Source organism: Acanthochromis polyacanthus, chromosome 1, assembly GCF_021347895.1.
Source record: "Acanthochromis polyacanthus isolate Apoly-LR-REF ecotype Palm Island chromosome 1, KAUST_Apoly_ChrSc, whole genome shotgun sequence".
NCBI classification, from domain to species: domain Eukaryota; kingdom Metazoa; phylum Chordata; class Actinopteri; family Pomacentridae; genus Acanthochromis; species Acanthochromis polyacanthus.
This window is the reverse complement of record NC_067113.1, coordinates 23,496,437-23,616,221: the sequence shown is the minus strand read 5'-3', so window position 1 is coordinate 23,616,221 and position 119,785 is coordinate 23,496,437. Positions and strand designations below refer to the sequence as shown.

General features: G+C 41.6%; 2 protein-coding genes across 3 annotated transcripts; both read left to right on the top strand.

The window, feature by feature from the left end:
• Positions 1 to 57,934: 57,934 nt before the first annotated feature.
• Positions 57,935 to 111,533, top strand: cdin1 (CDAN1 interacting nuclease 1). Of its 2 annotated transcripts, none has more exons than XM_051952050.1 (12): positions 57,935 to 58,167; positions 58,452 to 58,571; positions 68,585 to 68,630; positions 69,618 to 69,682; positions 70,540 to 70,600; positions 73,776 to 73,848; positions 81,108 to 81,187; positions 81,566 to 81,615; positions 83,157 to 83,224; positions 84,713 to 84,778; positions 85,032 to 85,137; positions 110,002 to 111,533. In XM_051952050.1, the coding sequence occupies exons 1-12, from the start codon at positions 57,950 to 57,952 to the stop codon at positions 110,168 to 110,170; spliced, it is 1,122 nt and encodes a 373-aa protein (XP_051808010.1). In that variant the 5' UTR covers positions 57,935 to 57,949; the 3' UTR covers positions 110,171 to 111,533. The 2 variants fall into 2 exon arrangements, with proteins under 2 accessions (XP_051808010.1, XP_022070608.1); XM_022214916.2 differs by having other exon boundaries at positions 58,053 to 58,167; positions 58,448 to 58,571.
• Positions 111,534 to 116,873: 5,340 nt separating this feature from the next.
• Positions 116,874 to 119,402, top strand: LOC110965655 (nicotinamide riboside kinase 2-like). Its single transcript, XM_051950320.1, has one exon. The coding sequence runs from the start codon at positions 118,647 to 118,649 to the stop codon at positions 119,331 to 119,333; it is 687 nt and encodes a 228-aa protein (XP_051806280.1). The 5' UTR covers positions 116,874 to 118,646; the 3' UTR covers positions 119,334 to 119,402.
• Positions 119,403 to 119,785: the final 383 nt, after the last annotated feature.

Here is a 119,785-nt window from a genome sequence, read left to right as displayed (position 1 = left end):
GATGAACCATTGTTGTGGTCAGTGTTGTCTCACGTGTCATGTTGGATGATGCGGCGGGGAGTGTGTCGGTTGTTTTGATGTACTGTGGTGCTTTTCATGACCTCTTAAAGGAGGTTGTGGGGAAGGGGGCGTGTGTTTAACCACAATGCTGAAACTCTATCGATCAAAGTCAAGTGTCAAAACAGACAATTGGCTGATATGGTATCAGAGGAGTTTTTCTCTTTAAAACAGTGAAGAAGAGGTTTAAATATCTTCTGACACACAGATACACTCCATACTGATATTTTCTACTTATATCCTGAAGATGCGGAACAAAGTCTTGGATTATAAAGTATTAAAAATACCACATAAAAGAGAGAAAGAATAAAGATACATTCGCTTGGATCTCCACTCGAAGTAGAGACACTATTAGACAAGAAGCATTCTTCTGCATTCGAGGCTCTAAAAACAAGGTTTATGTTTCACGCTTTAGGTCTCGAGGCTGTCATTCAAAGAGTTGGTATTGTAAGCAGTTTTTCTTTTGCCCCCTTCCACTTTTCTTTGTGTGCCACTGGCGACCATCATATGAAAACACCGTTGTTTATGTTTTCTCTCCCCCGAAACCGCCTCTTCTCCCTTCTGCCCCGTTTCTTCAAAAGATGTGTCATCTCTTTACATGATCGAGCCGGACCTGCAGGAAAGCTCCCCCTGTCCAGCTGTTTTGTTCTGCGGGTAAAGTCTGGGGGAGAGTGATGGGGGGTCAATATGGGAGGGTGTGGAGGAGGCGGAGGGGGAGTCGAGAGCTGGGAAATGTAGCAGTCCTCCTCGTCTCATCCTCGCTAACCGTAAAGATGCGTGTTCGCATGGGAGAGAGATGCCGAGAGTGAGAACTGAGGTCTGAATATTTCCACCCGACCCTCACAGCAAAGGCATTTCCATAGCAGGTGGTCTGGCTCAACCGCCATCTGGAGGCCTCGATGGCCAGATAACCTTCGCTATTTACAAACCCCAAACTTTGTTTAGACAAACCCTCTAAAAGCCATACGATGGCCAAAAGAAACTTCAGACTCACTTTTGTTTTTAACCGTTGAGACCTGGGAAAAAGAGAAAGTCACGGCGAATTTCCCCAAAACCACAAAGAGCTGGGAATATGTAAATAAATAGTGAATTAGAATAAGATTGTGCAGTTGTGTCTCAGACGTCTTGCATACCAGAAATCAAAGCCCATAAAGTGGAAATTCATGGGGCTGCATATGAAGTAGTTTCCTCTTGTATCCATCCCAAAAAGTAAAATAATCACTTAATTTTACATGCCAGTGTGGATAGGTGATACAGCTTTGTGGTGTGGGAAACCATTTGACAGGGACGTGTAATGTCCAAGAGAAATTAAACAACGAAAAAAATATTATGTCATTTTCCAGATGGTTTTCTTGAATCAGAATTTTCTTCTGCTTTATATTTGGGTTTCTTGGTTATTCAATCCGATTCAACCTTTATTTAAAGTCAGAGTACGTCGAAGGCCTCATTTACAATGGAGCTGAATGAGAGAATAAAAACTGCTGGTCATACATAAGAAACTTAGATAGGAACAAAATATGAAAGGTCATAGTTAGTAAAGAAATGAAACCATTAATTGGAGCATTTTTAGAAGCAAATAAATCGACTAAAACAAGAGCGGCTGGAAGTTAAATAAAATGGAATGAAAAACCTGAAATACCGAAAGGATAAAATAAGTCAAGTTTAAATTATTCCAGTTGAGTAAAACTGGATTTTCCAAACTCAGTAAAATCAGCCGAACACTTGCAGCGTAATCCAGTTATTCTCACATGTCTAGTAAGCAATATTATGCCGAAATTATCTTGAAAGAATACAACCAATCACTCCAAATTAATGTTTACAAATCTCCTCCTTTAATTTCAATGCCAGATTTCCCCAAGCAACGTATTCTCTTTAGGCTAAAGCAGGTGAGGAGCTGGTTCAGGACTTTTGTTGAAAACTAGGTCATTTGCATCAGAGATACACCTGAGTTCAACCCCCTTTGAATTTAGTTTGAACATCTTTTCCCCCCATGCAGCTCTCTTGCTTCTCAGTGATCGGGAGTGTAATACAGGCCGACTGCATTAAAGCCATTTCCGCTAAGTGAAATATGTGTCCCGTCAGTGCGGCTCATTCATTATTTATCCGTTTGCTCACATCTGAAACAAACCTGAAAAAAAACCCAAAAAACAAAGCTGTTTATGGCCCTGTGGGTTGGAGGAGCAATCGCTGATGTCATCCAGGGGATGTGCTGCATGCTGATTTATTCTGAATGTTATTAACCTTTCCCTCCCCGGAAGGCTCTGCTCACCTCCGAGTGAGAGGGAAAGGTAGGAGGGGTGGTGGCGGTGTATGATTAAAAGGGGAAAAGTGTATCAAGCATTGGGTTGCTTCACGTTTGTTCGGGTCAGTCTGGGCAAAACCCGCTTCCCAAGTTCAAAGCAGATAGCATGTGGTTTTTCACTGTCCTGTGAGTAATTATGAATGGTAAAATAAAGTCACTATGATATTGCCATAACTGAGCAAGCTCGCTGTGGATGATTTCCAGATGTCCCTTACACACTAATGCATTTGCTACAGCAATAAAAATACTTTTGATTATATTTTCATTTCGAGAATAGCTGGAGCTATCATTGTAACTGGAACAAAAGCACATGAAAAGGCAACGGAAGATCAGAGGGACATGATGAGAGGTTGGGATTCCAGGAAAATGGCATTGCTGATAGAATTTTACTGTGGGTGAGAGAAAAAGAGGGGGGAAAAAGCTGGGGAGGAGAGATGGACTACAGCTCTCAGTATGCAAGAAGCAGAGAATTTATCGCCGGGTTGCAGGAGCAAGCAAGGAAATTAAGCGATAAGAAAATCAATTGAATACTCCTGGATCCATATAAATGTTGCTAATGTTTAAAATTCCCAGTAAATGTGCAAGCGAATGCAGCGAAGGAGGGGATCGTGGGAGGGTGAAAGCAAAGGGTTGCGAGAGGGGACGTGGGTGGGTGGATGGGTGGGTGGAGGAGGGGGGGGGGGGTCGAGGGGTGTGGAAGAGAGGGTCATCAATCACATCTGGGTGACACACAATGAAATCTGACCGCAGCCCGAGATGTTTTAATACGGCATCCATTAGAGCCCTCAAATAAATTGCAATTTGGAAAACAGAACATAATACCAGCCAAGTTTTCCTCATCCATCTTGCAGTGTGTCATGTAATGTAATTGCGTTGTTAATTTATCCAAGAATTTCCTTGGTACACCATTTCATCCGCATTGGTTAATTTCCCTGTAGAGTATATTTTCTCCCTTTCCCTCAGTCAGCCCTCCCCTCCTCTAGCTGTATAGCTAGCGGGGGCAGAGTAATGTTTCTGCTTAGCATGGCATTAGTCGAAGGGCTAATCAAAGCACTGAAGTCTGTGACACTTTATCAATGCCTGGCTGTGCGCCGGCCAACCTCGCTGTAGCGCAGATCCAATCAGGCCTCCACCGCCTGTCATTATGTCTCCGTGACAGCAGGATCGCTCAAAAATGCCTGTGGATTACATCAATATTATTGACATAGTTTGGGGGCATTTAAAGCTGGGCAGCAGCACCGAATGCATAGCAGAGGGCTGACACTTCCTGTGTTCAGACCGAGGCATTACAGCGAGCCTGGGAGGAAGATGAGAGTCGGAGAGATGTATGGGCACGACCGGGGTAAATACAAAAATCAATACGCCACCTAAAATAAAACGGAGGGATAAGACAAAGAGAATGGAGCGTGGGCAAGTTGTTCGCTTTGATGTGCAGAGATGCAAAGTCACAAGCAGGCTCGCAGCGGTTAAAAAACACCTGTGTCTGTGTGTTTTAGCCACTGTTGGAGTGAATAATCTCAACAACAATGACAGGACAAGTCCCTGGGTGGTTTAGCTGTCAGTGATAATGGGCTAAGGACTTCTAAACGAAACAATAACACCCCCGAAATTTTCTTCATTCCTAAAATGGCGATGTCTAGATAGGGGATTGGCACGTTTTGACATCCCTCCACAGCTGCATGGCGAGATATCCACAGGTGCTCACCCCAGTCTTGGTTAGAGGAATACCACTGACAGTGCATGGAGGGGGACTAATATGGGCCCCTGTTGGAGGAGTCTCTGCTTGTACGTGGGAAGAGCCAGAAGTGCTTTATTTCTGTCACCTGACTAGGGATCTGGAGGAGGAGGAAGGGGGCTGGGAGGTGAGGGGAGGAACGAACCCTGCGGGGGGAAACGGACGAGGTGAGCGGGATACTTTTGTCTCTCTCCTGGCGCAGTCCTGAATGCGCCTTCTCTCCCCCGTCAGACCCACGAGGCTCGACAGATAGCAAGGAAGAGAGCAAGAATCCTGACATGATCAAAGGATGACAGGGGAGCTAGAGGAGGAGAGTAGACCAAAACAAAGGCTCATTCTAAAGTTCCCCTGTGCAGGGTTCCTCACCGGCTGACAGAGAGGGAGAGACGTGGACTCCACCCCTCAGGCAGTGCTCACTTCTACCGGTGGACACATGACAGGCAAGAAATGAGCTGCTGCTATTTGATTCATCTGTATATTTTACATACAAGATGCATTTAACAGGTCCAAAGTGTGCAGGGCATGGGCCTACTGGAAGGGATCTTCTTGGGGGAGAAAGCACTAAGATCATTTATTTCAGCAACAGTATGAAAAAAGCACTTGTAGAAGTATAAAAGTTCTGAAATGTACCTTCATTGAAAATAGAGAAACGTTACATTGAAGCTCCTCTAAACAGGAGCTCATATTCGCAGTGCATCACGTCGCTATTTGTGCTGTGTGTGAAAAGGGTTCCTCATCCGACACATCATTTCCACCTGACACTGCAGTCCCCCTCACATCAGTGGACTATTTCTGAGTCTTTCAGCTCATTGTTTCACTCCCACTGCTCTCACAGTTTTATTGTCAGCTGCAGCAAGCAACTGATTATAGCAAAAAATAAAAAATAAAAAATCTTTAAAAATACACTTCCTGCTCAATACCAATACCAACAGATGAGCCCAAAAGCACATTTAACAGCCATAGATGCAAGTAATTCTGACAGGAACAGCTGGAGACCAAAACAAAGGTACAAAAAGGACAGAAAAACAGGAATTATTAGACTTGTATGAAAGAGGTGGTCACAAATGCAACTCCAACTGCTAGCAGCACAACATATCAGCCTAAAAAATGACACAATATATGATTTATCAATGCCGTGTGTTTGAGCAGCAATTTAAGTCAGCTCTAACAACTTAAACACTATAATTCATTCTCTAAAAAATGCCCCTTTTGTTTGTTGGTCTTATATTTTGCAGGTAAAATCTGAACCTGCAAAGTAACTACTAATTGAAGCAATACATGAAACAGAGCAATAAGTTAAAAAATACAGTATTTCCCTCTGAAATTATGTGGAATAGAAGTTTACACAGAGCATTAAGTGAAGACATTAAGCACCTTTGAGTAAATGCATTTATTTTCCTCATTTTTGCTAGAAACTGACTGCAAAATCAACTGTTTGCAAATGACCTTTAGCTGAAGTTGATCTTGTGATACTGATGTCAGTTTTGCTCAAAATTAGAATGTAGTTTTATAACCCACCACAGGCGCTCAGCCGAGCTGTCTTCTCCATGCTCTACAAATCTATCATTAAAACTTCAGTGGCTTACATAGAGGAAGTCTCACTACTTCCAGATAAATCAGTGAAATAAAGACAAAACCTTTCATGCATGTCCAAAAAACAGTGGCCCTCCAACCTCACAAACCTCAGAACCGAGGCTGCAGAAAGACATATTTATTTTCATGGTTTCGAGAGGTATAATCTGATGTCATTATGTGGATTTGGCAGAGCTGAACATTTACATCGGATAGGGATGGTTATAGTTTTGAAATCAACACAGAAAAAAAGACACGTACATTTTTCTTCAGTTCTAATTATATAGTTCAGTTTTCATCCTACATTGTGCAAATTTGTTAGATTTCAGGAGATCATGTAGTATCTCCTGAAGGATTTGGGTGATCTGGAGGAATGACAAAAATCACTCAACAGTCTCACCAGAACACCAGCCGTCATTTTCTGATTTGGAGGGTTGTATGAAAATGGTGTTGAGCTCTGTTTTGGGGTTTGGTTTTCTGTTTGCCTGACTAGGACTGAGCATCTCATCTTTCTTTAGATGGACAGGTGTTTTCATGCCTACCCTAGACTCCCACATCCACTTCAACCCATCACAATTCCTCCTCCATTCTACTTTATTAGAGCAAATGACGTCTCAGGAGGAAAACGAGGAAGAGGTACTTGCTCCCTCCCAATCCCACAATCTCACATGAAGCGAAGCTATACCATGAAGACGTGGGGGGTCCTTAAAATCCGCCCTCTGTCTATTTCCTCCACACAACCTATCACGGCCGATGCGGCTGAAGACGACGCAAGGGCAAACAAGCACTTGTATGTCCGTTACCGTTCTGACAGGTGAAATAAAAGGCTGACAGGACTGAAATCCAGCTTGGCCCCCCCAGACACGGCCTCCTCAGCTCTCAGTTAAGACTGGGGAAAGGTGAGCAATAAATTAGTAATAGTTCTTTATCTGTCAACAACAGAGGCACTCCTGGCTGCAGACCAGTGTGTTCACAGGGTAAACACAATCGCCCCCAACCCTCAAAAACCCCCACCTTAAAAAAGTTACCAATGTGCTCACAAAGGTTGGTTGGGGAATCAATCAGCAGCATTTGCCGCTCTTTCATTAGTTACTGCCAAAGTGTACGGATGCAAGGCACCGAGGTCAGCAGTAAACTTTGTGTCTATAAACTTACAGTTTGACAAGAAGAAAACTATACATCCTCACTGTTCCAAAAGCAAATTTCAAGTCAGGAATGTTAATTTTCAAAGTGTCGCTGCTTACAAAGTAGGAAATACACATTGCGCAATCTAAAAAATCTACTCCACCATCAAATTGTTAAATATTATTGTAGAAAATATTACATTAATTCTTGTAAAATAGATATATTTACAAGCAAATGTTACATATTCTGTCTCTAATTTCTTTTTTCAGGAATAATTCAAAGAGTTGTCCTGGCTGGAGGAGCTACTAAAGCACTATCTTACCATTTAAACCAAAGGATGCTAATTTACTGTCCTTTTACATGAGAAAGTCTTTCATTTTCTGCTGTGTTATGTATCAGCAATCCCTAAAATTTGCAATATAAACCTATCTGATGCATCTACTTCCATCTGCATATTTTTCAATTCAATTTTAAAAAGAAGAACAAAAAGAAATGTGTCCGCTTTCATCTCAAAATAACACTTTGCAATACATTATTTTTCTCTGACCAGCTGGTTTCAAAGCCAACAGATGTCAGCTAATTTATAGACGGAGCTTTCTGTAATGCAGCATTCTTGGTACATTTTGTTGGCCTTTTGCGGGCTTCATTTTTACCCATCAGGTTTTCATGACCCCTTAAATCTTTTCCGTGGAATTCTACAGGCTGGTAAAATGGTTATGACCTCTTTATCTGTTTTATGGACTCCCTGGCCATTTCAGATGGGTAAAAAATCAATGTCATTTTTGACCGAAATCAATCGAATTTACTGGTGGTAATTTGACCATGCAGCAGCGTGGTGCAACGGAATTGTGAGCTGGAAAACTGCTGACAGGGAGATTTAAACCTAGTCAATAAATACTATGGGTGAACTTTAGACTTTTAAATTTAAAAAAAGGCTAAGATGCTAAAAATAACCACATCACTAAAAACACTGATAAAAAATATATACATCGTATTTTTTTTGTTAGGATTCTATAGCCTGAACATACTTCGGAATTTCATCTGTTGGGATAGAGTGAATTAATTTTAATGCATCGCTTCAAAGAAGGGATACGGCATCTTTTATATGACAAGACATCATTGATCATTTTTTAGTTGTGAGAGCCACATCTTGGTAATCCCTCTCTTCCTCTCGCCGTCACTGCTCTGTCTAATGATGCACAGATTGACGCCACGGCCCCTCCTCCCTTTCCTTTTCCTCCTCTCTGCCCATCTGAGTGAAAGATCCCAGCATACGGTACGGCTTCTGCGTGTTCCCTTAAATGTGCCTCCCAGCCTGGGAGAATAAGGGATTAATGAGATAGATTTATCTTTCCTGGTAATACACTCGCCATTGTTTTCTTCATGCATGTCCTAAATGCATCCCAGAGTGCCTTGGAAGAGGGCTGCATCATTGAGTCCCATAGATCAGTGGTGCGGCATTTTATTCTATATTCCCATTTCCCTTAAGAAAAGGAGAAGAAAAAAAAACAAGACACATACTATTCACTCAACATTTGAGCAATTTTATAAGCATGTTATTCTGAAATTAGCTTTTTATATAGTGATGCTAGTAAATAAATACTTTTAAAGTGTGCAGATATACTTTTTGTCAAAATGACCTATAAGCCTGTAGTACACATTAAGCAATTAATACTAAAGAGAGATTATTTGTTAAATGTTCTTCTGATTACCCTACAGTCCACATCAATGCGCTCTATGATTGTACAATTTACTCAGACGACATACATGAACTCATCAAATGTGAAACAACCTGGAGCTACATACATGGCTAGACAATTATGGTGTCCTTAGGAGAGTAGTTAAAAAAGGCTAAGAGTCAATAATGACTTACATGTTCTTATTTGGTTTCGTCAGAGCTTTTGCCCTCACTTGGAAATTGTTTTGCTGCACTGCCTCAAGGATGATGTAAATTAGCCAAGATTTTACATTACCGCCACGCACATGAGTATGGCTCGATCCTGGAAGACAATTACACCATTTATGTAGATTGTCAGCACAGTATCCATTTACACTTGGATTAATTGGAATCTGAAATGGATTGTTGATGGAAATAAAGATTATCTTTACATGCACTGCCTGATAAAATGCAAGCAAAATATCGCACCGTCTACCTCAGGAAACACTCAGATCTCTGGCACGTCTCCATGGCATCTGTTTGAAAAGTCAGCTGCTAATAATAAAAGGACATACACTGTAATTATCAAGGAATGAATCACACACACTATCCTCCCACTGAAATTCATTGCAGCCTGGGTGGCAAACCAGAGAAAAATACTCAGCGACCCCAGAGACCGGCGGGTGATCCGCTAACAGGTGAAGACCCGGGTTTCAGCACGCCTGAGATCAAGTTTCTGAAGAAACCTGGAGAGAGTGTGAGACCATTGATGACTGTTAATGTTCCACAGTGTTCAAAGTGTGAGTGTTATTCTCCAATCGCAGCGGCCCAGAGTGAACCAGCCACACATCTAACCCCAAAGTCCCTCACCTCCCACGGTGAATGCCAAGTGTTTTGGAGATTTACAGAGGGAGTGATTAGCTCATATTTAAATGCAGCTTAATCGCCAATTTCCTGAAAATGTCATAGCAGTGACATAGTTGCTGGTATTTAGCCATCTGATTGGTACCGAGTCTTCCTGAGTGAGTGAGTAAAGGCTTCTGTAATTTCAGATTCAGAACTTAATGTTGACTTTACAGTTATATACTCTATTTAGCTTGGGATTTAACTTGAAAAGTCTGCAGATTTTTTGGAAAGCTGTCCATCCTTCCAGCTCTCCAGGTTTGCAGTGATCTAAGAGTCATATACACAATGCAGGTTTGATACATTTTCCCCTTTGGCGCTGAAAGACAGCCATGCTCTTGCTCAAACCCGTTTCTTATGTTTGAAGGTGAGGAGAGAAGACAAGGCTAAACCTGCAGAACCAGCAGCTTCCACAGAAACGAATGAGTGATCGGTCCGCTGGAAGACTTTAGCCCCAGTGTCACAGCAACGCACGTGGCTGTCTCAACTTGAAATGGCGAAACAACCGAGGAGCGCTCCCATCCTGCGAATCCCTCGCCCCTCTCCACACATGCACAGCCATCAGCAGGTTAATTAACTGTGAAAGCTGCTCACTTGAAACCTTAAATCACTCATTCAGCGTTCTGTCAGGAGCCACCAGCTTAACCGCACTGACGAGGGGTTCCGCCTTGTTTACCCAACGCAGGAGACAGCGGTGTGGAGGTGGGGAGAGCGGAGATGGTGAGGTGTTGGACGAGGGTGCATCGAATTTGGACTGCGATGATGGAAGCAAAATGTCAGCGAAAGACCTAAAACCACATGTAGAAATACACCCCTGGGTGCCACAATAAATGTGCGGCTGCTCTTTCTCATATCTCTGTGATTGCAGACTGTCATTCTTTGTGCACGGAGAAACGTAATCTGTTGATTCAGGGTGAATAATAACAGGTGGATTGAATATGAGACCGGCTTGGTGTTTTGGAGGTGAACCAATCCCACCCACTCCACCAGCGTCCTCCCTGAGCACACACACACCCAGTCTGTCTTTGTCTAAAGTGAATTCTATGCCGATGTACAGTAAATGTAAAGCCTGCATTCATTTATTTTATCTCCCGAGCCATCCTGCCTGCCACAGGGCATGATGGCAAGGAATTCCCAGCATTTCACGCTGAATATGGCATCAACTTCTTGGGTGACATCTGTCTGCCAAGCAGCCAGCCCCAAGCTTAGGTCTTTCACACCCTTCAGGGATTATATTATTCCTGCCTCCATAGGTCATCCATAATATCCAAATGTGTTTGCTTTGGGAGAACTGTGACGTTTGCCTATTTTCCCTCATTAGTCAAAAAGGCTGCAGCGGGATAGGCCTCTCTTTCAGAGCGAGGCCAAACAGAGAGGTTGTGTTCCCGTCTGCTCATTTCTCCTTTTAACAGGTTGGACATCTCAGAGGCACGGGTTCATTTTGTTCTCACTACAGGGGTATTGAACTGTAATGGCACCCTGGGGAGGACTGGACTAATATGTAAGAGCTTTCAACAAGAGCAAATATCTGGGACACAGATTTGGATTCACGTGTGTCATAAAAGAATCCCTTCATTTAAAAAAAGAATAAGATGAAAACCAAGCTACATTTCAAAATGTGGCTTGAACATGGTGTTTTCCCTTTGACTGCTCAAGTGCTGACAGAATTGACCATAAACAAAATAATCATTCGCAGCATGAGAATGCTTTGTGCCTCTGCCTGCCTTTAAAATCCTTTTTTTCTTTGAAACATTACCGGTGAATATGGCATCCATAAATCACCTCCCATCCAAATAATCTCATAAACTTTTTTACAGTGTAATTCATGCTCATCAGCATTCTTTGTTTAACATTTATGTTTATTGATAAATGAAGATAGGTTTAAATAATTCAAACCAAACATTAGCTGTGAGCAGGGAGATTAATAATTGATGGGGCGTGTGAAGGGCTGGGCCACTCTGGGAATAGATAATATTAGCTTAATGCAGGGCTGTGTGAACAGGGGAAGTGTAATGGACCCGCAGCCTTTAACTGATGATGGTTATTGTGGCCTGAAAGTTGTTACAAAAGGGGAAAAGGGGTCTGACTTGTGCAGAAGGGGTGGGGGGAGGAGGGGTTGTAGTGTGGTCATAGATTTGGCTCATAGGAGCTGACAGTGCAAATTGTGGTTTTAATAGCAGGAGGTTTACACATTCTACCGAGAGGCCCTAATGGCCAGGCCTGTGCTTAGCGTAAAGGGAGAAAAATGGCCCTGTGCTATTAAAATGAAACTTGAGAAGGTCCTTGCTCTTAGTTTGGTGTTTTCCTTTTTTCCCAGTCAAACTCGGTCTCTCCATCACTCATTCTGATCCCCTTCTGTCCATTTCCTGCTCGAGTCTGCCCACACACCCTCAGCCTGGTGACTTGCAAAGTGATCCAATGCAATGACCCTGTGTGTGGCAGGCAGGATCACTTTACACAGAAAACTGAGGACATGACCAGGTCACTTAGAAGACAGTCTAAACCTGTGCAGCAGATAATGGTCTCAGAATGATCTTCCATTAAACATGAATGTAAGAAGCGATTGACTGCTGATTTAGATGCATTCCACTTCAACTCACACTCTTGTGTCCAAGGAACGTGCGCAATACTGTACATGCAACAAAGCCATGACATTAAGGCATCATTATTCCTTGTACACAAAAGAAGAAAGCAGCAATGTTAGATATTACCCATATGCTTATGTTAATGGCTGCTCCGTGCCTGCAGGTCAGCCTGTAACAAAAGGCCCTCATTTACTCTCCAAGGGATACTATTCTTGTTGTGCCAGGCTAGTAAAAAAGATGCAGAGGGATAATGTGTATCAAAGGCAGAGGAGGACCCCTTCATTCCATATTGCTATCACAGCAGCATATTAGCATCTAAACAAAGGAAGCAGAATCCCCCGCAGCGCAGCAGTGTTTCATGTGGTCACTCACTGCCTTTATTTATTTCTCAATCCAACACATTTTATGCTGAGTAGCAGAATTCACTGCACTACTTCTCCCCCCCCACCCCCCCAACCTCCAAAAAAAAAAAATCCTCTTGTGTCTTCAGCACAAAAGTGTTGGAAGTTGCTGCTTCTTCTCTTTTTCCCTCTCTCTGCTCTCTCCCTCTCTTTTGTTTGACTTTATCACAGCGCTATGACAGCTGTCATCACTCCTCAGCAGGCCTCAGATCTGCATTTCAAGGTTTGCAGGTTCACAGGTTCACCAGGTTCTGCTTGGGCAGACAACACAGGCAGCTCGTCTGAAATCCATCCTCTGATGAGTCTCGCTCATAAACAATAGGTCATACATACATGCACAGCTACAGTAAAAACACGTAACACTTCAGGAACATTACTGTTATTTCATTTAAGGCTACTTACTGGACTATATATGTATGGTACTCTTTTTCCCCAGTACACTTTGTACTGATACAATATTTTCTGTGAAGGTCATGTCACCACTGTTGTAACTGAATTCACTCTGTACTACGGTTAGATGAACAATATAAATAAGAACTCATACATGTTATGTTATAAATAAATACCAAAAGACATAGTCGTTGAAAGCTGTATTTTGTTGGAAACATATGCAGCCTATACAACATCTGCAGTACATGCAGAAGAATGCAAAAGAATGATGGAAAGCTATTTTTGATTAGAGTTGCAGCTGATATGTATTATCTTCATCTGCATTACTCTTTAAAGCTCCAGCATGTGAGATTTGAGGGCTCTTTAAGCAGAAAATGAATACAGAGAGTAAATTCTGCTGTGTTTTCGTTACTTTACAATGAGCCTTTTACATCTACAAAGGGAATCCCCTTCCACAGAGTCAGCCATGTTGCAACATCTTCTTTCTATGGTAGCCCAGAATGGACAAACCAAAGTAACACCAGCTCTACAGAATGCTTTTTGCATCTTTAGCAGCCATTTTGGCTGTCCTTCATGGACCAAAAAGTGGACAGCGAAGCAAGAGGTGTTCAGTTGCTTGAAATCTGCAACCTCAAAACCAAACCAATTAACACTAAATTCTACACGATTTTAATAAAATTTTAATATGCAGGTTTGCTTTCTTGTAAAGTGTTAGATGAGACAATCAATACCATTCTCATGTTTGGGAGACACTTCCATAAAATCTGGAAAGAGGAAATGTGACAAACAATCTGCACCAGCATCCCAGAGTTCCCAAATTACTGATTATATTTTTATACTGGTTTTACCTTTACAGAAACCAAAATGTTTGCAAAACAGCTTGGTTTAAAAAAAAAAACTGTTTGAGGCTGTGGTTATTTGATGAACTATGCACAGTGGTTTCCTGCAGTCTCCTTTGGTTTGTGGCCCCTGTAAGATAATACTTTCTTGCTTCCATCCTTTCTACAAAGCTAAAGTAACTGTCTTTTCACTTAAACTTTAATTCATTTCAATGTCTTTACTACAAACATCAATCACCAGCAGGCTCATTTCCAATTGCAGCCCAATGGCAAACCATTCTAAAACAAAAACTTTATATTTACAATGCAGCTGGTCTTTCTTCTAATTATCTGCGAGAAAGCAAACATTTCTCAACATGCTAAATTTTCATTGAACATGTACAGTATGTTTAGCAAATTGCATTTTATAAACGTGTGATGGATTGCACTGCTTCACACTAACTAAACCACATATACGAAAGTTCAAACTTACAAGAGTAACTGCTTTATAAACTGACACCTTTGGGTTTTTCAGGGAGCAACCAGGGGCAGAATAGATTCTGGCTTCTTGTTACAACCCTGACAGACAGACTTGTTTGTTTTTGACCCTGGCTGCTCTTCTCTAATGCTGTCACTGTCAGAAATTGAAATGCCCTTTAAGACAGATGTTTGACTGGTCAGCTGGTGACTTGCCTTGCAGCTCCTGGATGGATGGACAACATGCTAAGACCAACCCTGCAATTTCCCAGATCTAGCTTTGACAGCACATTGAAAAGGATCAATAATAACCTGTCAGGAAGCGGCAGCCATCCCCTCTCATTTAGTGATAAAGGTGAGTTTGTGGGAGACGAGTTGCAAGCAGATAGATGGGAGAAGGGAAGAACTTTAGCACAGATGGAGAATTTTCTGCTACATTGGTGTAAAAATATATATTTTTAAAAATCAAAGCACATCCTTTTTGGTAATGTTTCTGTGTTAATTCTATTGTCCAAAAGAAGAAGAAGAAGAAGAAGAAGAAGAAGAAGAAGAACAGAATGTCTGATGTCACAATTGTCTTTAGGTTGGTGTAGGACCTCTGGGCATGAGGAGGAGTGTGCATATGTAACCAGGCTAATTTAGACAATGCTCTGAGCAAGCTTTACTCCATATTTCACAGACTTGGTTTGTTTGAACCTCCTTTCTCCCCATCAGACAACACTAGGTCTGCAGCCGCGCACAACTTCAGCTCCCCGGCTCATCTGGATAGCTGGAGGCCCCGTTGGAGACTGATAATAGACCAAAGGTACAAAGGCACACATATCTCAATACATGCATGAGAGGAAAGTGTTGGGTCGTTATGGTAGTCTGAGATGGCCCCAGTCCCATCACTTTCTCTGATGTGTGTGTACAAGGGTGACATGTCATTGTCCTCATGCTCGGCCTAAAGCAAAGCTCCTTTGTTATCGCCTCTGAATGCGTAAACCTTTCTTGTCTGGACCTCAAAACAGAGGACGGGGCAATTATACTCAAAACACCATGGTGCCTTTTGAAAGATTTTTTTTTGTACAGTTCCTTTTTAAAAGACCTCTCAAAAACATGCTTCACTTGTTTCATTGGAACCAATGTACTCATGGATGTTTTTGTACATTCATTTTTTTTTTTGTTTTAAAAATTCTAAAACACATTCATTACAAACAAAAGAACTGGACTTAAAGGTGACTGTTACACTAAATCTTAGTGCAAAATAAGCAACAGACATCTAAAGTGTTTTTTTTTTGTGCTGCCTCAGCTACAAATAGGGGAATAATATTGAGGAGATCTTGACAGGATATTCCAGACTAAAAGCACAACTCAAATATCAGATCACTTCGGCGAGCCTTCAAAACAAACTTCACTGCCGCCAAATCTCAGAAATGTTACCACAGTTCCTCTGTTCCTCTGTGAGTGCGATGACGAGCCGTTCTCTCAGTTCAGAGCCCTAATGGTGTCTGTGGAAGGCATGCAGCACCGAGTTCCAGGCTGGCAGGGACGCGCTTAGAGCCGTACACTTGTCACAGCCCATGATATGAGCGCTCCTCTGAACTACAGCCGTGAATAATTTCTTCAAGATCCAAAAGTCTTTCTTTTTTTCTTCTTCTCCACACTATCTTTACAGAACCATCCACCAAGTCCTTGTAACTATTTCAACACTTGCAGTGGAGAAAGCAAAGAGATGGAATACAGTAGTAGTCTGTCTTTGTTTAAGTGAAGAAAGTTTGCAAAACTGGGCTCAGAACTTGACATTAAAAGAAGAGCTTATGCGAGCAGTCAAGCAGACGGAAAGTCAGGGTGGCAGGCTCTGAAAGGGATTCTGGGTAAGAGTTAACTTATCTAATTGTAAACGAGCGCACGAGTGTGTGGACACTCATCATGCACTTGTCAAAACATGGCTGCTTGTGATTTCACTCTGCTCGGCTTCTTTCTGTTTGCTAAAGATTTTGTTTACATCCAGACAGGCCTTTTATAATTCCAGTCTGAGAGTACAATTGTAGCAATTACTCCCAGATAGGTGCCGTGCAGCTGCAGAAACAGCGGAATGAAAAGATTTATCAGCATCCCGTACAATTATTGCATCATGCTCGGGCTTTATTCTCAGCTTTTGTGCATCGTCTTTGAACAAAGATTTGCAGATATACACTTTTTTCGAATGTGGTTTCAATTGTCAAAGCTGAACTGGTTTTTATTTGTTTGCTTTGCCGTATCTGTTTGTTTGAGATTGATGGTGAAGATTAAGCAGGCTGTTAAAAATTGGACTAAGTGTCATTCATGCAGTATGACAAAGGAAAGATCTGAAACTTTTCTTTCATGCCTGGTTCTTTTTTTTTTCAAGATTTTTAGAAGAAGTACTGTATGTTGTATGCATTGTTCTATACAAAAGCATGAACTCAAATTCCATTCAAAGAAAATGATGAAAAATGAAAGAATTTCTCTTGACAATAGTGAATTGAATGTAGTTTCACTGGTTCTTATAGTAAGAAGAGAGTAATGTATCTTTGTAGGGAGTCTTTCTGATTAAACAGCTTTAGCTATGGTGTGAGAATACCATGGCTAAAGCTGCCAGAAATGTCAATAGTTTTGTAGTTTTGACCTGAGCAAGTTGTACCGCGGAAAAGTCTGAGGATCACCAAAGATATTACAATTCATTCAGCTTGGAACTTGAATGCACATGGAAAATCGGATGACAACTCATCCAAAAGTTGTGGGGGAAAATGTTTTGAAAAGCAAAAATGTCAACCTGGCACTAGGGAAAAAGAGGGAATCAACCACATCACAATTCAACCTCTGAGCGACAAGGATATCTGTACAAAACTTCATGGTAATCCATCCAACAACTGTTAAGACACTCCAAGCCTCACACCAAACTGTGCAATACCTACATTGGTTTACCTATAGTTTATCCTTTTCCATTGTGAGTCCATATGACTCACAAGTTGCTTTCACCTTACACATAAAATGGGCAACAATGAAGATCAGAGGGATGGAAGAGGTTTTAGTGCCAGGACCTTCATCCAGGACACTGAAACGTTGGTCCTATGTGGTCCTAGCGTCTTGCGGTGTTTCATTGTGGTTTGCTTTTGCTCTCAGTTATTGTTTAATGTCTCTGTTTTCAATTGCTGTTTTCTTTTGTTTATTGCTGCAAAACTGTTTGTTAGGTTTGGGAAAAGATCCTGGACACCAGTGCAAAAACTAAACACAAAGCTCTGGTTGCTATGGTGCTAGAGTGCCAAGAATAGCCCCTAACAAATGTAAGCATGATATTTGAGTCTTTATTGTGAAAATACCTTCTAATGCTATCAACAAATGTAGCTATTACACATTTTGTGTGTGTTACAGGGCTGCTAATAGCCAAAAATGTCCACCTTCTGGTCAACAGTTAAGATATTTCAGTGTAGTCCAAATTGGCCCTCTCTAAAGCTATCCCCTAGCATGGCAAAAAAAAAAAAAAATGGGACAAGTATCTTACTTAGAAGAGAACTGCTGGTTCTGAGAAAAAGAAGGAATGTAACCATGAAGTGGAGCGAGAGAGCAGGCAGATGTACACGACCACTGAACTTTAAGCATGATTTTGATTTCACAATGGTTCGGGGAAAGTGAGAAAAGCCTCCTCACACAGATGTTCACAAGCTGCTGTCACAAGAACATCAACACTCGTTCTTATAACAAAGGCCCTCCATCTGACCCCGAGAAAACCATGATAGCACACATCTTTTCCAAATATACAGTGCGTTTGAAGGAGACGTGTCCTTCTGCCTTCCCTGGAACATCCTCATTCACCAGGTGTCACTCGCTGCACAGGGGTCAGAGTTGAAGGAAGGAAGAGGCCATTTTGTTTTTCACCATGGACCTAAAACTGCTGATGGATGCACTTCCCTTCCAAGTCTCTGCATCCACACACACTCTGGAACAAATGGTGTGACTGTATGCTAATGTTCTTGCTTGTGGCCATGCATTATCTGCTCAACAGAGCAAAAGATTAAAAAACAGCCTCCGATCACTTATGTTTTGAAGAAAAAAATATTTGTTCGACAGCATTTTGCACTTCTCTTTTAATGCCACGAGGCATTAATGTCAAGTAATGAGTCAGGCTAATCCCTCATTGGTTTCTGTGGCTTTGAGCATTAAAACCTGATGCGTCTCCTCACTTCACTGTAAATGCCTGTGGACTTCTTAATGTACAAGCCAAATGCCCTGCTGGGTTGGATTGACCGTAATGGATTTGGTCCAATGACAGATATCCTGCTCTCATAAATTGATTTGATCTCTGAGGACAAAGGATGAGAGATGATTTCAACAATTGAGACATCAATGCAACACAGACCACAACTGAGGAGATAGAGAAAACCAATCCCTACTAAACTGACACCGGAATGATCAGACATGCTACTCAACTGACTGGTTATTAGCGCCTCTAAACTGCTTTTATCTTAGTTGATTCCCTCATCGGATTATCCTGAACTAAATCCAAAGGGATCTAGATGGAGTTAATAGCCAAAAAAAAAATCTTACTTCTATAAATTATTGTGACTGGAATATTTTGGCATTTATTTGAGAGTATGAATAAATAAAAATGATAATGCATATTATCAGTATTAATACTGTCATCAACATATTCTAATTTTTAAAATCTGTCTTCCATCACAAGATCTATTTTTAAAATCAGTCACTCAGCCAGACAGAGTCCGATTACTCATAAATTTAGCATCGAATGAAGTGATCAGATTACATTTAATGCATTTTTTGTATCCGCAGGCCTCCGCCATAAATTAAAACCATCTGAAAGCGTCTGGAGTGCATTTCATTTTGCCTTGATTCATGTACTGTAATATAACCCTTCTCCGATTCCCTGTGTGGCACAGGACAGCGGGACGAGTGAGCTGAGTGCGTCAGGAGATTAAAACCTAACCACGAGATTGGACTCAGGATGTAGGCATCAGATAATATACTAGAGATATAATGAAAGTGTAAACAAAAACCTGGCACAAGAGAGAAACGCCTGCTCATAAAAATCTCCTCTCTCACCATTGTCTTTTCCAACAAAAGAGATTCCACAGGCCTGGCGCCCTGCGAGTTATTAACAGTTGACTGAATTACATACTTCAGAACTGTAAGTGATTTGAGTTTTGCCTCAGCTTCACTGTTCACCAAAGAGCATAGCATAGATGTCCTTACAAGGGCTGAGTAAACAAGAAGGACTTTGTGTGGAGGGGATCAAATGACTGTGGTGTTGGGAATTTTTCCAAAGATCACAATGTAATTAAAAAAACTGACCCATGACTATAATAAAGATGCCAACAGTTTCCTATCTAGATAGACAAACCAATTAAGCCACTTCAGTGAGTGTAAGTCTATGAGGGAAGATAATGATGTGTAAAGCTCTTTCATTATGTCAGTGCAGCGCTGAGCCCTTCTCCTCTGCAGGCCGGGTTTACACCTTTGTGTCCTTGTGTGCCCGGCTGCTGTAGTGATAGATCGGTCGTTGCTTTCACGTTGGGAGCATCACTGAATGAGACGCCTGCCGGACAGCTGTGCTGGCACACACCACGGTCCTTGCTGCCAAGTCACAGAGCCTTTTTACCCCCGCTGCTCCCTGAGCACTGCTCAGTGCTTACCGTCAGCCTCTTCCCTGTCGTGCTTCAATGACAAAACACACGTCAGGCTTTAACAGCTCACTTTGCACTGGCTTGGTGGGCCTGGTCCAGCTTTTGTGTTATTGGCAGGGTCGCTGTCTGAGGTGTGTGCCGGGCCAGTGGAGCATACAAGGTCATATTTGGCCTCTATTGTTCATGTTAATGTATTAGACAACTAGATTATCAGCTTAGAAATACACAGACTGCGATTCTGCCTGGCTGGTGAGAGCTGTAATCACTTGATTTAAAGTCTAGACATCACAGCCGCCTGAAATACTGCTGTCAGGTTTTCAATTGAGACACACTTTTAGTTACAGTAATTGAAGAAGTTAACATGAAAAATGTAGAGAGGCGTAATATACAGTATGATTAGCATTTTGCTGTGGCACCAGACTGCATTAATAAGAGATGATGAGAAATCAATAGCAGTCATTACAGCACTACTATGCAGGATAAAATATTAACTAGTTTGGAAACTGACCGGAGGAGATTTCTTTTCCTCCAGCAGCGAAGGTTTGATGTGGTTATTGGTAATAAACACCTACAGTGGTGCACCTAGCTGGGGAAATATAATATTTACCAAAAAGAGGGAAGATGATGAAGTTAACCTTCAGTATAATTAGACCAACCTGCTCTCTTGTATGTTATGCCAATCCAGTATTGGTAGATTAAGGTGTTTGAGCAAAGGGCATGCTACCCAATACTAACTCTGAGAATTTTCTGCATTTGTAAGCTTGTATCAAAAGTACATCACAGCTTCATGCAAACATCTGTCAGTGTCATTGTATGGTTTCACATAAATGAAGCTGCTTTGATCACTCCAAGCTACTTCAAGTGTGAATGCGAAATCTGTTTCTGTGGCATGTTATGATTGCCAGTATGAAAGGCATAAGTCTGAAACAGGAAGCAGATGATGTCATTTACCAGATTCTCCATACATTGTTCCCTTTCTCACTGTAGTTTTGTGTCCAGCCAAGTTCTCCTCTCTCTCTATCTCTTGTGAATGGATTCCCAGTGGAAGGATCGACATGGATTTCACAAACAATTTATCCCAAATTGCAGGAAAATTGGCTGCAGATCTTAGAAAGAGGACAAGGGGAGGGGGAAAAAAAGTAGAACGAGGTTAAGATGATCCACGGGGTATTTATTCACTAAGGCTCTCATGGTCGTTCCACAGGGTTCTCCCCTTTCAAAATAACCCACAGCCCCTCCTTTCCAACCCCTCCTTTCATTCGCCGTTTCAAATGTATTAATGGGCCGGAACCTTCCTGGATGATCTTGGCCCTCTCCCTAATGAAAACGCTCTGCGGCTGCATCCCAGTGCAGTAATCAGGCTCTGGCCTCCAGAGCACAGGGGCATGCAACATGCAGAGCAGGAAGAGCCCCAGTGTGACCCCACACTGTGTCCTTCAGTCACCCCATGTTGCCCTGCGATCTCTCTGGCCTGGGCCTCTTCTCCTCTAAAGCCCTCAACGCCAGGGGCCACGAGCCGGGACCTCTGCAGAGTGAGAAGGAAAACCCAGCAGTTTGATAGACTCGAAACACTGCTGCTGAACAAATCTACTGTTTATGCAATGGCAATGATGCGGAACGCCCCGCACTATTACAGTTATGCAGGCAATTACAGTTTACAGGAAACTCAAAAGATTTCGAGAATGTTTTGATATATTATTATCCTGGTGTTGTTTGTTTGTTTCCGTCCCATTTCAAGACAAAATGCCAGACAATATTTACTGAAACACGCATTCAAATGAACCTCGGTGTGGATCTCAGTGAAGTAAAGTTCCATGTTTCAAAATATTACATCATCTTTAACTGTGAAATCTGTGTATATTATGCACTCCCCTTTGGGTAGATGCAACATCAAATCAGACCCCTCAGCTACCGTAAACAGAAGCTAGCCACATCTTGTAAACACTGAAATAAAAGCCTTCCACTTCTCTGCGAGGTGTCATTTTTTTAAAAGCAGATGGGGACAAGACAGAAGCTGAAACATCTTGGGTGTTTAGCCTGTCAGTAGCCAGCAAGCCTTTGTTTGGTCTGCTCTGACAGGTCTCCTTTAGTCTCCACTCTCTGTCCCCCCAGGCCCCCAGCCTTCAGCCTCGAGGTAAGCCCGGCCAGATGTGGCGACCCAGGGTTCTTTACAGCTGCATGTGTAGCAGGGCACTAAAATGATGGGGCAGTCACCGGGACGCGCATCATCTGTTTTAACTTGTCTGTCTTCCCTGACAGACCCGCTGAGTGCTGTTTTCATTCCCTTTGGATAATATCTTTTACAGTTTTGCAAAACTGTCAGCAAACCTAACGCACCAGGCCCCACCTGCCTGTACTGTTGCCCATCACCCATAATGACAACCAGACACTCTCAAAGACAGGGCACTAAGGTGCTAACTACCCCACAGAGCTATATCTAAGGCACATTTGCTAGCTCACATTTTCCAATTGCAGAGTAATGGCAGATTTTCTCAGATCATTTCAGGCAGTTGAAACTCTTTGGATTTGATTTTTGCTATTGGTTCCTTGCTTTGGAGGGAAAAAAATCCACTTTCAGACAAATGCAACACTTTGGATTGTCTTTTTTCCTACAAGTAAACATGCAGCACTTTCTATATTGGGCTTTAAAAAAAGTCTTCCAGGCCATTTGCAGAAAACACTGAACACCTTAGGCATGTAATAATCTAATAGAGGGGATATGTCACTCAAGCTCAACGACGTAAGATAAATTCTGAGGACCATTTTGGCAAATCATGAAAAACGCCCCTCTTACCTCAGTTTATGCGAGAGACATTTATGTGTGAGCACTTCTTCAGGGCAATTTATTTGAGAATAAAAGAGGAGCCAGCCTTCACATGTGTTAGTGGAGCGTGTGACAACTACACTATGGTCTGCATTTGTTTTTCTTGGGCACTTCCATTCTCTCTCTCTGACCTTGAGGGAACAAGGACCGGCGGGCAATTGTCTGGTGTCTCGAATAGTTAAGTCAGACATTTCGCTGCTCTACAAAGAACTGCAGCCCCTCTAACTACTGAAGAAATTATGGAGAAAAGATAATGAAAGAAAATCTGTCAGATATGAAGAAGTCTCAGCTTTTTAGTGTCAGTGCTCAGCCAGGCATAAAATGCTCCATTTAGACCCCTTTCCAGAAACAAAGCTTTCTGGCACAGCCTCACAGGTAGTGATTGTCTGAGAATGTAGGGAAAGATTTCCATTTCTTCCCAGCCGCCCCCCCCACTTCTCTCCCGCACTTCCAACCTTTCTTCTCCTTAGCCCTCCCTCTCTCCTCATATGAGACTGTAGCGTTCAGCAGCTCAGCCAGGAGTTGTGAAGCAAACTTGGTGAAAAGCAGCAGGAGATGAATCTCTTTAAGTCCCCTTGAACAACATAAAACAGCCTGAGCTTCCATTATTCAGGGGCCTGTGCTGCTTGTTTACAGTGGAGTGGGCCCGCTGCACCTGCACTCCGGATGGCCTGACAGCTTGATGGGCCCTTTAATGGTGATTCACTGGCCAGATCTATGTGGATAAAAATGGAATTCTGGGAGAGCAATCTAATAAGAAAATAAAGCGCTGAATGGTTGCCATGGCTGTTGGATGGGCTTGTTGGGCCCTGTTCACCAGACCATGCTGGCTGGAAATCAAATCCAAACTTTGATCTTGGGGCTTTATTACATGCTATCACCTCAGCTATGGGCGCCTTCAAATAGAGTGTCGGAGGGTCAAGTAGATGGTACTTTGGTTTTACCTTTTAAAACTTGGGCTTTAACCTTGATGCTCTGTAAACAGGAATTCAATCCCAGTGTTGAAGATTATTTGGATGTCTCTAGCAGTGTGCCTGCAGTGAACTGTGTATTCTACACAGAAAAGAAACACAATATCTGACTGGTATGGAACTATGCCAACAATATTTCTAAACAGCAAATCCCACAGTAAACACAGCACAGCATTGGGTATACAGGGCTGTGCTGCACATACTGCACTGAATAAAACAAGGAATATATAAACACAGAGACCACATTGTACTGACTGAGGGATTAAGTGTTCTTCTGAGAAAATGTTCATACTCCTGGAGCTAAACAAACCACTTAAAACCCACTGAATAATGTGAAATATGCAATGTTAAGAGTCATTTTGCTATGCTCTAAAAATACTGTGATTACAGTACGCTTTAACTATACTGTCAATTCTGCCAATAATGTAATAACATTAATAAATAGTGCTGCTGTTGTCAGTACATTACAAAAAGGAGAAATTATATAATTATACTCATGCTTATACATGCTTTTGCATATATATATGTATATATATATATATATACTCAACAAAAATATAAATGCAACACTTTTGTTTTTTTCTCCAGTTTTTTATGAGATGAATTCAAAGATCTAAAACTTTTTCCAAATACACAATATCACCATTTCTCTCAAATATTGTTCACAAATCTGTCTAAATCTGTGATAGTGAGCACTTCTCCTTTGCTGAGATAATCCATCCCACCTCACAGGTGTGCCATATCAAGATGCTGATTAGACACCATGATTAGTGCACAGGTGTGCCTTAGACTGCCCACAAAAAAAGGCCACTCTGAAAGGTGCAGTTTTATCACACAGCACAATTCCATAGATGTCGCACGATTTGAGGGAGTTGTGCAATTGGCATGCTGACAGCAGGAATGTCAACCAGAGCTGTTGCTCGTGTATTAAATGTTCATTTCTCTACCATAAGCCCTCTCCAAAGGCGTTTCATAGAATATTGTGTATGTGGAACAAGTTTTAGATCTTTGAGTTCATCTCATAAAAAATGGGAGCAAAAACAAAAGTGTTACGTTCATATTTTTGTTGAGTGTATATATTAGGTAAAACTACCTTGTTTGATTAGTTGCTATGACCTCTGAAGGCATCCGACTGCTATTTACAGTCTCTCCTCCATGAGGGGTAAGGTATCCAGAGGCAGTCCAGTCTCTATGATGTTCAACAGCATGTACCCATTAAAGGCAATGCATGGAGTGGTGTGCACTCACACAAACATGCACAGACACACACATGATCCACACATGTACGCACACACAAACGCTTGCGCACACACCCCCGCACACAAACACGTAGATCCAGGGCTCTAACTTGCAGCCTGCATTGATCTCCCTTGTCATATATCATTAATGAGGGTATTAAATCCATGTTTAGGAAGCAGAAGGCTGGCTTTAAGCAGGGTTTGCTGGAGCAGCCCGCAACACAAAAGGACCCTCGCTGAAATCTCCCCCAAGGAAGGGCCACTCTCTGGCCTCTCTTTGGCTAAGGAGCACATTAATGGAGTGATGTCATGGTGGCTCATATGACTGCTACTGTCCAGGGACAGAGGGAAAATTCAAGACCGTGACCCATAAAGCGACCCTAAACCAGCAAATTATGATGGACAGAAATCACTGAAAGTATAACCACACATTTAGTGGCACTACCAACTGTAGAAATTTTTCTTTTATCTCTACTCTTTATGAAAATATTAAAATCTATGATATTGTAGGTGGAAAATAATCAAAAATATGAGACATTCTTATAAAAACAGCATCGTACTGAACACTGGCTGTATTGATCAGGCTAAAATTCTTCCCCATGCGCCTCACCCCCAGGTTATCATCACATCATTACCATCCGGAGTTTGGAGAGACGCTACAGTATGATATGGCAAATGGGCTTACTATTGATTTTGTCAGAGAGAGAGAGAATGGCAGATGGAGAGGAAGTCAGAAGAGAACATCTGGAAGGGGACAGGGTTGTGTGAAGGGCCTCAGATGATAGATGATACAGGAGGATAGTGCTACACATAATCTTGTTGAAATCTACAACTGTGTCTGAAGAGGAGAACAGTTTCTGAAGGACCAACATTTAAAAAGCAAAAATAAGCAGAATGTGTCTTTTTCCGCACTCTTTTTACTCTAATTACACATGATCAAAAAAGACAAAATGCCCATTTTCACCTTGTCTTAAAGGAAAGCAAAGGCTGTAGCACATTAGAAAAATAACAACTTTGCTTTGACTAATCCCATTATGAGAGGAGAATCTTAGCTTTGGAGTGAGGCTGAGGTGTTAATGTGATGAGCAGCGTGAAAGTTGAAAAAAAAAATGGGGCAATCCTTCCTTTCGGGAAAGGGATATCCTGAGGCACGGCTATATAGACCTTAAGTGCTGACAAAGAAGATATTGTATTTTTCCAGTAATCCTTTTAAACACCACGGGGCAGAAACATACAGTTCATTTCAGAGTAATGCTGTTAAATTTCATTGAGGAAAGTGACTTTATCAATCATGTATTAAAAGCCTGGCAGAATAAGGTTGAATATTCATACGCTTAAAAGTCACATTCTGTGAAGAGGAAAGAAAAAGTAAAAATAATGGCAGCGATTCTTTCAGAATCAGGTCATCCACACACACCAACAGGCCAATTTTTTTTTTCTCCTTTCTTCCCACTGGCTTGGTTTGTTTTGTTCTGCTTGATTAACCAAGAATGCTGGAAACTGTATGTATTGTTTCCGCACCATGAGCAGTGTCTAAAATATTTGCTGTGCATTAAATACTTTAGCAGACAATCAAAATCCTTTCAGCACTCCCCATTACTGTGAATAGGCTTAAGGGAAAATAATGTGCTGGGCATGCTGGTTTCGGAAAACATGTCAACAATTCATCGTCAGTAGAGTTTCTTGCTGTCAGGTGGAGCTTACTAGGGGCTACGATTAGCGCGGATTTGTGTGATGCACCATAACCTTGACACTGAACTGTGAAACAGCTTCACGCAACATTCCAAAGCACCTGTCAATCAACTCACACCTACAAGGATAAATATCCATCTGCTAGGGCGGCGCTTTGAAAGATGTGTTACAATGAGTTCTGTGTGGCTGTTTTAGTCACACCAGGAATATGTTTTGAAATATATCATCGCCTGTACTTTCTGTTCTCGAAGCACAGCTGACATTATGATCTGCAAAAGTCAACATTACTGACAAATTGACCCACACGGTTATCTGCGGGGACTGAGCTGGAGGATTGCGGTTGACTTTAACACACATTGAGGAGGAATAAAGTATTCCAAATTAAATACCGTTTGCCCTGAGGGCTTCCATTTCTCAGCGCGGACCTTGAGAATGTACAGCCAGCTGCATCGGATGTTGGCAGGGCTGCATCACGAGACTTTTCCAGACCAGACAGCCCTTTTCATAAGCCCAGGTGGATCCTCACTCCAGTCTGTTCTGGACTCACTCCGACTTTGACCACTATGAGAGCGGCATTCACAGTAGAGGTTATGTGAAATGTGAAGGAGGGAGGAAACACATTTTTCAATACATTAATTTTTAGGAAGCATCTTTCACAAATGTCTCCGCTATTAGCTGACCTGTGGGAAGCGGGTGAATGAGTTTCACCCAGTATTCAAGGTAGGACAGCAGCTTTTAGGAAGGACACAGGTCAGAGAGCATTCGCTTTCATAAAACTGGCTTTAATCACTCCATTGCCACTTACGCTTCGGTTGAACTTTGCGTGTGTGTGTGTATGTATGGATGACTGGAAAGACATTAAAAAATCTTTAAAACTACTTACTTCTCAATGCTTTGCAACAAATCGGATGTAAAGTCATGCTAACTACAGTAGCCAGGAGGAAAACAAAAAAAGACATAAACCAATTAGCAGCTAGTGGGCTGTTTGAATTTATTGCAAGATTTCTAACAGGACTTTTTCCCCTGCCAGCAAACTGCACGTACTTTATGCGATGTCTCATGGCTGAGAAATACAGGAAGTCTGGCTGCTTTTCCGGGGGAAGCTGGAGGTGTTGTGAGGGCACCCCACTGAGAGGAAAGATGGGCAGAGGTGTGGTAGAGCCGTCGGGGCACCTCACTGGAGACCAAAAAGGATTTCACACCAGTTGTGGCCGATTGTTCAGGCTTATCGCAGAATTTATCCCAGGTTATTAACAACTCCACCTCACTGGCAGGAGTATGAGCATAACAGTCCGGTACTACACAGTTTGAGGGTGAAATTTCTGACTCATTGCAGTTTACAGTCAAATGAAAATATAATTAACTTAAATGACTTTGCAAAAACAAAGAATACCATTTGTGTTGTCCTGAGGTTAACACTCTGAAGATTAATACGCCTCCCGCCATTCCTCCTGGATTAAGGCTTTGGCAGGGCGGTAAAGCTGTCAGTCACCAACATGTCTGGACTCACCATCCACTAATCATCAGAGTTTATAAAAGTCCCTCATCTCTGACAGGTTACGATGACTGATACTTCACAGGAGCAGGCGCCACTGTCTCAACATGCACATCATTGCACCAGAAATTTCTCGAAATCAAAACAGGATGAAGTGGCCACACTCATATGGCATCATTTGGGAATAATTCCCCTATGGGCAGATTAAAGAATTATCTTTTCTAATTTTTTGCCTTGATGGAATTCACCGTGTAGTTTTTGACAAAGGCTGGCATTCTCTTTGACGTCTCTTCATTTGGTGCTCTGTGCCATCGGGGCTCTGGAGGGTGGGAGATGAGTGGCATGGTGAGGTACACAGTTGCCTGCTGGTGTGACGTAAGGGCAGTGTTTATGCGACATCATAAATATGCATGTTGCTTTGTGCTGTACAGGGGCATTTATGACAGTGGAGTGACAGTATTTGCACTTTCAGAGGTCATTTACCTGTCATCCACTGTGACAGTGGGGATGAAAACGGCAGAGGACAAGTACACATCACATCCTGACAGGACAGTTTTAAAGGCTTTGAGTGACTAAAGGGACTTGATAGATTGGAATTGTGCAATTTAATGTGTTCATAGACTTGGAAAACTTGTCTCAAATATCAGTAATGGTTTCAATGAAGTAGGCCGATAAAGTCATGTGTAGGAGGACAAAAAGTTTCCTTCAGATATTCTGAACTGCAACGAAAAAGCAGAAAGAGTGACGAAAATATGTGTTCCCCACTTATTTTTTCTTTCGTCATCTGTCTCTCACCTTTCTTTCTATCTCCAGGATACTATCCATAAGCTGATTGGGGTTAATGCACTGGACAATAGCGCAGCACTGCACTTCTGTTCCGCATTATGCTCCTCTTTTTGGGTATGGGGCTACTTTGGAGTATACATGAGCCCCTGCCACAAAATAATATTTCCCAGACCTAAACATTGGCCACAGCATGTGGTATCACTTTGATGAAAGGGTAGCAAGGCTGATATCATCAGGCCTTGTGACCTGCTGCTTGTCCTATGGATGTATGAAACCGTTATGAAGACGTCTGAGCCATGATGTTATGCAGGCCCAGAATGCTTAAATTAAACAATGAATGAATGGTGAATACATCAAGCTCAGACACGATTTTAAATGCAATAGAATTATTCATTTATAAAACTAACAGAATACATTGAGTAGTAAGTAAATATTTAAAGTATAATAATTGAGACTCCCTGAGGACATTTTGCACAGCGGGGAATAAATTCAATAGAAGGACTTTGCTGTTATTTCAGGTTAAAAAACTGAACACAAAATATCAGAAATGGTGAGTGATGTCATTTTTACTTGTAAGTGCAGGCAGAGATGGATGAGTCCTTTCCTGGGTCGACACAGGGTCAGTCAGAGGAGGTGCTGATCAGCCAGGATGAGCTGTGGATATCTGTGTGCTCTTACCACCCCCCTGCCTCAGACAGATCATGTGATGAGCAGAGCTATGTCCAAATGAACACAGGTGCTCTGATTCGTCCTGCGTGTTCCAGCACAAATCCAGGCATCCAGGGAAGCCATGCTACCCCTCCCCAAAGACCATCTGCCCCAGGGGATCTAATGTCAACACCGAGGGGATGTTTGGGAGCTATGGTGGAATCTAAAGTTCTGAGTCAGAAGTGCGAGCATGTGAGCTCAAGATGGCAGGGAAAGGACACACTGGTTTGGGTTAGGTTCTCTTTCATATCACTGGGAAGGTACAACATCCGAGCAGTAAAAGACTTTTTTTCAAAGTTTTACAAGCAGATTTCTGTGTAATCCATCTACAAATTGTGAACTTATAATGCAATTTGTAAACTAATGGAGGAATGTCAGCCTAACGTTTCTGAGAGACTTCCAGTCACATGTGTCAGTAAGTTGAGAAACTGATAAAGCCCACCAAAACCAAACCCTGCTGTGCCGAGACTCACAATAGCTCACTGTTTCCCTTCTCGGATACAAGTCTCAACAATCTCCCCTCACTGGGTCAAAGTGTTACGTGGCACAAGTCCAAACACAGGCCTACAGTAAATAGAGAGTTCTTCGGAGTGCTCAGAGCCCTGCTGTGGAGGGGCAGTGTTTGGATAGGCCCTCCCTGTCTCATCCACATGGACTAAAAAGTTGAATTAATGTGCTCACATGATGCCTGTTAGATTTATGCATCTCACTGTGCTGCTCTGCCTTCCCAGCTCCTGTATCGTACCATGGGCCTTCCCCCAACATGCAGCCTCTTACTGGGAACTTTGAAGCACATATGCAACAGCAAACAAGTGCTGTGGCACTTGAAACCTGACTCCATGACAAGCGGAAACATTTATATGATGTTGTCTTTTTTTGTCAGTTTTATTCCTTGTTTACTGAGCTGGGAGGTAGGAAGTGGTAGCCTCGGGCTTTTGCTTGGAGTTTGTCCACTGTCAATGTGTTATGAGCTAACAGGATTAGCTGTGTGTGTGTTGAAGTATGTGCATGACTGTATACTGAGGGTTGGAAAAAATTCAAGTAGTGACAATGCCTACGGGAGAATGAAGTAATACTTCTGTATGGTGTGTATACTTACTGTAAAGAAAAATTTGGGCAGGGTGGAGGTGGATAGCAAAAAAATAATTTCCCCCCATTCCTCTCACTGCCTGGAGCTGGGGCTGATCTGTCCCTGGCATGGGCCCCAGGCATCGAGAGTGGAGATACACTCCCCTTAAAATTATCGGCCTGGAGAATAAATACAAGTCTATCATTGCTCAGCTGAAAGACTCATTAGGGCTGGAAGGACAGAGGAAAGTCGGAGGAGTCGGAGGATGGTGCAAGTTTGTTTGCATATGAGTGTGCGCACAGGCAGAAAGGGAGAGAGTGTGATCAAAAGCGAGGGGGAGGCAGGAAATGATGCAAGGCTGTAAAAAGACAAACTGCTAGTGATGCTTATTTTCACTGCACTCACCACTATAAATGGACTAAGGTCTGAGGCCCTGAAAGGTTGAGGCTGATGCCTTGGAAGTGACCCAGCACTACAAATAGCCCCCCTGCCCCTGTCCAAACGTCATTGTTTGAGTTCCGCCTGGAATACAGATAGTTCCTATGGGGTCAAGCTCCCAGGAGATGGATATTTCCCTCATGTCCATATCTACAGAGGAAAGGAAATATTAAACAACTCCAACGCACATTGATGTTTCTGCCCACTGATGTATAAAGTCTTTTCTGACTGAAATCCTGCAGATGCAGGAAAAACACTCGGTGCAGAGCAGGATCTGCTCATCTATAAAGTCTATATTTAAACACAATAACACAGAGAAAAAGAAACAGAGGAAAAAAAGGGAGGGCAAAAGGCAGAGAGGAAAGTTAAACAAATAAAGACAGATAGCTACACTCCCAAACAGGAAGGTAAGAGGCAACTAGCAGACATCAAACTGTCAGTGTCAGTCCATATGCGGCATCTCCATAAACTGCTGGATGTAGACAGGCCCAGCATGAGGCCAGGGCCCCCATTCTGCAGAGCGTTCCACTATAGTGAGCCCAGGGGAGTCCTGGGCCAGGTAAAGTACTATCCCAGCCACAGTTCTGTCTTCTGCAACTAGAATCACAGCCCATCTAACGAAGCAGACAGAGCACTTCCACCACTGTCTCTTGGAGTCATTAACAACCTTCACTCACAAAGATTTATAACCTCATGATAAATGCGTTTGTGACTAAGTACAATAAAGACACTTCCAAGGATAACAGTTTATTTTTGTTCTAGTGCTGGCCGACTGTGCTTTGCTCTCTGCAACACTGAACAAAAAACCCACTGTTTAACAAAGTGCAAGACAAAGCCAATTTTTGAGCATATTTTTCCATTTCATACTTATTCCTTATATAGTGTGCAAGAAAAAAACAAGTCCATCACAATTTGCAAGAAAAACACATTTACTCATTTCTATCCACTGCTTTGACTGATACAATTGCAAAAAATAATATTATAATTTGGTTAAATTGTCCTTACTTACGCATCCAATGCTTGATTTTAATGCTAATATACAAGCTACACCTCTGAAATAAAACATTCATATACTAAAAGTAATGGAAACTCATGAAGAAGTGGTTGATGTACAGCATCCATGGGCAGTTTTAAGCAATCTGAAAATGACATCAATTACAGCAAACCAGCAGTAAACTTGCAGTTGTACACAAGCACAGACACACAGCGCTATCTGGCAAAGAACACAGCAGGTAATCTGAAGCAGTTCCAGGACTTTGTGCTGCTTAGATGGCTCCATGCCTTGAGGGCCCGCTAAATGCTACTCCCTTGGCTAAAGCCCCACTGAGGAAGAACGAAGGAGAAATCAGTGGCTGATCTCATCCAGGCCTGCAGCACAGAGCTAATAGTGAAGCTAACCCTCACCTGTCTCTGAAGACTCCCACCTCCATGTGTGCGGTGTGTGTGTACATGTGTATCGTGTGTGTGGAGAATGTCTGCGCTCCTCGTGTGTGCGCTCGCCAACAAGGTCCTTGCCAAAAGCGCAGCTGCCTTCATTGTGACGCATGGTTCCATTCCATCTGATCTATCTATCCAGAAAATGAACAACCCTCTTTTCGTTTATTTTTTTCCTGTGGTGTCTTTCGCTGACACCACCCCTCCTTCACCTCTCTCTCTCTCTCTCTTTCACTTCTCTCCATTTTATCATTTCTTTTTACTCTCTTCGCTCTTTATCTCATAATTTCTTCCAGTCGTGCTGTCTGACTCTTCCCTTCAGACTCATACTGTAGGACACAACCCGCAGCTCCAACCTTCCTCTTGGAATGCCATTAATCCCAAAATTCCCATCTCCGTCTAAAGTTAGATGATTAGACTGCTCACTGGCAGTGGAGTTAAGACACATATTCTGATGAAAACATTCTGCTGTCTGCTCCTCCTCCTTTCTCCCCTCTGCTAGTGTGAGCTGCTCGAGTCTCATGATGGAAGAAAGGCAGGAAAAAGAAGTTGCAACGTGCACAACACAGCTCTTTTCACACACATGCTTATTCTTACTACAAGCGAAAAGGGACACGACTTCTGATTCTCTTTGCATAGTGTGCTCTTCTACCCAGGTATGCGTCTGACAATGACAGTAAAGCATGAGGATGCTGATTGTAAAAATAGAGATGCTTCAGACTCAACATGAATGAATGAATACATTTCAGTCTTTGGTGCACCATATTTGATTGTACATAAGCTCACACAAAACACCTATGAAAATAAAAAATATGGAATGGTCAAAGCAGGATATTGTATTTTAATCACTGATAGAAAATATATATGGATGTATATACTGTATATATAGATCCATGTAGATTGAACATATATTTAAAAAGTGTATAGGAAGAGCTCTGTGAAGAAGCTGAAACAGTCAGATTGCTAAAGCTCCCACAGGGAGACCAAGGGCAATACGGTGCGCCATAAGTGTCTGGTAGATCAGACTCCCTATTTATTGATGAGAGCATGGGCAGAGCAAGTAATCAAGGGGGGAGGTGGAGAAGCAGCAGCTGAATAGCTGGAGAGCTGGTAGTCTGCTTCTACTGTGCAAATGGACTTGAAGATTTTGGGTTACAGATGACGGTGATTTTTTGATTTTTACTCAGCAGTATGCTTGCATTGAAGTTCTAAATTCTATTATCTTTCCCAAACCTGCTCTCATGTTGTTTCTCTTTACATCTCTGCTAATAATCCCAGTGTTTACTACATAAACTTTGCTTGAGCAGACCAGTCAGGTGTATTAATGACTGCTGAAGTATATCTGGTGACCCCATTTCAGCATTTTCTATTTTCAGTTTTGTTGTCCATGTGAGAAAATGAGAGCTCGCCTGTCATTTTTTCTTCTTTTGTAAACATACCTAAATGAAGTTCCGCTTTCAAGAGACTTAATTAACTGGTTTCATTCAAACAAAACACTGTTCATACTTTCTGACTGAAGGTTATCATGCAATCTGATCCTGACCAAATGAACAAATAAAAGCCTTTTACAGAACACCGCGACTCAATTAGGCCCTTTAACCGAACCACAGCAAACAAATCACTTTGTTGATCAATGTCTTCAATAATTAAATGCTGGGCAATAGCTTTTCTGTTTGGCTGCTGTCAATACAGCTGAAATTTATTTCTCTCTGCCTGTACAGGAAGTCAATTTTTACAACCTTTCGATTTTAGACTGCGAAAGCAAATAATTTGAATGCAGCAGTGAGGAGGGAATTAAACAGTCGGCTGTGTTGCTGCGGACTGTGATGTCTTTACAGGGTTTGTTTTTTGTTTTTTTTCCCCCCCTGCTGCAACATTAATCAATAGCTGAATTTAGATATGCCCTGTAGTCCTTAACCTCATGCACTATACTCGAGGAATGTTGGTGCACAATGCCCAAGATATGCAGGATATGAATATGATATAACCATCCAGTAGTGGTACTATCCACAGTAGTAATCTAGCATGATGAAATACATCCTCTGAAAGCCTTTCAGAAAGTTTTCTGCACGGGTTTGATTGTGTCTCATGCTGTAGTCTCCCTCTGGATAAGACTGTATATCATTATTTTCTCCTAACCTCGGGCTATTTACTACACTTTACACTGACGAAATAACTTACTTTCAATCGGCAACCCTTGCCCTCTTTGTAAGGTAATTTCCCTTGCTGAGAATGGAGGAACCAGAGGAAGAAGCAAAGGGACAAATTATCCTCAGTGTCTAGACGGGTACACGGGCAACAACAAAGACTAACCTCAACTGAGAGCAGATCTGAAGAAAAGACAGGCACACAGTCAAATCTCCAGGCTGCAACCCAAGGTTTACAGAACAACTATGCAACATACAGTATTTGTAACTTCACTAAAGCAAATAATCACAACAAGCAGAAATAAATAATAAAGTTGTCAGGCAATGGAGGGAAGAGTACGTGGGGGACATAAATCACACAAGTATCACAATGCAGCACCTCCTTCTGCACTGTTCTCTAGGGAGAAGGTCTGTGCAGACTGAGATCCTGGACTCTCTCACTGCTATGTAAATCATACCTGCCGCATTAGACCCTCCACTAGACCCCCACAGCCCCCTCCAGACACTAGTCACAGCTCCCCTGCTCAACTGTTAATTCAACCCAGAAATCACTACAGCCGCTGAGCCCACTGCTCCAACCTAAGTCTCAGAGGAAGTGCTTTAACCCCAGCCACAAAACTCCAGACCCCTAACCTCAGCTTCTACACGGCAGCTCTGAGCCCTCGGCTTCAGTCACAGTTGTGATGCTGTATTCTGTATTGCCAGGGCCTTATAGTGTCTACCTTCAAATCTCGCACTGATCTGATCCTAAGTCCAAGATCCAGTCCTTCGGTTTCAGTTTAAGTTGTTTCTCCAAACTATAACACAGTATCATAAAGTGATGCTGTCATGTTAAGTTCAGAGCTCAAAAAGATGAGACTAAATACACATGTTGGATGAAAAAATGGCAGGTAGCTAGGTGGAGAAAGTAAGAGAGGAGTTAAAAGTTTAGCTTCACAGGCCATATTTGATCCTTCCAGACACTTCATTGGGAGCCCAGCAGGAGGAGAGAGAAAAAAAGAGCTGTTGATGGAATGCAGCCATTTGTTTGACCCTGGCCGTCTCAGGGAGGAAGGCCGGAGACAGGTAGATATATGGCCAGTTTGTTATTGTGAATTCCAGATCCTGTGATTATCTTCGACTCTCAACCTTCTGGAGTTTTTTAATCTGGGGATTCCTGAGACAGTTCACTCGCAGTCACTGACGTCGCCTCGTACTCACCTTTCTCTGACCCTCCTCTTGACTACCCCTAACGCAGCACACACACACACACACACACACACACACACACACACACACACACACACACACACACACACACACACACACACACACACACACACACACACACACAGATACATACACACAAGCTGTAGGATTCCCTGTTTAGGGGGAAAAAAGTAAAGAAGGGGGAAAAAAAACAGTACCTTACAGATTCCAGGGCCAGGGTCAGGTTTCGTTTTAATGTCCTTTTGCATGGGGATGGGGGGAAGCAATGGGAGTGGGTGGTTGGGGAAAAACTTTGGTGAGTGTGGAAGGGTGTGGGGATCGCTGGAGTTCCCTGTGGCAGTCGTCCATTCTGCACATGCAAACCTGCTGATGTCACACAGTGCTACTTGCAAGCTGGATGACGAGAAGCAGGATTTTTAATGCCACTTAAATCGCTCCTCTCGCTGCCGACGGAGAATACTGTTAGCTGCAAAAGACGGTGATAGACAAGACAAACAGGAGAGCCCTGATAGCAGAGACTTCTAGACAAAAGGAATCAAGTTTCTGCGCCTTTCTCCAAATGAGAGGTGGCTGATTGAAACCAGATAAGGTTCAAATGGAACTGTTAGGTCCAGTAATGAGATTCCCCGAGTGTATGTTTGGATTAGGTGATTACAGACCTTGCCTTCCTCCTCGCAGTCACTCAGACATGCACATCGACACAGTCTGTATGCACAGACTCACACAAGCGTGCAGGCGCACACACCGAACAGTGAAGCATTGAGCGTCAGGCTATCTTAAGGGTAAGAGTTCATGAAAATGGTGAAATACAACTCTGCCTTCCTGTTTCTGTACTTTTATAAGGAGGTGTAGCAGAACAAAAGGAAAATGGGTTATGAAAATAGACACAGCTGGCAGAGCCTAAACAATGGGCCAGCTGGTTCTTTTTGAAAGTAATGATCCTCCCGGCTTCTCACAGACGTGTCAGAGTCTGCAGAGTTACCAATAAAAGTACAGCTAAGATTAAAAGAAGCAAAAGAACCTGCATGTCAGACAAACACCTGCTTATGTTGAGGTTAAAGTCAGGTTCAGCACATTACCAGTGCAAGTTGAGGTTAAAATAATGTTATTTTTACTCCATCTCTGAAAAAAATATTTTGGAGTTCAAATATTACATTGAACCTATTTTCCTAAATTAAATCTTTTATATTACAGCGTAAATCTTTCATTCTACCAGTGTGCCTGTGGTGCCCGGGTGCTCTGCAAACTATATTGACATACGTTGAAAGTTTGTAGGCTTAAGTATTCAGAGAAAAAAAACATGGCGTGCATAATTAGGTGATGTTTCCATTTTTTAACTGCTGGGACAACACTGTCAGAGAGGCTTGCAGCAGCTCACTTCAATAACGGTGTGTGTGTGCATTGTTCTTTTGAAAAGTTTGTCACAGTGACAGCGTCACCGGGGTTTTTGACATCGCCTGTCATGCTGAAGATCTCTGCTGCCTCTGTTGCTGTCACTCCTTATCAGCACTCATTTCTTAAGTTTATGCTTGCAAATATTCAAAAACCATATTACCATACCTACCGCTGCCAGGGGGGCAGAAATGAAAGGAGGCAATAATCTCTCTCTTTCTTTATCTGCGAGCTATCCTTCAGCAAAGTATTCTGAGCTAAGAATTTTCAGCAGGCTTATATGAGTGAGAAGGATATTAATGTTTTGATTGTCATCTTTTTTTTCTAAAATGATCCAGCTTGTGTTCTCTATGGCAAACACTCTAAAGTTATTCTTTTAATACTCCTCTAAATTATTCTATTTTACCTCGGGTTAAATGGCAATGTCACAAAAGAGCGTATATAAAATTATTAAATACAGCACACAATAGTTTGGGGAGTGTGGGGGTGGCTTACATGCACATTTAATTGCATTACAAGACAAACACTTAGCACCATAATGCAAAATCACAGCAGTACAATTTCACAGTGCTTCCGCACAAAAACATGCTGCCTGGCATGCATTTTGGCATATCCATCACAATGCTCCTATCTGCAAGGTGCAGGGTAACCTGATTTAAGGGCAACTTATTGGATTTGTGGGAGGGACTGAGAGGGGTGGAAGGGAGAAAAGAAAAACAAAAGGGAAGGATTAATCACGATGCAGCGGCATGACAGTGCCTACAAAGGCGGCCATGAAACAGTTGCTTGACGAGAGAATGATTGCAGGATCTGCAAGTAACCGGCTGCCACTGGCGATGTTCTTCCTCCAACTCAACTTGTCAGGTGTAATCATTTTGTTAAGCTTAATGTTTTATGCAAATGCACTTGGGGAGAGTTTTGTCAGGGGGCTGTTTTTTTTTCCTCTCTCCGTTGTGAGATGTATGCATAAGTATGTATTATGTTTAAAAGTGTGTATGATGTTGCACGTGTTTGTGTTTGTGTGTGCGGGTGTGGAGCGGGGTGGAGGTGGTCTGTATTTAGCAATATGTGTGTGTGTGTGTGTGTGTGTGTGTGTGTGTGTGTGTGTGTGTGTGTGTGTGTGTGTGTGTGTGTGTGCGTGGTATTGTTTTTTAAGCACTCTGAAAATATTTGCATTCCTCTGAACCCCGCCTGTGTTGCCCTGATTATTTCCTGTATGCATCAGGGTTTTCTCTCATGGAGATCACACGGCTCAAGTCATATCACACGCTGCCTGAAGAGGAGGGAGCCAGAGCTCACTTATGCCTGCCTTCTCTAGTCGGCGCTGTTTCAATAACAGAGGAAAAGGATGAAAGGATCGATGAAGAGAAGGAGAGGAGAGGAGAGGACTGATATATTTGCGCTCTTCCTTGGCTGCAGATAGCCAGATAACTGATTTTCTACAATCTATCGTCACAAACCTCAATATATTGGCATGGTCTCATTATGATATATGGAGGCATGTGACCCATTTGTATGTTTTGCCTGAATCCATAGTACTCTCTCAAGGTGACCAAGAAAACTCCAACAAATCTCTCATTCGTCCTTTCAATCAGTGTCAATATTGGTCAATTTTCCAATTTTGTCACTAGTAATTTATAACAGCATGTTTTTTTTTTCTTCCTCAATGCTATTTATGACAACAGCAATGACAGCTCTACTTTACAATCCCAGTTTGTAACAGATAATAGGTCATATATCTTTAGGAATGTCAAAAGGGAAGCCACTGTATCAGTCTCACAGGGCCCAACAGACACAAACATCCAGCCACATTAACTCTCCCGAATCCAAAAAAAATGTTTCATCCATAAATATCCAAGGTAATCATCTCTAAAAGCCAGCAGAGGGAGAAGAAATGCATTGACACGGACCAAACCTAACATGGCCCCCAGGTCCTCTTTATGAACTCGCGCCTTTTTGTACTTTTATTGAGCTATATCATTTTTTACGGTTCATCATCATCATCAGAGGATCTCATGTGAGAATCAAAGTCTAATGTCAGTGTTGAGGGAGGAAAGAAGTCGGGCTGAATGCAGTCTTAGCCCCAGGTTTCATTTTCAATCGTCCCCCTTTTTTTTTTTCCCTCCACACGTGCCTTAATTTGCTGCCAGATGCAATAAAACGGATGTAGCCTGTGGAAAGCGGGGTGGCTGTCTTATCTACAAGATGATATTCACTGCCTTGCCTTTTTTATATCACCTTTAAAACTCCCTCATACTTTCACAGAGCCGCCTGAATCATATGGAGCAGGTTCTACACTCCACTATTTCAGTCAGTCAGAGAGACAGAGGCGACAGATTGAAATTTATCAACGCTTTTAAACCTTCACTGCTTTGAATGAAATTTGACAAATTGCTCATTTGAATTCCCCAAAGAGAATATGCCCCAAAGCTTTCACACCACAAGTTTAGGTTACATCTTTTTCATCATTCCCCTGAATTGAAACTATTTTGAATGGGAAGTTGAATGTTGATGATTCGTGACTTTGAAATTTATTTTCGTGTCCAAAAAGGGAAAAAGCTGTGTGACTTTTAACCTCTGGTTGAGCTGTGCATCTCCCATGTGCATACAAGTCATGGTGAAAATATTTGAGGATCCTGTTTGAACTCACATGACCTACAAAGAGGGAAAAACAGTGCTGCGAGAAAGAGATCTTGAAGCTTAATATAGAATATGATTGTATCTTTATGAATGATTTTTACTCAGTTTTGTTTGTTTTCTGTCAAAGAAACAACTACAACTGATGCTGCCGACTTACAATGCCGAATGCACGTATCAGTCTATGACATGGCTTTAAAACAATCCAAAGGAAATTAAATTTTGACTCTCTAAAGCCATATACCAGTCATCTACCAGACGAAAAGCTCCTGCAACTGTGAGCATGGGTTGTGTCAGTGGCACAGCACACACTGATCCACTTCTTTTCTGACTTTAGAGCTAATGTGAGCGTTGTTATGAAGGAAAGGAAACCTAGCAACCACAGATGGTCTCCACGTGCCATTTGTCCGTTCATTTATCTTGTCAGCATGGTTCTGTGAGATGATTTTTCAAAGAATGGACTTGGAGGGGGGGGCGGGGGAAACAGTTCAGCAGAGGAAATGACATTCAGGATCAGGCATACTGAATGTTCACTTTGTCTAATCTGTGATTTAACTATATGCGCTTAAAAGGCAACTGCTGGTTTTACACATCAAGCTTCTTTACAGATCTTGAGGCGCATCTTTGTATGCCGTTCATGTTTGAAAAAAATCGACTGAAACCAACAAATTTTCCTCAAGTAATGTCACTTGAGTTACTAAACTCGCTGTCACTTGAAGGAGACTTATTTACTGCCATAATTATGAATTTGCACTTTGCCCTTTTTAAAGCAAAACAAATGTTAAGTAGCAAAGACAAAACTAGGGGAAATACAAAACATAGAAACACAAGCAACATGCAAAAGCTTTTGTTATTCCAAGGAATAAACTCAGATTCCAGGGAGAAACAGCCTCAGGCTTAAAGCTGCTTTTTGGACAAACACACATGTACTCATGCAAACTCAACACATGCACAACCAAATGCGGCAAACACGAGCCCAAATGCATGCCAACAACCCCTCTGTCTTTGCTCTGCCACACTGCTGTGCACTGGGGCTTTAATATTCATCCTTTTGCCGAGATTGTTCTGATGTCCCTCCACCCATAAGTGAGCAATGAATAAACTGTAGTTTCCAATAAATACTGGATAGTGTGTGAAGTGGATCTGAAATATGGTAACGAGAATGTGTGTGTATGCGTGCATCTGCATGTGTGTATTGGGCTTCAACTGGACCGCCAACCCCAACCAGAGAGGACAAGCAATGTTGCAAATGACAACAAAGGACTTCAATACTCTTGCACAAGCAACAATAAAGTGGCATCCATGGGTGCAATTACAGAATTACTAGAGTGGTGTAGTGGCTCTTTCTCATTAGAATATTACCTCTGGCTCCCAAAAGCAAGTTGAACCCCATTAAGATGACCTTCACTGGTACAGCGCTCATTAAAGAATGCTGAAATGCTCTTTTTCATCTGTGGCCGTAATGAGGGGACCAGTGTACATATCAATATTGAATTTTATCAAGAAGGACCCAGGCAGCAATTATAAGGACCCTTTTGAAAAGTTCACTTCTATTATGGCCCTCTACCACTGGTAATGACATTGTGGCCATAATCGCTCCCCCATGTAGTTAATACCAAATATGAAACCAGATATCAATGGCCCCAGAGACTGTGTGTGCATGCTGTGTGTGTGTGTGTGCGCGTCTCACTATCTTTATGAGAACCAGTTTGAGTTTCAGACCATCAGAATGAGGATATTTTTGCTGGCCTTTACTTGAAAAATTGAAGGTTAAGATTTAGTTTTAGGATTAAGTTTGGGTTTAGTTTCAGTAAGAGTAAAGGTGAGCGTAAAGCACAGAGCCGTGATGGTTAAGACTAAGGTTATTGAACGCATTATGTCAGTAAGTGTCCTCACAGAGATAGCCACAGAAATGCAAGTGTGTGTGTCTGTGTGTGTGCATACATGTGTCTGCTTGTAAGCACTATCACAGTGTAAGCAGACGCGTCCTTCATTGCATTGTGCCTTTAATCTTTTGATATTACAAGCCATTCATCATTTCATCCTGACACTTTCATAAAATAAAACATACAGTAATTAATTTTGTTAGATGTAGAGAGAGAGAGGGAGGAAAAAGTAGAAGAGAGGAGAGGATGATGAGAGGGTTGTGGAGAGAAGGTTTAAGAGACCAAAATGAAGATCAAATTTCATGATAAAACATATTTTACGTATCACATCCAGTGCAAAAAGAAAAAAAGGGGGTTTTTAAATCTTGAATGTGTCAGAACAAAGGAAGAGGAGTGAAGCTAATGGAGCTTAACATGAGTGTATAATCTGCTGATTTTACGCCTGATTCCTCAAATACAGGTGATTTCTCATTCATCAGTATGAATGCAGGAGATTATAAGACTATGACTGCAAGATTTAACCACTGATAAATAAAATTTCAGAACACAGATACTGCAATATCCACAAAATGACTGTATGACATGTTATTCTACACAGGATTACAACCGTTTTATGAGCATTATCATGTGAAGATTATGTCACATCAAAGAAGATCACTAATGTTATTCACAGGCACCAAATCTGAACCGAAATGTTTAGTTATTTGCTATAAAAACAAAACTTAAAATTACTTCTTTGGGTGATTCTGACAAACAATTGTGCATTCCACCACAAATATAGGAAACCACCAGCAACAAAATATACAATGAGGACTCCACAGAGTGCACAGTAGGCTATGTAGCCTTTTAAAAAGAGATCATTACTACATTGCAACTTGCTTCTCCTTGTCAGTTGTGGGCTACACATCAGCCTCTTTCACACACCACGATGCTCTGAACCCTCTAACGCTGCAGCAGACAGCAGAGATGGATGCTTACACGGTGGAAAGTATGAAATTAAAAGGAAGAGTCTGATAAACTGACAGCAGGCACCTCAGGATAGAGAAGCAGGAGATGGAATGATTAACCTGACTTGAGGGTGGAGCACTGGGCCGCTGAGGAGAGGCTGATGGATATATGGCGAGGGTAAGATGTTTGGCTGTAAAGATGTTGCTGTGTTGTGTGTTCTTTTGTTTCATTTGGGGTTTGCATGTTTATACTGTATGCACTTTTTTCACAGCTTGGTATTATTCAAAAAAACCAATAAAACCGACGTGCCCGCGTGAATTGCCTTAATACTTGATATGGTTTGCACTTTTTCTTGTTCCTATAGAGAAATGAATTAATGAAAGCAGCGTTGGTACATGTTTATATGCTGTACAGAGGCCTTTTCAATACATTTTGATGTGAATGATTACTTTTTATTGAACGGCACTAAAAAGAATAATGCTTAGTTTTACATTAAAAAACATCTGAATATTTATTTACTGAAAATAAAATGGCCATTCTTTCCTTAGAGTGTCTGAAATACTGCTACTGGCTTATGGATGCCGAAGCATTGTAGCTTTTCTAAGTGGATACAGCCACCCTTCAACCTTGCCTATATACTGGATACTGAAATACACTAAACCAGAAAATTACGGAGCAGATGCTATTCATTACTGGAATATTATGATATGAGAAAAGAATGCTTTTGTTTAAATTTCTGACATGCAAAAGATTCCAGAGGACAGATTGTATCAGCACAAAAATGCCACTGGGAAACACCACTGAAGAAACATATTTCTGAATTTGGTTGCATTCTGATGATCTCAGCTAACTACTGATACACGTCTGTGCACGTACAGCCTTTCCGGTTGAGATTCACACTTATAGGCTCCACTGCCGGCACATGTGTCTTACAATTTAAGGGGCAACAACCAAGACATTACTGTAACTAATTTCCTTAGACCTCCACTTCTCAGCGGCAAATGCTGAGGATGTAGTGGCCTTTCGAACTGGCTTTATACCTCCCTCTTGCCTTCCCTTCCTCCTCTAACAGTGGTAAACTCCCCCCCGCGGCCCCCCTTCCTCACCCCGTACTGCCCGGCTGCTCACCCCAGCACAGGTGTTTCCCATTGCCAGTCACAGTCTCTCGCCCCAACACCAACATTGTTTTAAGGCAGAGGACTCTGGGCTTCTTCCAGAGGCGTCTGACAAGCCATCAGGCCCCGTGTTTATCTGCACGCATAAAACTGCATGCATCGCAGTGTCTACTCGCTCAGCCTCCAGGGACAACACATGGTTTGAACATTAGTTCATCCCTCCGAATGAAGCACAAGAGAATCCGTGAGGCCTTTAGAGAAGAGCTAAGATGTGTGTGAGAGAGGACTGGGGAAACACGCTCGAGCATCACCCGCTGCATACAGTAGATGTTGCACAAATAGCATACGGGACAAGTGCATGTGATTAGGCTGTTACCGTACCTGCGTTAATGGGAGAGGCATGCATGCAGTCATCTTGATAATTTAATTTGAGTGTGCCCCGAGGTGGAGCAATCTTTATTTCATCAGCTCAAAGCAGTTTATTTCATTAAAATGTCTTCTTGTCCATCAGTAAGAACCTGTTCCTTTTGAGATAAGCTGGCGGAGTTCATCATAATTGCAAATGTTTGCCCATAATGCAAAGACCTTATGGGGTCTAGTATTCTTCGAGATGAAAAAGGTTGCCATGCATACAAATCAGGACAAGTGACGGTAATTCCTGCCAACATTTTCGATTAGTGGCAATTCATAAAGAGTTGCTGTGACCTGCAGGGCTTTACAATCTCGCCCCACAGTTTGTTTCAAATGTGAGCTTTAAAAGTATTCTAACCATATTGCTGTAGAAAGAAAATAAAGTTTTTATGTCTAGTTTGGTTTAAATGACAACATTAGACACAAAAATGAGTCCTCTGCTGCCATCATCTTTCATTTGAGTTTCAGACTTTCACTTCTCCTGTCTCCCACACATTTACAGTATGCTCATTAATGTACACAGCGGATCACACATGTACGCACACACACACACACACACACACACACACACACACACACACACACACACACACACACACACACACACACACACACACACACTCCTCTACAAGCCTCCTACACACATCTCATGGCACAGTGGCTGAGAAGTGACGAACTGACAAAGATTGCCGGGTAATTCAAGCCAACATGATTGACTTTATGATCACTTTAAAATCCCAACTGGTCTTTATGCTTTCAAGAAATGCCAAAAGTTTCCAGCACAAAAGTGGCAGGGAATCAGGCATGAAGGGAACAAGAGGTAGAGAAACCCTGCAACTGCTTTCACGTCAGAGCCCACCTCCTTCACTCCTTCTTCCCCTCACTTCTTTCCCCCCTTGGCACTTTTAATGGCATAAAATTATGGGCCTGCAAGAGCGACAACAACTGTCTAGGTTTAAAGCATAATACGCTGACAGGAGTGACATGGCCATTTTCTCCTCCTCCATTAGCGCTGAGACGTGGCCACCTCCTTTTGCTCTTAAAGAACCAACCACAGTGGCAGGCTATAGTTGTCAGACGTCACTTCCTCTGTCATTACCCGCTGACACACTGACTGCTGCTGCTTTCATACTGACAAACAGCAAAAAAAAACAAAAAAAATCAAGGAGTCTAAAAGTATTTCAAGAGTGGTCTCTCCTTATTGTTACATTAAATGCACACTAATCACTAGGTGGATTTAGAAAAGTCAGTCTAAGAACAGATATAAAATATCTGGAAGTGGACTACAGTATTACATTCAACACTCGGACAAAGAAAAAAGAGGTCATGGCATTATTGTAAAATGTTGTATTACTAAATGACTCCCTTGATGCAAAGTTTTATTCGATATATTATTTGAACAAATTGAGCGCTTTTTAGTTCGACGTGTAAAGTAGCAGACCCCAATGAATTTAACAGCAGATCAGGATCATTTACTTATTTGAATGGACACAATTTTGCCCTTCCTACGAGTATCCGATGGCTGTGTTTTTATACAAAGATTACCGACTCCCTTTCACTTATACATTCATTCCAAGTGCCAGTTACTTTTAGTCCCAGGCAGAGGCTTACTGTATATTTTACTATTTAACCTTCTGACATCTACTCAGATGTCCCCAGATGTCTCACTCCTAATGATACCTTAAATGTTGTGGTGAGAAACCTCCTCCCATCGCTGCAGGACGCCAGGCCCAGTCCAAACCTCGTCTCGGGCTCCGATGCAGTGATGATCCGGGGCATGAAATCGGTCTCACAGCACCGAGGGGCTCCGCTTCTGAAACTGTAGATCTATTAGCTAAACATGGCGACCACATTCTATACAGTTTGCCTCTGCAACCTAAAGGAAAGAGAAAAAAAGAGAGTAAGGATGAATGTATAATTCAAATAAACAGGGGGAGGATTATCACTCATAAGCTGCTGATGGATATCAGTGGAGAATGTTAGGTTTGCTGAGACCATGTATAAACAAGATCTCTACACGACAATAAGTATTAGGAATAAGTATGTTATTGTTGCGCTAACTGTGTCCAGCCTTACATGCTGTCTTGTCCCTGTAGAACACTGCCAAGGGCTTTGTTTAACTAATGTCCTGTGGTGCTTTCTGACCAGTCCAAATAACCTATGACACCTCATTAGCTCCTCAAGTTGGTCACTCTGTATCAAATTATTAATGGTGACATTGAAAACAGAAGCCACATTAAACACCTCACACTTAATAGCTTTGATTAACGTCACCCAAACTGAAGTGACAGTGAGGTTAATGGGAACTTTGAACAAGACCTTTAACACACACACACATACTGCACATACTATACACATGCTGGAAGTATTCAGGTCTGCACACAAACACATTCATCAGCACACATATTAACATCTTCCCTATCTTGGCTCATATCATCTCACCGGGGTGGTTTGGGTGGTAATCATAGCGTATATATTATAGCATGGAAAATAAGACTGAATGGCCCAGGAAGCCTCCACTGACTTGTCTATATAGAGGCTCATTAGGGACATTGATGGATGGGCTATTGCCACCACTGGGCTCACCCAGAAAAGCTGAGGGTATTATTAGTGTTTGTGTGTTTCATAAACTGACACTTAATTACAGGTGCAAAATCATACCACATACATTAACGAGTTATGGCCCATTGAGCTTAATGCAGCCTGGATATTTAAGAGAAAGAAGGAATGTAATGCAGCACCGTGACCAAGAAAGGGTCAACGCTTGATTATTTAGTACTGATATGGCATAAGAAGAGACATAAGTAATGTTTTGGAGATTTTATGGGGCCTATTTATAGCATTTTACAGAAGGAAATGCATATTTTGAGTTAACTAAAATGATTTTTTTCCTTTAATAAAATAAATATATTACATCTATATATATTTTTTTTTAATTTTCATTGTGGGAAATATACATTTTTTGCATCTTCTTGAAAGTAATTTTAAGATAATCTTCAAATAAATGAAAAATTTTTTGTAAAAAGTACATTTTCTCAGAAGGGATCTTGCATCTTGCTTAGTAGTCAGTGACCTTGGTTAAAAATTAGCATTAAGAGAACTGCAATCACAGTTGTGAGATTTAAATGTAAAAAAAAAAGATCAAAAAGACAACTAGATCTTTGTGAGTGTATCAGAAGTAATTCACCGAGAAATCAATACTTTTTCACGCACCCCAACATATCAATGAAAGCATTTTTTGACGATTATTTTCCAGCATCTTCATTCAAATTTACTGCATGAAAAAAATGACATTATTTCACTAGTAAGCTGTATGTCACACAGCACTCACTTCCTTTCCTCTTCACACACACAACTGTAGTTGTGTATCGGATTTACAGCTGATAGTTTACTTTTATACCAGAGGAGGTCATACGATATGATATTTTCTGTTTCCCAAAATGGCCTTAGCCGAGAGCCCAGACATATAAAACACACTCCTGACAGCGATACATTTCACGTGATGACACTACTCTGAAACAATCTCGATATTGCCTTTCCCTGTCATAAACAAAGCCTGACCACAGTTCTGTTCACCGTGGTGTGTGTTGCTGTCGATTTGTCTATCCTGCATGTGTGTCTGGAGAGAGGAAGGAGAGAGGAAGAACGGCAGAGGGACACGGAGACGTAAACTCTCTTATTCTCAGCGGCAGACTGAGCAAGTAGATGGGTTCACTCTGGGGAGAGCGGTGGGAATGGTTGTAAAATGCACAACTCCATGGTAACTGAAGGAGATGTGGCTCTGCAGAGAAAAGAAACAAAGCAAGAGAAAGGGTGGGAGAGGCAGGAAGGAGTGAGAAAGGCTGAGAAAGAGAGGAGGAAGGAAGAGAAGGAAAGAAGAAAGAAAGCAGGATGAAGGGAGGCGAGCAGACAGACAGAAAGGGATGGAACAGACATGGGGGGGGACTCTGGCAGGTGCTTCATCATCTGCTGAGGCATTGTCAGGCCGCCCGTAAACAGTCATTGGGCTTCTCGAGGGAGCAACCTTCTCCATAACTAGCACAGGTATAAATCTGCCTCTTAGCCACTAAATTAGACACATTCTTGAGAGAGTCTCACTCTGCAAGTGCTGCACAAACCTGAGGGGAAAAGGGAAGACAGAAAATTAAGCTAATCCACCGAGAGTAGTAAACGAGGTGCATGAATAAGGTATAGCCTATGTGAATTTAACCAGATGGCCACTTTGATCCATATGAAAAATTGTTAATGTTTTCTCAAGCAAAGCTGTTATGAATAGTTTCTTTACACCGAGCAAGAATTAATTTCCCCACCATCTCAAAGAGCTGTCACTGCATCATGTGTAAGCGCCTGCTGTGGCTCAAAGCTCAGCGCCAAGTCCAAGGTCTGCACTCTGTCACCTCGTCACTATGTTTATCCTTCATTACAACTCTGAAAACAGCGACACACCCGTGATATTTTTTTTCGGGATGGATTTTTCTAACCTGTAACTCGGTGACATTGTGGAACAACATGACACTTGGATATCATTTTAGCACTTGCAGGAGTCGGTGATGGGAGGGAAGGTTGGAGCAAAATATACCAAGAGGGGTGATCCAGTGTTAAAGTTCTCTAGGTGTGTATGTGCACCCATGTTCAGACGCTGTGATTCTGTATGATTCATTCCAAAATATAGTGGAATAATAGTGTGACATCCCCCAGATTAAACTTCCCTATAAAAGCTAATTAGAAGAAACAAATCACACATATACACATACTTAAACATATCATGCTAGGCATTCAAAATGTCAATTAAGTGTGAAAAAAACAGGAGAAATTATTTACATTGTGTATATTTGCATGTCATATCTGACCCACTGAATGCTATCTGCTGCTTTTAACAACTTTTCTGAAGTTGGAGGTCAAATTTGTCATTGGAAAGGCCTGCAAACATGAAATTGAAGTGCGCTGCAATGTGTTGTAACAGGATGCTAATCTCCAAAACACTCCATCTGTATTTGCCTAACATTGCCTCACTCACAACCTGTTTGCTTAAACGGCACTTTACCGAGTCGCGTTTTCGAAAGATATCCTACGGGTCAAAAGAAGGCAAAAGTAGGTTAATGTTCAGGACTTTCAACGCAGGATAATGAAATAATGACACTCTATTTATGTATATATATAATAGCGATTTTAAAGGTGGGAAAAAGCACACTTGACAACGAGTACACAGACAGCAAACAAAAACCAACTTCTTATGATTTTTTAAATAAATCAAGTATGCTTTTAATGTCATGAAGCAAGATGTAATTAACATGCTAACTCTACAGTGGAATTTGCGCAAAGAAAACATTGCAATTGTTCATGCTTGCAGGCTCAACTTAAGCTTTGTCAGTCCTCCACTTTAGCACAACTATTTTACTATCCCCTCTCACATAGTTTCTGAAAAAAAAATCCCCACAGGACTTTTTAACATTCTAATAAAAAAGATTTTACAGAGTGGTGTGAGTGTGAATTTTCAGGATGATGCCATGGAAAAAGGGGGAAAAAAAGAAAGACGTGAGCACAAGATTGTTAGTGAGGGACAGGAAGAATAAAGGGAAGGTGTTGAGCATGTTTTACTCATAAATCAAGGAGACACCGTATCATACAGCGAGTTATGTGGGGTTGAATCATGCTGAGCAACAAGAAAGTGACGCCCCAGACCAGATCAATGCAATCTCAGGGAGATAAGGTTGCTGTGCATTTCAATACACAAACAAAAAACAAAAAGTAATCATGCTAATGTAAAAGTTCATAACAAACTTCATAGGTAATTAAAAGATTTCATTTTTCTTTCCCTTTTTTAAAAAAAACAAACACATTTGTTGATGAAAATTTCATTATATCTTTTGACTGATCACACAAACAATAGTGCATAAATCAGCGAAGCCATAATCAACCTTTGATACAATAAGCCCAGTGCTGACAGAAATAATCCACTGGCCACCTTCTCAATGAATAATTGATGCCCATCTTAACAGACTAATGAATGAATGTGGTTTGGGTTTGAGTGATAGCCCTCTCATTGGAAAGCTATCCCAGGAGGGACGGGGCACTGGAGACGGAGGTGCCATCCTCTATAACCTGCATAATTGGTCATTTGACATGAGTGACTTGACTGTGTGTGTCCGTGCTCTGTCAGTGGAGGCTGACCCTTTTACCCTATTGTTTATTAGCACTGTTCCAGGTTATCACACTAATTAGAGCTGGAATAACAGTGATCAGGGAAGGAAAACAAAAACTAAAGTTTAAAAATGCATACTATTAAACAGAGGGGAACGGAGGATCAGCTCAAGCACAAGAGAGTATTCTTCTGACCTCATTAAAAATAACTCTATAAATAGAATAAAATAAGTGACAGATGTAGGGCAATTTGCTCTAAAAAAAAAAGTTTGGACTTTGTATCTCAGTTTGAAAAAAAAACAAAAGTGTAGAGAGGCTCAAAGACTCCAAGGCTGCTCCCTGTGTGCATTTCTGTTGGGCTTGTCCAAACAATCATACTTACATTTTAGCACTATTACACGCACACCCAATTTCCACAGGTCTGATAACATTCTCACTGCAGTTTCGGTGTGGCACTCTGACTAAACAATGCCTTATTGACACGAGCTCTGGCCTCACAATAGCCACAAAACATCAGGGTTCCTGTTTTTGTTGACACTGTTTGAGCCCTCCATTGAAAGCAAAGTCACTGTGGACACAGCAATGCATAATTGGAGCTCTCCGTCATACAATACAACAAATCAAGCCTTTAAATGTTTGAGCATGATAAGGCAGAGAGAAGGCACACACAGGGGGGAGGCTGCAGGACAAAGACGAGGGAGGGAAGTCAGGTGAATGGAAGAGTGGAAAGTTGATGGAAATAGAGAGTTAAGAGGCTGTGGAGTGGAGCACCACTAGGGGACAGTAGTAAGTCATGGACGGTAGCAGGAGTGCGCGTGTATGTGTGTGTTTGTGTGTGTGTTTGTGTAAGCATGTTAGTGTGTGTGTGTGCGGCAAACAGTGAACAAAAGACTTTCTTTGTTGCACTCTCAGATAATAAAAGAATTCAGAAATAGCTACTTGACTGCTTTAGAAAAGATCTTGACAATGCGTTGGCCCATAATGCACAGGAACAGCTCCAGATTTACATAATCATATGTAATGTAAACCACTACGAGGCTGCACAGCCAACAAACAAACTGACTGGGAAGAGGGTGGCAGAGGGAGAGGGATCCGCTTTCCCCTATGGACTTTATATACTTACTAAAAGTACATTTTTGCTTCATCTGCTCACAACAATAGGACAGCGTTTGCAAATTTAGTGGACTCGTGTGCTGATGACAACAGAAAATAAGCCTCTCAGGTTTACACCCAAATACACAGAGTGAGAAACACCGATTTTAAGCAGCATGGGTTTTTTTTTTTACTTACTTAAAATGATTTATTACTTTAATTATTCCTGTTTTCTAAGGCAAGTAGCACAGAATTTAATGCTGATTCTACTGCGACGACAGTAAAAATAGCAACGAAGAAACATTATATCCGGTATTAATAAAAAGGAAGCCTGTGTGTTAATGGCACACAGAGATGCTGGGATCTTTGCTTTGAGGAGAGATCTAGATGAATGGCCAGAAGATTGCATGCTGTTACTTGCGGCACTGCTACTTATATGTGTTTTCTTTGTATGTTAAAAAGGGTCATTTCTTTGGCAACTGGTTTAAACACGAGAAGTAAACACCTCCACGTACCTCTGACGTTAGATATAACTGTCAGGAGGGAGCCTGTGTTTCTTTTTTGCTATGGTAACCGAGGACGTATATTCAAAACATGCTGCTGCTGCCTCCTCCTCCTCCTCCTCCTCCTCCTCCATCTCCTCCTCTTCCTCCACCTCCTCCTGCAATTAAAAACAGAACAATAACAATATTCACCAATGACAGTGGCGTCTGTACAGTAGTTATGCCCTTCGTTAGTTTCACAATGTTCCTCATGAATTAGTTAAGTCTGTTAATTGCACATTTATTGCACTCAAGGCCACAGAGAGATACACTAAACGGCTCCGGAATAAAATAACACATGTATAGGAAGCATGAAAAATAAATTAAGCTTTTAGATTACAGCTTAACACCCTATCGCAAAAATAAGTCCTACACATTTTATTTTATTGCTGTTTTATCTTTTAGTGGAAAAGGAAAAATTCTAAGGGACTAAAATCACCACTTATTCTATTTTGCTTTAGTAAAAGGAATAATATTATTATATACATTCCTAATTAGCAGGACTGAGTGAATAATATTAAACAATAAAATTTAATTTATAGAGCCTTATTTTGAAGAAAAAATCTAAAAGGCCTGATTATTTGAATGCATACTTTTTGTCTCAAGTGCTTCCCAAACATCTTGGTTAGGATCATATTTATTCACAGACAAGAAAATAAGGCAAAATATCAGAATCATCCAGCAGCATAATCTCTTTGTGTTTACACTTTATCATCGCCTTTTCTGATCTCTGGCGTGTTTCATTATGGAGTGATGTTTGAGTGACACTGCGCCGGCTGTCACAGCCATGTGCTGAGGTTCCCTCTCATTTCCAGCACCAACAATCATAATGACTATTCTACTGCTAGCCCCACTATTTGTGTTATTGTTGTGGGGTGTCAGACACAGGCCCTGACGTTTGCTATGCTATCAGCAGGAGTGTACAAATACAAACACATTTTCCTGAGTTATTGACCTTTATCTCCCCACTTTCTTGACAGCCTTCTCCAGTTATTGACAATACAAACACATGGGACGACGCATAACCTTTCATTTACCGAGCACTTTCTCTCCCTTTTTGTCTCTCTCTGTCTCCCTTGTTCGTTCTTTCCCTCAGTCTGCGTCTCTCTGCTCTTGCAATTTGTTTAAATAAAATGGGGGCAAACAATGGTACTTCTCATTTCTGCCATTTTTCTTTCACTCCAAATTTCAGAGGATAATATCATTAGACGGATACAATGGCTGCTATTCAGCCTGAGATACACAGATATTTCAAGTATTCAATATAGTTTTGACATGCTGACATTAGGGGAGAGCGTTGTTTCCCTATTTGTTTGCTTACAATGTTGATTTCGTCATAAATCTTGGATTCCTGAGGCAAGATGTTTGTCTTTATGATGTTCAAATTACCACAGAAACACACACATGGTCAGTTAAGTGAAAGCAAGCGTTATATGCGGAAAAGATTATTTTTTTCAGTTGCTACCATTTAAAAATACATATTTACACTGCTCATATGTAATATTAACATTTTAGTTTAATCACAGTTTGAAGCATATAGAGAGTAGCTTTATTTATGCAGAATAAGGAACAACATAATTATTCTGAAAATTGGACTGAATCCATAAAGCCATAATAAACAGAATAATTTATTGCATCTCAATACAGCATTGAATAACAATGGTCATAAAAACCACTAGTATTCCACTAATGATTCTCCTCCAGGATTTATTGTGTTTTTCAATGTGTGTCCTCTTGCATTTCAGCGTGAAAAATAGCATACATAAAATACGGGTGTCCCCACCAGTCTGCCCCTCTGCAGGTACTTCAGAGCCCCCAAAATTAAATTTTAAACAATCCAGACCAGTGTTTGGTGACCATGGTTAATCATCAAGAAACAAAGACATCAAACAATATTTGATAATGAGAAAAATACCTCCAGGATATTAGGGGATGGGGGGAGAGCACAGCGTGAGCCTCGGCAACAGAGCTAGGTAGAGAGGCCAGACCAGACACAAGCCGCATTCACATGTCTGTGTGTGGTGATGGTGGGTGTCTCTCTCTGTGTCTGACACACACAAAACATGCAAGCACACACACACACACACACACACACACACACACACACACACACACACACACACACACACACACACACACACACACACACACACACACACACACACACACACACCAGCGTCTATTTCAGACACACACCCATGCATGTTCACAAAAGACACACACACCTCTTATGGAGTTTTTTATTTTTTAAATTAAAATTACCCCTCTCTCTCTCTCTCTCTCTCTCTCTCTCTCTCTCTCTCTCTCTTTTTTAAGTTCATGACGAGATAATTAGAATTCAGTGTATGGAGCCAGTGGTGAGATTACAGCTTTGTGAAATTGTGCTTCATTTTGAACCTCACTGCATCACGCCTCAACCCAATTATCTGCAGTTAAAATGGCTTAGCGAGGCTCCAAACTGTGACTGACAAAAATACAGACAAACCAAAAAAGTTTTCCTTACAGATAAAAGTAATTACACTCTCTCTTTCAAAAAAAAAAAAAGCTAAAAGGCTGGACTTTTATATGCAGAGAAAAAACACATGCATCATTAAAATCAAATGTTATTACATTTAGGCATCTATTAATTTACCTTAAAAGAGTTTTTAGATGAGAGAAATATTTTCAATATTCCAATTTTTTAAAAAGCACATAATTCTTTTTCTTTTTTCAAATCGGGAATGTACACTTTCAGTAATAAATGTAACAGAGTGGTTTCATTTTTCATCAGGCCAGTGTAATTAGTCCTAACTAAAATAAGAAGTTGGGCAGACGGGGGGAGGGGGGGGGAGGGGAAGGAGTGTTGGGTAATGAGAAGAGAATGTTTTTTTTTCCCCTCTTCCACTGTCATTCTGTTATTGGGTTATCCTTGATTGACGCAGCGTTAACGGCCGGGCCAAATCGAGGCAGATCCAGCAACCTAGGCCGAACGGCAGCATGTGCAGCCACCTCGGTCATGCAAATTGCACCCGGGCAACCCGTTGACTATGATTAATGAGCTTGGGCTGCAGCCTTTGTTTCCGCATGCAGCCGTTTAGAGTGAAATACAATCCCAAAATATTATCAATCCCCTATTAATCCAGTAAATTTGCTCACATTGCACATGTTGTTTTGAGCATGTGTGTTTGCACGTGCATGTGTGTGTATGTCGAGGGGGTGAGCACAATTGCATTTAATTACATGTCCTCTAATTAAATTCATTAAAGGATAATAAAATAAATGGAAGAAACAGCTTTGAAAGCTGGGGTGAAGCACATGTGTCTTGTCTTCCGTGATGTAAAATATGGATGTGGGATTTTCAGGGGCAGTCATGCTGTACAGGGGGGAACGTATGAATCCGATACCTTGCTAATACTACAGGCATTTCCTGGTTATGGTTTGCCTCATGTTTAAACTGTGATTTTTAGAGCAGAGATCTCAGACTCCCTGAAGATTGGAGAGCAATTCTGTGGTGCAGAGGAGTGAAGTCACTGACTTCACAAACAGAAAAAAAAGAATGATTATGACAGTAATGCTGACGATCCAGTGTAACAAAATGCTCTCTTTGTATGGTGAGTAATATCGCTGGATATGGTAAGGAGGGACTAATGTGCAAGACATGGGAGGGCTCGCAATTTCCTTAAACTGTGTGTGATGAGTAAAGGAAATTACACAACCTCACAAATCTTAAATTCATCGACTGAAGATACTGTTGATAAAAAAAAAAAACAATTTCTCACACACGCACACATTTTCTTCCCCTTCACAGTCCCACACTTCACCTCTGCTGCAAGCAAAATGTAAATGTTTTTCAGGCATTAAGGTATATAAGTGCCATTAGTGGCACAGTGCTTAGCACTACAATGGTGTGCCGAGAGCAGTGGAGCAGAGATCAGTGCAGCATCTCCTGGATATCAGAGGGAGACATCCTTTGTAAATTCATCTCCTACTGTGAGCAGGCTTCACAGCTGGTTAACGGCACTGGGTGTACCACTGCCCTGTTTACACGCAGCCTCCAAAGCACTCATCTTTCCCCTGCATCCTTTCCCTGTATCCCCTCCATCGCCTCACTCTCTCCTTCAGCTCTCATCACAGCCCCGCTGTGGCTCTCGTAGCCATCAAAGATGCACACAGACAGAAACTTATTCAGCGCAAGGGTGTCTGCACACACACACACACACACACACACACACACACACACACACACACACACACACACACACACACACACACACACACAGGAGTACATGCGCACACATTGGTAGACACCTACACACAACAAAATCTCTGATCCCTTAGCTTTTGGAGCCATTACAGCACACAGCCTTCCACCCGCTCCTCTGATTTTTATCTTTTTATACCATCACATTACACTGATCCTTTTATACCTATTACACACGCGGCTCCCCACCAAAACCCCTGATCCTCTGATACCTAGATGAGTAAACTGCTCCTCCTGCCCCTGACCTCAGCCCTTTGTAGCAATCAGACCAGACTTCCTCAGAGGCCCTGATCTTATCTGGCCATACCAATCCCACTACACAGCTCCCTTTTGTAGCAACCACAGAGCGCTGAGCCCTTTCAGACCCAGGGACTGTGCCGGTGAACACACAGTCCGAGACCTCAGCTCATCTCAGACATCATACTACACTGCCCAACAACAATGAGCTCTATTTTCTGACTCAGGCACAGGTCAGATAGAGCCTTTCTGCTCACCGATGCATTGTCCACTCACAATGGAGGAAACCAAAAGAATGTTTGACTCTACTGCTGAATTATTTGATATTGTCACACCGGCTTGCAGACAACAATGCCAATTTGAGGTTAGATTGCACATTTTAAGGCTAATTATTTGTGGTGATGATTATCTTGTTTTATTTTTGCAGAAAGAAAAAAATGGAAAGGAAGAAAGTAGAACTTCCCTCGGTTTGTATCTAAAGAGAAAACATTATAGCGAAAAAAATCAATTAAGGGTTGAGATTTAGCACTGTTCAGAGACTAATTACACAATAATGCCATTGTAAAATTTTATTGATCTCGAGGGATGTATTTGACAAATTAGGTCTTAAAGAATTAGTACTATCCTTGTGTCGTCTAAAATCAACACTCCAGCTAGAGGCAATAATGTGAAAAAGAGAAAAATAGATGCATTTAAATATTTGAGTCTTTTCTACTACATTACTCTACATTGTGTTATCATCTTTTATGTTATATTTTTGTTGCAATCATTTAAAGCACTATAATCACTAGTGAAGTGAATGGTGTAACTGGTTCTGGGTGCACATGGCTGGAGAAAGCCCAAAGCATCTCCTGTGTGTTTTGGAAATTACTTAAGAAGAGCCAGGAGAGCAGAATCTCTATTTATACCCTAAATTTAACTACTACAAAGGTAAGAGAATACAGCACACATTTTAATTACAATCACTGCACTCTGAATGGAAGCTAATTATTGTTTCACAGATGGTGTTAGGGATAGCAATAATAGGGATACTATTGTTTAGAGATGGAGTGCAATGATGTCTCTGTTCAGATATCTTCTTCAATTCTTGCAATTTCCTATTAAAAACAAAATAAAGCAGCAGCAGTATGAACAAAAGAGCAAATGCAATGAAGTTGTACCACAACTTGCAGCACTGCCAGGGGAAAATATATATAACAAACTTTAAATATTCCGTTTGTTTTAAATTTCTGTCTAAAGCCTATGCCTGTAGGTCACCGGACCGAATAAATGTTAAAGGGGTTCGTGTGGGGATTCCAGTAAAAAGGGCTACATCTTCAGAAGTACCAGGCTATGGGCCACAGGCAGCTTTATATTCGGCATATTGTCTCTGCTGTCATCCACAATGAGAGCAACAAATGCGAGTGCAGAACCACAACTATAAATAAAAAATAGTTACATCTGTCACACCAATTGCTCAACTGTGATTTACGTACACAAACGGAAGGCGTTCCCTCCTTTCTCTATCTTACAGTGCCTCTGTTTCTCCGTAACTTCTTTCCCCATGAAGCATTTCCTCCCCTGTGTGTGTATTTCAGAGTTTTTTCCTCCAGTTGGCTGTCTTTTCATTACTAATACCTACTTATGTGCCGCTATGTCGCTGGCAGCTGATGAGAGACCAGAGGTGCAGCGAGCAGCAACATGTCTCGACTTGGCACCGCCTTCTGCTGCCAAGCAGCCAATCATGGAACACTATACTCAGCCTGATGGACAAATCTACCAATCAGCGCGCTGTTCACACAAAAGTCTGCTCTTCAACTTCCTAGCGGGAAGCGGCTATCGGGAACTGTTTTCAAGCAGCAGGAATCGAGGGTAAACAATCCCCTTTACGTGTTATTTATTGTCATGGAATAATTTATGATAGCATGTTACACAAAATAAGCATGCATTAACTCATTGAACATGCACGAGACGGTTTATTTCGTTGCGTTTCGTGCGTCGTGCTGCAACGTAAAGCTAAGTTTGGTTAGCAATGCAGGTAGACTACAGCTGTTTTTGACAGCTGTCAGCCACCTAACACGTTGTTTGCCTCCCAAAATCGGATTCCTGCAGGAACATGTGTTAATTAAACTCTATCTCCCTGTTTGAACAGACAGATCCAACAGTTATTTAAACATGAGACTGTCCCGAGCTGAATATAAAGAGATTGTGAGGTGCACTGAACAACTGAGACCTACACGCCAATATATGAAGATGCTGAAGGACAAATTTCCAAAGTAAGTGGTTGCACATCTACAGTGTGTGTGTTTTCGTTAATGTCTGACAGGAGATGACAATATCAAACTGCTTTATATGAACATGTTTCGCAATAAAATATATAACAATGTCCAAAATATGCAAGACAGGATGTGTTGAGATTACTGCTGCATGATATTAGAAACGGATAGCTTTGTGATATTTAGTTTTTCTATATTATATCCTTTGATATAAAAAAATAGAATTCGTTGTGTTGGGGAGTGCATCTGCATTGGAAAAAGAAGTATCTGAAAAAGTTTTAAAATATCCATTTGAAACCTGTTTCATATGGTCCAACATTGGTAATGGTATTCAAAAAGGTTTTTTGCTTTGTATGGCATTCAGGACTGGCGTTGCCCTCATCATACAGAGCTTTGTGGTCCTGATTTAAATGGTCAAACAAATTAGTTGTGTTGCCTCGTGTAGTGGCAACACCTGAAAGACACAGCGAATGGAGTCCCTGTTTTTGTTCCTCATTCTGTTTTCTGTAGCTGAAATGCTTCGAGACAACTGAGGATGTGTTTCTTTGTGCAACCAGATTTTCTATTCTGCTCTTCCTCTTCCATGCTCAGTTTGCTGCGCACATGTGGAGCCTGCATGTCAACAAGTTGTGTCTTGTAAATAAATTAAAAAACAAACCTCAGTGTAATCATGAAGTCTCAAATTGGAGACAGATTCCTCCTCTCGATTAGTCATTGTAAATGAGCATCGCGTGAGTTGTATCAAGCTGCAAAAAAAAAGTTGTAGCATGATGTGGTTGAGTTAATTTGCCTTCCTTCACATTGCACTTCCTGAAATGTGACTAGTACACATGATGTCAGTGCTTAAATGATACATTATGTAGCCCTAGTTAAGTCCTTTATAGGAAATTATTTACATGGATGAGACCCCATTAAGATAAATTTGTTGATGATGACTTAATCATCTGACTTGAAGTCCCCATAGCAGCAGCATTTACTCCACTGCCTCAGTTTTATTATCTTTTTTAAGCATTTTTAATTCATTTGCTAACTAATTCCACACAGGTTTCTATATTGGCTTCCACCTCAGAATTAGCCAATGTTTTGCCATGCAGCGGCTGCACATCCAGAAATCGAAGAGAGGGGTTAATGGTTGTGTTTGCCTTTCTCCTTGACACTGAGGGCCCTCACTTTATTGAATGTAACATGTGTAATCCCCCAAGGCCACCAGGACACCATGGCTGATCCCGTCGAGGTCACTTACAAAGTCGCATGTATTTGGAGCTTCCTACTTCCATTGTGCCCTAATCACCAATCTAGAAGAAGGTATCAGGTCCCCAAAGGGGACGCAGTGGAGCTTCAGCTCGCCTTTGTTCTCACTGTCAGCATTTTACAGAATATGTCATGCGTATAAAGTGCATCCAATATCCTTCATGTTAAGGCACCGACACTAGGAGGTCCTTTATCTATTTATTTTGACTTTCCCTTTTTCCTTTTGGTTTCGTAATCCAAGCTGTCTTTTACCAACAGTCCAAATGCCATTTTTTAAGTAGTACTGCTGGGTGTAATAATTAAAGGAAAACACTGAGTCGTTTTCATTCCAATAATTCTGCCCCATCTCTCTCTCTCAGAGGTGCTTGCTCTTTTGTTTAGTCTTGCTGGTTATTGTTATTATTTCGTTCACCATAACCAATCTTGGGGAGGCCCTTGCTCTTTAAAATCCCTGAGTCTCGTCACTGGGCCTGACAGACAGGCACGGCAGCAGTGTTTTCACAGCCTGCGAAATTATTCTGGTTGTCCAATCAGCTGAGCTGGGCTCTGGAGGGTTAGTGATTGGACTGGCAGGAAATCAGGCTCTTAAGACATAACATATCGACTAGGCCATCCATCATCTCTTAGCATGCGCTCAGGCACAGCAGTCAGCCACCCCCGCCCCACACCCCTCCTGTCCCCTCGGACTGTGTGGGAGCCCTGCCACTGCGTAAATATTGGCCAGGCTGGGGCTGGCAGGGGTGGGTTTGCGGGGGGGAGGGGGTTAGGGGTTTGTTGTGGACAAGGCTGCACTGAAGTGATGGGCAAAAGAATGGTTTGGTTATAATAGGAAAAACAGGTATCTGGATCTCACGTTATTTTGTGTGTTCCTAGGTGATTTCCACATGATGCAAACAATGTTGAGTGAACTGTAAATTCATGTGTTGTCTACCAGTATCATGGTTGAAGCATATGTTATTTCCATGCGCATTAATTGTCTTCTTAAGCGATAATTTTAGAATATGTACAGTTTTTTTTCAAGCAAAGTAACACTAGTCCAGGTAATGCCTGAAATAGTTGCCCAGGTGATACACTGAAGTGCATGCTGATAGTTACAATTAGAACTAGACTGTAATTCTGTATTATCTGTTAATTACACGAAGTGATATCATAAAGAGTGCAGCCGTTTGACTAATTCTGCTTTGACTAAATTAATGTTTCTGAGCAAGTTACAACTTTAAAGGTAATACTAAAATGAATGTATTTCATGTATGCTTGTCGGGTATTATACACACATTTGTAACCATTGCAACAATATACTGAATGTGCAATATCTTATATTGTGATATGTATTGGGATCAGAAAAAATGTTTTTGAAAATATCCTGATTTAAATTTTGAGCAAATTTGCAAAAAGAATCCCTTCACTGTTGCTCTGTAAAATTTCTTATGTTTATTTCAATATGAAAGTTTTTTGGGGCATTTCCTAAGGACTCATTCACCTTTGGGATTTGTTGTATTAGGCTGTATAAATAAAACTGACCTGATTATATTATGGAATATATAAAACATTTAAATTCATTGTCATCAATCTCTCAATGCTGTAGGTTCAAAATCATTTCATAGTCATTGCTTTTGATTGCGGACTCACAAAGCAGAAATTTTAAACTTTAAACAACACGATTGTTATTGACCATTTCAAGGTAATTTCCACGGACGGTCTGTCAGTCTTTGGGTTGCACTATGAAAAGGGTTAGTGGGAGGAGAGAGGGAGTGTCCTATAGACAGATAGAAAGAGAGAGATTGCGATGTGGAGTCCCTCATCTGTAACGGCTGCATAACACAGATGTTGGGAGTCATCTGTCAGCCTGGCCTCTCTTGCTGGGCCCGAGCTGCTCTGGGGGGAAAAGAATTGGACACGGTGCTGTCACTTTTTACCCCCACTCACAATGGAGGGACATGCAAATATCAACCCCCATTCTTGCCCTATCTTGCCTGCCCTCCTCTTAGTCAGTTGTGGTGTCCTGTCTAGTATCTGGACTGTGGCTAGGCAGCAAAGGGAGGAGGCAAGAGGGCTCATTGCCGGCCGGTGTGGGGAAAAATGTGACATCAGTCCCATCAGGTCCTTCTCCTGCCACATATTAGAATTGGAAATGATGGGCTGCTCTCTGAGGCCTTGCCTGGCTTCCCTTGGGTCTAGAGGGGACCCCAGTCCTTCCACCATTTGTCCCCCGAGAGAATCGGTGCAAGGAGGGCAAGATAAAGAGGGAGGGAATGTGAGAGTCCTCTGTGTCCTTCTGTGCTATATTATGAATGAATTTGGATGTAATGATCTCCCCCCCCCACTCCCCTCCCTCTTTAAAATGCCATTCAGCTCACTCCTCATATGGCTTTCATGAAAGTAGGAGGGTGAGCAGAAAAGGGCAGATGCCTCTGTTTTGGAAAATGCTTAAACAGTAAAGTGTGAAGCATCCCTCCCCTCTAAACACTACCAGTGCCTCTTTCTCTTTTATTCTCACACATACACACACATACACGCACACATGCACGCACAGCTCCCTGGTGAGGACTCCCTGAACGTTTTTCGAATCGGGCCCTAATGTGCCGTTTTCATCAGCACTAAGGCGGGCTGCAATATGGTGCTGGAGCTCGCTCTGGGAATATGAATGTTGATTAAGCATGCGTTCAGCCTTTTGAAATTCTGAAGAAGTGTCAGAATAATGGATGTTGAGCAAATGTCAAGCATTTGTTAATTTCTCTGTTATTTGGGGTTTATCTAGCATGATCTTTGGAAGGAAAGCGTGGGGCAGGGTTGTTGTGGCATGTGCCATTGATATGGTGATTTCTTGGCTACAGACACTTTGTTTTTGATGATAATAGCTCAGGATGAAGCTTAGGGACGTACTCATTGATTATTTATTGGGGCTGTAGTGGTTATCCCTTTGTTTACATGCTGGTTAAACTTGAGGATTTGGTAACAGGCACGATGCATTAAACTGGCAGGCTCTGTATATATTTAGCTTTACTCCACAAAAGACCCCAACAAATTATTAGATTTTTTTTTTCAGTGAAAGGCTTGCATTTTTTTTTTATCATCCCTTGTATTATCCCTCTGTCTATCTACCTTTTTAGGACTCACACTATTACAATTCCTTGTGAGCAGCATACCTTTTAAAGATATCCATTTGAATTTTATCGACTGAAAAGGATCTTAAGCAGCCTACTCAAGAATTTTCCCAACATTTTACATGATCTAAAGTCTCGGTTTGAATATGTTTAAGTCACTATTTTCACTGTGGAATCAACCGAGTTGTGCCGTCGTTGCTCTTGTGAAGGTGGAATTCTGCAGCTATTTTGTAGGCTGGAAGTGGCCATGACATTACCCAGAGACTGATCAAGTGCAGAGCCTGTGGGGGCAGCCCCCGACGGCTTCCAGTGCACAGCCTCACACTTCTGGCTGCCCATATTGAACAAAACACAAACTGGCAGTTGGGGCTTAGGGGTACAACCCTTGAAGGCTGAGAGACTGGCAAACTAATTCCGCAGCTTTATGTGGTTAGATGAGCATTGGACGGGTGAAGGGATGAATGAAGTGTAAGCAGAGAGGAGAGATGTAGAAAGAAGAGAAGCTGTGCTGAGTTTACAACTTCATGTCAGGCTAAGGAGTTCATGAATAATAGATGCAATCAATTACTTGATTAGGAAGCACAGGAATGACTACTTCCTCCTCATATTGTAGGGATGTTGTCCAAGCACACACTATAGATTGTAAAGCCTTTTTGGCTCATTGGGCTAAAAACACTGAGGTAAGCAGCTCATTGCTCAAGTTAGGTGCAGCTTATAGCGATTATACAGGACGCTGTCTTGAAGGTTAAAAAGTGTAGTCACTGGATTGCTAGACAGAATAAGATGGTGATATTAGTATAGGGAAATTATGGACACAGGAATATGAGATTTTGTGAGTAAGATCAATATATTTCCGCTGTACTTGGTGTTAGCACCACAGTAAATGTGGCCCCCAGTTACTAACCAACAACACAGAGCTCCACAGTTCAGCTAGACTGCTATAGTAGAGTCTCTTGCCTGAGGTTCTCTTTGCATACTGGGATCAATTGCAGTAGAAGAATGAAACAAATTGCCCAGAATGGTACAAGTTCCCCAGCCACGCTTGGGGGAGTAGGCAATTGGTCAGTGTAATGTGTTTCTTTGCCAGACCAGTGGACACTCGCCACTTGACGGATAACATGGACCTCATTTTTGCTTTTCTGTGAGAGTTTGCAGAAGCAGCAATGACAATAATTACACTCTTAACAATGGCAGCGCGCCATAATAGTTCTAACATGTTTTGCCACAGACACAGTCGTGAAGATCCCCAGCTTTCAGAGGGAATCACAATTAGGGCAGTGATTGTGGGGACTTTCTCGCTCTTTTTACCACTGTTATATAATAGTTGTGACATCTCAGGGCACCTCAGCAGACAGAAATTTTAAAGATTGTAATAAAGTGAAGGGAGCAGCGTAGGGGATCATATTTTTCGTCTATTAGGACAATAGTAAGAGTTGAGATGCCCTGTTGTGCCTCTGCTAAAGCCATTTCTCTCCATAGTCCCCTACGGGCTTGTAGGTTTGTATGGCCCTCTGCAGAGAGATGGTGGGTAAGGGGGTCAGTGAACACTGTGGAATGTACTCTGAGTCAGTACTCTTTCTTCAAATGCACCTAATGTTGAAAATATAGCAAAAAGATTAATTAAAAGTATATATTTCTGCATAAAATCTAGCTATGGCTGTTCTTTGTCGGTTACACTAGGCTTTCCAGTTGTTTTGCAGCACAAAAACTAATTTGAACTGCAAACACGTGTGCTCATTGTGCAAGTATTTGTTTGAAGCCTCACGACACACTGAGACTCGTGTTTGTTTCTATCGCTTGTCAAAATATATCACATTTATACATTAATGCATAAAGATTTTTTTTCTACACATTTGTTTTGCCGCTGATGACGGTGGGCTTTGCTGAGAAACAGATGTGAGCATTTTGCCTATCAGCATGTGTAATTAGCAGCATTTGCATATGCAGTGTTTTTAACCCACATTCAGCTGTTTTTTTTTTTTACTTTATAAAATATTGATCTATAGGAAACTAAATGCTTGGTTTATCATTGTCAGCAATCTTGCTTGAACGATATCACTGGATGTTTTAAAAGAGCCAAACTATGCTAAAAATGCCTTTGCTTGTATTTCAAGTATTGCAGGTGTGGCAGTGGAAGTGAACTGAACCAGTTTTCTTGCACTTTGAAAGAGTGAGTCATTTCATCCATGTCGTTCCCTTCTGAAAATTGTTTCATCGCCATTAGTAAAAATATGTGCTATGCCTCAATTAGCCAGCTCCATGCCCCGAAGAGTTGCACCATACAACACTCTCTGCATGCAGATCCACCAAATGCTAAGTACTGTCACAGCATATGATACCAATGCCATTAGCCAGGTGGCTTTCATTACCCAAATTACAGCTATTGTTTATAATTAATTATTTGTAAATAGGAAGATTCTGAATATAATTGATAGCTTGAATTTCCGCCTTCTCTTATTAATTAGGTTGATGGGAATTTCAAGGCCTTTCACTGCGTATTTTTTCCTTGTATGTTTGAGACACTGATACGCTCTGAATACACACGGAGACGCGGCTATTCAGCACTCAAACTTGGATTTGTCAGATCCACAACTGGTGGATATCCTAGCTTAATAGAGCCTGAAGCACTGACCAGACAGCCATACTAGCTCAGTGACAAAGTGAAAGCCCTTAATTGTTTTTAATTTAATCTGCTGCTTTACTATTTTGGGTGCCAGTGCATATTAATGTTCCGTCTTATGTTGTAAGGAAGGGTAATTAGGTTGAGAGTGAATGATTCCCTAACCACTCTTCTGTCTCCCAACCTTCTGTTTCCCCATGTTCTAAATTATATCGGAGAGGGGGGATTTTTATTTTCCTCTTCTCGCATAAAGGTCAATGTAAGGATGCACTGCAGTGTCACGGAGTCTTTTCAAGTAACATTTTGTGTTCTATGTTTGATGCCTGACATTTTTTTAAAGTATTTTGGACGGGGATTAGTGAACTCAAATGTTTAAGTTTGCTTACAAATGTAATAAAAAATAAAAATGTTATTTTACAGATACACTTGGTGCTCAGGACAGCCCATTATCTGTCATAGAGTTACTCTGAGAAAATTTTGTCTATTCTATTATTTTAAACAATTCTCTCCACTCTACTATATTCTTAGTCAGTTTTACTTGTAAATTCATCACAAACAGAAAAGGTTGGACTCTTTTTACCTTATTATCTATTCTTCTGCTTTAAACTTTTTGTCATATCATAGCAATGTTATATATTTCATACAGAAAATGAGCCTCCAGCTGTGCTAATCATGTGCACAAATCTGAGTAAAAAGCTAATAATTAACTTTATTTAAGGCAAAAAAAAAAAAACTACAGAAAGAAATGAGTCAGGTTATCAAGTTATCAAGTTATCAAGTCACTTGTATAAATACTCAGCTAGTACAGAGTCCCTTGAATGCTGGTGTTACGAGGCAAAGAGGCAGATGAATTGCAGTATAAATGTAACGCTCTTGTTCAGCAGGCAGATCACATCCACTTTGTAAGACTGCAATTGGCTACATATTTTACCATGAAGTGAGCCTACTATGCCCAGGAGAGCACAGGATGGATACACATTAATGTAAAACCTGCAATAACTTACTGTTAATGTCTGTTAAATGAAAAAAGGGGCATTACAGCAGTGTAAAACTCGACAAACTCTATAAAATGCACACAACTCTTGCTTTTAATACAGATGTCTGCGCTTTCCTTTTCATGTTGCTCTTTTTTAATTCTTCAAATCTCTCAATATTTAATTTTGTTTCAGTACTTTTTGTTCATGTCCACAATTGCGGTGCTTTTGATGTCAGTAAAATCTGATTGAGGTAAGAAAGGAAAACAAAAGTCCCCGAAGTTCTTAGTGTTTTTGAAACAGATATGTTTTCATAGATATTAAGAGCAGTTTATGTGCCTTTAAAGTTAACAGGGTATAGATTTAGCAATTAAGCAGTAATCATGCTCATTATAGAGAGTAATCCATTTAAAACCTAACAGATGTCTGTTCCGACGGGGGGATCGCGATGGTCCCATGCCAACAATAAGGCTTTAATGTTGTTGAAATGCTCAGGTGCAAGGTTGAAGTGTGGAAGAATTTTTTTTTTCTTCCCTTAAGTGTCCACATGTTGACAGTTGACCATTTAATGGCCCACTTAATTGCAGTGGCCCCTTCATCCCCAAGCATCATTGTAAATTAATGCTGAGGTGGCGGCGTATTTTCCTGAGAGCTTCCCCCGTCTTCTCTTTTACTTCAAACATTTGGCCCTCTCCTCTGTAGCTGTAACTTTGTGTTTGACAATGACACTCATCTTGTGATGGGTTGAAATAGTTGGAAAAAAAGCTGTTTACAACAGGCATCTAGAGAACCTAAGATGACATCTTTGGTGTGGTAAGTCATTATAAACTGCTCAGCTATTCCAGCGGTTAAGATGCTGTTATTAAGGAATGATCACAGACACAGGCTCGAGACAAGAATCAATGTTTAAGATGCTTTTGGCTTTGTCTATATGTCCCATGGTTATTTCATGGTTCATAGAGATTGATGTCAAAGCCTGTATGGACTCAATATTTTAATGCAGATTGGAAGCTTCAGCTTCTCGTGAGTATTTACATACCATCCTCAGGTGACTTGTTAATGAAAAGTCCATTAAATTTAACAATCAACTGTACTGAGAGCACTATATGGAGATGAAAAACCACTGGAGACCATCGCACAGAAGTTCCTATGTGTGTGTGCATCTGTGTGTTTATTGTTGATATGCAGGGTGGAGGTATGCACCATCCAATTAGAGTAATATCTGTCACGTATTTAAATATTTTCAGCTCAAAGGATGCAGTGGGGGTTGGGGAAGGATATCGAAGGGGCTGTGAGTCCTTGTCGGAGCTGCCTGTTTTCCAGGTTTGCCTCTCTGCCAGGTGTCTGACATTGACTGGAGCTGGAGATGAATGCAGTTTATGGCAACCCATGGAATTGACCGACTCCTAGGAGTCACAGCTTCATGCTGTGAAAGTTTCCATTTCAAAGCTCATCAGCTGCAGTGAATATTTCGAGATCGGTCCATGTGCTAGCACTGATGATGAAGAAGGAAAACTTTGTTCGACGTATTTATTGCCAGAGCAGTCATATGAACAAATACCGACGCTCACTGTGGTCATTAACTTGTCAAAGAAATCAAACCTGGGAACGTAATTTCCCGTGAATGCCACACTTCCCTCAGAAATGTGCATAAATGTCATTAATTTCTTCGCAATTTTGTCATGTTTTGAATAAATGTTCTTGCTTTTGTGTAGCTTTCTAACAGCAGCAGTTTCAATTAAGAGCAGTTTTAGGTTTCAGCACTTTAATTGAACACAGAAGATTGAAGGTGATGCTATGTATGAATTGCTAAAAAAAAAAAAAACAGGGCAATATTTTTCTCATCTCTCATACCACACACAACCTCCCCCTTTCTTCTACCCCCACACCATCGTGGCAGGAATCCTTTGTCAGAGGTGTTCATCTGGAACAACTTTGCCACACTTGTTTTCATGTTCTTTTAGATTACAGGGCAGCTGGCCCCAGCTTTGAAGCTCCCCTCTCCCTTTGTCTCTGTGCAATGCACTCTGGTAATTAACTTTGTCCTTCTTTTATTTGTTCCAGTCACTCGCAGTCCACTCTTCTGAGCATCTTCTCCCTGGAGTACCAGGTTAGAAGTTTTCTTCCTTTGTGAGCCCTGACAGGTGCCTAATTGAATGATGAATGTCCCTTTATTTCTTTGTAATTGAACTGCCAGCTTTCTGATTGGTTTGGAGGATGCCCCCCCCCTACCATACCCCCATTTATTTCACCCTCTCTCCTCCACCCCTTCCTCCTCGTCACGTTCACGTTGAGGGCCTTTGCCTGCCTGAGCCTCAGTGGATGTCTGCCAAGCCTTCCCATCCATCTGTCTAATAACATCTAGCCCCTGCTTATTTGGTGGACCTGTAATAAATTATGCTAAACCATTATTATTCTGACAATAATAATTTCCCCGTGTAGTGCGGCTGCGTGTGCTAAATGTTTGCTGACTCGCACTGTCACTGCTGCTTTCCACGGCTGACAGCGGATGATGATAAATGGCCGCTGCCGCCAGTGGCAGAAGGCAGCACAGGCAGAAAATGGAGTCATTTATCATCCCACTGACAGGTGTCAGTCACACTGCCTGTCTCTGTGGAATTACATTTTTTTTTGTGTGTAGTAGTTTTTAAATAAGTTGTTTTTAACCAATGCTCTTCCTCTTTTATCCTCTGTCCTCCTCCTTCTCGACGAGGATGGCAATTGAATTGCATGGAAATGTCAGAGTGTGCAATGTGGAATAATGTCACTGATCGAAAAAGAGGAAATGAATACAAGGTTTGAGTGAGGGAGGCAGAGGGGGGATGGTGGGTTTGAACAAGGTTGCCTTGGTACTCTGACCCCTTGGAAACTTATTGAAATGAAATTACAGTGACCCCTCATCCCTTGCGCTTGTTCATGTAGCATAGAACATGAAAGAGGAGCCGAGGCTGAGCAACTCTGCATTTCAGTTAGGTGGACTGAAAATGGAAAGCGCTTTGCTGCTATAAATAGCATTTTATGGAAATGATGTTTGCATGTAAGTGCTGTTATTATTGTTATTATTATGACTCCTACTTTGGCCTTCTCTTTGTGACAGAAACGGACCAAAAGGACGATCTCAAGACACCACGCACCAGATGTCATTGAAAGCCACTACCAAAGGTACTGTATCACATTGCATTATAGTCTTTGATTTCCCTGTTCTGTTTTCTTTTTTTGTCTTGTGTGTGCTCTCTATTTATCTTCCTCTCATCTCTATTACTGTTTCCTTCATTTTTCTGCTCTGCGTCCCACTCTTGTGGGCTCTCTTTGTCTTCCCCATTCTCTGGATGAGGAGGGGACTTACCAAAGTCACACGAGAGTAGGTGGGCCACCGTGACAGTTATAATCTCCTCCAAACAAATCACTAACCCTCAGGATTCATTCCAGACCTCCACTTGCACCTGCTAAGCTAAAGCATTCTCCATGTCAAACTGTGAACGGAAAAATAAATAAATAAGCAGCCGTTGGACATTTGCCTTACACAGGCTTATGATGGGATGATTATCTGTAATTCAATGAATAAGGATAAATTAAAACAAATAGAAGGGGAAAAACACAGGCAGTACAGGGAAAAGCCTCTTTGCATATTGCAATTAGCCTTTATCTAGCTTATTAGGCCATTGTTCTGGGGAAAATAAGGCTGGATAATGCACTTCTAATCCACTTACAACAGCAAACCTCAGAGATGATCTGGGTAAGATCTAAGGGGAGTTGCAGTTTTAGCTGGCGAGGGAAAAAAGGATTTTTGGGCGGCAGGGGTTAACTAACTATCATATGCTTGTCTGGCTTCAAGGAAATTTGAAGCCCTTCAAGCAGTGCTGTTTTAACCGCACAGAGCCTGCCATATGCCACCCAGGGCAAAGTCATCAGGGACATTAGCATGTCTTGGCTAGCCTGATCTAGCCCCCTCTACCCTTCTGTCTGCCTTTGTGGGCTGTGTTTTTTCACTACTGTTGTTGTTCTTTGTTATAATGAAGGTATCTGAGTGAAGCCAGAGCACATCCCACTGCTCCTGTCCTGCTGGAGTTGGCCAATGAGGTAACAGCCTAAAAGTTTAGTGGGTTTTTTTCTCTCTGTCATTTCACTTGCTTTGAAAAAAAATAATCACAAGTTTAAAGTTCTTTTTCTATAAATGAACAAACAGGATTTGCTGCAGTTTTTTTTTTTTTTTTTTTAAATTTTCTCCCTTGTCTGTTAGTCATTATGGAAATTGGTAAAATGGTCGGCTCTATTATCAATTATTTAATGTAATTAGCTTTCGGCTCTATTAAGCAGATGTGAAAATACTTTTTCTGTTTTATTATGCAATTTTCCAAATTGCGGTTCTGGCAGAGTTGCCACAAACTGCGGACAGGTGAGGACGGGGTCACTGGTTAATTCTCCTCTTCATCACTTCATCAGTTATTTACTTTGGGAGGTCAGCGTCGGTACTCTGGTTGATGTAGTAGGAGCTGCATACGTACAACATAAGCTATTGAAGACTACAAAACTCAGTAGGAGGTGATAAATATTTGTGTGCTTGCTATAAAATCACTTTTTTAGGAATTTAAATTATTCACAGGATGAGCTTTCTGCAGTGCACCTTTTGCACATGTCAGTAAATAAACACTTCCATAAGGGTAGTGGCAAAAACTTGATCAACTGTTCTTGTGTATTTACAACAATGCAACCACAGCAGCTAATGTTGCTGAATAGCTACAGACTCAATAAAGTACATTTTAGATTATGCACATTTTTTTGCTGTCTGTGTTGTTTATGAAGCCAGACTCAGATTTTTTTTTTTTGCATTTATTTATTTGTAATTTGAATACATTGTTAGTTTTTCGGTTTCCTCTTATTTTGATCATTTGCATGGACTGCGTAACCTTTTTAGACATTTAAATGAACATTTAAATTTTGATTGCTGCTTACATGAGGCAATGAGATTTCAGGGTTTCTTAATCTAACGTCAGCGTAGTTCCCATGCATCACTGGTACCTCAAAGCTAACTGCCATTATTCATTCTCCATTTAATTGACGCATGATTTTTTTTTTTCTTGAAAGGATTAAATTCAGCACAGAGATAACTGTCTATGAACCATTTAACTGTCATTTTAATATGCTACTTAACATTTAAACCAAGCACTCATGGTCTCCCAGACTGCTAATTGATGTACTTTCATGTCTTTATGAGACAATATATCTCCAACTGAGGAAAATGATTAACAATAATGAAAACTCTTTATGGATATTTTTTGCCCCCAGAAGAAGTCCATGAATGAGGGTTCTAAGCTCACTGTTTTTTGCATGTTTTATGAGGAGCTTTATGTAAAGGTTACTTAACCATACTGGCTTTAGAACAGATACAGTTGTGCTGCGCTGTATGTGACACCCATTAGCTTTGGGGGCTAATAAAAATGGAGTTTTACTTAACAGTAGATATTTTTAGCAGGAATTCAGGGCTCAGTGAGTCTTAGTTGCATGTTAAACTCCTCAAGTGCTGTGGCCTGACTGGAGAATGGAGATGGACTCATGATTAATATGAAAATTAGGGAGATGCAAGTACCTGAACTAATCAGGTGGTCCTTATTCAGGCTGGGCCAGCGCTGGTAATGTTGCCATTTTTCATGTGTCAGCTCTGATGCAGGTTACCAAGGATCTGATGCTCTGTTGTTATCCAAAGGTGTGAGCGGAGAGCAGGCGAATAAGCACAAAGAGGAACGATGGAGAGGAGAGAAGAAAGCAGGTTGAAAATTAGAAGAATTAGAGAGACAGCTACATAGCTGCAGGCTACAAATGCTAAGTCTGAAATGTTATCAGAGGTCTTAATGAAGATATAAACTCTGTGCTCACCCCTTAATTATTATAGACATGTTGGGGCCTTTTTTGCAAGCTGCCTTGTCTGTGCAATATTATGGAGTTGTTAACAAATACTACTGTGGGTAAAAAGACATTGTTTAGACAGAAGCGTCTCTGCTCCCAGCGTTACCAGGAAGCTTCAGAGAAAAGATGAAACACTCCGTTCTCACTGCGAGCTGAGGGCAAATTCACTTTTGGTCCCCAATTATGCTAACAAGAGAAAAAATGATCTTTGGCTGTAAGAGTGTTGTTTCATAATGAGCTGGCTAGGAATGGCAAAGTCTCCAAGCAATGTTTTAATTCCTACTATACTGAGTAGGCTGTGAAATTTAGCAGTGAATGACTTCATGCATCGTGTTATTTACAGCGTATATATATATATATATATATATATATATATATATATATATATATATATAAAAACAGAGGTCAAATGCAATGTTTGAGAAAATATCGTTAAAGCTAATGCATGCATTCACACATATATGATGCTTGTTAATTGGATTATAATCATTTGTTGTTATTCTATTGGGTTGACCTTAAGAATAGCTGTTAGTTTTTTCTGCATGTACCGCTCCACCTTGTAATAACAGTATTGTTTATCATGTGTGGGAGTGCATTGTTCTGATCAGAATGTGGTCAGGTAGACACCCTCAGCGTCAGTCATTAGTGCTCTCTTACCTGTCAGGGCTTCTCCCTGCACTCAAACCAAAAACATTGCTCATCTCTCAAGGTGTCTTTGTGTTCAAAGAGTGCTACAGCCACAGGTTCTATGCTTCCTATTAAGACCTGCATTCCCATAGTCCCTCAGGTGTGTCCTATTGGTTCCTGCAGTTTTGCCTTGGTGATCATTCTATGATTAAAGCTCTCCATTGTCTCTTGCCTGTGCATGGTGTGTGCTGCTTTCTCTTACAAGATGAGAGACTGGGGTTGTCTGTTTGACAGCAGCGAAGGCAATTCAGCCAGGTAGCTTGGCTGCGTAATAAGCGATCTCTGGGTCCTGTGGGAAAGGTTATTGCACAGCAAGGTTTTAAAAGAGCAATTTGCACAGGGATTGTCAAAAGTTGGGTCAAGGTTTGGAAATACAATAATATAATTTAGAGCCATTATGATCATTATTATCTGTGTGACATCAGCCAAAGGTGGACTGGCTGTGTAATTTCAGTTCTGTAATGCCTCGGCTTTTAAGAATATATTTGCACTTCCAGCTGGATATGTGGGATTTAGTCTGAAGGCTTGTAAATGGAGCGATTCTCCAGAGGGGAATAACAGTTCCACCGTACCTATGTTTTGAAGTAGCATTAACTCCCCGGTGATGCCACAGCTTGTTTTTATTAGGGCTAATTCTCGTTTTTGTCGTTCAATCTATGTAAAGGTGGATCTGTCTCCTGCGCTGATGGCTCGCATCATCCTGGAGAGGTTTCTGCAGGGCCTGGACGGTGAAATGCGTGAGTAACACTTTTTCATTTCTCCCTCTGTCCTTTCAATCATTCCCCCCCATCAGTCTTAATTGTAGCACTTTGTCTTCTGAATCCCTTTCTGTTCTGAGTCCCAATTCCAGACTAGCTGCTGTATTTTCAGCCTGTCCAACCCTAATGAGAGACAGACCACATTTAGTAGTAGCTGCATCCCAGGGCACATGACTGGCAATTAAGTGCTAGGAGGACCACCCACCTCTCAACTGCAGTGTGGATCAATGCTAGCTCACCTCATCAGTGTTATTTATAACGCCCCTGATTTCTTCTCTCGCCCTCCTCCATCCTCCAATGCATCCATCTATCCTCTACCTTCTCCTCGTCCCTCATTCCCTTCTCTTTCTCAGTGCCTACTGAGGTCCACTGAGGAAATTGAGTTGAGGAAAACTGTGGCAGAAAAAGCAAACCATTCCTCCGTAGCGCTGATGGACACGCTGCGGGAGAACAAAATTCCAGACGCAAATATTTTTGTTGAACGTGTCAAAGAGATTTTCCAGAAATTGTGTGAATTATTGTCCACGTGCATTCTGGTTAGTGTCTTTTTGCTGTCTTCTGGCAAAAAAAAAAAAACTTACATCATCTTCTACAATTTATTGGAAAGAATACAGGCCTTTTCAATTACACTTTTTTGCATATATTTGTTAATTCATACAAAACCCGCTCTCTGTCTTTTTTTCGATCACTCTGGGACTTCCAATATTGCATGCACACATAGTTCCGTATCATTTCAATAGGTCTGTCCTGAGGGCTGGGCGTGTGTGCGTGTCTGTGCAATAGTCACTGCTTCGAGACTGAATCGCATGATGTCAAAAAGACGTGCTTCCAATTTAATCAAGAAAGAGATTAAAGTGGATGTGTGTTATTTTCAACTTCGCCACAGCACAGCCATTTGTCAAAGTCAAAGATGTGATTGCTTTGGACCCACCGTTATCCACTGCCTGTCAAAATACTAGTCTGAGCAGCTTGTAGAACAGGGCATTCATCCAGGAGAAGCACTCTGTCTCAGATAATGGCACACTGCATCCGTCCATCTCCATACAGTGAAAACATGCTTTATTATTGCTCAGAATAGATTTGTAGCAGATGAGACTTCCTGGATGATCGTTGTTTAATTTGAACAGTGTTGCAACCGCGCGGTATCTCACTTTTTGCAGGCTAGCGCTTAATGTTGCCTTGTAGAAAGTGATTTCACAGAGACTAGATGTCTTTTACAGACTAATCTTAGATCTAAATCACCCTCAAACTAAAGACACACGCTGGAACACAGATAAATTTACACTTAATAGTTTATGTGGTAGTTCAGTTGTTGATATCATTATACTGTTACCTCTCCACTGTTGCCAGTGGTAAAGTCAGTAGCTGTGAGGGTGACTTCTGTTTTGACAGAGCTTCCCTACAATCCCCATATGACCTGCTTGGCCTTTGCACATGAATTGCTGCCCACATGGACTGCACGGTCAAATCGTCGAATCTCCCTGTGTGTATATTAGACTCCCGTAATGTGTTTCCACTATGAAACAATGCAAGGATAATTGTCTTTGCTAGCAATTAGCTAACAGGTTGGTTCACTGCTATTGGCAGGCGTATCTGTCATGCCCCCCTCCAGCCCCAGACTGCGCTCCAGTGTACATGTGTGTGTGTTTGTGTGTTTTATTCGGACTCCGGAGGGAGGGCAGGCAGGCGCGCTGCAAAGATCAATAGACTTCTATATAAGGGACATTACCCCCAACTGGGTGAGTGGCTTGCCTTTGCCTAGCGCCATCGTTTTTTTATTCCCCTTCTCTTTCCCCTTGCATTTAAGAGACACAGGAATGGGGCCTCTGGGACTGTGGAATATATGTACAATCACTAGCGCTGGATCAATACAGAGTTTTAAATTGTTTTCTGTACCTTCCTTGTTTTGTTTTGCTCGCTTGTTGTTGCCTCCCCCCCCCTCTCCCTCCCTCCTCCCCACTAGCTACACACACCACCACACCTCGACATGACGACACACCGCCAACTAGCCGCCTCCCCCTCTGCTTGCAGCAAAAGTATTGGAGAGAGCATCAGTCAAGCAGAATGAAAGACTATCTGGTGGCGCTTGTAAATGAATCAATACATTCAAAGCAGTTTTATCGCGTATTGAAGATGATATCAACATCCATAATGCTCCTTGCCTCATGAAAACAGACCGGGCAGCAGGGGAGGAAAGGTCACATGTGCACCCAGTTGTGACAGCCTCGGTGTGTACGCCGGAATTCTTCGCAGGGTAGTTTTTGTTGTTGTTTTGAAGCACAATAATTGACAGGTCCATGCATGGGGGACATGAATGCATTTAGGTTTTTAGTCTCCAGAAAGCATCGTATGAAAATGTGTTCATATTTTGTCTTTATTTTATTTTGCTTTTTATTCGTTTATTTATATGTTGTTGTTTTTTTTGTCAGAGGTAAAGTTAACCGGGGTGATTACAGATTTCTTACGATAATGCTGTTTGTTATAGAGTTTTCTATTCTCAATATCTTCTTTTTTTTCCTACTGGAGAATTGCAGAGCTACATTGTGCATATATTGTAGAAGTGCATAAGTGTATATAGTGACAGTAAAGCATGTTTCAGTTGAAGTGAGTTTAATCAAATCTGAATTTGACGTTTTTTAACAGTCATTACACTTGAGGGATTGAATTATAAATAATACACAATGAAAAAAAGTAGGAAAGATCTTGACATTTGTTTATTCTTTTACTGATTATTAAAACAATACAGTGATATTCATACAGTAGATAAACAAGATGTTATCAATGAAATACAGCAAAGTTAGAAATACAAATATTGACAGAAGTGATGTATTTAGACAGCAAAAAAGGTATATTCTGAAATGATTTAAAGTGTTTACATTGATAGAAAAGTGATATTTGATATGGAAAGATATTAAAACTACATTATGTGTACACAGGATTTGTTTCAGCAAAAGTTCGGTAAACGATACGATTGCACTGTAACTGCTGTATTGTCATTCCGGTTCCTTGTCAGTAGATACCTCTTAGAAGTCACTAGCAGACACACTGGGGGAGCTCATGCTCTTTCTTTTTCCCCTCCTGCTATCTCTTCATCTTTCTCTCTATTCCTCCTTTGACAGGAGGTGATGTGCCTCTAGATTTAGACATACTTTTTTTGAGGAGGCAATTTTGCTAGCTATTTGACCTTTTCCATTTTCCCAAGGCCCAGCTCCAGATTAGATTGCTGCTCCATGTTTTGTAACTATGTGATTCGACCGCCTTTAAGATTTATTGTCACATTCCTTTACAGAAGCCTTGTACGCAAGGTTATAAATGTCCCGTGTTTGATGTTAACACTGTGAGAATGTTAGTGTCTACTATGATCTTTTGGTTCCCTGACAGAATTCATAATAACTTCAGTGTTTTGCAGATAAAACGTGTTGATAACTGAATATTGTATTTTGTTCTAGCCGGTAAAATCTCAACGTATCCACTATGATTGTTATGGTTCCGTCTCTCTTGTCTTCAAGTGCTCCTCTTTTCTCTCTCTCTCACCTCTCCACTGTGCGGAGCTGGTGTGTTTATATGCACCCTTTTTTTTCAAATAATGAGAGCAAGGGTACTTCATTAGCAAGAAGGGAGGGGAGTAAGGAGGCAAAGGCAGCGTGAGTGTTACTGTGCGTGTGTGTGTATGCAAGGGGTGGGTGTGAGGGAGGTAAGCAGCACCGTGGCACTTCACTTGACAAGTATACTAATTACTCCTTTTCAGCAGAGGAGCTCCAGTCAGCCTCTGCCACAGTCTAATGGCCTGACCTGGGAAGCCTCTCTCCACAGCAGAGCCTCCCCAGATCTACTATTACTACAGCTACACACACACACACACGCACACACACAGAGAAATGTAGAGTCTCATCTCACCGCTATCAGGAAGAATCAGGTGGAAGCAGATCAGTTCTGCCCCAGTAACCTCTTCAGGGACTGGGCTCCTCCTGCACAGGAGATACCACCTCATATCATCAACTAGCACCTACACACCACCACAGATAGTTTAAAAAAAAAAACACACACTTTTTTTCCCCCCTCCCTTTCTGTTCGTCTCCCACCACTCTCTCCCTCTCTCTCTTTCCCATCTTCTGTTTTTTTCAATGCAGGAGGATAAATTTAAAAGGAGTAAATTGGAAAATCAAATGAGGGCTTTAGGCAGCCGCAGAGATTTGCAGAGCTGTCGGCCAGCGTTGGAGAGCCTCATCCATCATGTCCCACAAGTAGTCAATTCCTCTAGTATCTGTAAATGTTTTCAGATATTAGCCAATTTATATGCTCCGAGATTCATCATGGAAAATCAGCTTTAGCGGCGCACATTATCAGGACCTGTCTCTCCCTTGCTCCATGAAGTTTGATGAACGAGTGCCCCTCCACAGCTCAATGACTTGTGCATGGGGTGTGTGTGTGTGTGTGTGTGTGTGTGTGTACGTCGGCAGGGGGGGTGTGTGGGCATACAGAGGAAATGGGTAACTGCCCCCCCACCCGTGGAAAAAAAAATGGGTTTTTTAATTAATAAACAAACTTGCAGAGGAGCTCATCAGTGTCAGGGGCAATAACAATCGTCATCCGTTATTGTTTATTACGGTCCTCCCTCAACAAATGTTGCTATTTAATGAGGTTTCTCTACATTTTTTGTGTTTGAGATAATGACTTTTTCACCCTCACGCAGGAAAGAAGAGTAGTTACAAATGACACAAGTAAGCAACGAGAAATCCGGCTAAGGTTATGTGGCTGTTACCTTGCTTTATATAGTTTATCTTGTTTTGGAGTTGCATATGAAAACAGGCTCGTGATTTGTTTACACTGCTTGTTTTCTTTAGCAAATCCCAATGGAGGCGTAGCGTTTCACATCTATTATTCTCCTCTTCTCTGTTCTTTCCGTTTCAGATGTTGACGGTGTGATATGGTGCCTTAGTCAGAATTTATACCAACATGGGACAATTACAGTAAATTTGGTGAATGTTTACAAGGTGCAAAGTTGTGCTGCAGGGCTTTGTTCTTTGCGTCTGGTGTTCTTCAGATTGTGCTTTTTATTTTCCTGCACGTGTTTTATGCGTACGCCTTGAGTGTGTGTATTTAAAGAGTGTGTGTGTGTGTGTGTGAGGCAGAGAGGAGCTCAGGGTGTCATAGAGGTGTGCTGCCATGCAAGGCGGGGGCGTCTTTAATAAATGTATGCTGATGTTGGAGGCTGCAACGATGCGAAGGATGCAAGGGCCCTGTTGTTATTTACTGCTGTGTTTGTGCACAGCAGCGAATCCCGGGCCTGCAAATGGCATTACAGCCCATGATGAATGAGCATTAGGGTAAACTCATTTTAAAAGCATCCTGATTTATTAGCAGCCTGGCCTTCCATTTTCATCAGGTCAATGCTTGGCTGAAATTCCACAATGTCAGCGCCAAGGTCACCTCTTTATGGCTATTTTTAACCCCATCGCTCAGAAAGAGCGGGAGAAAGGGGTCCTATCACTTATTGTGGCCATCTACCAAAAATATCAAAGGGCCGGAGAGGCACAGGAGAGAGAGAGAGAGAGAGGGCTCGTCCTAGAAGTGTGTGTTATGTGAGAGACCAAAATGTGGTGGTGGTCAACCTCCAATTATGAGCGCTAGTAAGACAAGAGCTTTAATGGCTAACGTTTGCCTTCGGGGAGGTTTATTACACACTGCTGTTTTGCAGAAGCAGCGTCAAATCTATAAAACGACCATTAGGAAGAGGGAAAAAATCAATCAAAATGCCATTAAAGTGGAATAAGTTGCCAATATTGCTGATGTGGTTGCGGGTCCTTTGATTTTCCTTCAGATTATTAGGCACAGTCGAGTAGTGACTTTGTTAAGGGAAACCAGTGTTGTTGGGGAGTAATATGTCTCCTGGCTTCATAAAGTTTGCTGCCTCATATTTCCCACTTTATTGATTATCCATTATCATTTGTCATGAGGTGTCCTAACTCAAGGGGAAAATATAACCCTCTTTCTTCACCGCCGCCTGCGCTGCACAGGAGCACGGTATGGATCTGCGTGTGAAGGTACCAATCTCCGAGAAAAATGAGCAGAGAAATAAAGCACAGCCCTGTGCCTTGCAGCTCTAAGAGGGGAGTGTGGGGTTATGGGGTGGGCTGGGGGAGCACCGTGGCTGGGAGAGACTGTAACAGAAAGCAGGTAGCAAAAAAAGCTGTGGCAGAAAAATATAGAGACAAAGACACAGAAGAAACATAAGAGAGAAGGGCGTGCTGAATGTGCTTTGTTCTTCTTCCACCCTCCCTACTTTTTATTTCATCGTAAGGTAGATGAGGGATCACAGCACTGTTTGTCCTCCCTGTGATAGTTTTCTCAAGGAGTAGTGCCATTGAAAGAAGTGCATAAGGCAAGACAGGACAGGAAAGAAGTGTCTACTTGTCTTTCTGTTAATGAAATTCATTTAACAGAGGCTTAATGATCCAGTCGGCAATCAATTGATCCTTTTCATTTGGGGCTTTTTAACTTTCTTTTTTAATCCATTTTTATAAATCTTCAAATAAAGCTGCACTGTCTTTAACAGTTATTTAGTGTGTGCAGTTTTCTAGATGGGCTCGAGAATCTCTGCAGTGTTGGTGCAGGCACCATCCAAGCCTGAAATGTGAATAGAAACATTCCTGGTATTGTCTGTAATGCTGCAAGTCTGTCAGGAGCATGTGTATATATATCACTAAAATGGCGTGCCTCAACCATTTCGTCACACAATGATACAATCCATTTAATCCAAATCTTTTTAAGAAATGATTTAAGGAATTTTTTTTTGCTGTTGCAGTAACAGTGAGTCAATCCGGCAGGCTTCCCTTTCTGATTTATAATGTTAGTAGAGCAAGAATGGAGATGAGAGATGCAGAATAGTCAGTGTTCATAACATAGATAAACTACATGAAGCGCCTGTGCTCTGGACTGAAACATTTATCTATAGAAAATCTGTATAGACACCAAGCAGCCGTCTAATGGGCAAGTGTAGAAATACTGCACTAACAGCGGCACGGTGAATTAAAGAATGTCCAGCTTGTCTTTCTTTATGCATTTGCGCTGTTTGAGTGACTTTGTGCTCTCCAATTTATGCAGCAGTTTGATATTTTCTTTATAAAATTATAGAAATTAGACAAGCTATTGTGTTTCACAGTATTTGCTTAGTGATATTGATGTGATCATTTTTTGTGTCTTACTCCCTCTCTTGCCTTTGTTTGTTTTTTTTTTAGCCTCTAAAACAGTCCTCAACGGCATGTTGAAGGAGCCATCGTTAATTCCAGACCAAATTTTGGCCAAAAACATCTATCAGGTAAACAATTTAAGTTTTGCTTTTAGCTGAATCGTTACAAAACTCATTTTTAATTGTTTGATTTCCATTTCTTTGATTAAATTTTCTAGTTTTTAAAAAAAAAATGTATGTCTGTTGCCTCACAGTTTCCCATCTAATAAATCCTGCGCTCATGTACTGTGAGTTTTTAAATGTTACTCCGGCACCTGGCTGACAGACGGCATCAGCCGCTCATGTTTGCTGATGAGGTCACGTGAGAGCCGGCGGTCATGCCTGCCAATCTGCCAGCATCTCCTGTGTTTTCCCCTCTCCCTGCACTGTATGGGCTTTTCCCCTCACTTCTCTTCCACCCACCCAGCCCTTTTGGCGCGCCATAATATTTCTTCCCCCTCTTTTCAGTGCACAATAAATGACTGCTGTTATGGACCGCTGGTAGACTGCATCAAACAGTATCCTATCCCATAAAATTTTAAGCCTGAAATTGACGAGGAGCTATTGAAGGGGATGAGATGTGTCTGGCTTCACCTGACATAAAAGTTCTGCTTCACAGAGGAAGTGTTTCATCCTGCCTGCCATCCCACTATCACCGATACAGGGGGCTGTAAGGCGATGGAGGGTAGAGGAGGAGGAGAAGATAGGCTGATCTAAATGCATCTCCATGTGCATGCAGTGGATCAGACCCAATGTTCTATGATACAGGAAAAAAAATTATCATTTAAAAGCTGTGTGGGGGAAAAAAATAGCAAATATTCTTCTATGCAGATTTTTAAATCGCTTTTATTTGGATTGTATTGAGTTTTGGTCACATCGGTTAAACTACTAATTTTAATTTCATTTATTCATAATTCACATGTATGCTTTTTGGTATCACTACATTAATGTTTCCTCTCCCAACTACAAATGCCCCCCTCTTTATGTAGCAGTGCTTTGGCCTTGACCACAGGGGCAGAATGGGAGTCCAGGCTATTTAGGGGCAACCAGCTGGGTAGCAGACCAACTATTTCCTGGGGGAGGAGACTTATTTGAATGAGTGTACATGTGTACGTCCGTGTGTTATTGTGTCTGTCCAGGCTTTCTTGTGTGTGGCGGGGCTGCGTTGTTCTGTTCATGGCCAGTCAACCCTGTCCCATCCTGCCCTCCCTCCACACCCCCCCCCCCCTCCTTTTTGCCATTCTGTGGCCGTCCTCTCAGTGTCAACTTAAAGTCTGTTACTCTTCCACAGAGAGTTCATGATAACCGCCCTGCTGCTACGTGCTTTCAAAGAATCCACACATGAGAAAAAGAGCTCTTTATGCATGCATGTCAATCACGGTACATATGTATTAATTAGAATCCATTTTGAGTGATTGGTGTTTGTTTAGGGTAATATAATGCCACCTTAATTTTTCTCTTTCTCGTGCGAAAATCAAGTCATGCATATATGACATCCGGCTTTTATAAGTGCACAATTCCTCTCTGTGGCATCAAGCATCACGCATCCTAATACAAAATGGCATTTATTCTAAAAGCATTTTTCTTCAGAGATTTTAGAGGAATGAGCAGAGCACTGAGTCCATGCACTCTATGCATTTCGTCAAACTGGCATTCGTATTTCTCATTTAGGTAATGCACTTTGGAGATTTGTTGTGAAAGCAGATTTAAGTTGACCTGAAACTTTGATTATGCCCTACAGTGGCATGAGGAGAAGTGGCTTTCACTTTGCATGGTAAACCAATAGTGGAGGAAAGCACACTCTTAACTGTAACTGATGCCAAACGTGCACAGTTGAGATTACGACACCGAATATCTGTGTGTTATGGTTTCAGGCAAAATGTCTTGCAGCAGGATTTTTTGCGATTTCCTTTTTGTGTTCACATAAATATTGTTTTAGAACTTCTAATGTAATTTGATGTTATTGCACCTGTTCAGTCCACATTGTACTGGCACACTGGAGTTTCAGTAGACATATTGTTGCTGCACTGTGTCTTGGGATCCTTGACTTTATTCTCAGCGCTATCGGCCAAGAGCATGAGGTGCTGCTGCGAGACAAACTGAACGAGAGGAACCTTTCCTTTCTAGGTAAGCCATCATTTGACCTTCCCATCTCACTTTCAAAGTCACCTATAGGTCACTGAAGTGTAGTGTTTTGGTAAGCTTAGTGGCATGACTGATGCAGTAGATGTTATCTGCTATTGATTTGCCAACAACAAAGAACTGTTATCATATATCCTTGGATGTTTATGCACCGGCCTATAATTAATATTTAAAGAATTAAAGCTCCTATCAGTTTCATTAACTTGAACGTTTGATCCTCTCAGGTTGCAGTTTGGTGTTCTTGTTCTGTTTGTTTAGAAAAAAAATCTTTACAATGTAACAGATTGTTCTTGTAAAATCAGCCATTTTTCCAATATCTCTTCACTGTGTCGTCAAAATTAAATCAAGGTGACGTGTCCAGGTATGAAATTGGAGACAGAATTTGTAACCCTCCCCTTCCTCCCATCACCCTCTATCCTATCATCGTTCCCTAGGTCAGATGAGTGATGACGGTTAAAAGCTATTCCCTCTGTCATTAAGACCATATCATTTATTTGGACATGGAGAGCTGACCTTTCTTCGGGGCTGCGCTGAGGACTGTTCTAAAACTGTCAGAGTTCGGAGGGCACCAGGGCCACTGAAGCGGCCTCACCCCATCTGATAAATGGATTGGAAATAAGCTACCCAACAGCAGGGATGGCCCATTAATTTTAATCAAAGCTGATGTAAAAAGGCGATCAGAGCCGCATGAGAATGTCAACAGCCCAGTGGGTGTGAACAGAGGTTCCCATCCTTCTACACACACACACACACACACACACACACACACACACACACACACACACACACACACACACACACACATACACACACATCTACACCTACATTACCACATCCAGGATGCCCCTCTAAACCACAGGCCTTTTGGCAGCCTCACTGACCTCTCTCGGCTCTCTTTCTTCATCCTTGGCTGATGCTACCTCCTCGCCACCACTGACACCGCTACCCTCCATCTCTCCTCAATTCCCCTCCATGCCCCATTAGTTGAGCTTGGCTGGAGACAAAGAGGCAGGCCCTTGGAACTGAATGACCTGGTCAGCCTGAGATTTAATGGAGAAATCAGGTGTTGTAGGGATAATGGCCGAAGCACGCCAGGAGTCAAGGACAATGGCTGCAGCCTGCACAGGCAGAGGTCAGGCTTACAGAGGCTATAATGCCAACCTTGTCCTCCCGCTGTATATTTTATAAAGCGCTGCCAAACTGCAAACCGAAGAGCAGCTCTGTAACTGGGCTTTACAGGTTTTTGTGCAATGACAGCGAATACGTGGCAGATGTAGTTAATGGTTTTACTGCACTTGCTGTCCTCTGCTGCTATTTCTTCTGCTTTGCGGATACTGAGGGCTTTGTTACCAGCCCCCTGGTTAAAGTGGTTAGGTCAGCAGCCTGTGATTGATGCTCATAGAGGAGCCTGATTATCTAACAGAACTTGTTCAGTGAATAAAAAAACTTATTGCAGCACTTTATCTCTTGCAGATGAAAACCAACTGAGAGCTATGGGCTACGACAAGACACCTGATATCATCCTGGAGGTTCCAGTTGGTTAGTATTTACATTCTGTATGTCACTATTTATCGAAATGAACTGCTCTGTAACCTTGGGCATCTTTTTTAAAAATTTGTAAAGTATTATGCCGTTGTCGAAAATGTCGTCATGTTAATGCCAGATCTTTGATTTTTGTGAATGATAGGGTGAAAAAAAAAAAAGGAAATGTCACTTGTCCCTTCTGGATTTTGCTTGTGTGGCTTGTTGTCGCCATTTTTCTCAGCGTTGCCATGTGTTTTTGTTTGTGAAGCTGTGGAGGGACACATCGTACACTGGATTGAGAGCAAAGCCTCCTTCGGGGACGACCACAGCCATCGTACATACCTCAACGAACAGTTCTGGAGCTACTGGAACAGGTGAGCTTTCTCTTTGCGCTTTGTTTTCACTCGCGTTAGCCATATAGTGTTGCAACCAGTATTTTCTCTGTTTGCATATTCTTCAAAACTTCTCCTTTTTTTCAACCACAAACCACCATCAGATTTTCTCAGTGTTATGAAAGTAGCTCATATCTCTGTCCAACAACGCTTACCACTTCCTCCCTGGCATCGGCCACATTAACCGCACAATTCCACATGGTACATCTGTACATTACACTACTTCCATATCCACTCTTGATATTGGAGCCCTTTGCAGTCTAAATGGTTTGTGTGTGAGCTTGATTGTTTTATAGAAGTATACACATTGTGTTGGACAGGAAGCTAGGAAATGGATGATTAATGTGTTGCATCTGTTGTCATGAAAACCTCTGGACATGAACAGGCCCTCTTGGTCTGACCTTGTTGGAAGTGAGGTGTATATGGGTGTGTATGCACAAAATGAATCCTAGAGATGAAAACCTGTGGAACATACAGGTCTGTTTAATCGCTTCTTGAGAGAACATCATATATTTTGTTTATTTTGTTTTTTCTACAGTGTGAATTGCTTTCTCGATTCTTTTTGTGTAGACATCTTAGCGCCAATGATCTGCTTTAAAAGCAAAATGGGACCTTCCCATTAAAAGGTGACAAAAAATATCATACATAATATAAAAAGTGTCATTCAATGTAATATAAAAAGAAATTCCTAAAGAAAGTGCATTTAGCACAATACTCAGCGCTATATATGTCTTCACTTAAAACTGAAGTAATCAGAGAGACTTTTGTGCTGGCACACACACACACACACACACACACACACACACACACACACACACACACACACACACACACACACACACACACACACACTCACACACACACACAGAGGAGTGTGGTTGCTCACACATGGTCTTTATATCCCTGCCTCTCATGGCACTGGGCTCCAGTACCTCGCTGAGGCCCTGATCCCCATCAGCTGTGATGGCCAGCTGACATGTTGTGACATGGTCATGGAGTGCCAGGAGGTTCCAGTCCTTCACGCCGTGTCCAGGTTTTCTCATTTTCTATGTCTTTGTTTTTGTTTTATTGGTGCATGTGCAGATTAGGATCGGATTTCTGCAGACCGTAACTCAGAAAGTGAAGCTGTTTTTCCGTGAATGAGTTTTCATATATGCATAGCCTTCCAGTCTAAAACAATTTTAAAAATTACCATAAAATACTCATATTAGGGCTTTCCTCATATAGATGACTAATTTCCATTAAAAGGAGCTTGTTAGATGTGTTTTTCTTTGCAGTTTTTGTGTACAAAACAGCATTTTAGCACACAAATTAAGTTGATAATATTTTTTTTCATTGGTTTTGATTGATGATGCAGTTCATACAGGATTTTTTGAAAGCCCTGACATTTATCTGGCAAATCATATACAATGAATTAGAATTTTAGGATTTTACTTGTTGTTGTTTTTTAAGCTAATATCTCTTTTATTATATGAAAGGCAATAAATGGTCCACATTAAGTAAATGCAACCTCTGCCTAACAGAACAATCATTCGATTATCGGGCAAGATGACTCATCCAATATCACTGAGCAGTTAAAATGCAGGAGACGAGGTCAAGGTCATAATTAATGGTGTGTTTTATTCTCTACGAGTAACATAGTTTTATCTTGAAATGGTCTACTTCCAGACACTGTCTTTTTTTAAAAACTATTGTTGATGTCAAGAACTAAAAGTCACTGAAGTGTGAATTTAAAAAGGGCCCAACTTTGATGGACAGAGTCTTTATTAGTCCTCATTAAATGCCTCAAAGAAAGTAAGTGATTGAAAACAAAGGCTTTGTTTAAGCTTTAAAGCATTCCTAGGCTATGTTTAATAGAACAGACTGTCTCAGTCAGTCAGACCTAAAGTAAAAATAAAGAAAGTTCATATGATCAGCACTGAGGTGCATGACATAAAAACTTAAAGTCTTCATAAATATTTTATCGTAGAAGTAATTAAAAAGTAATAATATTAATTTGTCTCAAAGGTTGCAAAGGTTTACAGTAGGTGAAAGAATATCACAATACTTACAGCTTGTTCAGACAGTTAGGGTTAGTCTGAGCCTTGCATATTTGCCCATGGGTGTCTTTCATTTATATTCACTGGGGCAGTCTTGTCCAAGTGTATTAAGGAACTGACAAAGTAGATCCCATCATGTCAGCCAGCAGCTGAGTCGGACAAACATTGTGTGTCAAAAAAGGAAAAAGAATGTCAGTCCCTTCAGACCCTACCTTTTCCAGCACCCTTGTAAATTTTAATTGACATTTACCACTGACATTTCCAAATGTGCCTTATCTTTCCATTATTGCTGGACCTCATACATTGTCATCTGTGGTACAAGTGTGTGCACACATGTGAATGGTTGTGTGTGTTTATAAAGTGAAAGCCATGGGATCCCTGCACTCCAGTCACAAACATATATACCAATAAAGAAACGGGTGACAAAAGAGTGATTGGGCGACATCATGCTCCTTTCACTTCACTTCTAATTAGGTAGTTTCAGTTTATGTGTCGGGCCCTGAAGGGCTGACATTTGGGGTGTTTGGTCATTCCTTCATTGCTCACAGTCAGATTTGAGTGCTTGAGTCTGATTTCTTCAGTTTCCTTTTTGACTGCCCTTGGAATCACACACCAGTGTTTGTAATTACTTCATTGCCCCTGATTGACATTTCCAGTGATTTGCTTATTTTTCATGAATTCCCTCTTTGCTTTAACTGAGCCGCTTCACCCATTGCCTGTGTTAATTGTTCTTTGTTTGCCCTCAAGCATCACAGAGTGGGGACATGTTTTTGTAGATGGAAAGGGAAAAAAAACATAACTAATTTTCCCTCCAAAGCCCTCACCAACTGCATTTATCATCCAAACAATAGTCTTGCCAACACACTAACCCCATAATGAACCCCTCTTCAGTGGAGTGAGGGGTAATGACGCTTCACCTACAATGCTCCCAAGAAAAAAGAAAAAAGATGGGGAAAAAATGGAGAGAAAAACGGTCTTCTGCAGAATCAGACAGCATGTTCAGGCCCAGTGCCTGGATGAGATGGTGAAGCAGCAGCTATTGGTGTCTTCTAGCCATCAATCTTAGCTGGTGGCGTTCCAGAGCCAGCGAGCCCTCTGCTCTGACGGATGTTCAGATAATTGAGTGATCCATCTAGCCCAACTATCAGAGTTGCATAAAAATTATTCACCTGCTGGTGAATATTAAACACATAATGAGCCTCTTGTGTGTTTTAGGAGAAGTGGGTAAGGTTAAACACAGCATGTAATGAAATATGGACTCGTGTGTGGTGCCACCTTAACTGCCCCTCCTTGATTATGGTGTACTTAAATCAATTATGGTTGGCAAAGTCCTCTCCATAACTCTTCAAGCAGCAGTTAAACTTCTGCTTTTGTATTTGTCTGTCTAGCAGATTGCATATCTAATCCAGAATACATGCAGATAATTATTTGCTGACTGTCTGATTAGCGGTGCATTTACAAAACTGCTGATGGAATTATGTAGAAAATGAGACTTTGGTTTTAGCGAGTACTGATTACACATTTTGTCCAATCCCTTCTACTGATCCCTGCGAATTTTAGTTACTTAATATATAGTTGTCAGTCTGTGAAGTCCCTTGTAAAAGCTGTGTCTCTGGAACGAAGGACAAAAGACACCAGAAAAGTTTTGATACTTGATGGACGGATAAATAGATGCATCTATAGATCAGTGATTGGTCCGTCTTGTCAGGAGAGTGTGTATCACAGCTTGTGCAAAAAAAAAAAAAAAAAATCCTTAAAAAATCAGTCAAAATATTAACACCACATCCTTTCACATCAAAGCGCAGTCACAAAACAAATATCTGCCAAAAATGACTGCAATGGTTCCTCTTAAATTGATATGATGCTCGTCTTTTGTGTCCTTTTTGTCTAGTCTTTGCCTTTTTCAGTCTCCCAGCATCTCTTCTCTGATAAAGTCCACTCATTATTAACATGTCAGCCCTTAATTGCCCTCCATGAAGTGTACCAACAAAGAATCAATAGAATAATTCAGAAAATACTTTTTGCCATGAATAACAAAATGGCTTTGTACTATAACACAGCAGATTAAAGGTGTAAATGTAGAGTTATATGAATAGATTAAGAGCTTCTACTTCTCTTTGCTATTCATTATTTTCCCTCCCCCCATTCCATCCAACACAACAGACAGCCTGTGTGAAAATGAGCATGGACGCCGGGTGCCAGCCCCCCCCCCCCCCCCCCCCCCCCCAAAGTAAATCAGCTGTGCGATTCGTAAACTGAAAATGTGTCAGAGTTGAAAATGTTAGCACTCTTAATGGAGGCTTGAAAAGGTTAGATCTGATAAAAAGCTGTCAGCCGTCCACAAAAAAATGATTTATAGCAAAATAATGGGACAGTATGCCTCATTTCTCCCTCATATGAAATGGGGGTTAAGACTTTAGGGTTTGCCATTATACATCATCTAGCTTGACCACTTGGAAATTTGTTGAGACTTGAATGCACGCACATGTATTATGTTTCATCTGGCTCCTTTGTTTCAGTTATTTCGCCCTTTTATAATGCAGATAATTTATGTTCTCCCGTAATTACTTGCAGAAAATTCTCATGCTCCAAAAGAAAATATCGATCTCCGTTCAGATCTGTCCTTCCTCGTCCTTTGTTGTAACACTTCTTTGATGAACATAATGGACGCGGCGCTACAATTAATGAGGAAGTCGTAATTCTAAAGTCTCTCAACAGACTGTTCCTACAGCATCACTAATCTGCTTCCTGACACGTTGGCTAATAAACAGACAGAAATAAGATTTATGTGATGTTTTATATTAGTTGACTCAGCTGCAATTAGACATCTTGCGTTCTTTGTGAACTTTTTCCAATTACATCTGGAACTGTACCCTGTTGATTTTACCGGAGAAATTGCATGGTAATTCTGAACGTCAATCCGTTCGCGACATCAAATTAATTTTTTGTTCCAAGATATTGTACATTGCTGTCCTTTTTTTAATAGACATGCCCATCATTTTTGTTAAACTTCCCAAAGCAGTGGTGACAGGAATGCTTAATTAGTAGAGTATAGTGATACAGTCAGTGAGGTACAACCCTCATTGAAATGATCTGATTAGGCCTTTAGCTTTAAAGAAAAAAGGGTTGCCTTCTTGACATCTTTAAATGTGCAAGCAATTGACTTTCACTTGAATCAGTGGTTACATATGAATGGAAATGTTTGCTCATACGCAGCAAAAACAGTCTTATAGTGTGTGCCTGCATGTGCGTGTATTTTCCTGCAAATTGTCAGCTTGTATGGGTCCGTTTAATCCAATAGTAGTGTGAGAGTATTCAAAGCCTCAGCAGCAAGGACATCATAGAGCCAGAGCAGATCGGGGATGTCACCTGAGAGAGGGCGCCCACAGGCCACGGCTGCTGCTGATACAATGAGGCCGGACATTACAGGGCCATCCCCGAGGACAGGTGCTGGCGCTTCGAGGGTGACAGTGTGACACCTCCAAGACCTGTGCCCTGCCATCCTTTACCTCAGGTTCCTGTCAGAGATGTGTACAACAAAGAAACCGGGGGGAAAAAAATAATAATAAAAAAACAAATCCAATAGAATAGTGTCCTTTAAAGAGTAGCTGATATTCACGAGAATCAAAATATTTGATAGCTGCACCTACCAGCAGTGTGTTTTAGTTTCCTAAATAAGCTACTTTGTTGTAATGTTGACAAGGGCACTTTTTAGGGTTATAGCAATTCATTGTTGTTGAGTTTTATGTGCTTAATATCAAAGCAAAATTCTGGTTCGAAAGTTAATTTTCCGTTTTTTTTAGAGGCACAATTTTCAGTTTTCCTGGTGCAACTTAAGTGCCTCCGACGTAGCCTTCCTCCTATTTATAGTTATGGATGCCCCATGCTGTGCAGGAACGTGGCCTCTTTTATTGTTTCCTTTGTTATGACATCCTCTTGTAGAATATTCCACAGCTAGAAAAATAGTTATCCACAATGGTGGTTCCTTTAGGGCTTTGCAAGTGTTTGTTTTAGGGCACATCAGCACACAGAAGTGCAATGCTAGGCCCCCAAAGCACAAGCAACTTGGAATATTAATGGTAAATGACAAGCCGGCTCTGATGCTTCAAGGATTTCATGCTTTTAAGGATGCACATTTGGGTGCATTGTTTAAGGCGTCTGGGGTGTAATCCGCACTCTCAGGTCTCTAGCAGCCTCAGGATTTAGCTGTGGTTAAGCCTCCGTGTCTCCTATTTATTTTTCGTAGGGTTGTATGTGTGCATTATCCAAATTTGTCATTTACCATTGAGTGTGAGAGCAGCTTTGACATGGCCGCTGTGTGTACAAACGAGGAGCGGGACAGAAAGCGGCACCCCAGCGATGCACACCCCTCCTCCTGTCTTTCTGCTCGCCTGTGACACTGTGAGATGGAGAGGAAAGCCTGAAGTAAAATGAGGTGCAAGCATGTCGACTCCACGAATTCCTGTTTTGCTATGGAACTTTTTAAAGACGAACGTACATTTTTTTGTCAGCTTTCACGATGTATGTCATCAGACTTACAGAGACACACTTTTTTTTTTTTTTTTTTTTTTACCCCCTTCATTTTCTCAGTCTCGCTGCCTTTTCCCCTTCTTTTTTCCTCTACATTGACCTTCTGGGTTTCATTCCAGGAAGAAGTCAGCAGCATTTGTCAAAAGCACAGAGAATGGTGGGCAAGGAATAGAAAAGGCTTTTTTGTAAAAGTCAACCTAACAGGAGAATTTAAATGGCTGCCTGACCTCCAAAAGACATTCAGGTCTACATTACCTTCAATGTGACGTTAAACTTGCAGTAATATTTTCTTGACATGGAGACAAATAGGTTCTGCACATATTGCTTGATTTTCTCTGTGCATCAAACAAGGGCCTGCACACTTCTTGAAAGGTACAGAAATTATATGAAATATGGAATTATGAGATTGTTTGTTATCGACTAAAGCTTTTTTATTTTGCTAAATCTATCTTAATAACAACTGTAGCATATTCTTACCCAGTCGACACACATTTAAGCTCAGGAGACGACACAAATTTGACGACACAAATTTTTAATTCTTTCTAAGACCGTCGGCTTAGGAGACCTTTTTCATTTCACGCATCTCTACAGCTGCTTCAGAAGCATCTTAACAATGTCCAACTGAAGGGCTTAATTGCGTTTTAACTTTATGGTTGAGAGGGGTGAAGGAGTTGAGAAGTCATCAGAGGATTCCTCTAGTCTCCTTCTAAGGCCCGAGCAAAGCACTCGACCATGAGTTCTGCTGCTTGTCGCAAGAAATGAATGAAACCAATGAAAGTGCTGAAAAAATGTAATTCTTTTCTTGTTAAATGAAATCCCAGCTGAATAGAAGCAACATGATCCTGAAATTTGGTTTAAGAAATGGCATTTGGTGCAGAGAGCTTCTATTTCTTTATGGCATACATGAGCAGAGAAGGAATGCATATTTTAGTTCTGGATGTGCGACTTCATGACAGGGAGAATGTTTAACAGCTTTTTTGGGAGATTATAGTTTCTTTGATTTATTCTTTTTTTCAGATTGATTGATCTTCTTGGGTTGACTGTTGTCGTCTTGCGGCCAGCATTGCTCCACGTACTTGTCCTCATGCTCTAAGATTTAATTGAACATTATAATAGCCACTTTGGTTTAAATCAGTGGTCTTCTACATGCCACAAATTATTGGTTCAGTTAAGCCAATTTATCTTAGCTTTAATTTATACCTCGGTCAGCAATGTCTCCGTGCATTTGCAGGCACAAAAACAGTAAACAGTCTTTTCTATTTCAGACCAAAAATAACAAGAATATTTTTACCAAATGACACCCGAGGAAACAATGCTTCATATTTCTGCCTTTGTGTTTAAAGAGCAGCTCTGTGTGTACCAGATAATGTGCTGGTGCTCGTGGTCTGTGGCGGCCCATCAGTCACTGTGTGGACCTGGTCGCTTGTGATAAGTGGTTCCTTATAGATAACCTAGACAGTAGGCTTCTTTTTATAGGCCCACTGTCCCTCACATAACCTTGTTTTTGTTGTTTTTTCCCCCCACCCTGGCTTATTACCTTTTTTCCACACTGATTTTAGCTTCTTGTTTAGTTTTCAGACTTATTTTTTCTCCCTGTCTTTTAGTTTTCAACAAGTAATGAATGAATTTCCTTGGAGGCAGTGGTCATCTGGAACTACAATTACTGGCAGAAATGTGCTTCTATATCTAAAGAAAATAAACTACAGTACATTTTGCATTCATCTGTGGAACCGTAGTTTTAGTATGAAGTGCTATCCTGACTCAGAATGACGACTGTTTGTTTTAAAGTTACACATATCCTGATAAAAGCTCTAGGTGACTTATATCCATAAAAAAAAGCTTTTAATATTCTGAACCGAGAGGCCAGAGTTCTTCCTGTTTTTGCTCTATCTCACAATCTCTTCGTGCATAATGCAGCAAATAACGGATGATTTTGCAGAATAACAGAATTATTGTAAACAGACACAGAAATATGCACGACCAAAACACTAGTCAGCCTCTAAGTTACGTCAAAAGAAGCAATGCTGTTTTGAATTTCCTCCCATCATTCTGAATTGCAGCTCAGAAGAGGTTGTATTATTTTTACATGCCACATGACCTCATCTGTCTTCGAAAATAATTTTGATTTATATTTGGAATTGTTTGTTTTATATGTCCGACCCATATCTGATTTCACTTAATGTCATTTTGATTGATGGGCCATAATTGAGTTTAAATACCAGATGAAAAGGTATTTACTTTTGTGTACTTTGCGACATATTTCATTATTAATTCGCTTCATTGTGTTGTTGCCAGAAACACTGAAAGAGATACAAGCACATCTGAGTCTTTCCCGGCCGGCCTGGCATTTGTTAAAGAGGTTCGTCAGGACCTTCTTTCCCCATCTTTGTTCCCAGGCAGCCCTCTCCCTCTCCCGTCTCTGGTTTGAGTTTCACGTCTCTCGGCGGTCTGATTGCCTGATAGCTTAAACATCTCTGCCTGCCTGTCCTTTAGTGGGAGTGTGTAATCAAAGACACATGAGGAGCCTGTGTCCAAGTGCTGACCTTCTGATTTTGCTCATCAGTTCTGGGGGTTAATGTACAAGATCTATCAGGTCAACAGATTTGTCTCCACAAACTCTGTCAGGTCCATAAACAATGAGGGGGGAAAAAAAATGCATCTGGTCATTGAGCCCTATTAAAACTCCCTAGAATAGACGTGCGCTCATAGAATTACTGCTAATATGATTTTTCAACTCTTGTGTTGACTTTTTTTTTAAATGTGCAATCTTTATTTCTTGACATTTCTGCTGCAAACTTTGTGAGGGCTCAAGGAGTTAACAAGGTAATTATATGATCCAAATTCCAACTCCGTCCACTGTCGATGTAACGTTTCATCATAGGCGGGAAGTTGAAATGGACGATACCCAATCTTTTTTCTTTGGACTGATGCAAGATAACAGAGGCATACATTTCTGAACAAGTGAAATATAAACTCATGGTGGAGTTTGGGGCTTTGACCCGCCCTCTTTTGAGCCGCCGCCACAGAGATGTCAGAGAAATCTATTTCTCATTTTGAGCGATATCTCCATCAGCTGGCACATTCGCACCATGAATCTTCCCCTCACGTTAAACCCAGAATCTGTCTCTCCAATGACGGCTGTGTGCTTTAAATGACCACTCTTATTTTTTGTAATGGGTGTCCGTGTGTCATGGAGGTTACAAGTGAACGGGCAGAATAGAGCTGTCTGGTGAAAGGCCTCTGATAGAAAGTGCCACTTCCATTTGAGCGCAGCTGCAGCTAAGCCGGCGCTGGCTCACTGTCCAGCCCGACACTTCACATTCTCTTCCTCTGCGACTGGAATGGATGTGAAAACTATTAACTTCAGACAGAGTTTTGGCCTGACCATTTCTGATCCCTTCTTCTTTTTCCTTGCTTATCTGCAGTTTGATTTGTCAGGACTGCCGACTGTCTCAGACACCGTTTGCTTCTTGTTTATTTAAGTTTTCTGACTCTTTGTATTGCTTTTTTTAGAACTCAAAATCGAGTCCAAACCAAAGTTCTTCCTGTAATTGCAAATAATACTGCATATACACTGTCATGCATCATTAAACTACATCTTACTTTACTTTTTATATTACTTTTCCATTGGACATACCATTGGGCTGCAGACTACACCTCTCCTAATTTGGTGATGAGGGGGTTTAACAGTTTGAGGAACTCTATCCTCAGAGCTGCTGACAGTCCACTCCCCCATGAGTCCCTGCTAAGGACGGAGCTCGTGGTTAGAGGAAAGACTACTGGCTCTGTTTTAAATATTCGCTGTGGTTTGAATTAGAAAGGGGATAAATGCTCTGAATAATGATCAGAAAACATTTACCTTCAGCTGCCCGGGTGAAACAAAACACTCTTGAGTGAAACTTTGAACTACTCCTTCTTCTTTTTTTTCCTCTCCCAGCCGTTTTGTTTTCAAATTGTAGCACTGAGTTCATGGGAAACTCACTCTGAGGTTACCTGCGCCCCTGCAAAGTGATGGAAAAAAAGGATTACGTCTACAAGAATGTTTTTGCAGTTAGTTGAAATATTACTAACCTTGTCAAATGTCATTTTGAATGAGAAAGCAAACATATTTTAATCAGGGTTTTAAAGGCAAGGCTTTTCAAACTGTGACTCCGGGAGAAAGGGGTCAGCTAATTGCAACGTTTGATGTCATGTTTGGTCTCTCTCTCCATTTTGATGCGACTGCCTGGAAGCATGCTCGCTCTCTTGCTCGGCTCTCTCTGTGTCTCACACACACTTTATCATGCATAGTCAAATGAAAAACTACTGAAAGGTCTCTGAGTTCCCAATGCTGTAATCTTCATAAAGTCTTTGCCTCGACTTCCTCTCAGCCCTCCTTTCAACTTCAACCTCTGGCCTCTCTCTGTGTGCATCACTGGAAGTTTGGCCACTCCACACAGACCTGACAGCACTGAAGTTTAAGGATGTTATTCATAATTTTGTGAATGAATGGGTGTGCACATGCCAGCATAGCAAGAATAGAATATATTAGTCCTTGGTCGAGCAGTCGCTTTGTTAATATATGAGCCCTGCAATGCTCTCCCACCAAACTACAACAGGTTAATCTTCCAAATTCAGTGTCTCAAATCTCTTTTGGTTCTCATAATTAGTGTTTAACAGCAGTCGAGAGGGGGTTGGGTAAAGGGATATACATTGTAAATTATGTTTGACAAGGTGGGGTTAGTGGTTTTGTCGCAGCTTGTCTTTAGTTATTACTCATACTTCCTCCTGCCACAGATAAGGTCTGCTGGTGAACATACCAAGGTAAGCACTGGCGCAGGGCCCTTATCGCTAGCATTGATTTAGGGCAAAAACCCAGTGACAGAGGTCATTGTGCAGTAAAGCTATCCATCATTGAGGTTTGATTTCTGCTCAGACCTGTCTCCAAGTTGTCTACACATAGGTTGGCAGCGTAAAGGCCACAGGAGGGTTGGACTGTTGGGAGGTATAATGTGGGTGGTGTGTTATTCAGCATTTTAGCACTAACTGCAGGTTGATTTGTGTTGAAAACTTATGTTTAGATATGATTTATAATAGGGTAACACTGTAAGCTTGATTAGATTTTGTCAATATGGCATTTCTATCCATAACTGTGTCTTTATATTTAAACCATTAACATGTAGCCTTGGATTTTTTTCCAGATGTAGCCGATTTCCCTACTTACAGAGCAGCACTTTCAGTAATTCTCCATGTGTCCTGTTTTCTTAGTGTGTGTTTGAAACGGTCAAATTTTCCCCCAATTTAAAATTCAAGGTAGTTCTCAGCTTGTGGTAAATAAATTTACAATCATAAACACAGGAGATGAGTGTTTTCCCCCTTTGCTGGGGTGTTTTTTCAGATGTCTGAAGATGGGTATTTACTGCTGTTAATGTTGTTCATGGCCTTCATGGCTAGACTTGTAACTTTTGGCTTAACTCTTCTATTTATTCTGGCATCAAGCTGGGGAGCTCATACTTTCAAGTATGCTCTGAGTCATATTATTGATTTGTCATGAAGATTATTTATTGCACTTTCTCCATGACTTCTGCAAAAGTTGGAAGTCGACAGAGATTCTCCTGGAGTGCACGCATGTAAATGGTTATAAACTGGCTATGCTGAATCTTGAGGGGAAAGGTGCTCCTGCACAATCTTAAAGGTCTCTTTAGTTATGCTGAAAAAACTAGCGAGGGTGGTGCCGCTCTCTCCTACCTTCCACAGGATAACTTAAGTAGCTAATTACACTTCAGTCTGTAATGAAACCCATGTCAGGTTGTCTGAGAACCTGGATTTGTATGGTGGATTTCAGTTAAATACAGGAGCGGCTTAAACATTTTATGGTTCTCTCCTCAAATTAAAGTTTTTTTTCCCGGCAATCCCCTCTAAAATATGTCATATCCCATTACACAAATTTGGATATGGTAAATTAGTGAGGAGAGTGCTTACGCGATGAATATGTTGACTTTTTTGTGCTGTATGCACGGGGGTTAGCTTGCTGGGGGTTGGGGGTGTCTTTAACTCTAAAAAGTTGTCTTGAATTTTCTCCCCTCGGAAGATGATGTGTTTTTGCAATTCAAATATTTGCTCATTCTCTTCTCCACTGCAAAGCTCCCTTTGAAGCGGAAGAGTTCTATCAGGACCAATGACAGTGTGAGTGTGCAGCGTGACAGCGCAAGAGGCAGTGCTGGACTATTTCTAACTGCATATTTAAATAGCAAGGAAATCCAAAATCAAAAATGTATGCAAATGACGGCATGTTTTGCATGCTGATATTTTTATGATTTGGGGCTTGCATATTCAGGTGGTGCTCAGTACGTGCCTAGCTTTAGCAACATTAATCAGAATTACTTCATGTCTCCACCACATCCTTGATCTCCTTCTAAACAAACATTTCTGGGGGTGGAAGGCTTGCAATTTGGTAGATTTACTTTTAATGAAAGCCTTGCATAATGTTTTCATGCATTGGTTTAAGTGGTAAGCCATACTAAAGGCCTTCAGCTTCCTAGGAAAGTATCTAACCTAGAAATGCTCAATGCTTGATAATTAAGATGATTTTACTCTGTTGCAAACTATGGAGACCTTACTGCTTGACCTCCTTTACATTTATCACAGCTATGCATAATCATTCTTCCTCCTATGTGGGGAAAGCCTCTTTTCACTTGGATAAAGATTTTAGATGTGTTTATTATATTGAGCATTTACCTTGATGCTGCGTGCAGGTGCTTTGGGAAATGTAGCTGTTTATGCAATGAGCTACATATCAAGACAAAGCCCTGGAAATGTGCCTAAGGCCTGTCTGCACTTCTTAAGGTATAGAAAATACAGTATAAAATAATTAATTGAATTGTCATCTGTATGAACAGTTCTTGCTCTCTGCACCCTATAATTCCAGCCTCTTTCTCCCCCTTCCCCTCACCACAATTTCCCTTCTTTTTTTTTTTTCTAAACAGCAATTAATCTCATTTTTAGTCCAATTTCCAGCCCTCTGCTAGTGTCAGAGCGAGTCCCCTGTTTTGTTCCTATTTGGCTTGGTTCCTCTGCATAGTCATTAAGGGCCCAATTAATGTCACCCTTTAGCTGAAGAGTGCTCATTTTTATTGGGGAGCTGACAGTCACCGCCATGAGTGCCGCAGTGTAATATGCATTAATTGCCCCGTAACACTGGTAATTACCAGTTCTTCAAGCCTCTCAGTAAACTGTCATGCCCAGACACGACTGCTTTGAAATAGATTACTCATTAGGGGGACCTGCCCTGTTTTCCAATGGGGGCTCGCTGGGTTGGCATAAAGACGAAAAAAATCTGGTGCTTGAACAAATAGTTGCCAAGAGCAATTTCCTATTACAACTTCCCTGTGACGGCTTTTCTCTTTCTTTCCGTCTTTCTTTTTTTTTTCCCTCAGATAGTTTTCCAGCCGTCACTTGAGGTAAGGATCAGAAGTAGAGTTAGAGGTCCATCACAGATCTCGCTGATAGCACTTGGTTTGTCTTCGTGTCCCAGTTTGACTCTTAGAATGAAAATGTGCCTTGGGATTTCACCATTCAGAATATTGCCTTGGTTTTAGCTTCTTTTTTTTCTGTGTTGATGATATTTTGTTCATTTTTTTTGGTTTCTTGCCTTTGTACAGCATCGCTCTGAATGCCCAGAGACTAGAACTGCATTGAAAGTGTCAGCGTTACGGCTTGATGTGGGGCATTTCAAGGCCTCTGTACATAAGATCAAGGCAGTGTTGATGTGAAGTTCTTGTTCAAATATTGATGCTAACTTTGCTCGACTCTCGTGTTTGCAAGCTGTGGAATCTCTGTTTTAAACATTAGCTTGTGCTTCACAGTTCCTGAAACGTGCTCTGTGTCCCCTGAAAGAATTAAATCGATAGTGAATGCAAATAGATGAATTTAAAGAAACGGTTAGAGGACAAAAGCAGAGGATGTAATGCGGGTAACACCTTTGCTTTGCGATAAGGTATTACAAAGGAGAGACCAAATCAAACAATGTTAGCTATCACGCACACGCAATGCACAGAAAGGTGTTGGCCTGTTTAGTCACACTCGAAATAATATTTAGATTTCACCACAGCTTTGTAAACGCTCCAAGTGTTCGCTGGGCCAATTCTTCTCTAGTGCCTTTTTCTTTTTTCTCCCAAAAGCACGTCATTATCCATTTACCATAGCGAGGAAAAGAACAGAATGTGAAGACCAGGGAAAAACCTCTCGCATGCATACACAGATGGAAAGTACACACATTCATGCGCACACAGAGCTTCACAAAAGGTGCTGCTTTTGTTTTATCTCCCTTATAGCACCTGCTTCAGGCAATCTGCTCCCACTCGTCTCAAATGAATTTTGTCACGGCCTTTCAGATTCTCAGCCGGCAATGCGCTAATGAAAGGAGATAGTACAATTTGAAGTGACCAGGTAGCAGCCAGCAGTGCACAGCTGAGAGCAAGGGATGGGGACACACCCCTCCTTGAAACAAAAGACAAGTCAAGCGTCCACTGATATACCCATTACCCTTTTCATTAATACCCTGCAGACCTCGGTGTGTGAGCGCGTGCATCTTCGTGCACTTGTGCGTGCGTTTATCTGTTTGTGTTGCTTGAACACTTATCGAATTGTTTATGACAGGCCTAATTGGGCTAATTGAAGACATTAAGATTACCTGTCAGCTGTGTGTATCCAGACTCCCTTTCTGTCTGACAACTTCTGACAAGTGAGGGACCCCGTAGCATCCGTCATGATGGAGCATTCCCAGGCCATAATAGGGACAATAGGGGCCAGTCTAATTTGATGTGGACAGCCTTAGCTGTGGGTATCAGCCATCCTCTGTGTGTGTGTATGTGTGTTTAGTATAAGTGAGAGTTGGCCAGGCTAATGGAGTCCCCTTTGGCAATGTGACAAAGCGATGAGGCAGTCTGAGGGGAAGAGTGAAAGGGGTTTTCAAGTGTTTAAGGACATGAGAGGGAAGGTGCTCGGGGTGACGGCCTTCACAGACTGAGTGACAAGAGAGGAGCACTGACATCTGTGTGTCTGCGTGGATGATTACCAATACCGCTTAATCAGGGTTACCCATACTTTTTGAGGGATGGGGAAAGACCAGAACAAAGCCTGAATTTCCACTTTTTGTATGTATGTTCTGCTACAACAGTTACACAACACCTCTGTTTGGAAAAATCATCCCTGCATGGTATGTATTGTGTCCATATTTTGACTGACGTTGCTCTTAAATTAAACAGTTTTATTGATTAGTTTTTTGTCCACCAGAAGTTGTTTTTGTCTTTTTTTAAATTGAGCAAAGCACCTCTCATCGTAGGCTTAAGGAATGTGCCTGTGCATATCTGCATCAGCTCCCTCCCTCCTTTTTTTCCTGCACATTTGCCTCTCCTGTGTGGGCATTGTGTGGGGCTTTGCAGTGTCATCGCTATGACAGATCAACGCTGTCAGCCCGGGAGATCCTTCTGTTTGTTTGTTCTGCTCCAAAAGGGGTTAAACTGTCAAGTTGACAACTCATGAGACCCTTAGACTCTGCCCTGCTGCCTCTCTCGTCTCCCTCTCCGTGGCTCCCTCCCTCCCATCCACCTTCATCCCCAAACGAGTGAAAATCAATACCAGATTGCCTGAGAACCACTGTTTGGTGTGGGCCTGACCCCTAGATGTCCCCCACTCTGCTTCTTTCATTACATGTAGCCTAGTATTTAACTTCCATCCTGATCCCTCGCCTAATTAGTTTCGATAAGCTCTGAGCCTCTCTCTCCCTCCTTCCTCTTCTATCTCTATATCTCTCTCCTTCTCTGTTACACGTGCATTAGCACACGAACACCGCAAACACACGGACGTTTTTGCTTTCTTGTCCTTTGAACGGACACCCTGGGCTGGGAGTAATAATAAGACAAATCCCAGCGCACGTCCACAAAGCCCTCAGCTATTCTTGAGCTAGGATTATTGTTTTGTTTGCTTAGCAGATTTTTAAAAACTACAGTGAAATTAGATTTGCACCCCAGATCGTGAGTGAAAACACTGGGGATATCCTGTCTTGTCCAAAACTAATGGTGCTCTGTGGTGGGCCTGTTAGCATGACTACCTACCTACTTGCTTCTGTGGGTTTTTCATGAGGCCTCCTTGTTGGCACAAGTCTCTGTTTAGTTGTTCGGTCACACACAAAGTAGCCATTGAAGATCTCCGTTGACTCTTTCAATTTCTCAATACTAAACCCAATGTAACTAACTGGGTGACAGAATTACAGATAAGCAATAGGTTCCAGGGGTTTTTCTGCAGGAGGTCTTTGAGTGTGTGTGTGTTTGTGTGTATTTACGTACCACCCAGATGTCCAGGTGCCGCCACTGCGCCGGCTAGCCCGTCGAACACTGACAAGCCCCAACGACATGTCGGCCCCCCTGCTCTGCTACCCCCAGGGGCTAAAATTACCCTCAGGAATGTAAACAGACTGCCGAGTAAGCACACGGATTTCTGTGGCCCTTCGTCGGCGTCCATCTCCAGAACTTGCCCCCCAAAGTGGGACAGTTCCATTTTGGACACAGAGACCAAGGTTGATGGTGGGGATACCTTAACCTGGAACTGACTGCTTTGCCGCAGTAGTTCTCTCTTCAACAGTAATACGGCGTGTCCGGTGATGATAATCATATTGCCGGACTGCAAATGTGGCGTGTAACAGCTGAAAAAGAAATCTACTTTTTCCCCCACTTTTTTTATTCCTCATATCTCCTTTCCCCATTTCATTTTAGTGGACAGATAGGCATTCACACCAATTCATTAGGTATGTGGGGTAGCTGAAAGCGGTGGAGTCTGGGTGAAGAAGTTCACTGGGCCGGGTGCTGACATGTTGATTTAGTGGTGGTAACACGACTGCACTTCCAAAGGTGCTGACTTGGACGAAAGCCAGACCTCTTTTTTCTCTCAGGGAGACATTAGAGACCACACTCTAATTTTGGGGCAGGGTTGTTCTCATGGATGCAGAGACCAGGAGACCTACACAACAAACATTCACACCTGCCTTTCCATGACTTTTGATTCGGCCCTCACTGAAGTGGTCGCAGAATTTACGATGCAAGACTTATTCCTAAACCTTGATGGAGAGATGGAGTCCTTGGATAATACGGCCTTTTCAGAATGAGTGGCTTAGAGAATTTGTAAAAATGTCATCTAAAATGAAACATTGCTGTAGCAACTTTATCCATCATGAATTTGCTGAAACTGGGAAAGAAAATTCCTGAATATTCTTTTTAAACGCAGCAGTGACTTTCATGGTTTTGTATGCATCCATCATTAAATGTGTTTAATTTGTAAAGGTACTGCAGCGTTATAGGCGACTTGGTTGTGTGAGAGAGTTGGTGGTGCGTGTGGATATTTATATGTTTATTTCCATAACACATGTGGAAGACAAACTGCCAAGTATAAGGCGTGCATCCTATGACCTCACATATAAACATGATATCCACACATATACACATGTAACACCGTTCCTCTGCTGGATGTATCACATTTGCGGGCGCCCGGTCAGGCTGACGCTGCCCCAGGAAGGGCAGATAGGGTTACAGGACAAACTGTTGTTGATTAGGGCCGTGCCTGTAGCGGGAGATCATCCTAAATTGAAGACACATTAGCTGCCAGGGTTAAGGGCAGGGATTAGGGCCAGGTCTGTGCAGGGCGAAGGAGCAGCAGCAGACACAAAATGGCCGTCCCTGTGCCTGCCTTTGACTGCGTTTCCCCAGAGACAGGTGGCAATTATCGGCCAGGGCTGCTGGGAATTCGCAATAACAGGTTAAAGGAGCATGTATCCCCCTGACAATGTAGTCCTCTCTGTCTGCAGAGCGTCCCAGCCCCCAGCCTTCTCGCCCGCCACCACGGGGAGCTTCCTGTCTCCAAGCAGAACTCGCAGACATGGGGATTCATCAAAGGCCACAGGGACTCTCTGGACAGATCTCCAAATTAACACTGTGGTCAATGTTTGGCTTTAGACACTTATAAGCCTCTTCTGAAAACAGTGAAAGCCTCAGAGATTTCTTTTTCTTATCTTCACATCCCCTGTGATACATAATTAGGCTCCTCCTAATTCTGCCCAGTGCCTATATTTATAATGTATTTACACAGATCCAGATTCAGACACAAATACTGCCTGCTCATGATTTCAGTGCAGTGCTTGCATAGAAGAGGCCATTTGGAGCCATCACCATAATAGAATTTAATAATATCCGCATCAAGTGTTAATGAATACCCACTCAGTGTGTCATAACTGAAGAGATCAAGCCATTTCCATGATGTAGAGGGTCATTATAGAGGATGGGGAGTCGATATCTGAGAAAAGATCAGGTGAGCTCTGACTGTCTCAGTGTTAACCCTTATAGAGCCAGGGAATTGCTGAGACAGACTATTCTTATTACTACATTCATATTATAAAGGCCGGTGAAAGCGATGCTGTTTGTATAAGAGTAACAACGCGAAGACTGTTTTTGTCTGAAGAATAAGTTGTTCCACAATTATATCCATAACTTCAACACGGATTGTTCTGGTGTCATCACAGAGCTGTCATCAGTCGGTTGTTTGGTTGTATGCGATGTCCTGTATGCAGTTTGGACCAACTTCTGAACATTAAACAGACAAAACCCAAAGCCAGACCACACCTTGTTTGGTTTCGCTCCACATCCAAAGCAGACCGGGGTGCGTCAAAGCGCGTTGGACCGTGACGCAGTAGATCTGAGAGGGGACCAGTACACATTACACACACAATGCACTCTTGTCCCGCAGATATGTGTTGCTAATGTGGTAGGCGACATGCTCAGTTAAGGGACTTAACGAGTTCCAAACACTGATTAAGGCTCCTCCCTTCAGCTGGAGGATGTTTGGGAAGCATGGCATTGTACAAAGGGTTCCTAACCAGGACCAAATGGTGTCATGAAGCAGGATTTCTGTATTTACTGTTGCACTATCGAATGGAAAAAAAAGTTGATGCTTATTAGCTTGTGCACTTTATCATGTGTTAGTCAGTTATCAATCAGCTGTCAGACTGTGTGTGTGTGTGTGTGTGTGTGTGTGTGTGTGTGTGTGTGTGTGTGTGTGTGTGTGTGTGTGTGTGTGTGTGTGTGTGTGTGTGTGTGTGTGTGTGTGTGTGTGTGTGTGTGTGTAAGGTGATAAGATTTAGGTTAATGTGAGAAGGTGGCTGAGGTGATAGGAGGCTCTGGGGGGTCTGAGGTCAGAGAAAGTGGCATTTGATCAAATCAGTAATGGGAGGTGAAAACTCCTATAGTACCATGCTGTCAGGGGAAATTAAGAGCATTAGAAGTTAAATTTTATTTAGAGTATCATAAGAATCAACTATTTCTACTGTAGAAAAAGTCAGATAACCAAAATGGAAAGCTTAGTTTAACTGCTAATTTTTAAATGTTAACTATAGTTAATTTTAACCACCTTACTGTGGTTTAAAAAAAAAAGTGAATTTCCTTTAAATGCCACAAAATTAACATGAACGCTTAAACTTTAACAACACTATAGAGCTTTGCAATATATTGTTTTAACACCATACTGCACACAGAAATGATGCGAAACATCAGTAATCAATTCTAGTTACTAAATGTATGTCTGTTGTAATTTGTGAAAATTGCATCAAGTATTTATTTTGTCATCAAATTGACATTATTTTTAGTTCCTCGATTCTGACGTGTCACAGTGTCATCTTTCAAAATTTGTCTTTAGATTTGATTTTGTACATGGATCCTTTTTAAAATCTAAATTAGCAATTAGTCAACAGCGCTTTCATCTCTTATGTGCAAATATTTGAGGTGATGTATCTTTCAGTCGAACACACTACAATGTTTCAAGTTAAAGGTGGATCAGGTTGGTTCTCAACTAATTTCTGGTCAAATTGCTGAGGGCATCTTCTGCTCTAAAGGTGAAAGTGGTTTCTGTGGTTACCAGCTGAAGCACTGGAATCCTCTCGTCTTTCTTCTGGTGTCAATACTTTGCATTAATGTACACGAATTAGCTCCTGCTGCGACATCCAGTTCACAACACACCAAGCCGACGTGACCTCCCACACCTCTCATAGTCACACATTACACCTCCACACCTCTATGTTAAACACTACACTGCACAAACATGCATGTACACAAAACACTCTCCAACGGTGACAGAGATAAATCACATCTTGGCCTCTGTTCCACGTTATGTACGATGCTTGTGCAGGTTTGGCCGATAATAATGTACATTTGTGTGCTACTGTTGCCTTGTTATTATAGTTTTCTCACCCGAGTTGGATTGAACTTTTTCCTGGGAGGAGAAGGTGCTCTATTCTTAGCTCTAGTCTGTGGGAGGTTAGCTCGTCCATTCAACTCCTGTTATTTATAGACAGTAGGATGTATAGTTTGTAGCGAGGGATTATTTACCTCCCAGTTCGAGGACACCCCTCTGGGTGGAGGGAGGCTTTAAATATCCTGTTTATGCAGCCTCACTTATCAGGGGTGTCTTCATCACCAGGCTGGCTGATTTGCTACAAACAGCTACTGCAAGGCTATTAAAACACGCCAGCTGCATGTACGGAGGCCATATCACCTGGCATGCAGGCTGTGGGTCACCGTAACGCTCTTAAACTCCACACATACAAACACATCACATAACCATTATCTAACCCTGTAAATAAACTCCTATAGGTGGCTCCCTATAGAAGAGACTGACCTTGAAACAACAGGCTAATACACACATTTTCTCTCTGCCTTCTGCTATGTACACAGTTCCCCTGTCTCCAACACACAGACTTTTATTCATCTGCCCCGATCACTCTCAGTGCTGTCTGCCGTAAAAAAGGAAGTTGAGCGGGTTCCATCATTTTTGCATTTCACAGAGCAGAGAGAAAGACTGACTAAAGCTAATGTTTGGCAGTGCTTTAGTGGCCCTACCTTGTGACCTGATGTATGGATGCTGAAAACAAAGAGGGCTTTGTGGAGAGACCTCAGAGACACAGAGTTCACCCTCAGGTAGAGGCATGCACTGTCTAAATCATTGCTGGGGCGTTTGTTTAAAATGGTTCTGTGCGGTATGTAAAATGAAGTGAGGGTGTTTTAAAGTCGAGCGTAAATTCATCTTGATTTTATTGATAATTCATCATGTCGTGTAATGTATTTTGGCACAAGTTCTCAACCCCTAGTTTTCGCGAAGCTTTTTCTCACCAAACGTGGCAGATCAAATTAACCTTGATCTGTGTGTTGAGTTGAAATGTTAAACTCTGATTTTCTTTTTTTTTTTTTTTTTTTTTTGAGAGGGTGTGCTGTCTGACCTTCAGCAACCTCCTCCCAATATGAGAACGGCAGAAATAACGCAAGTTTGCACATTCTTTGAAGGTTACAGTTGGTATTTTATTGTACTTTTATTACCTCTTGAAGTTCATATTTTTGCACGGCGGCTCTGTGTAAGTAATGCATTTATGGGCGGCGCGTTTAAGATGCAGAAATTTCATGAGGCTTGGCTACATGGCAGGGTGTTTGTGCACAGGCAGACACTAATAACACTCCCTTTTCTCCATTCAAGGCTTTTTGTTCCTGAGTGCCTCGCTCTCATTAAGCCGCTGTAGTAAGCTGCTTGGCACCTGCTTTAAATGCGACCACCAGCCGCTCATTAACACTAACGAAAGCATGGCTGGCAGCCGCAATCCACGCCCAGGCTCGTCAAGTGGCCCTCTTGCTGAAATTAGCTACATTTCACAAACAATTTCACCAACTCGTTACATAGTTAGGTGTTTATTGGAAGATGGCTGACTCTGACTTAGAGGTGGTGTGTGTAATAAGCACATGCCAGGTTAAAATGAGCCAGCCCACATAATAAACCATAATTTGCCTACAAATTTAAACTGAACTTCCATTCACTTCCTCAGGCACTGCAAGACACAAACTTCAGAGGGATTGTATGTACAATAGTAGCATATAAAGCATCATACTTTCTATTTATAATTGCTTTCTACAGTGTCTGGATGCTGTTTGGAACTTTTTCTCAAGAATCTCATGCTGTAGCCATCAGGCTTACTCTTGGCCCCCTGACCGTTCCCTTCCCCCTCAGTGTTATTGTTTCTATTCCCAGTCTCCGATTTTTACCTCAAGGTCCCTGTAGTATTGACTTGTATTAATCCTGCGTAGGATTCAAAGTCCATTTATTTTCTTTACGGTATGGAAAGGCCTTGGTGACATGGCTCCCCAGTGTTTATAATTTTGCTTGTTTCAATTTGTACTCAGCCTCCCCTGACAGACCTGGGACATGATGTATTGTGCGCCGCTGCCTTATCTGTTGATGTACAGTTTTAACCTTTTCAGAAGGTTGCCTCTCTCCACTCTGCACAGACTGGTCTCCCTTTTTTTTTTCCTCCCTTCCCCTTCTTCAGCCTCACCTCCCCATCCAGAGCGCAAGACATACATACAGCACGGCGGCTGAATAAAAAGAAGAGCATAACCCCTTTTCCGAACTCATCTAATGTAAATGTTTAGGTTTTGTTTCCATAACATTTCCATATTAAGAGTTGGCGGCCATGTGCAGCAGTGGGCCGTGGAAATGATGAGAGTTTTGGGGGCTTGAGCTTTGTGCAGCGCTGAGCTATGTGTGTGACATTGTGGTGAACTTGCAGTGTGCATCTGCAGGCTTTCTCCAGGGCTGTTAGCTTTGGCCTGTTTGCTCATAGATACAGCACCGTATATCACACACTGTAAAACGTAGAATGCAGGGATGGGGTACAGAAGCATGTACTGCTGCGAGGGCCTCTTGGAGGGGGCGTGTGTGTCTGTGTCTGTGTCTGTGTCTGTGTCTGTGTCTGTGTCTGTGTGTGTGTGTGTGTGTGTGTGTGTGTACGTGTGCATACGTGTACAGCCACATATTTTCTTGTACATGTGTCTGTCTCCATACAAGTACTGTATGTCGAACATGCACCGCCTCAAGGCCCAGTCAACACAGCGCAGTACAAGTACAGCTGGCAATGCCACAACAGCTGAGTCCTGCACTCGCATTTATAATTTATGTGGTCACAATACCTTGTCAGAGTTGTAAGGTCAAACGTCCACGTATAATAATCTCATAAATTCTAATCACACAGAATACTAAGGATTCCCGTAATCATTATTAAAATAGAACCACGTGTCTGACGCAAAATTTTAATATGAAATGATTGATCACGGGTTCAAGGTTTTATGTACTTTACCTTGAAACTGAACTTCTACTGCTCTCCATGGTCCTCTGGCGAGCTTCCTGTCTGGGTCTCCGGGGGCAGCACAACACTGTTAACTGTCTGAGGAGAGAGTATCTGGTACCGGAGCACTGTCAGCCTCCTTGAATCTGCTCTTGCATATGGGGGCTGAAGTGCTTTCCATTCATTGTTCAACTGTGACATGTCTTTATGCATGGCAGCTAATGTTCAAAGAATAGGCATGATCTATATGAGGCAGAGAGGGGCCACTCGTGGCTCTTTGGGGTTTAATAAATAGCTTGAAAGATGATTTATTTCCTTTGTGAAGAGGAGGAGTGAAATGATGTCAGACAAGAACTCCTCCATTTTAACAGTTTCCGCGCCTTTTAGCAGAGCTTCACGTATACAGTAGCTGCTGTAGCTGCAAAATGACAAGGACAGAACAAAATACATGAAAACATTTTAGATTTAAACAGGCAGAATTTGACTTCCCAGTGTCTTGGCAAGTCATTATTCATAGCCATTAGGAACTGCAGTGCTCGCCAACTAAGGCAAAGTTGTTTTTACTTTCAAAGTGAATGTGAATGAAACAGCTGGACACTGTTGGACTGGCTAACATTAAACCACCAGATGCTTTGTGCTGAACTCTGTGTGCTCTGCTATGTGCCAAAGGCTTCTGCTGACAGGATCTGGGGGCCTTGTTGTAGCGCTTTGTTATTTCATGGATTATTGTTATTTCACTGCCATTGTAATGTGATCGAGTGTGTATCACTCTGTCAGAGATCTTTATCTTCCTGGCGGCGTTTTTGTTTGATTCAGCACAAGTTTCCTGGATGGTGATCAAAGGAAAAATACCTAAGCCTCCTTATCTCTCATAGGTCTATCTCGATAGCATCCCATCTTTCTATCTCTTTACTAACTTTTTCCTGTTTTTTTGTTCTGCATTTTATATCCAAAGCCAACACTGTAAGATTTTTTTATGATATGAATATGAAAGAAAGTGTATAATTCATTGTTAGCTACTTTAGAACTCTTGGAAATGACAGCAGTGGTGTACTAACAAAAGGCCGATTTTGTTTCTTTTGTTTTGCACCGCAGGTTTGGTCCAGGCCTTGTGATCTACTGGTATGGTTTCATAGGAGAGCTGGACTGCCAGAGAGACAGAGGAATCCTACTCAAAGACTGTTTTCCTACAGACATTGTCACCCTGTGCAATGCCACCCAGCAGCACCGACTGCCAGAGAGCCAGAATAGGGAAAAAGAGTGAGAAAATATTCCAAGTGGAGCAATAAAAGTACGGGAAAAGAAAGTAAAGATGGGAGAATGAATGGGAGGAAAGAGGTAAGACAACAAGGAAGGTAGGAACACTGAACTATGCAGGGGTGGATACCTAAATCCGGAAGCAATTTGGCTTTCCTGCAGTGTGAGACTACTGGCAACAAAAAAAAATCTGCCCTGAACTCCACCTGACCTTCTTTCTCTATCCGTCTCTCCCTTTCTTCCTCTCATTCACTGCCCCGAAGCGACCACATGTAAATACACACCAGTGTTCTGTATATCTGGCAGCACAGGGTCATATTCATACCTGTGTGTGAAAACATCGTCTCGCAGGCTTTTCTGGTTCTGCCCAACACCTGGCCTTTGGATGGCCTCTTGCAGTGGATGGCCACGGTGCGAGCCCGGGCCAAAGCAGGACATAAGGCCCTTCCTTATCTCAGCCAAGCCCTGGCCTTTGTCACTCCTTCCTCCTCCGTTCTATAGGCAGATAAAGAGAGGTGCATTCTGGGGGCTGAGTGGACGCCTGTCTCTCACCTGCGTCACTCAGTGCCCTCTCAGTCACTCTGCAGGGGGGTAAACAGGATAATTTCTGATTAAGGCTGGCCTCACAGTGACCTTTTTCACATTCTAAAATCTGTTTTTTTTTAGACAGTGTTAAGCAAATGTTCAAGCTGAAACTACATTTTATTACACTGTATGACTTTTTTTTTTCAGAGTGCACTGTTTTAATTAACTATAATTGAACAGCTATGAAAGAATTAACTCTAAATTATTGCATTTTCGATGACTCGTTTTCATTCTGTGTAGCATATAGTTTTTTTAAAAAACTTCATTTTTTACATTTGTACTCATTGTTTGGGATCATTTCAACTTAGTATCATTATTGATTGAACTGGCGGCTGTTTGTGATTAAATAATTTATCATTTGGTCTGTAAAATCTCAGAAAGTCATAAGCAGTGACCATAAGACTTTCCCTTAAGCCCCAAAATCTTAAAGTTGTTAGTTCTATAAGGCCAGCAGCGCACCCAACAATTTTTGTTTACAATGATAAAAAGCATAGAAAAGCAAATGGTTGCATTTGTGAAGCTAGCTTTTTTTGACAAGTCTGTTAAATCATTAGATAAATGTCAAAATTAAATGGATATGAAATAGGCTGTATTTGATGCAGAGGAATTCTTGGATCTGTTGAGATGGATATAATTACAATGAGATAAAACTCTAATTTGAAAACTCAAAACAACTTTTGTTTCATCAATCCCACATTTCAACTATGATAATTTAAAATGAAATAATTTTCTGTTGTATTGTGTCATTTTTATATGTTTGTTATTAATAAATAAGTTTTGAGAAACTGTTTTGAATATGTTCTTGAGCTAAATATTGACATCCCAACCTTTGTATACTTCTTATATACTGCTGTGACTATGCAAGTGCCTGCTGGTACATAGAAACACCTCATTACCATGTAAAGGTGTGTGACTGTGTAGTAGTTGTCTGTTGCACATCTTTATAACCCTGGTGCATTTTATGAGCAGATACTAATGGAAGAAACACAGCCGGGCTAGGGGAACCAGAAGTGAACATAAAGTTGAGTGATGCTTTTAGAGGCAGATATGCACTGCCTATAGGGGGTCCATGTCCAGTCCCCTTCTTTATGACACACAAAACGATAAGAGGAAAGAAAGTGAAAGGGTGAAGAACCTGCTATCACCTCAGAGAATGCATTTAATAAGAGGGGAATCATTTTCCTTCCTTGTGCCTTCTAACTGTGCCAGGATTGGAACCAAGTAAAGAAGAGAATTTGTTTTTGTTCCTTAATATTCTAGTGACTCCAGAACACCTCACCTGCAGAGAGATGAATTGAAGCAGATCTCAGGTAAAAATACAAGAAGATATACATGAACAGATGCTGTTGTCATGACGCCAGTGTAATAATCACTAAATGTGACACACTCGTTTTCTGTTCTTTAAGAAAACTTCCCCTTATAGAATAAAAATGAGCTCTCATATGTTTGTTCTGGAGTCATTCACTGTTCGTGCAGTTACAGAGATATGGTATGTGGGGGTTAAATACCACTAAAGTGTTGCTTGATTTGTTACCCTTAAACCTCTAACCCTCAGCCGGCTCCCTTCTAGGCCTTGATCCCTCCATGAGGAGGCCACTGGGTCACCACGGGGTCGCCAGGCGGCCATGGCTTCCTCTGACATTCCCCCCTCCGTTCCATGTGGTACAAAACAACTGTCCCCATGTGTCCAGTTAAACTCAGCCCTATCGCCTGGCCATGGTATGCTTAGACATCAGTTTATGGCTCCTGTTGGACACAAAAACAGAGCTATTTTACTCGGGGAGGGAAAATTCTCCATTGAATAAGAACAGAAAAAAAAATGGAAAACAGCAGATTCAGTTCCTCTCAAGTTTCAAGCCTTCCTGCCATTGTTTTCCAAGATGGCTGTTGCACAAAAGAGGAGCCAGGGTCAGCTCCTATAAATTAAGTTCTGCACACAATGTCCACTAAATACAGCTTTTTTTAAACCTACTTCAAAGGCGAGGGCCGGCATTGGTGTCAGCTGACAAGATTTCCATGATGTGAGAGCAAATATTTAAAAAAAAGCTCCCATTTGATGATTTTTGAGAGCCAGACATCTTTATTTTGTGTTTTCCTTGCCCTTGTCTCCCACCCCTTTTAGATTCATTGTTCATGTCACAACAATGGGTCACTCGAGTGCTCTCCAAATAAGGCCAGTTTGGAGAGGTCACTTCCTGGGGCTGTGAACACCCGTGTTCTGGAGAAATTTGATCCTCAAGAGGCATCCAGCAGGAACAAAATTCCACATTGTGTATTTTTTCATTAAAGAGTATTTTTTTTAATTAATGTATGAATGTTTTTGGTAATCAGTTGAGTGTGACAGAGAAACAGAGAACGTATTATCAATTTCTTATTACAATATTACCGAGACACAACACGCAGTGCGATTTAGTTACACATTTCATTCTGACTTGTAATATTGGTTACAATTTCTAAATCTGTGACTCCCATGTGTCATATTAGTTTGACGCACTTCACAGCATCCACTCTGTCTGCCCTGGGCCTGCAGGCTATTAGAAGTCCGCTATTCACTCAGATGTACATCTTGGCCCAATCTCTTCCAGATCCTGCTGTTTTATGCCTCTTCAGCCAAGCTGCTAGATAGACCACTGAGACACAGAGAAAGAGAAAAGAAGGACAGAACCAGAGACGGAAGGGTAGGTTCTATCCCTCCAGCAGACCACCAAACGGACTTCCTTCACGCTCCTGTGTTATTTATGTGGAGAGAGCTCTGGCCTGTTTCTGCCCCAGGCAGCATAGTGCTTTTAGTAGGGATCCTCTCAGCCTCCCTCGGCCAGCTAGACATCACAGGGTGGAAATAAATAAAGTTTCTCCTGGAAGAGTCTGAGCAGCCAGTTTGAAATTAAAAAAGGATTTTTTAGAAGACTTGAATAACAGCACTGGGAAAAAGAGGCCTCGCTGCACCGAGCTGAAGTAGATATGAAGAGATTTCGTCTTTATTTTTAGGAAGCTGTACCCGCTAATCAGAGGCTGTTATTTAAAAACAACAATGGATCATGAGAAAAATGGTCGGGGGGATTTTAAATGGCAAAGCGGTGGTTGTTTGATTGACAGGATGGAGGACAGAAGAGAGAAACTAAACAACTATGACACATTAATCTACTCATAGAGGTGGGGGAAGACATGGAGGATAGTTTAGTTTCCTGTGACTCACTGGCAGTACGGGACAAGAAGAGACATTCAAAGAATGGCAGATCTTCCATGGGGGCACGGAAGATCTGACCGTGATCTGATTGGCTACCCCATGTGCCCCCCCCCCAAAATTTTCTTTGGAAATTTACATTACTGGTACTCCGATTTCCAACATTCCTGAACACAACTTCGTTGTCCGACTGCACCTAAATGCACCACTGACGTTAGTTTGATCTTTGGATTGTATTTCGTTTGGATTTGAATATGTTTCCTGATGCAGAAGGAGAAGCCGAGCAGCTTTATGTTGCTGAAAAAAAAAAAAAACTAAAACAATGAAAACATCATAGTATAGCATGCTGCTCGAAACACGTCAGAGTTTAGCCTTTAGTCCACAAAACATTATGTCCCGGCTGTCTGACGTAGGTGAGGAGCAATAATAAAACAGTCCAAACGCTGGTATCCAGAAGGTTAGACAAGTATTTATTTGAAAGAGTAAGTTTACAACAACACAACATGTGAGGGGGTTAAAAGCAAATGGGTGTTAGTAAAATAAAAATAAATAAACAGAACTAAAAGTGAACTTCACGTTGACATTGATGGGCATTCCAACCAGGAACAAAGTAAAAGATCATCAATACGCAAAAAAAAAAACCTCTTCCTGTTCACCTCTTAAAACCCAAAAACACACCACAGTAGCACCCTAAACTAAAACTACCAATGGGTTCCCTGTTTTCTTTTCTGAACAATTCAAAGGTCCCTCTCTATCTCCCCACACATCCACCAACCACTGGAACACATCTCCAAAGCTCTGCTGAAGCTCAGCTTCCCCTCAGAAGAAGTGCCACCAGATGAAGGAGCCTTTTCAGAGGCAGCTGGCATCGTGATTGGACTGTACTTTGGTTTGATCCAATCCAGCTTCAGCTCCAGAGACGGCAGGTGGGACGAGTCAACGGAGGCCGAGTGGACGAAAGCATGAAGCTGAGTACAATCCAGGAAACAACAGAGGAGGAGAGCAGTGGCCCAGGGCCAGAACAGAGTAGCATAGTATGTTTCTGAGAAAACATCATAGGTAGCCTTTGGGATGAAAAAACGCCATAATATACATCATATATTGTACAAATAAGTCAAACAAAAGAGACATGCACTGTAGAATTGTAGTAATTGTGGGCTGACTAAAGCTAACTCTCTCCAACTTCTGGATCTCTTGAGTTGCTTGTTAAAATATCTTGCTATTGGTGCTGAAGCTCAGAAAGTCTGAGATGTTTATTCAAAATAAGCTCATTCTCAAGTCTTATCTGAACTGTCCTTATTTGTTTGAACTTTCCCTGAACTTAGGGGTTAATGACAGAGCAGCACATCCAGACTCAGTCTCATTTATGTAGAGATTAAACTTCAGTATCGTTCATTGATGTTAAAGTGCAGTTTTTCAAATGTTTGTTGCACATGCTCCAGACCAAACCAGTCCACGTGGAAGACGATGTGAAGCGAAGCTCCAGAGGATGAATATCACACGTTTACGTTGGAAATAAATGTCCTTTAATTAGACGTTGTCGTGCAAAAGTTTGATTTCCCTTTAATGATGTTCAAATCTTTGTTGGGGCTGCACAGTGGCGTAGTGGTTAGCACTTTCATCTTGCAGCGAGAAGATCCCTGGTTCGTGTCCCAGCTTTCCCGGGATCTTTCTGCATGGAGTTTGCATGTTCTCCCTGTGCATGCATGGCTTTTCTCCGGGCACTCCAGCTTCCTCCCACAGTCCAAAAATATGCTGAGGTTAATTGATAACTCTAAATTGTCCGTAGGTGTGAATGTGAGTGTGATTGTTTGTCTGTATATGTAGCCCTGCCACAGACTGGTGACCTGTCCAGGGTGTCCCCTACCTTCACCCGAGTCAGTTGGAATAGACTCCAGCACCCCCCGCAACCCTAGTGAGGATAAAGCGGTGTATAGAGGATGGATGAAATCTTTGAGTGTTTTGTTGATGTTGGTTTCTAAATGTTTTTTGACACTCGGCCTCAAGGATTAAAACCTTTTACGGCTCACAAGCTCCAACAATTCACACGTTATCGACCATCTTTCTGACTAAACTAAGATAAAAAGTGAACAACTGTCTGATTCCTGCATCATGAATGTAAATCTTTTTGGTTTTATGACAGTAAACTGAATATATTCGGGTTTGATGTTTTATAAACCAAAACAAGAAATGAATTACTGGAGAAAACAATCAACAGATTAATGGACAAAGAAAATGTGTTTTCCAACATATATGGCTGAATTCCTCCAATATTACAAGATGCATACAATTTAAATTCAATTTTATTCATATAACAATTACAGGTCAAATTGTCTCAAGATGCTCTATTTTTATATTTTTTGTCATTTAAAATATCACAAATTAAGAAATTTAAACTTCTTGACTAATCAAATTTATTTGGTTTTTAAGATACTAATTGACAATTAAAATAACTTTCTCCACTAAAACTAAAAAACACAAGATCAAATAGAAGTTTCTCAACAAAAATAAATCTGCTGTTGGATTCCATTAAAATCCTAATAAATGATAATAAAATGTGATACTCTAAAGTTTCGTGGTGCTAAAAATCTCAAAGTAAAGATATCAAGTTAAACATCTGGAAGGACGCTGATAAAAGTTGACCTTCCTTCATTTCTCTGGACAAACTGGATTTTAGGGATGCTGTTTAAATACCTGCTCTTCTAGTCGCTGTTAAGTCACTCCATCCTTGCTGACTTCAACACCTCTTCATGACAAGTTCTTCTGCCTCTGACCTGGTGGAAACTCGAGAAACTCGGGGAAAACCCGTCGAGACTTGGATTTTCGAAAAACTCGTCGGGCGGGGGAAGGTGTGGTGGGCAGTGGTTGAGTAGAGGGGGCCAGTGGGGGGAGGTGGGGGGGTTGAGGGGGGAGGCTGCCACCCACCTCCCCTCCTACTCTTCATACAGGACCTCACCACACGGGTCAAGAAGGTTTCTTTCGCCTCAATTCTACTCTGAAGCTCACCTTCTCCTGCTCAAACTGCTGACAAATGTTTCTACTGCTCTCAAGTCTCGTCTCCAGAACTTCCTAAAAACTCTCCAAGTCTTCTGCTGCAGGTTGCTTTGTAGAACTGTTACAGAAAACTTCACTAAACCACATGGAGGGCCTCAAGATAGTCGTCCAAATGAAACCGTACAAAAACCAAACTAGCACAACCCAAACACTAAAGTCTTCTGCAGCCTACCAGAGAATCTCTTTAAACAGAGAATCAGGACAGGAACTCTTACCTTCTGGACAACCAGCATTGGTTCACAAACAAGAATACAGAATGTGTCTGACCAAATACTTCTAAAGACTCACTACAGCAAAGATAAAGACACAACTCAGCTGCACCAAATCCACTAATCACTGCACACATTAGCACCATGTGCTAACTGTGGCTAAAGAACCACATTTACTAAGACAACTATCCAGTACAAAGCCCTAAAACACACCAAGAAACACATTAAAGATGATTTTACTGCTGGAAGCTGCAAGCCAACGCCTAAAGAACAAACTAAGGCAATGGAGCCAAACCCAGTCAGTGAAGAGAAGCAGAGGAAATGTTTGACTGCAGACATAAAGCAGGAAAACACTGAGCTGCTCAGGTGTTCCTGATAACACCAAGCAGCCACCTGGACAACCAATAGGAACACAGCTTACTGGAAGTCCAGAGGGCTGGCTTAGTGAAGTAAATTTAGTTTAAAGTTGAAGCAGAAAGTTAACAAAGAAAGTTGAAAACCACCTTTTGATACCTGAAATCTCTGAGTTTTCACACAAAGAATGCCTGAACTGTCAAACTGGTTTTATGGCAGAACCTTCACTGTAAAAACGTCTTAGTATGTTGTGTTGCTCAAAAAACATTATGACCGGCTGTCTAGGGTTGCCCAGGAGCGACACAGTAACAGGACAAACGCTGGTTTCCAGGGGGTTAGGCGGCTATTTATTTGAAAGAGTAAATTTACAACAACACAACATGTGAGCAGAAAAATCAAAGTCTGTCTTTAGTTCAGCTGAAAGATTAGTTTTTGTTTTTTTTCTTGACCAAACTTTTCAAGAAGTAGATGAAGAATAATTAAAGCTCTCATGTAGAAGTCCAACTTATTTTGGACCCTTGTGGAGAGTTTAATCTTAGAGTTTGTAAAGCTGTTGAATTTTTAGAGTCACATGGATTGTTTTGACATTTAATAACCGAGTCCTGAAATAAAATTACAGTTGTGGATTTCTGTAATTTTCTCTGGACTAATCAAATAACAGCAGCATAAATTTCAAATGTCATTATGAGGAGTCTGGACTGAGGTTTCTCACTTGATAATGATCAAAACATGAAATTTAGGGTGGTTTAAAGGAATATTCCACCTCAAATATTTGAATGTTGACCTAAAAGGTTGGTTTCAGGAAGTATTCCACCTTTAAGGTCCTCACACATCCACCTTAAAGGAACATTCCACCAAAAATCCCTGGACATGCACCTAAAATGTTGGTTTAACCAATTATTTAATCCAAAATCCTCAAAGAGACCTGAGGGGCTGGTTAAAAGGAATATTCCACCTAAAACCTCAACTAGGGCAGTATGTGTAGCAGCGACAATCGAAAGAGGTCCTCTCTCGGTGGAAGAACCACATCCGAGTGGCATTTCTCTTTCTGCTCTTACCTTACTAAACTCAAGTGCCATAGAGGACTCCAGTAGTTGATGTTTCCTACTGCAACCTTCTCTTTTTCAGCTTTCTTCCACGTCCGGTCACTCTCGACCCGGTTTTTGTTGACGTTTTTGACCATTTTTCCGAGCTTTGACCAATCCGAGAACATGAAGTACATCATCGGCATCGGCGGCGTAACCAATGGAGGGAAAACCACCCTCACCAACTGCCTGATCAAGAACCTACCCAACTGCTGCATGGTCCATCAGGATGACTTCTTCAAGCCCCAAGATCAGATTGAGGTTGGTGAAGATGGGTTTAAGCAGTATGATGTCGTCACTACTCTGGACATGGGTGCCATGATGAGTACGATCTTCTCGTGGCTGGAGAACCAGGTGAAGTTTGACAAGTCTCATGGCGTTAATAACCCCCTGGACACAGAGATCGTCCCGAAGTCCAACCACAAGGAGGAGGAGACTCACATCCTCATTGTGGAGGGCTTCCTGCTTTACACCTACAGGCCTTTGATCGACGTGCTAAACCAGCGTTACTTTATTTCCATCACATATGAAGAAGGCAAAAAGAAGAGGTGCTCTAGGAAGAACATGGTGTCAGACCCCCCCGGCCTGTTCGATGCCACGTCTGGACCATGTACCTCGGTAGCAGCTTTCATTTTTTCTTGCAACTTTTCGATGGCCCCCCAAAATATCTGTTGTACCCCCCTGTGCCCCCTCCACTAAAATTAATCTGGATCTGCCCCTGCATTCAAACAGCCAAAATAAAAAAGAACTCTGAGCATCGTACAAAAAAACCCCGTGATTCTGATGTGACATTAGATCATCAGAACTACAGGCCAGGCCATTGATATATCTCATTTTTAAATCAGCCTTAAATGAGCACCTCAAGTTGGTTTCTGTTGGAAAGAACCGCTCAGCAATTGAAACCTAATGTTTTGCCATGTTAAAGAGAAAGGTGTTGACTGGGCTTCTTGCTAATTGAGGTATTCCATTTAGAGCTAAGCTCCCATTTGTAAAAACAGTGCCGCTTGCTGCGTAACCCACACCTTCAAATCAATGCAGGAAGCATATTTGGAGTTCCTTCCAGTGAGACATGATCTACCATGTGTCTGCGGCCATCGCTGAGGCCTGTCACAGTCCTGAGTTTAGCCAAGATGCCATCCATCGGCCATATT

What these genes read in the sequence shown, in the direction of transcription:
- cdin1 (XM_051952050.1), top strand. Translation starts at nt 57,950, where the DNA reads ATGTCGCTGGCAGCTGATGAGAGACCAGAGGTGCAGCGAGCAGCAACA. An exon ending in TCAAGCAGCAGGAATCGAGG is followed by an intron (nt 58,168 to 58,451) that starts GTAAACAATCCC and finishes TTGAACAGACAG; the next exon opens with ATCCAACAGTTATTTAAACA. An exon ending in TGCTGGAGTTGGCCAATGAG is followed by an intron (nt 70,601 to 73,775) that starts GTAACAGCCTAA and finishes ATCTATGTAAAG; the next exon opens with GTGGATCTGTCTCCTGCGCT.
- LOC110965655 (XM_051950320.1), top strand. Translation starts at nt 118,647, where the DNA reads ATGTTTCCTACTGCAACCTTCTCTTTTTCAGCTTTCTTCCACGTCCGG.